The 144,179-nt window shown below is 38.6% G+C and overlaps 2 protein-coding genes across 7 annotated transcripts; one reads left to right on the top strand and one right to left on the bottom strand.

Annotated features, from left to right (window-relative positions):
- Positions 1-38,112: 38,112 nt before the first annotated feature.
- Positions 38,113-117,072, bottom strand: NUBPL (NUBP iron-sulfur cluster assembly factor, mitochondrial). Of its 5 annotated transcripts, XM_054276197.1 has the most exons (11): positions 116,926-117,072; positions 115,947-116,094; positions 113,659-113,693; positions 102,891-102,981; positions 91,269-91,308; positions 91,088-91,178; positions 69,713-69,806; positions 58,926-59,011; positions 53,303-53,423; positions 49,301-49,383; positions 38,113-40,605 (listed from the first exon to the last, which is right to left on the bottom strand). In XM_054276197.1, exons 1-11 carry the CDS (start codon positions 117,070-117,072, stop codon positions 40,543-40,545), a joined length of 999 nt encoding a protein of 332 aa, XP_054132172.1. In that variant the 3' UTR covers positions 38,113-40,542. The 5 variants fall into 5 exon arrangements, with proteins under 5 accessions (XP_054132172.1, XP_054132174.1, XP_054132173.1 ...); XM_054276199.1 differs by lacking the exons at positions 113,659-113,693; positions 115,947-116,094; positions 116,926-117,072 and adding an exon at positions 112,175-112,250; XM_054276198.1 differs by lacking the exons at positions 113,659-113,693; positions 115,947-116,094; positions 116,926-117,072 and adding an exon at positions 111,457-111,504.
- Positions 117,073-129,936: 12,864 nt separating this feature from the next.
- Positions 129,937-137,434, top strand: DTD2 (D-aminoacyl-tRNA deacylase 2). 2 transcript variants are annotated; one of them, XM_054276252.1, is made up of 3 exons: positions 129,937-130,007; positions 135,072-135,141; positions 137,083-137,434. In XM_054276252.1, exons 1-3 carry the CDS (start codon positions 129,942-129,944, stop codon positions 137,406-137,408), a joined length of 462 nt encoding a protein of 153 aa, XP_054132227.1. In that variant the 5' UTR covers positions 129,937-129,941; the 3' UTR covers positions 137,409-137,434. The 2 variants fall into 2 exon arrangements, with proteins under 2 accessions (XP_054132227.1, XP_054132226.1); XM_054276251.1 differs by having other exon boundaries at positions 129,942-130,049.
- The last annotated feature ends 6,745 nt before the right edge of the window (positions 137,435-144,179 follow it).

Genomic DNA, 144,179 nt, shown 5'->3' with positions numbered 1-144,179 from the left:
TGTCTTTTATTGACCTATATTTTTCAGTATAAAAGCTGACAGCTGCTGATAATTCATATATGGCTGATGACTGTGAAATATTTTTATTACAATATCTACTATTTAACTGGGCCAATACATTGAGGGACAAAATTGCTGTTGACTTCTCTGCAACTGTGATTTCAACCTCGACCACTCAAGATCAGAGGCAGCTGCAAAAGTCACATAGAAAACTACTTTTACTGCTATGCTTTTGGGTCAGGGAGAGCCAGCCAGCACAAGTGGGTGCCAGGCATGGCTTTACCATAACTTCTGTTGGTCACAGTTTGTTTTTGAAGTGGGTGTAAGAATATTGCCTATTTCTGAGGTGCTTAGAGATCCTCAGGTAGAAGGTGACTGTTTATGGACACTAGTTTGTTTTCTTCATAAGGATAGAGGATGCTTAAAGAGATTTTTTTTTCTTCTGCAAGTAGAAACAGCCCTTCAGCCCAAAGCTACAGATTAATCCATACATCAGCCTTTGCAGCTTGCTAAGCAGCAGCACTGCTACTAAAATGGGGCTTTTTTTAACCAAGACTCGGTCCCAGTGGGCATAGAGACACTAAACTTCATAGTATTTTCACACTGGAGCAATGCACTGCCGTGCTCCAGATCACACCACTTGATCTGATAGCTAAATGGCTTGCTCAGTGGAGAAACATCAGCTCTCTCTAAAGCTGGAGCCACAATCCCATATCTGTCTGCACTTCAGACCTGAGCAACAAAGGATTTTTTCTTTACTGGTTTCACTCCTGTAAAATGAAAAGCCTGAATGAAGATTATGGCACTACCCCACTCACAGAAGCGTTCGGGTAAATTGTGCAGTGGATGCTATTATCACTCAATAAAGAGTTTCTTCTGCCCTACCAGGCTACACAAAAAAATGTGAAAAGCCTAGTCTCCAAAAGGTCTCAAGTTCTCCATCTCTCTTTTTCTTGTGTTCTCGTTTCCTCTCTTATTAGAAATACCAACATCAACAAATGATAGTTTAAGGTTACAGCAGTGGAAGGGCCTGGCTTCCTCTCCTGCCAACATTCTTTGCAGGGTGGCTTCTGCACACTAGCACTTTTGTTCTTTTTGCTACAAGCTCCTTTCAATTTGCCAAACTCAGACTCTAGTTACAGCTGGTTTTGTTCCGAAAGAAAAACTGGAGGGGGATGTGTGTGCATGTGTGGGGATGGGGGAGCCCAGGCAGTTCTGTGACTTATTCTATGGCAGGGCTGTGGTGGGGGTTATATTTAGCTTGATAACAGAGGATTTGTTATTAAGATCCTTTTAACTACATTGCACAGCCCTTACTCATGTTGGTGGACCAAGTAGTATCACTGAAGTCAATGGGCCTGTGGAGCTTTATTATTTCAAATCACATAAAGATCACTGAAATAGGAATGATCATAATGAAACACTTTCATCGTGAAGTCAATGGGTCTATTTGTACAAATGTTCACAAGCATGAATGAGAATTGCACGATTTAGGCCAATACATACTATTTTCTGACAAGTTCAGTATCTTTTCTTGATAAAAACTCCATGAATAGCACTGTCTCACATGTGCAAACTACACAATGAACCTGCTTCTGCTTGGAATATCTAATTTGTCTGAGTAGCATTACTCCAGAGGAATGCATTTAACTCTTTGGAGACACTGTTGGATTAGGACAAATCTGATGCTTTAAGCTGATTGACTAGGGATGGTGCAAAATAAAGGATCTTCTGTCCTTGAAAAACACTGGTTTTAAATAGTACTAAGTAATTTGCAATGTCTTGCAGCTGAAGTAGCGCCTCAAAATGGTGCACCTATGGAAATTCACATGGAGGAAACAAGATCCAGTATGAGAATTCCTATTAGAGGACAATTATATTGCTTGAAATAATGAGGTACCACAGTGAAAGCCAGCCAGTGAATACAGAACCCATTTGCAAGTAGCTTTATATGCAATTAGCATTCAGTGCTTTGAGGCAGGAAGGCAACTTTCTACCCAGTTGTACATATAAATTCAGTATTACAAACACCAGCAAACCTAGTAGGCACAGGAATTCTGTAGGAGCTATCCCACTGAAGGTAGTCCCAGAATCATGAATAGGTAATTTGGCTGTGACAGCAAAACTGTAAACAGAGAGGTGCTTATCAAACATCCTACTCTGGATGAGGCAGATTCTCAGGTTGTGATAGGCAGGCACCTTATTTTTCCAACAGCATTTCCCATTACACACTGGATAATTCACTATACTGCCTTTCTCCTTTTCTACTGGCAGCTAGATTTCTTCCTTCTCTTCTATTTTTTCCTAAAATGACCCAGCTAGAACAGAAACTCATAGTTGCAAAAGGGAAGGACAAATGATTGCAACAGGCTTCATGTTTTGAGCAAATAACCATCTGAAAGGGACTGAGGCAGCCTCACACCTGGCCTAGCTGGAATGGGAGTGCATGACCCAAAGGACTGAGACTACAGAGGAGCAAGCCCTTCCACACTAGTTAAGGAGATTCCTTCTGCTGGAATGTGGAATACATGGCCTTCTTTGCTTTGGAAGTGTAGCAGCTTCAGTCCATGCAGAAAAACATGGCATTAATTCTCATCTCTGACTGCAGGAAGTTCATCTAAAGAGGTCCAAATCACATGAGGAAACCACATTGTTTCTTTCAAGAGTGAGCCACAGTCTAATTCTTTGCCTGGCTGCAGTATGTCTGAGTTACTCTGGACATGTTTGGATGTAAGAGGATGACTTAGGCTATTTTTCTGGACATCTGGCATCCTGGTTGAAGCAGATAAGAACTAAACATGATCATATTGACTCTAAATGACTCTAACATCTAAATGTATGCACAGTAAATCTGAAATATCCAGAAGTTGGATTTATGGCACATGAATGACATAGTGTACACACACAAATGTTTTCCTTGTTGAAATCATGGACAGAAATAAAAAAGCTCCACATTTTGGAAAGAGGCAAATTCTGTAGGATGAAACTTGTAATATCTGGAAAAGTGAAAATACTCCAATGGTCTGCAGATGCCAAAGATAACCAGATAAGTATTTGTGATACTCTATAATTCAAACACAAATTCATCCTCTGAACCAATAGGAGTTCATCCCATTATCTCATTGTGTCATCCTAGTAGGACAGAGCAGTGAGGACAAGCACTGTTGTGACCTTTCCCATGCTCATCCATCCCTACAAAATCCCCAACAACCCTGGAGTGAGCAGTCCCACAGCCAGGCAATTGTAAGTACCTCTAATACTGCTCCCTCTGGCTCAGCAGTTCTGTTTTGTCTTTGGCTTGAGCCTCCTAGAAAACTGTTCAGATTCTCAAGAACTAAATGTTATATTAATGATTAGGTTAATCTGTCCTTGTGCTTTCAAGATGCAGCAGAAACATCTAAGAGAAAAATCTGACCTGAAAAGTCCTTAGATTCTGACACTCAGTAGGATGTACATTTAATGCTAGACAGGACTTTTGAGTTTATAAATCTGTTGTCTGCCACAACTCTAAAACTTAGTGTACCTAAATTATCTAGCAGATGCATTTCTACAGCAATTCTACCTGCAGACATCCTGCCACCGAGAGACCAGATGTCAGTTCAACATCAGAAGGAACATCTCTGAGCCCCAGAAGTGCAAATAGCTCTTATACCAAAAAGGAAGAACATCTGTCTAAACAATCTTATAAAAACACTACAGCATTCTAGAAAAAATAGCCCAAAAGCATGTAGCAATTACAGAATTCTACTACAGAATACTATAGGCTATTATTTTCAAGTTACTACTTGTCTGAGTTTTCTAAAACCTGCACCTTTCGAAATATAATGAGGCATCTTTTCACAGTCCATTAAAGCCTGGTACCCAAAACTCTTATCAACTAAAATCAAGCCATTTGTGAAAATTAAATAGTTCTGGAATTTCTTTTTCTTCAGGATAAATTTATTTTTATCTACATGTGTATTTAAACTAATTTTAATAACAAATTGGTAGTTACCTCTAAGATATGTCAGAAGAGCTTGTATATGGATGATGTTTGCATTGAATATCATTTAAGAACAGTATATACACCAGTAACACTGAGCACTGTAGTCCAGGATCAGTTAGATGGTGAGATCTATACAATCTGACTTTGTATAGATTTGCAGGTGTGTTGCTGTACAGTAGAAGGCACTCAGATCTGTGCTCCCATTTCCCATGCAAAATAGGATGAGGTTTAACTAGGCATGCCCACTAAGGTGCATGAATGAGAAAACAGCTGAAAACCTTCCAAAAAAGTGAAGTGTTTTAGAACTAGAATTGTATTACTGCTGCTAAATTGAATTAATGAAGTTTTTTCACTCAAGATATCCCCAGGTATGGAACAGGAATTTTTGTCTCATCCCACCTTTAGACTTGGACTTTGACAGCTACACAGGGCAAGTATCTCAAAAAGGAAAATTAACAGCTTGATAATATAAATTCTAAGGTATGTTAATTCCACAAAAATGGGTATCTATGTGTATTTTCTTAGAAACTGAAAAACAAGTAGTTAAAATTGAATCCTCTTTCATTTGCCTTTTCTAAAATTCTCCTCATATTGACTAATCTGCACAGCATAGACACCCAACTGTTGTTTGTAAACAAATGGTTAAGGGATTAGAAACATACAGCAGTCACCCTGCCAGATTTATTGATGAGTCCTCAAACACGCAAGCCCTTGTAGAAGGATTTCAGTAAACAAAAAGCATTATGTATCTATAGAGACTGAGACAAGAGCTAATTGCACTTGCCAGATTGCAAACAGCACTGTACAGAGGAAATAAATACGTGTTTAATTTCTAAAGGTGAATTGGGTTCAACATCCTCACCATCCTGTTGCCTAGTGACTCCTGGTCCTAAGCCCACTGCTGCATGTTTTATAGAGAGAAATAGGAGCTAAAGAAAAGGGTTCACAGACATCAGCTGACAGTCCAAGCAACCACCTCAGCTTTCCAGCAAAAAACACTGCAAAGGCTGGAGCTGGAGTGCTCATGAGCTTTCTAAGCTGCCATAAAAACTCACATTTAGATCCTCTTCTAGACATCAGCATCCATGTCACATTTCTCTGTCTTGCACATCATAAAAACACATCATAAAACTGATCAGGCCTTGTGATATTTCAGTGTGGCTGAGCTCAGGTGAGCAGTCAGCAATCCAGAAGGAGCAACCACAGCAAGGGCAAGGCTTTCCACTCTTCCCTCCACCACACACCATTCATATCAAGCTCTACCCAAACAGTAGACTGAGAAGGGAACAAAGAGCAGATGGGAAAAAAAATTAGAAAGTAGAAGTGGCTCCCACCTACTTTTTGCTACCACCTACACTAACTACCATCTTCCTTCTCAAAGCCTTCTCTGGCTGTTTAGCAAAACTGCTTCCTGCTGCTAGAGGAGATTGAATGAAATAGTCTGAATAGAATCACTTAAATGTTCAGTGGGACAAAGAGCTTAAAAAACCAGTCTAATAGCCTTAGTAAAGACACATCCTGGGAAAAAATATGCTTCAGTTTCTCTTCCACTAGGAATATTTGTGTGTAGAAAAGCAATGTTCAAAGCAAAGTTCAACTGGTCTGTCTTGGGCTACAGATGTACAGACAAGTTACATTCACTCCATGCCTCTTCACAAGCCAAAAGAAACCACAAAAATTAATGAACAGATTAAGCAACATCTTCAAGTTTTCTCCACGGTGAAAGATTGCACTGAAACACTGTCAGAGATGTACAATGGCCATGAGCAATCCCTTTGGAGCTTTTCCCTGCAGTGAGAACAGCTCACCCCGACCACACCCGCAGGCTGTCATGTCGTGACAGAGGTTCTTGCCCAAGGACATCCTTGCTGTCCCACAGTCCTTGTTCAAACAGCACGGAGCCTTGCTCAAACAGCTAGCAGGGGCTGTCATACCCTGAGTGCTGGTGAGCAGCACCCTGCAGGAGAGTCAGTGAGAGCCCACAGTGCTCACCAGATAAGCAGCCATTTCTTGGGGGGAGGACAAAAAAGGCTTCTTTGTTCCTCTTTCTTTATGACTAGGTTGAAATTATCCAGTAAAATACCTACAAAGGTGAATCTTGATTCACCAGAGGGGAAAAGATTTATTCATAGTGGTAGATTTTGTTCCATTCCTCTCCCTTCGTTGTAGGGCAGAGAAGCATTACCACTCTTGCTAAATGATGGAATTTCCTGTTCTGGTTAGTACCACAGTTAAGGCTTTAAATTAACCCTGAACTGAATGTTTTCCTGGTTTAATTGCCAGGCTTTGGAAAGAGGCCTAGCACCCAGGCCCTGACAGGAGTGCAGCTATGCAATATCCAGCTGGCTGCAGTCCCAAAGCATTAGAGCAGCCCCTGAGGAGAGAGATTTACACTCCTGTGGGATGAAGTACTTGTAACTTCCCTTGCAGAGCTCCACCATCCCCTGCTACTGCAACCCGCGCTTTCCAAGTGACCGGGTTTTTTGTGAGCCTTGCCAAGCCTTGGGAGAGCTGGCCTGGCTGCTCTGTCAGTCTGCAAATGCTGCTGGAGGCTGCAGAGTGCTGGGATCTGCCCTGCATGCAGCCTTGCCTCATGCTGGCCGAAAAATCTTTGCAGCTGAGCTTCTCGGTGAGGAAAGGCGCTACCCCTTCCTCAACAGAAACAACAGTTTCTGATTTTCTGTGGTTTAGACAAAGTATTTCCACTACTACCAATGCCTAGAGTTCACATGCTAATCTACATCCAGAAAAAAAGAATTCACTTCTTATTAACATCAATGTGATGGCTAATGTGCATTCATTCAACTTGATTATGATGATGGTATAAAGCCCCTGTTATTCTTTTCAGACTGCTGCTTTTTAGGCACAGTGCTTAATTCTGTCCCCAGCTCATTTGATTACTGTTATTTTACTGCTAAGCTGAGACTGAGGTAATAATTAGCTACCATCTTTTATTTTTGAAAAATGCTCAGTAATATTAGTCTCCTTTGGCTTTTTTTGCTTCTCCTGGGTTAGAAGGGGTGACAGAGAGACTCAATTATTCACATGGAAAGGCTGTAGCAGACTCAGTTATTCCTCTATAGTGCATCCAGGGCTGTTGTGCCAAGGTCACCTGTGTCCTCCTGGCCATCATTGTACTGCCCCATTTCCTGAGCACTCTCCTCAGGAGTTTTCAGGGAGCTACTGGCAAAAATCTCCTGTGCAAACCATGCTGAGTAGAGACCACAGGCATAAAACTCAGTTCCTACTGATGTACACCCACTCCCAACCACCCCATTGGTTTATGAGCAGACCCCTAGGAGGCTATGGCAGCAATATATCAGGTACAGCAGCAGCCTCAGGTGTTCTGGGGGCCAGCTCCATAATTTTCCTGGTGCTTGCACAGACTGTGACTATTCCCAGAGCTGATTTTACCAAAAAAGCTGCTTGGATTTCATCATAGTGATAGGGCAGGAAGACTCAACATCAAGTGACTCAAGCCAGAAGCAACTCTGGCCTGCACATCAGTACTTAGCACCTGGAACTGAGAGCAGATCCTCAAAACACAACACCTGCTGTTCATCCATGCAGCTAAGCCAGGATGCCTTTTCTCCAGCAGGCAAAAAGGAAGTCTCTCAGCCCTCAGAGGGCTAGAGGCCCTTCTAAGAGAATCTGACCTTCTCCTCAAAGGCAATACAAATGGAAAAGTACAGGGGTGTCAGTGCCAAGCTCCTCAGTTTGCTTGGGAAACAGCTGTAGCAGTTCAAGAAGAAAATATGTCACAGCTGCTCCAGACAGTAAATTCCTAGTGTTTCAAAGTGATGAGAAGCAGAAGATGAATGCAGGAAAACACTTTAATACATTTCATTACAAAGTTTAACCATTACCAAAAGGACTTAACCTAATCTGTCTGACTTGGCATTGGAGGAGGCCAGGAGGACTAATCCAGTCAATCCCACATGCTCCTCAGCTGAAGGCCAGGAACCAGTAGCTGAGAGTTCAAGGACACAGCTATGAGGCCACTGCAGTCCATACAATATGCCCTGAAGATTTTGAAACAGAAGCACGGCCGTGCCTTGGATTGTTCTTTTAACCATGTGTTGCTCAGACAGTTTCAATGGATGATGGGAATGGATGCAGGGCATTCAATAGCTCACTTTGCCACAACCCTAATCCCAGACCTGTGGACATTATAATGTCTTTAGGTGTTGCAGATTTATCTCTTTTAAAAGCTCTTATCCAAGTGATTAATTAGCCTACAAGGTTAAAATATATTACAGCTGAAGGTTATGCTTTTAAAAGAAGCATTTTGAGTTTAGGCATTTAAATTGCATTGAAGTTTACATCTTGGGCTTTATTAAACTGATTATCTGACATCCAGGCAAAATATGGCCATGACTGAAGTAGGCTTATAGCTATCTGCTGTTTGCTGCATTTGTCTTTTCTTATGAAAAGAGACAACCAGAGATTTCTTCAAAGAACATGGGGTGTGAATAAAGTAGAGGAGATCTTGTTCACCTCAAGTTGCCTTAATTGCTAAAGACACTTCTGCTGAATGTTGCCAAAGAAAATGGCACAGAAGATTACATTGAGACACAAGATGTCCCAGAGAAAATACTGACAGATGGGAACTCAAAGTTTAGGGTGCGGAGCATAAGCAAGGCAGAGGAGCGTGACTTGCTATTTGTGCATTACTGATCTTGAAAAGCAACTTATTGACTTTTTTTTTTGCAGGCCACATTGTTGCAGGCTGTTACCCTGACCCTTGGAAAGCCGGGTAACTCAATGAAATGCCACTGCAAATTATATTTTTGTCAGCTCTCAAGAACACTGCATTCTTGAAAGAGGAACTGGCAGAGTTCAAGCTGCAGTTCGTGTGGGGGAGGCAGAAGCAGTGACCAGAAGGGAAGCATCTTGGGGCACTGGGTCCAGGGAAGAGTCTGAAAGCAAAACAAAGTGCACCAGAAGAGTAAAGCTCTAGGCAGTGCCTGCCAGGAGACAGACCTCTATTGCTGAAATACAGGCTTTTTACACCACTGAGAGAAGATGCTCTTCATTTTATCCCCTGGCTGCTCCCTCAGAGAAATAGCAATATATAGAACAACATACATGCACAGGAAAGAAAAACTTGGATTCCACCTTAGAATATTCCTCTTTTAGCTTTGAAGCAAAGTCTTATATTTGGCAGCAACATAACTGTGGTGCAGTATTTAAATCCCTTGAGAAAAGGAAAACCTCTGGATAAAGTACCAATTTCAGAGAAATTTTACCCCTGTTGGCTGAGTTTACTGTTCCTCATCAACACATTAGAGGAACAAACAGTGTTCTACATTTTGCTTAGGTGGATTTAAAATATGCATAGAGTAAATATACATTGTATGTTCATTCCTGCTTCAGTATTACCACAGTGTGCAGCTGTGGGTCAAATAACTATTAGCTGAATTACTTAGGCTGCATCAGGAAAACAAGGGAATGATAGAAGGTGAAGCTTGGAAAGAGAGAGGTCTATGCCTGATGAAGTAGTGACCAAAACCCAACTGCATACAGAAAACATACTGAGGAAATTTTAAAGATCTACAGCTTTGGGAAAGGATGGGACAGGAGAAATGGGATAGTATGGGGAGTGGGGATCCTTTTCTGATAGTGTTTGGCTTTCATGAAGAACAGTGACCAAAGATGTATAGTCAGGGAATCCTGTACCTCTCCAGCTAAACAAGGTGATTAAGGATAATTAATACAGCCATTAGGAACAAATACAGCTGGCTATACTGAGAAGTTATGAAAAGTAGGAGTGAATCAGGCAGCAACTAGAAGGCTGTTAATCTCATCCTTGCACAAGCCAAAACACATGAGAAATGAGCCTCCATGAAAGGGAAGCAGCTGAGCAATATGTAGTGCAATATAGACTCTAATGCTCAGTGATAAGAAAGCACAAGCATGCAGCATATACACAACTCGTGGGGAATGTCTGTGATATGATAATAAGTTTGGCAGCTCTGCACACCACTGAAAAAAGAAGTTTCTCTTGTTTCTGTTACAGCTTGTGCAGCTAACACATTCCAGGACTGAGAGAGGGCAATTCATTAGGGAAATGGATATTATTTACACACAGCCTTTGAGCCTCATCACTTTTGTTATTTATTTAACTCTGATCATTTCTGAAGTAGATGGCCAAAACTCCCCACAAAGGCAGTGCCCAGTGACCCTACTGATTTGTGTGCTCACATACTCCTTCCCTTATACTGACAAATGTTTCTTACTGTGACTTCTGCTCTCCCTGTTACATCTAATGCAAATGAGGTCCAGAAGCTTGTACTATTAATGCAGCTCATCAAATCAGATCAATCAAGCTAACATAACCTTGCTGTCATGTGTAGAGTCAATGCTTTGGCACCAAGACCGTTGCATCCCTCTTATAATTGAAATATGACCAGACAGGGACCATGTGCACACATTTACCAGTCGCAGGCTGTAATATTTCACATTGTTCTTTCCCTTGCCTGCTATAAGCAGTACAAGCATGCAAAAAGAAAAAGGGGCATGTAAGGCATTGTTCCAGAGGCAATCTGGATTAGAGGTATGGCTTTGACTTCTGCCCTTAACTTAAAGACAAGGTTTCATCTAGGAGATGGTTCTGAAGAAGATTAAGGAAAGTCTCTGTTAGTTTCTTACTGCTTCATTATTGTATACCATTCTTTCATTGCATATTATTATAAGACAAAGTTTAAACCAAAATGTAAATATTTATATACCTGCAAAAAAAAAAAAAAAAATCTTTTGAGTCTTTTCTATTCAGTAACATCTACAATCACTGTCTGTAGGAAAACAATCTTGTGCTTATTTCACAAATCATTTCACATTTATACAAATTACCCTTACTTCAAGTTAGAAAAACTGTTTTGAGAATATATATTGGGCAAACGCATTGACTTTTAAAAAAGTATTTATACTACATATTTCTAATCTTTAGTCAAAGCATATATGTGTGAGTTTCTCCTGAATTAAAAGGTTTTAGTATTTTTTATTCAAAGTCTATGGAAAAAAAAATTGTTTGTTACTTTTCATTATGTATAACAATGGAGAACAGTCTCTGCTCAGCTTTCTCAGATATCAAATGGTTGACAATTATGTTCTTGTGATGAACATAAAGTCTGCCAGTTCTGGTGCTGCAGTCACTGTGGGCAGGATAACATGTCTGAGCCTGTTTCCATGAGACAGTAGAGAAAACTTCCCTGAATTTTCATGGCAAAGAATGAAGATTTTTCAGGATGATCCACATTGTGTGGGTGTTAGATCTTTATTCAGAAGTCTCTGAGAGTTTGGAATGGACTGATTTGGTTGGCTTGAATCAATTCATTAGCACATTCTCCAGTCAGAAGCACATACCCATAAGGTATGTAGGATAGGATATCCACTAGGATAATGTGACATCTCCAAGGATGCCACCTTTTTCCAGTGACCAACACTGCAAATATAATTCTTTAAAAATCGCATTATGCAAGCAGCTCATTAAGAGCACAGTGTGTGTAGCAGCTTTCTCATTTAGATCTTCTAAGTGCAGCACATTATGGGGTTGTTTCCTTTGGGTTTTGTGTTTGTTTTCTGATTGCTGATGCAGGTACTAGGTCCTGCTATTGGGCCAGTGTTTGAAGAATTGGAATGTCCAAGGAGAGGGAAATTGCAGATGAGAGAATAACAGATGAAGGGCACTTGGATTCATGTTGCATTATTTTAGAGAATTACAGCCTTAAAACACAGATGACATCACCTAATGATTGAAGGTGGGAAGAAGATAGGGAGTTTAAGTGCAATTACTACAGGCAACATTTGTAAAAGTACAAACATTAATGTCACTTGTGGAATTTAACCCATGCTCTATTTATCTGTTATCAGCACTCATTCCTGTTAATATGAGAAAGGAAGAACTCATTAAAATAACGAAACCAAAAGTGAAAGCTTGGCATTGCCCACAATCTGTGGCTCAGAAGGGCATTTTTCTGCTTATCTGGCAAAGAAACAATCAAAATTATTTTATTGATAAAAGCAAAGATGGCAGTAAAGTGGAAGCAGTGTAACTGTGCTAGAGAAACAACCCCCATTGCATACGAGCTCCTGCTTTATGCAAAAACCAAGAATAAGTGAAAACCACTTATAGGCACCTTAAAACATCTGCTCTTAGACAGCTAATTAAAAGCAGATAGTTTAAGTAATCACAGCAACCAGCCTAAAGAAATACAAGATACAAGGGAAGCTGTAAGAACATACAAGAGTTGTGGGCCTTGGCAAACTTGGTAAAATCAGCTATTGAGAGTAATTCATGATAAGGTAAAGAAAGCATCAATTCCAATGAGGAGGAAAATCTGTGTATTCCCTACTGGCTCTCAGCTTGCTGGTTATGGGTTGGCAGATCCTTACAGAGAGGCCAGGAGAAGCAAGTACAGATGACAACTTTCAAATGGAGTAGTTGTTTAGGTTATTGTATGTCTCTCTAAATGCAATCCAGTGGGTTTTTTTCATCAAGTGAACTTCTCACTGTCATCTCAACAGATTTATAACTTGTCTAGTATATAAAAAGTGCTGCCATAAAAATCACAGTAAAGAAATTTTAATCCATATTCATTTCTAGAATCTCAGCTTGTGCAAATTTTCACTGAATTTAATAGGACTTTCTTCTAGGTAAAGGTGAAGGCACTAAGAGATCATATATCTGCTTATTACCAAGCCATTTTTCATCTGGCTTTAATTGAATACCCATACACCTGCAGGAGCTGGATAAACAAATGTGCTTGACATGCCACAGACACAAAACTCCTGAACTGTTCCTTGGGGTGCAGGTGCCTGCAGCTGAAAGCTGCCAACACACACCTCAGATCACCTCAGGGCACAGCTGGGCCCAGAGGCTGCAGGACTGCTGTGAAACTGTGCAATTGTCTTCTGCTGTTCTGTGGCACCTTCTGAGGGGCTCTGGCTGCAGCTGCACAAACAGATCCCCAGCAGGGACATGGAGGACCATGCCCTGACTCCAGTGAAAAACCTTCTTCTCTTTGCAAACATTTTTGTCTGCCCTCTCCACGGAGGGAAGACCAAGGAGATTTCCTGCACAGAACTGCCATCTCCTTCAGCTGACAAGACTCTGAGTGGAACGTGGAATTTCAGTGTAACTGCTTGCCAGGATGGTAGCACTCCCATTCTGCCAGGAGGAAAAAAGAAGAAAGCTTTTTTTCTGGCTCCTGCCAGAAGTCATGCTTGAAACAGTAATTATATCAGCACTGTATTTTTCTGTGTTGCTCCTCATTGACTTCCAAGGTGGTTCTTTTTTCCCTCCCCATTCCTGGCATTACTGAAATTTTGTAGTATTCAAATAGGGTTCACAAGGTTGTTTTTTTTTCCTCTGTGCACTCAGTAATTTTCTGTTTGGGAACCTTGCTCAGCTTTTCAGAAGCACTAGAGGTTCTCCTGAGTTTCCACATCTCTGATGTCAACTCTCAGCCCTGTGTCTTGGGCTCTTCTGGCAGAGCAAAATGTGTTGATGGCTCCTTAGGAGGCTCAGAACTGAGCATCAGTCACTCCTGAGCAGAGAAGGGCTCCATAGAAAAGCAACATTGAGCTTTCAAGGTTGTTGCAATCCTCCCAGGTTGGTGCATAACATCATGCACTACATTTCCATTTACTGATGGCCAGGTGCAGCTTTGGGTGAACCAAGGGGAGAGTTGCACCATTCTTTCTGCACTGGGAATGGCTGGAAGTAGTCTCTTGCCCTCATCCTGGATCCTTTATGTTTTCACCTTACAAGGACATGAGAATGAAGTCTCCAGACATGACAGTGGAAACAGAAACTGGGAAAAACCATAGTAGTGAAGAGAAGCCTATCCAAACAGGAGGTTTGCACATATTAGCTTTAATGCAGAAGCCTAGAGCTGTGAGAAGACATTGCATTGCCTCCTTCCTCTCTCAGTTTGTTCCTGGTTTGTTATTTTTCCTGACTGTTGCTGCATCAAAGCACTCACAGTGAAAAGGGCCTGGCATGACATGTCAGGAACAAGATTATGCTTAGGCATGAGGCTTTGATCTTGAAGATTCTTCAGCTGTGTACAGTGCACAAAGGTGCAGCCTTGGTACACACTAGCAGAGGGAAAAATTCCAGTGGAGAGTTTTGCCTGGTGAGTGAAGAGTTAGAGCAGGTCAGTAGTAAAGGCTGTGTGTGCAGATTTTTTGTTGCTGATGCAGTTTTAAAACACTGAGCATATGCAGAGGAAGTCCTCACATGGGGGTAAGTTGCTGCATGCAGGCTTTTTTCTTATCTTTCTATGTATTTTTAGATATGTACAAAAAATTAAATCTCCAACTAGTAGGATGTGTGAAAAGAACTTCCATTGCAATATGTGTTTGTAAACCAAATATGTAGAGAAAAATAAATAGATAAGAGGTAAAGAAAAATGCTCATATTTTTTGCAGGCTCTTCTACATGCATTAATATCCAACTCACATTGCGGAAATTTTCTCTACTCACTGTTTCAGTATGCTGCACTTTCAGTTCTTTGATCTCTTGATTTACAGCCATGGGGATGAAAACCAAACAAATACTTTTCCTTTGTTTTCTAGAACACCTTATTTTGTTCCATTATAAAAACTAACCTGAGAGACTTTTCTATCACAGAGATAAAAAAGGAGATACAGAATGTACCGTGTGAACTGTGAACTTCTCTAAGGATAGGTGATACCTTTGTGAAGTAAACAAGCACACATCCCCCAGGGAGGTGCAGGATACTTAGGAAAGGCTGGAACCTCACAGAGATTTTTTCAGTAGCATGAGTGTGATGCTATCTGTGAGCAAAATCTGCCATATAAAATCCTTTTTTCCTTCTGCTTTCTATCTTGTGGTCAAGAATGGACAGAACCTCAACAGGTGTTTTTAGACCATCATCAAGAAACCAAACTAAAAAAATAGCTACAAATGTCACTGTGCACATCACTTCAGTATTTTTGTCAAAAGCAGATGTGTACAAGGAACAACATAAGTTAAGCTTACAGGATGAGAAATTTGGTCCTGTGCACTTAACTCCACAAAGGCCACTACATGTATCTTAAGACTCAGAATAAGATTTTAAAAGGTAAGGCATCACTCTACTTTTGCATTGCACAACTTCCACCTTTACAGCTACAGCTATATGGTGACATTTTTTCTAGATTAGAAACCATTTTACAAGTTGAAAAAGAAGAGAGTATAGCTGCTAGAAGTGACAGTGTGTTAATGTCGACATCTGATGAATACAAAATGCAGGGGGAATAGTTTGTTGCTGAAATACATTAGATCACAGCAGCAGCAAAATGTAGCAGTGAGACACCACCATCATCATTTCAATGTCTGTTCCATCTAATTGCAGAGTGACTGCGAGCTAGCAGGGAAAGCTATCTGTCTTTGGGAGTCTTGTAAATGACATGCTATTTAAAACAAAACATCAAGACTCTGAAAAAAACATTCAGAGGCTCTTCAACATCTATTGAATTGTGTACAGTCTTCATGGAACATCATAAATGCAGTTCTCAGAGGAAGTAAACGGCTGTCTGAAGACACATTGCTACCAATGCCATTAGCACAACTCATCAGCTAACAAGAGGATACACGTCTGTCTAGACACAAATGATATTAGAAGAGTAATCACTATAGATCATAGTCCTGTCCCAGTCCTGGAGGAGCTTTGTGTGGCTTCATCCTGTCCCTGCCCTGGCCCACACACTGAACATCCTCGCTCACAGGCAGTGGCAGCTACACAAGCTCTGCATGAGCAGCAGAGCTCCTGCTGTCCAGACCTGATGAAGTATCTGTCTGGTGCAGATAGAGAGCTCGCTGCAAACCAAAGCTTTAAAATGCTAAGGAAATAGCTCCTTGTCTCTCCTTCTCCCGTGACACTGCACACAATGTTTAAAAGATTAGCTTAGATTAAACACACAGCTTTTTGAGAGGTAAAGAAAAAGGACACGATTTTCATTCAAGCTGTTAAAACTCCTGTCAAGTACAGAAGCACAAATATTTGGTTTTATATATAATGTTCTGTTACCATAATGCTCCATCAGTCAACATCATCAAGCAATGCATTCTGCTTGAAATTCATGTATATGTTTAATCCCCTTCTGAAAATTTTTTGCCTTCTGCAAAAATTCTGCACTTTTCATTAAGAGTCCCAAAATCACATGGCATCTTGGTGAAAAAGTATTTGATTTCATCTGTTATTTTGCCTTTTTTTTCCCTTTCATCTGTGCTCTATTGTGAATGTGATGTCTATTTAGCGATCATGAATATAATTTTGGCCAGTTTGCTTAATTTTGTTATGCAAGGGATATCATCCATAGAGAGTACACTTGTCCTGCCTTGCCATATAATGTAGCAGATTCAGAAGTGAGAATAGTCCCAATCTCCTCTTGAAACCGAACCTCTAATATGAGCAGTAGGGCACTTCCTTTTTTTCCATCAAATGCACATTATAGAAACAGCAAAGATTCAAAAAAATTCAAATTTATTGAGAGCCAGATTCATTGCCAACTTTTTTACGAGTGTGACTTAGCCTATGGACAGGACCCTTGGAAGATTTAAAAGCAAAAACCTAGAGATAGAAATTATGGTACTTAAGCAACTTTATGTAACCAGCAAGTTGAATGAAGACTTAAATTTCTTTTGCTCAAAAAGGAGAAACATTTGTCTCAGTATCTGAGACACTCTAATGGTTTTGGGATATTCAGTCTGTGAAACGTCTGTGACAAGGCTGGTAAGACACACATTCATCGCACTACAGCTTAGAAAAATACAATATATCATGTCTGTACACCTTCAAACACTGTGCCAAATATGCTAAAATGTAATAATGGTTCTAGTGATTATTTGTTTGAGCATATGACAGCAGACTGAGGTAATGCCATGTGAATATGAAACATGAATCGTGCACAAGTACTGCCTTTTCCACTGCCAAGTCTTAATGCTGTCCACGAATATCTATGGTCAGAGTACATTTCATAATAGTCTCCTGTCAGTTTTGGTTTGAAAAGCACAAATACCATCTTATATACATGGAATTCATTTAGTCTTTCTTTTTTTTTTAGAACTCACCTCTTTTTTCCCCCCAGAAGTTTTTTCAGTAGTATTTTGAGAAGTAAAATATTTACAGTTGAAAGACTTATTTTCACTTAAATCATATAGCTTTGTAAATAAGTAAGACACAATTTAGTAACACTTCCATAACAGGGCTAGAGCACAAGCAGATGATTTTAATACCTACCTTTTTAACATCCACAGGGTGAATATTTTGAGTTACAATAGAGAACAGTAGAGGATAATAGAAGTTTCTAAACAAATTATGCTTGTTTATTCCAACTGTGGAAAGATAACTGTACAGTTCAAACACATCACAGTGCTTGGGGTGATTTTGTGTCTACGGAGTCACTGCAACAGAAGAAAAATAAGAAAATGTTTGGAAAACAGACTGGTTCCTCAGAAAACTTCTTCATGCACAGCTGCTGATGGGTAACTGTATTTTGCTCTCAAATGAGACTCACAAAGATGGGAAAAAATTTGTTCTTACAATCTACATTTTATAAAAGAGGAGGAAAAGGTTACCATAGGCAACTAAACAAATCCAAAATAAATTAAAATGTGTTGAATAACTTTTTTGGGGGATAATCCAAGAACAGTTTTCAAAACACACCATTGCTGTGTTATCCAGATCACAGCACCCCATTCAGAAGGAGATAAGCCAAGGTATCCAGTCCCATATGGAAGTCTGAGATCTGGGAGCAGAACCCATAAAAGCTGGGAGTGCAGAGTCTACCTTCAGTGTATCTGCCATCACAGGAACCAGTCTGTGATGTCACATGGCCATGGGACATTTGTCACACGGCCAAATGACTCTGCCTTTAGGCAGGGAAGGAGAGCCAGGACAGCCCTTTGGCTCAGCAGCAGTGCAGGGTCAATGGGACATTGCACAGCTCTAGCTAAGAGCTCAGTAAACTCCCAGTGCTAGGACCCAGTCAGGATGCTCTCTCCAGCTCCATTCACAACAGGTAAAAGCAACAGGGCTCTTGTCAGGACAGGAAGTTTAAAGAAATCAAACTTTGACTGCCACCAGTACATTTCATACACTCCCAAAAAGTGAACTCCACCTGTTCAAACTATCAGCTGCTGAACTTCTGTCATTTTAGGATATTATTCTTTTAATATCTTCATTACTACCTCAGAAGCAGTAATGCACCTACTGCACCTGTTCGCAGATCTGAACTTAACATATCCCACAAATTTCTCCCTCTCCTGCATTTAAGAGTCTAGACAACCATGCATATACTCACCACCCAAAACAGTATCCTCTTAAATCATGAGAATTTTTCCATAACAGGAGAAAAATTAACAATAAAAAAAAAATTTAAAAGGTTCCAGGCAGCTAGACTTTGAGTACTGCAGTAATCTTTTATTGGCAGACAGCACAAAACATCATGCACTAAACTTGAGAGTGAGCATTGAGTTTGCCCCCAATGGCATTGATCTCATTATCAAACACACAAAGCTGCTTCTGGTTCAGAGCCAGCACAAGCTGCACAACATGTTCCCAAAGTTATTTAGTGCATCACAGACCAGAGAGTAGACAAAGATGGACAATGTTGTACTCACCTTCACATCAAATACCAGATTTCAGGCACCCCAGGTGAAAACAACTTCATTACAGATCATTTATTTCTAAGCAGCATAAGTACATCCAGAGGAAAGAAACTGATTCTTTTTGCAATGTTGGTAAAGAGCTCACAGGTTTGTCACCTTCAGAGATTTCAAGTAAACAGAAGCAACTGAGCTGCCAGAGATCCCCTCCTCATTTGCGTCCCTAAAATCAGTGCAGGCATACAAGATTCTGGTGCTACATACTAGTCCTGCTGTGCTCCTGATATCACACAAAATGCCAAGGAGAGACTTCCACAGCAGACCTCATCACTAGTACAGCTTCCAGCCCCCTGGTAATGAGAATCCCAGCTCCACAAACAACTCCAGTGCCACCACAATAACCTCAAAGGCAGCGGCTCTCTCTCAGCCTACTAACAGACACCACAGCTGAGGGCACCTGCTGACATCTGACACTTTCTACCTTTGCCTGGACATGCTGGGCTTTCCCTGTTTCCATGTGGATTTTCAGTTTTCTGACATCTCAAGATAGACAAGAAAAGTGAAATGTGAGAATAATGACAGAAAAACAAAGACTGATACAAACAATCTGGAAAATAAATGATGCCTCCAAGTTTATCCTGCAGCTTTCCTGCACACTGAGATAGTCTTATGTTCCATCTTGCTGCTGCCTGATCTCAGTTCCTAGAAATCTCCTTTGAAATGATAAATCACATCATCAGCCCCAAGTTACAACATGCAGCAAAGCTGGACCTTAACCACTGCACACAAAAGAGCACTCCACTGCAGAGATCACACAGAGCTCAGCAACTCTGAGTTCTGGTTCAGAATTGCAACTCTGGTTCTGCCAAACCTGTGGCCACTGGTGCATTTAAATTCCTGTGAATATTGTTATATATTTACTTATCTCATGTATCTATTCAGAATACTTCAACAAAAAGTGGTGCTGATCTCCTCATCTCTCTGTATCATAAGCTCTTCACTGTTCTCAAGACAAGAAGGAAACACTTGAAAATGTAAAGTTAGGGCACAGAAGAATGGATCTAAAAGGTGGAGCAAAATCAGAAAAGGGCTGGGTGAGACACAATTAGGAAGAAACATCCCAGGCAAGAGGAGTGTATTTCTATAAATAGGTTATTAGTAAAAAGAGGACCAAGACAAGAGTTGGTTTGCTGGTCAAAGGGGAGAAAGCTGCCAGTAGATATATGAGGCCAAAGAATTGAATTCATGTCATGAGTTTGCTACCACCAGTACTACCAACAATAGATGGGTTAATAGAGCTGCCTGGAAGAGCAAAAAAGACAGAAGAGAGTGGCTGGATGTTTTCAGTTCAGCTGGTCAGGCCAATTTCATCATGGGATACTTGAAGCAATAGGTGAAACAGTGTCATGAGCATTAGCAGTTCTCTCTCAGAACTCCTGAATATCAAATGATGAGGTCCAGGAAAAGGGAAAACAGTGATATCATGCTCTTATTTAAAAAAGGTGAAGGGAAGGGCTAGGGAATTTCAGACCAACCAGTGTAAGTACTGCAGCAGCAGCAGGGTTTTGTATCACAGACACTGTAGAGATACACACCAGAAAGGGTTGATAGGGAGAGACAATGAATTTTATAAAGGATGAAATATATAAAAAAATCTCAGAGATGGTTTCAGGAGGAAAACCTTTTTAAAACAGTCAGGGAAAGCAGCAAATAAACAAACTACTTCAAAGATCTTAGAAGAGGAAGCAGGAGGGAGAGAGAGAGAGATGAGTAAAAGCCAATAATGGATTTGTGAAGAACAAGCCATGCCAAAGTATTGTAATTTCCTTCTTTGTCAAAGAAGCAGGCATGGTAATAGAAAAGAATAAGAGCACATCATCTTGACTTATTAAGGCTTTTGACACTCTCTCTTGTGATATTCCCTAGCACAAATAGGCTGGGGAAACACAGTCTAGATGATACTATTGGAAGGTGGGTACAGAACTAGTTGGGAAAAACCCTACACATTGAAACCCAGCAGAGTGTCATTGTCAGAGTGAAGGACACAAAGACTGGCTAGTGACACCTGCAACAATCTGGTTTCACCTCAGGTCTCCTCCTGCTGAATAATTTTCTGGGCAGCCTGAGCATGGGAATGTGAATTTATTGCACCCACAGGTGACAGAACTCTAACAGGGCACAGACTGTTTGTGGAACAGAATGAATCAGGCCCACAGCACACCCAGCCCACGTGGGTAGTTTGTTTTAGCCATCACTGCAAACACCAGAGTCTTCCAGGTCCTCCCTGAAGGCCCTGTAAGCAAAATGTGGTGAGGTGTGGGAGGGGACAACAGAGCTGATTTATGTGTTTGAGGTTACTCTAGGTTCAAGGAAAACTGTAAAACATATGGAATGCTTTTCAGAAAGGTAGATGTTGAGAAAAGAGATAGGAAAATAAAATGAAAATGGAAAAATCAACCAAACTATTGAAATGACCACTACTTACAGTGGTCATTTTTCCTGTCCTATCCCAGCCAAGAGGTATGATGGAGCTCTTCATTAGAAACTGAATAGCAAAGAATAGATTGCAGATAAGCACAGTTTATTTGCTCTTATCTATGCAAAATCATAAAGACATTATTTTAAAAGCATTTTTATTTGTCTGGTAAAAGATAAAACCTAGCTTCTGTTTATTAAGCAAGTGAGCTTTGCTCACCAGTAGTTCAGCTAAATTTTAAAAGTGAAACAACACAGAAGGAATTTACTTCGCCTTAAACTTGGGCAGGGTGCTTATCTTTAAAGTACACATTATTTTATTATGATTATTGAACTGGTGCTTTACCTGCAGCATTCACTGCGCAGAAGCCACTGCCTCCCAGAAATAGCAGTAAACATCAGTAACACAGACATGTGCATTCTGCACTGGACTTGGTGAAGCAAATGAAGGAAGCTAATCGAGTCCCCTGCCTCAAGACTGCTTTTACTGTTCTCATCCAGCTGAGTTTACAGCACAGCAGCAGGCAAAGGGTGTAACAAAAGACTTCCACATAGGCAATTTGAAAATGTAATTGGTTGAAGTCATTGTCAGTGCCAACAGGGGCACAAGTTTATGGGACAATTGGTAACAGAACACAAATACTACTTGTGTGAAAACTACTGTGCATTTAACTACATGGAAATTAGCGTGTAGTGGCAGGCTGACAACACAGTGAGCACCATATCATTACAAGATTATAGCCTTCTGAACCACAAGGCAAGAATACAGGTTATATGCTAATTAGTTTTGGATCCTCTAAAGGTAATTACATGGTAATCTCGACGTAGTTACATGGTGTTTAATAGGAAACCCTATTAACTAATCATATAATTAAAGAGTAATTGCAAGATACTCCTTCCTTGTGACATCCATGGTGGCCAGATAAATTAAAAGTGATAGAACTTCACAGCATAACCTGTTCCTGTTACCAGACTTCAGGGTCTCTCAAAACACTGAAATAGATGGGAAAATGTTCCAAAAGTCAGGCTGCTTATCATTCACTCAATACACAGAAAATAGCACCTCACACTCAGAACCGCTGTTTGCTTCCGCAATATTACTAGGAAGGGAACCTCACCATATCCTTGGTTTTTTCCTCACATGATTTTCTTTTCTCTTTTTCTCCCCATTTTTGTCAAGAATTTCAGTTTCTGTAGCTTCTCAGAGTCACACCGTCTTTTTTCTCAGCGTGTTTAAGTCACATGGAGTCAGCTCTTTGCTCCATTACCTTCACTTTTTTTCCTTTTTCTTCCTCTAACAAACTTTTCAGTACTTTTCCTACTTTTTTTTTTTTTAATGCAAAAACTCCAAGTTTTTGTGGAAAAACTTTTCTTTTCCCTTTCCCTCCTTCTGCTTTCTTTTCCCAGGGCTCTCATTGTTTCCTCTCCTTTTTGCAGAGGACATTGCCATGCAGATGATAAATAATGTTATGGAAACTCTCCTCTCAGACCTTCTGAAGCCAGGACTGCAGCCAGCCAGGCTCCTCATCTTGGTTCCATTATCCAGGCACCTTTCCTGCCTGGTTTAGCAGAAGGTGCTCACTGCTGCCACAGTCTTTTCCCAGACTGATGCTTAGAGAACCTTTCTGGTGCTTCCTGACAGGTCTCACCACTGACCACAGCCAAAGCTGCACAGCACAGCCAGCTGGAAAGAGGTGGGCAAGCAGTGCAGAGCAGCACACAGGGCTGGCCAATGCCAAAATACCTCTCACGTGAACTACTTCACCTGCAAAAATGGCTTCATTCCAGAGTGGATGGAAAAATTGGAATTTCCCGCAAAAGAGCATTAAAAATCTAGTAAATCAAAACATTTCATTCTTGTTTTCACTTTTTTTTTTTTTTAATTCTGCCTTTTATCTTGTACCAACTAAAATTAGAGTTACATAATAGCATAATCTACAGCAGTGGATGCTGTTCCATCCTCAGAGCAGGGAACAAAATAAAGATGGGTATGAATTCCAAAGGGAAGGGAAGGAAAGCTCCTGCAAGCTTCACAATGGTAGAACCCCACACTAAGGTAAGAAAATTATGGGTGAGTACAATGTTACAGGAACACTGAGAGACAGGATTAAAATTCTGTCCACAAAACCAGAGTAGGCAAAAGAGAGAAAAATTGAACATGGGTGGTGTGAGCCAATACAACAAACGCTCTACTCTCACCTTTCATTTTTTTATGTCACATTTTTTCACTGCTTTTTATACAGCTGGATTTATGCAACAATAACCAAGGATCCCAGGGAGTCTGCTGTTAGTCTAGAACTGCCCACTGCAGCCATAAGAGTGAGCTGTGCTGAGAGGGAAGAGACCAGGCAAGTGCATGGAAAACACATTCAATTTGGTCTTTTTACTTTGCTGAGCTTCTCTGACACCTTGGCGGGAAGGAACATCTGCTTCTGTCCTCCCACCTGAGGGGGTTTGAAGAAACATGACAGACTGGATTGAGTGCACTGCGCCAGTGAACCAGTGATGCTGGGAAGAGCCATTCCTTTCAGCAAACTTGGCCCACAACCTCTAACTGTGCAGCTCCTAGCAGGGAAAATGCAACGCCTGGAAAGTTTGAAGGTAGAGGTAACACCTCTAGTTAGACCAACAGGTAGAGCTGGGAAGGCTGGGCAAGCTTTTGGGTTTCCTCAGTTCTACAGCAACATCAGATGAGTTTGTTTCTTGGATGGCTGTTCCTTGATCAGCTTCTCCCAGCTGACACCCTGAGACACTCCCTCCAGCTGCAAACTGCACCTTGCTTGTACTGCTGGTCTAGCCCAAGAGCAGCAGAGGCAGCCCCACACTGCAGGGCCATCCCCCACAGCCTGAGACAGCTCTGTGTGCAGGCTGGTACCCAGCCAGGCCCTTGGTACAGCCCACTGTGAATCACAGTCGCAGGCAAGGGGCTGGATGTTGTGTGAGGGTACCACACTCATGGCACTGCACTGTTAGCATGACTAACTATGCCATCTGCCCTAAATAAAGAATCTGGGGGGCTTGCATGTCTTTTTCAGCTAAGTTTATCAATATTTCATCCTACATCTCCTAGTATAATCCTTCAAAATACAGGTTTAGAGGACACTGTGAAGCTAAGGAGAAGGGGAGGAAAGTGGGAAAATAGCTGCTTTCATGGCCATTGCTACCCTGGCATTGGAGGGGAAGGGAGGCAGTGGGCAAACCATACAGAGCCCTCCCAAGTCTCAGGCAGGGTTTTCTTCCCAATCTCTGAGCACCTCATGGCTGCTCAGAAAGAAGAAAACAAAAGCCTGTGTCAGGAGAGTTCCCTGAAAGAGAATGTGACACTGAAAAATGATGTCTGATTGTGAGGCATTCTGGCAGTGAAACAAGTGTGCTGGGCCAGCACATTCTCAGCACAGCCCTTCCCACGTGCTCAGCCTTGCATGGGCAGCTGCTAACCAAGGGTGCCCCCAGAGCAGGGAACCTTTCAGCATCTGGACTTGGCTTCCAGGTTAGGCACTGCTGACTCAAATGTCTGCACAATTAAGTAAAGCTAAGCAGGAAGCACGAGTAGCTCACAGAATTACTTCAATTTGGAGATAACAAAGGCTTATTAATGAAGAACAGCAATTACTCGAATAAAAGAGGTTATGAACTCCTTTTTTCACTATAAAAGTCTGTGTACAAGTCTGTGTACTGTGCTGACACTGACACTTTCCAGAAAGGCAATTCTATTTTATTAGCATACAGAAATAAGCTTCCAAAGCAGATTGTGGTTCAGTAAAAGACACAGGAGTGCAGAGATTATTCTCTCCATCACTGTTTCTCTTTCCATGAGCACTGGGAGTATTATGGCTCAGTCTCACAACATCCACTTCAGCCCCAAAGTTGTGACATGGGTGCCTTCTTTCTCCTCACCCTGGGTACTCTGGGTCCCTGCTTTAGCAGCTGTGGAGCTGTTGGAAAGCACCTCAGGCCATTATTCCAGATGCAGCTTGGGAGGGAGCAGAAGAGAGGAGCACAGAGCATGACATTCTCTGAGCTCCTAAAACAACTTTTACTCACTGATCTGATTAACTTCAAATACCCATTATCTCATAATTTATTAAATAAATAAAATCTCCAGAAGCCCTGGGATACTGTGACTAAGAAGCAGCCAGCAGCTGGTGAAATGGAACAAGTAAGGTCAGAACCAGGTGCACGAATGTCAAATGGAAACCTGCTGGAGCACTCTGTCACCCTGGGATCTCAGGCTGGAAGGGATGTACATATGAAGGCTACAAGAACCTGAGGGTGAACTTTAAGAACTGTACTGAACTTCAGATCACTCTGAGTCAATATTAGCTCTTGATTTTTTGCTTTCACCTTCATTTTCATTTGCCTAGAGAGGTAGCCACATTAAGAAATATGTGGTTTAAAATATTCACCTTTTTGAGACTCATAGCTGCTACATTTCAGCCATTCTGACCTCTTTTTTCCCCCTAGAAAAAAGCCAGAAAAGGCCAGTATTACTGAATTCTCTCTTTATAGCATCAGCTGGTGCCAGCTGAAGTCTGTGAGAGCTGTTTGAAAGGTGTCACAGGAGAGGAACCTTATGGTGCCTGAAGTCATCTGTTTTCAAGCTGAATAAAAGTGTTCTGCTCTTCACAGTCATTTCTCAATCCCTGCTTAGCTTTAATTATCCCAAATTGTGCAAATACTCACATGGTCAGTTCCTTTGTCACCCACTCAGATTCCTGTTTTGATAATGCTCCCTCTGCAATGCTGCATAAATCAGCAGGTTAGAGAAGACATTCAGGATTTAAAACTTTCCATGAATTCACACTGTGCAGAAGAACCAATACTCAGCAAATGTCCAGGTGCCCTGACAGGCCATATGCAGACTGTGCCAATCTGGTAATTATAATTTCTTTAGTAGATATGGCGTGCATGTAAGGAGCTATATCATGGAAACAACATACTGGAAACAAAGAGGCTGTAACTTCCCCACCAAAGCTCCAAGTCACAAGGAAGTAACCTTGAAACACAAATCCAGGAAGTGAAAATGTAAACTCCATGAAATCTAAGAAACCACATCTCAGCATGGAAAATAAAAAAGTATTGCTAACAGACATCAGAAAAATCTGGATGACACGACTGCAGGCTAAGGCCATCATTCTAATGCAAAATTATAAAGCAAATCTAGGTACTGGTTTTGACTTTTTAAATTATTCACAGGATTGGGTTCCCTGTTCAGCATTTCACTGGCTCATTGTATTGAAAACACATTTTCCCTGACCTTTGCAAAGTTTTGTCCACTACCTGGTTTCTCGACAGAAAATAGAGGTATCTACAGCAGATACAAAGGGAAAAAAAATAAAACTCAAAGGTATTGTCTCACTTCTCTGAAAAGAAAAAAGCATGTGCTTATTAATAAGTTACAAGGCAAACAGATGCAGAAGTCACTTTCAATGCGTTGTTGAAGGTGTTGATGTCAATGAGACAAGCAGAAGAATTTTTAGATTCCTGTTTGCATGAGATAAATACTAAAATAAGGGCATACTAAGCAACTTTGGAATAGAAGTGATGGATTGTTCCCTATTGTTCTGAAAGAACATCTGGCAGTATTTGTTCATACACACTTAAGGTGACCTTTCCTCACTAGAAGTGATTTCCACTCCCAGTTTCCAAACCAAGTGCCCGACAGCCCCTTATTCTATAATTACATGAGTCACACCTAGATAGCTGAATTGATATAAACAACATCATTTTAATAGAAGGAGTATCCTAATTGTTCTATGCAAACAATCTTAAATCACAAACTTATTTCTTCTTCTACTATCTCTTGCATATGAGAAAGAGTAACTGAGCATTCAACCCACAGGAGTCTACTGTGGTAACAGTGGTGAGAAGAAAAGAAGCCAAAGGAATAGAAAAATAGAACTCTTCAAAAGTGGTGAGTTTTGGCCTTGATTTACTTATTTCAGCTGAAGAGGCTCTCTCTTATCTTACAGCTCTTTTGGAAGTATATTTTGTTCCCCAAGACCAACTCAGGGCTGCCAAGGGGGAGTGTGAGGGACAGCAGAAGCTCGTGCCACACGCGGGGCAGGCAGTGACACCAGCAATGCCCAAGGGCTGGCAGCAGCAGGGATGCACAGTCAGGCCTGTATGCAGAGTAAATACAACAGCACAGAGGCTTCAGGTGGAGCACTGCTAGGCTCAGACATAAATAAATGCACCAGGTACTGTGTCCTTGTACAAAAGCAGCTTCAGAAACACCTTGCTGCTGTGTGTGTGCTGGAATTGCAGGCACAGAGCAATCCGGGCTGAAAAATCTCCCCATTTTGGTAGCACGGTTTGCATTCCTTCTTACAGACAGCTTTACATCCCTTCACAGGCATTCATTTAGTTCAGACCTGTTCTTTCCCTGAAGCAGAGATCCTTTTGTATGCCAAATGTGAGTACGTGGGTATTTTCAGTAGAAACATTATACCTGCACGATATGCAGGCACCAAGCATTCAGGATGCAAATGAAGATTACATCTTTGTACAAACTGTATTCAAGGCAATCATACTTGAGAGCAAGATGAAAAAAATACACAAAAGGGCTGGAATTAACATTATAAAGTTGGGCTAAAGCCCAATTCTCCTCCTCTGAATGCCAACTACCTGAGCCAAGCCCTGATCTGTGCCATCTCCTCGTATTTCATTTTAGCAATATAACAGAGACGATTTCTCAGCCACAAGTTTCCTTGCCTCTGCTGCTAAAATTTGTGACAAATTATTTGGTTTGTAGATCTCAGAGAAAGACCCTAGGGGCATCTAATCAAGCCACCTCCAAACTGGACAAAAAGAGCAGAGGTTGCAAGGCAGATCTCTTATTCAGTGCCTTACCATGGCACAGCAGGGAGAGGAGGATTACTCTCCTATCTTTTCCTTTTCAAAAACACACTATTTTGACCCACTATAAAGTGGGTCAAAATAATGTCATAAATGTACATTGTAGTATTTCATGAAATGTAAATTGCAAGCTTGTAGAAGAAAATGTTACATAAATATAGTCATAATCAATTAGTTGGATTTAGAAGCAACTACACATGGTATATATCCTATTACTATATACTTAGAAAAAAAGATCTGAGGTAACTGCACATCTATTTATTTTTGTCACAGGATTTTAAATTAATGCACATAATTTTAACAATAGCCACATAATTTTAACAATAGCCTGGTATACAATATACCAAAATTTCGAATAGAAATCCTTAAGAAATAAGATTAAATTCAAAGCCTTCTTATTACCCATCCTATTTTGAAAATGTAAAGAAAATGTATCCATATTTTAAAAGAACACAAATGTCTTGAAAAAAAGCTTATTTTAACATCTTGTAGAGGTAGGCATATAAATATGAAATTAACAAGGAACATAAGTTTCTTGGCATCTGTCATGCAGATAAAGCCAAGAAAAATAAGGGTATTTTCTGGTAAAGAACTAAATTAGTGTAATCGACCTCAAATGACTATACTGCTTGGGTTGGTACATTCTGAAAGTCTCCACCCAAATGCTGCCAGTTCCAAAACCTTCTGCTATTTAGAACTTAAGACCTAGCTCAATGGTCTCTGTTGAATAGCTGAGGCATTTAAAGAAAACAGAAAAAGTAAGAACTAGGGAGGTTTGTTTGGTTGTTTTTGTTTTGTTTGGGTTTTTCTTTTTTAATGAAAGGCAGGAGTCAATGAAAAGGAAGTGATTAACCTTTCACGGGGAAATTTTTTCTGAACAGAAGTGGTCATGTCTCATGTACCTGCCTCTCTGTGAATGCAGTTTACATGTTTTGTGTGGTTAGCTACAAAAAAGCACTCCAGCAAATTTCTAAGAAATATAATCTGATTTTTTAAATCTTATTCCTATCAAAGATTATCAAGAGATAAACTGCTATGTGTTACTTCATTCTGTTACGGCCACTTAAAGAAACAATCTCCTTGATGGAGCAGAAGAACCAGGCAATAGCAGTCACCCCTCCACAAAACTGTTTGTGCTGAAGAGTTCAGCACTGTGACTTTGATGCTAAAAAGGTGACTCTACATGACACAAGAGCTCAACAGCATAACTCTGATTTCTAAGGTGCTTGCAATGCAGAATGAACCTTACAGGTAAAATCTCTGCCCCAAGTCACTTACTCCCTTTTATATTATTAAAGGCTGTTCTTTCATCTCCTAATGGAATAGTGATATTAAAGTTATGAAAGGAACATCTCATTTTGGGAAGTTATGTCAAGAAGGGTGATTCTCACAGTCATTGTGAGAAAAAAAAAAGTCACATTTCTCTTTGAAAGGGAATAACTAGGTCAAATCCCTAATTTAGAGAATTACTGCATTAGTTACATGTGTGAGAGCTTCCCTGTACAACCACGACTTGGCACTTTTGCTCTCCCTCTTCCTTGCCTCTTAATGAAAAACTGGCAGCTATTGGGACATTTTTCTTTAGAAAACCCCAGCAGTTAGTTTGCAAACACACACAGAGAGACTTCTGTGTACCTCTGTTTTTCTGCATGCTCCCAGTACTCAGCTTTGCATGCAGAAATTCACTCGCTGTTGAAACTGTCACCATGTTCCCCTTTGATCCAGTGTGGCACCCAAACACACCATACCTGACACATACACCTTGCACTGGTTTCAAGGAAGGGACAGTAAGTGCTGGGCGGGACACGAAAGGGATCTGGAACACCTGGACTGGATTTACAACCTCCAGAGCACTAAACCCATATGGAGGCAGCAGGGCTGGGCCATGCCCTCACTGTGGGCTCTGGGAGCTGAGCCTTGCCCAGCCTGTCACTGAGCCCCAACACTGTGGCCCATTCCCACAATCTAATCTCTCCCAGGGGCTCACTTGGTTAGGGAAATTTCTCATACCAAGAAACCCTAGGAAAAGCATCTCCATTTTATAGCTCTTTCTCAGTGAATTAAGGAGGTTGATTTTTCCCTTTCAAGAGGAGGTTTTGTGCTTTGAGGCCCTGTGACACAAGGAAAGGGGCTGGTCAAGGTGTACACAACAAGCACCATGATGCCCACAATGTCTTGCAGTCCATATGAGCAACCCTTTAGCAGGAGCACCCCAATTCCAGGTGTGAGGAGCCAGCAGGGCCCAGGGCAGAGCAGCACTGCCCACACACACTTTGTGTGAAGCCAGAAACACATTTCAACTGCAACTGACCCTCTGAAGGCAGTGAGATCTTCTGTTGTCAGATCACTTGACATTGCTTAGACCAAAACAACAGCAGAAGGCGGCAAAATGACAAACACTGGTAATGAGCAGTTAATACAAGCTCCTGGATGAAGGCTTTGACAGCATTTCTGCTCTTGTGGAACCTCTGCTTCACAAAACTATCTTCCACTGTAGCTCATTAAAAGAGCAAAAATGCTCAAAATTCCCTTCAAGGAAGCAAGGCTTAAAGTAGCCAGGCAGAGGTTTCCTGGGTGAGAGGATGAGTCAGTACAACTGCACACACAGAGCTGAGCACCTCAGGCTGGAGGTCAGTCAATGACTTTTGGACCATATGCCAAAATAAACTCCCAGATGTCTTGTGGGAAAAAATCCCTGGAGGTTAAAATTCAGGAGTTTCAAGGGCTGAATCAGATAGCTTGTGTACAGTCATAACAAAAAATTGATCTCAATCAAAATAAAACAATCTCCTTGAAGAATTTGGCATTTATTGCTAGGAAACTTCACTGCTGCTGTCTTGTCAAGCTATTAACTGGCCCTGTACAGAAATAGAGTGATCCAGCTCTCCCAAACACTTGACAGGAGTGAAATGAATTCTTTTTTACAACTAGGGATTACTAACAATTGTATTTCTAATTTGCAGAGACTTCACAACTAAGAGCTTGGCTCTGAGATACAGGCAACTTACCCTCTCTATGCTACTATGCAAACAGCAAAGCTGCCTCTCTGCAATTCATTCGACCCCTTCTGCTCCATGGATGCCAGGCTCTACTATTTTATATTTTACTGGCACTAAGAGCACAGGTTGTAGAAGACGTGCATTTCATATGGCCCATAAGAAACTATGACACTGTATCATAAACAATTTTCTGAGTTTTCCTCCTTAGTTGAACATACTAAACACTATTTCTAAAAGAAAACAGTTCTTTTAAAGATTATGAATTCACTTTCAAAATAATTTGAAGATCAACAGAAGCATTAGAAACATCTTCACATTTTGCTCCAAACCAGGCTTAACAAGCGCACATTAGAATAGTAAAGGTTTATTCAAAACCGGAGAGTTACTTAAACAGAAAGCAAACAAATGGGTACTCCTTCTGTTTTTGCAGTTGAACCCCAGAGAAAATCAGAAGTGTCACAGCATATGTCACAGTTGAGACAGCCACAGCACAGAGTATCACTATACAATTTCAGAAGGCTTTTAGCATTCAGCAATGCACTGTAACACCCTACCTCATCAGAAGGCCTCAGGCATCTGCCCATACAGAGTAACACCATCACACTTCAGAAAGCTGCAAGCACCTCCCCTTGTTCTTCAGCCCAGCCTTTTATACCCCTGATGCTGATGCATTGCACCTGTGTGCCCTCTGTTCCCTTTGGTGGTTGGGCAGTGCCCCTGGGTACTCCAGGTCTCGTTACCTTCAATGCTGCTCACCTGCTGCTCACAGCTGCAGCCCATTGGGGATGAGGCTCAGCCTCAATTACCACAAACTGTGTGCCTACAGAGAGGTACTGATTCCAAGATGAACCTGCTTGTGGCCACTGCCAAGCTGGCAGCAACAGCGGTAGCACCTCTGGGATGATGTATTTAAGAAAGGGAAAAAAAGTTATTGGGCAGAAGCAAATCACAGCCAGAAAACAGAGGAGAATATGGGAGAGGAGCAACTCTGCAGACACCAAGGCCAGCGAAGGAGGGGCAGGAGATGCTCCAGACACCAATGCAGAGATTCCCCTGCAGCCCGTGACAAAGACCATGGTGAGGCATCTGTGACTCTGCAGCCCATGGACATCCAGGGTGGAGCAGAGATCCACCTGTAACCTGTGGAGGAGCCCATGCAGGAGCAGGTGACCTTGTGGGAAGCCCATGCTGGAGGAGGCTCCTGGCAGGACCTGAGGTGCCATGGAGGACCCACACTGGAACAGTCTGTTCCTGATGGGCTACACCACATGGAAGGGACTCCCACTGGAGCAGTCCATGAAAAGTTGCAGTCTGTGGGAAGGACTCACTTTGGAGAAGTTTGTGGATGACTGACTGTCTCCTGCTAGAGCAGGTGAAGAGTGTGTGGAGTCCTCTCCCTTTTGAGCAAAGAGCAACAGAGACAACGTGAGGAACTGACTGGAGCTCCCATTCCCAGTCATCCTACACGGCTGCTGGGGAGAAGGTAGAGAATTCAGGAGTGAAGTTGAAGAGGGGAAGGATGAATGAAAAATGCTGTAAGATTGGGGTGTATTTCTCACCATCTAATGCTGATTTGATTGGCAATAAATTGAACTAATTTTGACAAGTTGAGTCTGTTCTGCCCATGACTGTAACCACTGAGTGGTCTCTCCCTTTTCGATCTCCCCCATTTCATGTTCAAATATAGCATGGCAGGCAATTTCCTCACACCACTTTGTTGACCCTTAGCTGTATCTGTGTCCCAAGAGGCCCAAATAAGCCCTTAATGAGAGTGGACAGTGCTCCCAGTGCCCATGCAGAGCTCCTTCCAAAGCAGTAGTCACAAGGGTAAGGTGTCATTTCCAGAGGCCATTCTCAGTGCAGGATTTTATCTTGGGAACACTTGAGAATTAGAGGGTCAGGCGTTGCCTACAAATAAGGCAGCATTACTGAAATGCAAAGCAAGTCAAAGCAGAGATCAGGTCTGCTCCAGGTGCAGAACACGAACACAGTTCCTGAGTATTACACACAGCAACTGTCCTACAAACAGCACAGCAACAACCACCAAACACTGCCCAGCACCAGCCCTGGCAGGGACACTGTACAGTCCGGTAAGGAGCACCAACACACCATGGAATAAATAGATCCCTGTTTTCCCAGGGAGAGTAGGTGACAACGTGAAGAACAAACATTTCAGTGAGTCACTTCCTGTGTTAGCAAACCTACAGTCCAAAGGTTCAATGCTGACACAGTTCAGGGTGTGACTTTTCTGAACTGCAAATCACAGAATGAGCTTGGAATTCACTTGAGAGGCAAAACCTGCTGTTTGAATGCTGCTGGCTCCTCCAGGGCCAAGAACAGCATGAACATGCTGCATCTAGAAACTGGGTTCAGCAGGTATATTTTCATGATCCTTAACCATGACCATTAACCCATGTGGTTTTCAATTCTAAGGATTGCATTTTATCTGCCACAGTTCTTTATTTTTTTCCATGCCAATGACAGTAAGGTTAAATAAATTGATATTCTCAAAGAAAAACAGCTTCATGTTGCTTGTGGGTTTGTATTATCAAGGTATGATTAGCAACTGGTTACAAGAGCTCCAATCTGACTATCCAAAATTACGTCCAATTGGTACCTTTCCTTTTGGTGATTGTAGTTCTTAAAAACTGAACAGAAAATAAAGAACAACCCTATCATTGACCATTTTGTTTTAAAGAAGATGATATAATCTCATAACAAAGCACAAAATTCTCTCTAGGAGCCCCTGTAAATAAATCTTTTTATCTTTATCTGAGAAACCAACAATAGTGAAGGGCTGGCAATGGAAATGTGAAACCTTTCTTACAGAAAAAAAACACTGGAATAGAACGAAACCTCAAGTTACTGCCTGTTAAGCTCAGGTACAATAATTCAGCAAGGTACTCAACATTTTCCTTGGTATCACCTATGTGTAGGGCAAAGGGCCTTGCAGAGATTATAGATCTTGTTATTGCATTCAACTTCAGCTCCTGTGGTACAGACAGCTAAAATGCTAACTTTAGTAAACCATCACCCTGGGACGGCACATTATCTTTTGTGGAACAGACTGACCAAGAACTGAGACATCCCATTCCTCAAGGAACATTCTGTATCAACTGTTTTCAACTATTCACTTTTGAATACATTTTTCAGTTGCTTCCCTAAATTACAGAAATAGTGTCCTGATGCTCTGCTGAGTCCTGTCACCTCTCTGAAGCACCAGGATCAACACAACCCCAGGGTGCCAGGCATCCCAGGTGATACAGCTGAACTTTTCTGGCAGAAGTGGGAAAGATACATTCCCTATTTTATTTCTGACCATACGACCTTTTATTTCCTTTCATATGCCAGTCACATTTACCAGCTAATAAAACTGCCCCTGCTTTGCCCTGACCCATCTGCCTTTCCTAAAAACGCAACCCTGCTTATATTTTCTGCTGTGCCAAACAAATTCCTATTGCTTCCTGGCATGAGATCATCCCAGGCAAATACTGGTACATCATCCCTCTTCCCTCCTGTCACCTGCTGCTGCAGATTCATACTTAGGATTCTGCAGACAGGCACTGATGGAGAATAATACAAAACTTCTGAGTCATGTTTCTTGTGAAAATTGCAGACCTTTTCAGGCAGTCGAAAGCAATCCATTTCAACAGCAAAGACCTTGTCCAAACATCCTAAATACCATTACTTTCTTAGAAGAATATATTTTTAAAAATCTATAAATGGAAGTATTTCAAGTAAATTTTCCTCTAGAGTGTGATGTTTTCAATGTTCATGAGCTGTAAGCTCTAAATAATTATCAGGCATTTTATCAGCATTTTCATTTTGTTTTAATGAAGATGTATATCCCATCAGGGTAACAAAACCAGCAATTCACTGAGACAGTGACTATAATTTCCTATATTAACCCTACAGGGAAGAAAGTACTCAGCATCAAACAGCTCTGTCATTTCTTTCTCTACAGGAGTAACTTTTTGGATGCATTACCAACAGGCAAGGAAAAATAAAGAAAAAGAGGTTTATTTACACTGTCAAGAAATAAGGCAGGAAGTAGCACTGTCTGTTAATAAGAAATGCATTTTTTAAAAAGTGCTAACAAGCTACAACTCACAGGTTTTCTAAAAGTTTAGGATATTAATGCATTACAGAAGAGATGCCAGTAGTGCTGGCACTCATGAACAAATGTGGGGCTGGTTTTCAAAGCCGAGGTGTATTTTCCCAGCCTTTTAACACTTGTTTTAGAAACTAACTGCAAAATAGCCATTGGGCCCCATTATCCTGCAGAGGGAAGTGTGGAGTGCAAACCCAAAACCTCCTGACTCCATCTGAAATGTAATTAATTAGGGGCCTCAAGGTACCACAGACAAAAGCCCATTTATATGGAAATTCCTCCTCTAAAAACAGGCATGTAGAAACTTCCCAATTCAGCAAATAATGTGGAAATTCATCCTTGCCTGTCTGACCAGCTACAGACTCATCTCACATCACCCTCAAATGCCTACTGTTGAGCAGAAGTGTGTTCAGGCTCCTGAACTTTACTTAGAACTTTAATGAGATAAAAAATATTTGCAACATTTACGCAGTGGACAAACATCCCAAAATTACATCTACTGAATGTGCGTTTGGCTAAAAAAGATTTCTCACCCTGTTTACTCTTCCTAAGTGTGCAGCAAAACTGGGTTTTAAAAATATATTATAGCATTTTATCCATAATTATTTGGGGGGAAAAAAGTTGTCCCTAAAAAAAAGAAAGTGATAAGAATCATTAGAAAGTCATAAGCTAACTTTTCAGAAAAAGTAACCAGAACTTTGTATTTTGAAAACAGATCTTGTTTAGTAACAGGATGTATACATGGGGTAGGCAAGTGTGGGGAGTCTCCTGCCTTTCTCCCAAAGAAAAGAGAAAACCTCTGGATCACAGGAAATAACACAAATTTTAGAAAATCCCAGTGGTATGAGGGAAAAGACTTCAAATAAATCTGTAAGTCCTGAAAACAATGCTAAAGGACAGCAGATGTTCTTCCCCCCCACCAGCCTGCTCAGAGACTCACACACTCCCTAGGAGAAGTCCTTTATTTGCATTGATTAAAGTGGGTATTCAGATCCAGCCTCACACAAATGCAGAAACTGAGACAAATAGGTGCATAAGGAAGGACAGGCTGTGCCCATCCTCTCTGAATACACAAAGATAATGGAAAAATACAGACCTTTGAATATACTTTTTCTTCAGATTTCAACATCTTTATAATGTAAAACAGAGCCAAAAAAAAAAAAAAAAGGCATGCTTTAAATTTAGACTGAAAACTACTCTGGGAATTAATTTTTTCTTTTGCTGCTTTGTGATACGTGGCTGACAAACCAGTGCCTTGGCTGAAATGCTGCCAAAATAAAATGTAATCATCACTGTAACATCAAGTCAATTCTGAAATTAAATCAGCAATTCAGATTCATCTTATGGTAAACTGTTCTTAAGTAGGAGGCTTTCCCCCAGCCATCTCCACCAGGAAGCACTTCTGTTAAATAAAAATGGCAACAACACTATGGGCCCAGATATGGCCATGAGAAAAAAAGCTGGTATGTGGGTATCAAAATCCAAATAAAAGCACCAGAGCTTTATCTCAAATTTGTAAGCATCTAAAATGCCAGGCACTAAATTAAGAATTGATAATTATATTCATAGCCTCATTAGGTAAAAGCAATCAATAAGGCTGGGAACAAGGACCAAAGAAAGCTCAGCTCAAGCCATTAAGCAAAAAAAAAAAAAAAAAATCAGCTGTGAATAGCACTTCTTTACTTCCTCCACAAGCAATACAGCTTTATCAGGAGTGATGAACATTCCATGATGATCCTGATCAAGGACCAAGCCAGGTGACTGAAGACCCCTCCGAAATTTAGGAGCTATGGATTTGAATCTTCTTAACCAAAGCTGGGTGAACAAGTTTCTTGTGTCTTGGACAACTGCTGCAAATCATGTAGGAAAGCAAGCATGGAGATCCTCTCCCCACCAGTACCTGGAAGGACAAGAGCAGCTCCTTGGGCACTTGGGTACTGAGCTCATGTGCCAGTGTCAGGACTGGGGACGCTCTGAAAGAAGCTTTGCACCTAAGTACCAAAATTCCAACATGTAAATTGTCACACAGCAAAGTGAAACCCACACTTTTTATGGGAAAGACGTTAAAGGGGGTTTCACTTGCTAAACTGGATCTGAGTCCAACTGTATGAAATCAATTCAGAATTACATGAGGTGTTTTGTTAATACACTGAAATGACCGGCTTCTGCCACTTCTCCTCTGCATTAACATTAGTTCATAACTGATCAGAGCAACTAAACAGGTGGCAGTTTGAACTCTAATTGAATTAGTAGACAAAAACTAACCTGCAAACTACTTTTTTCTCATAACTTCAAATAACAGGGTGTTTTTGTTGTGAGGATCTAGCACCTAAGTATTGTACAAACCATAGTCTCAAAGGCCAAACAATTGATTAGCTGAACATAGCAGTAAAAAATTTATACCGAAATACTTCACTAGCACAAACAATTCTATGCCTTCTTTCATTTTCATTAAAACCAAAACCTTCTGAAAGTCAAGAAATGCACTGTACTAAGACACAGCCTGTAGGCTCCTCACCCAAGAAACTGCAGGGATTACCTGCAAACACAAGAATTCTGGTCACTATACACAGGGTTGTGCTGTGAACACAAAACTACATCTGACAGCAATGCAGAAGGATCTTGGGAGTCTTGGGAATCTTGCTGCTAACCTACACAGGAGATAAACTGGGACTGACAGTTGTCCCTGTCCCTATTCCTGCCTGTTTGGTCCCATGTCTCCCTAGCCTTCCTTTTCTTTCTCTTTCCTCCTCTGTGGGATTCTCCAGTGTGCAACTGAACTCACAGTGCTACAGACTTCAGTAATTCTGTGCTGGTAATCCAGGAGCACAGTAACTCTCCCTTGCTGGTGAGCAAAGAGCATCTACCAATACAGCTTGGAAAAGCCAAGGCCTCCTGCTAGGATTAGCATTTTTAGAACAAAAACATATTAGCACACTAGGGAATATCAATTAGAATGAAGTGAAATACTGCAGCTGAAAAGAGCAAACAGCACCGTGTGTCAAGTCTATAATTTATATTTATAAACTACAGTTAAATACCACCTTGTCCCACTAAATCTCCAACTGATCCAACCAACTCCCCCATTCAACAAAATCATCAATGATTTTATTAATACAACTTCAAATGTAGTATGTTATAGTATGTTGACTGGAATTCATTACTACGTATTTAATAGTGTACAACATAATAAAAAATACAAATATGTATTTCCATAACATTAAGAAGCAATAACACTTTGCCAGTGCCCTTCATTTACTTTGCAGGAGACGGTCTAGGAAACAGTTTCTCACTCATGAGAATAAGGAAAATCAAGCAAATATGATCTCAATTTAAATTTAGGTTACCTGTTGGAATAATTAAACACAGAAACGTCCTACCAATTCTGTACAATTACATTTGTATATATATGTATCAGTAAATCAACTACATTATGTAATCCTTCCACAAAACTGTTAACTAAAATGAATTTTCAGCCTGGCATAGAAACTATGCTTAATCATTGTAACCATGCCTTCCTTGACAAAGGCATTCAAAATAATTTTGCAGCCGAAAGACTCAATAGAGCAAAACAACAGTACTTAATTAAAAGGGGAAAAAATGAAAAAAAGAAGTAAAATAAAAGAAAACTTGAAAGCAAAGTTCATCCTTCAACTAACCCAAGAAATAATAAGAAGCAAAAGGGGAGCTGAACAACCATCTATCTGTATACTGCTTGTTCATCCAGGCTCAACATGAACTGGGTGTCAGACGTTCAAAAACTTTTTAACAGAATGAGAATTACAAATATTAACATTCAGATTATATCACTGTCTTTTGCTAAAAAACAGTCAGAAGTCCCAGTTGTTCCACTGAAATATAAGATTATACTAGCCAAAACCACCACAGGATTATTTACAGACATGTGTATCAACAATTACATTATGTAAAGCAAAGTTAATAAAGATGCAGAGACAAAATTTTTAAAAAAAGTTATCAATAAAGTATGAACACTGAGCAGTGTTCATAGGCAGAACACTAAGCCAGATTTAAATTTTGTTAAATATTATCAGACAACTGAAAGGAACTGAGTATTCAATTCTACAGACCACAATAATATGCTACTGAAAAAGCAGACCACTGATATGAGATTCCATGGGGGAAGGTGCAGGGAAGGAGGTTCAGAGATTGACTTGATGCAAAAAATCAACTATTTTGGACTATGTAATTTACATATTTAGAAAATCACCTAAGTTTGAAATTCAACTCATCACTTGTGTCTAGATTTCCATCTAAACTTTGGGTAAGAATGTTACTTAAATATTCTTAATGTACATGTACACTATTTTTTTATGTTGTATCACTTCAATAAGGAAAAACTACATCCAAAATCCTGACCAAGTACTTGGAATACAGGGAAAAACCTGATCCCTCAGAGGTCAATAGCAGAACTCCCTAGCGCGGTTAACTTCACTCTCTGGTAAGGTTACGATGAACGTTTAAGATACTGATACTTGACTGTGTAGATGGAAAAGCCTAAATGTCAACTCCAAGATCAAATTGTAAATGAAAACTCATTCCCTGAAGGCATAATCTTTCACTTCCACAGACCAACACAAAGATCACAGGCAATGAAAAAATAAACCAGAAGGCCACGCAGTGTGAAGACCAAATATTTCTTTACTTCAAAAATACATCTTTATATTCAAATTCCACGTTGCTGTGCTGTAGTAGGAATATACAATCATAAATTTAATTTATCTTGATCATTTGCATTCTGTGGCAAACTGAGCTCAGGAAAAACATCTGGTTTTCAGTGAAGACCTCTGTTACTTTGTCTTCTGTCTGGGTTCATTATAATGTAAAACAGTAAAGAAATAAGCCTCAGGGTCACGTAATCCATTCTCCACTGAATTCGAATTGCTTCACAATCGAACTTTATCCAATAATGAATGAATTTGTTCATCATCCATCACAAGAACTCTTCAGAGTATATGAGGATTTTTTTAATCTTTTAAGATGAACACAGGAAAGTACAGCAGTTACAGAACTGATTTTGCTTCTTAAAATCTTGCAGAACTTAAGGTCAGTTTGATAGCCAACCATGTAAAAATCTGAACAAAAACTGAAGGAAATTAGAGTATTGAAAATCCTGCTTAAAAAATTACATTTATGTCTTGGCATACCATCCTTCTCCTTGCATGGAGAGGCTGTTTTTCATTCTTGACTTTAAAATAGGGCACATGGAAAAAATGGACTTCTTCCCTTCTTGCTTGATGATGTTACAATTCAGCAGTTAATACTGTCTATCATCATTTGCATACTTAAATCCTTTTGGACATGGCCAAACAACGATGTGAAAAACAGTAATTAGCACAATCATAATTTAACCTCTGGTAAATTAATTCCTAAAGAAGTTCTTAGAACTAACATATGGCCTCCATGTATTTAGGTAACAGGACTCTTCTGCACTGCAGCATCAAAGATACATTTTTGCTAAATTTCAGTGGCAAATGCTTCAAGCAGGAGGTACTGGTAGTCTTCTTAATATTTCCATTGCTATCTTATGATAGGCTTTAGCCTGCAAAAACAGAAACATACATTGAGCACTCCATTTTCTACAGAAAGGAATATTTCACAACTAATTAGGTATTTGTTCTTTTACACACAAAGAGAAAATCAAACATGTTTAAATAAATGGGTTAAATTTAGCATGTGTTCAGGAAAAACAATGCATTAGGAGACAGATTAAGCACAAGCATTATAGAAAAATATTGGTGGGAGAATTTAACTGAACAATTTGTCTTTAACAACAAGCAAAGTCTTCTGAAAGAGAAGCGATGAGGAAGATACAGATTCTTTACTCCCACAAGTACTATTAATTATAAACTTCCCTCATCCTGACAACCAGGATGCACAGGATAGAGAATCAGAGAAAATAACACCATTAAAAAAAATTTTGAAACTATTCATTATAGACATGACTATCACTATGGAATTTCCTATTCAGACATTTAAAGTATTTTTAAAAAAAGACACCTTTCCAAAAGACTGAAGTAGGTATTGGAAAGAACTAATTCTGCAACACTGAAATCCACACAGTTAAAGCTCTCTTTCCCACCAGCCTGTGGTATCTGGTCAGACACCTTGACTATAAAGAGCAACCCAAGTAAGCATACTTATGTTAACATCTCCAAAAAACATGGCACAGCTAGGATCATGATCAGTCCACCATCAATTAACAAATCTTATATCAAGGGACTTACATAAAAACACTGTATGAAGTCCAACACAGAACAAACCCCAGAATTAAATCAAATTATTCCTGTACCAAGCTCAGCAACTTATAGTCAAAAGGGAACATCTTATAAAATCTTAACCATTTATATAAGAATGCTTAATTAAAATAGTATTTTTGTGTGTATGTCCATACACACTGTACATTGTTCCAGAAGTTGATTACTTCCATTGTTAAAATGTACACCTTTTCTATAATTTGAATTTGTCATACTTCAGATTCCAGCTGGTGCATCACATTATCTGTCAAGTACACAGCAAAGTCCCCTAACTGAGCTTGCTCTTCTGCAAGACAGTGACCAACCTACTCCATCTTCTCCACTAAGTCTGCATACACAGACCACATTGACAGCCTTTCCTGCTTTCCTTGGACATATCTCCACACTGATTTCTCCTGTCTCCTGCAGGATGGCCCTAACCATGAATTAGTCCTTGTACCCCTGATGACCCTTAAAAGCAGCAAACAAACTGACACATGCCAGAGGCCAGAGCTTGGGGGGCAGGAAGAGATGGTCTGCCTGTCACACCAGGGCCACCAGCACTCACTGTCACTGCTCTGAACAAGGTATCAGCCTTTTGCAGGGCCATGCACTGCTCATGTCTGTCTCCTCTTTTTTAGGGGTTGCTCCTGGCTTGTAGGATTTTCTTCTCTGGCATTCATCCTCTACACCTCATAGTCTCAGTGTTCACATCTTAAAACTAAAGCCATAAAATTTTCTGAGTTTGAAGGAATGCAGACAGCACGACAGAATTGTTTTCTCTCATGAGAAAACAATTACATGACTTTGTGGCAAAAACGACAGAATTATTTAGAACTTAATTCACAATCAGGAATTTCAAACTTCTGTGGCTACAGTCGCAGTGCAGATGGGTAACAGCCTGTGTGCAACACCCACCTCACTCAGCTATTAATGCCCTGGGTGCTCCAGCTGCCCCCCAACACTCACCTAGACAAGGTAATGGACCCATCTGAAGTGAGGTGACTGACTGAAGTCAAGCTGCCTTTGCAGTTCAGTATTTGACTAATTGGTGTAAGAGCACTCCAGGTGGGAATTTCAAACCTGGAACCTGGAACAGTCCTGCAGGCAGCTCCCACTTCGCACAGATCAATTCATGGATTTTAATGAGCCAATTAACAACCTGCATACAGTACCTGGCCCCTTCTAAAGACTGCCCAGGCTGTTTGCCTGCTCCAGAGTTAACCAAATTATACACAGAACTATAAATTCACCATAAGCAGACTCAACTGTTTGTATAAATATTACCTTATGTCAACAGCCCAACACATAAAATTTAGATACTTTCCCCACAAAATGCTATTAATGAGTGTCTGAGTAACACTTCCCCAAAGTACACTGACCCTCATTTGCCAAGCAGCTGATCACCACTTTGCAACAGGAGGGTCCCAATGCAGCTCTTTGTAGCAAGCATTCCAGCACTACTAAACACTGTCTAGTGTCTTGCCTGCTGACCTTTGGGCTTTTTATTTTCCTGGATCACTACTTTGTCTGTTGAACAGACCAGTATCTCATGTGTGTCCTTACAGAACACTACCAGTCACCTGGCTTTGGCAAAAATCAACTGTTTTGAGCCTTGGTTTACTGTCTTTGAACAAATGATTTAGCCATGAGTGAGGACCTGACCATCAATCAACATACCTGAAAGGTCTAAATGGAATCTTGGTGACTGTGAATATGCACTACATAAAAACAACCTTATGTATATTGAATAGCTTTTCCTACTCGTGATCTTTTCAATGTGCCATCCGTAGACAGAGAGCACAGCTCAGTTCAGCTGTTTAATCCATCATTACTAAGCAAAAGAAGTTGGGTTGCAAATGAAACCAGAAAGGGTTTACTATTTCATTTCCAGGTGGAAAAACAGCAGAGAAAGAGTAAAGGATGAGTTCCTATTCATTGCCCATAACCTTTCTCATTTTAACAGGATAAAAGCAAACTTCTCAGGTCAGTTACTCCCTTCATGTTTGAAAGCTCTAAATGAATGGTTTATAGATTTTCTGAAAACCAATTTTTTGCTGACAGACAACTTTATATTCAAAAACAACATACCAGTTATCATTCCTCCCACTTCATGAGGACGAAGAAGCACACAGGAAGACAGAAGGCCCTAAGCCCAGACCAGACTTGTTTATTATGGACACTGCCTTGATGTGGGCTGAGAGCAGCACTAGGGCAGGCAGAGGTAGAGGTGGAAGGTGATGCTCACAGAGTCAAAAAAAAAAGCTGGGAAACAGCCACATGAGAGACTGCTCACCTCTCAAACAGTGGCACAGTGCCAGAAGAGCACAGTTCTTAAGACCTCAAGGGCACAGCTGCTAATGAAGTGACTGATGATAGCATAGATGGTGGAGCAGGAAACAGAACCTGTGAAGAAGTTCACCAGGAAATGGAGCGAGAAGTCCTACTTGGCATAAATAATCAGAACATCCTGATTCATCACTCTGTAGCAGATCTGTATTATCATAGCCTAATACATGTTGGGTAGATTTAAACTGGAAAAATTTTTACTAGCTCATCTAATTAAGCCCTGCAGTAATCCTAGGGAAATATTAGCCTTTCAGTTATGGCCTTTCATTCTCCCTAAAAATCTTACCCGTGAGGGAAGTATGCATTGTTGCTAAGATTACTGCAGACTGTACAGGTCATGGCTGACTCTGCCCTGTTGTCATGCACTGGACTGGTGTGGTCTGACCTGCTGGTTTGCTTTCACTGGAGCGCAGATCTCAGCCTGCCAACAGCTCACTACAGTGCCTGCCAGTACCTGGGGCAACTGTCACACAAACACAGAACTCAACTTATAATCAACAGAGTAAAAGCAGGTAGGAGCTGATATCACATTTTCCTTCACCCAAACCACTGCATACAAACAACTTCAGACCAGCAACTCAGAAACACACACTGATCCCATCACTCAGTTACAGGCCTCATACACAACAGGATATAAATCCCAATACTGACATGGTTTCTAACGTCTATTTCTGATTACAAGACTCCAAGACTATTAAGGCTGCTTTACTCAGCCCAGCAATCCAAAGGAGAATCTGTGCAAGTCTGACTGTCTGGAACATCAAATGTTGTGGATCCTAATATACCTGTAATAAAGGAAAAGGAATTTACATCTGCTCAACTGACCTGTTAGGGCTTACATTTTATTAATTGCTGAAGGAAACTAGCCACCATGAGCAACTAAACCAATAGTGACTATCACAAGGACAAATACTAGTCTTAGGTACCATCTACATGAAAATAAGCATAGCCAGCCTGTCATTGATAACTTCGGTTCTTAGCATTCTCTGCACAATCATGTTCCATTTGCCAGTTCAATCAGATTTTTAAATAGATTTAATTTGGAAGCATGGAAATTGCTTTGTTACTTTGACACAAATCCAGCCTTCAGTGCACGACTGGAGATACCTTCCAATGTCTGTATTTTACTGTGGTCAGCTCAGCTGGCACTAAAAACATGATGACAAATGCAGCTTTAAATGAGTCTACTTCAGGTACGAGCTTCATGACACACGGAGAAATTCCTGGTTGCTACAAGAGGTCCAGAGACTATCTCACTCCCTACCAGTCATTCCTCTGGGCAGCTCCACTGTAAGATTCTTCTTTGCATGTACTGGCAACTCTTGCCAAATTCACAATGAAGTCTCAAGTCAGAAAGGCAAACTTACTGAGACAGTAAAAGTCAATCCACACATTAACATGAAATGGAGGAGACTAGTAAGTAAGCTGGAATTATGAAACTAAAATCTCAAAGAAAAATCCTCAGTGCTCATGGCAAACTTCCTATTAATCCTATATATCAGCAGTAGTAACAGCCAAACCATTCTTAGGGGCAGCCCCAGCTGCTAACCCAAGGTGCCCTTACAGACATCTAAATACACATCCTGCCCAAAAAACATGGCCAAAGAGAACAGTGCAAATCAAATGCAGTACAGTAACATCTCTCAAACAGACTCTCCTACACTCAGCCTTTTCTTCAGCAGACAGAACCATAAATGAGGGTCTGATGATGCATTGTACTGTCTACACCCTGAATGAAGGATTTGAACCTACATGTACCAAATGCTACTGTGATGATTCAAAGGAAGCCTTGATGATAAAGACATATTATAAATCATACCATGCAGCCTTCTTTAGGATTTGCTTTTCTTTTAAAATATCACACCCTGCATTGACCACTCACTAAATGGAATTACTGATGACAACTAAACCACAAAAATGGATTCTATGACTTTTTGCTACTAGTACTTAAATCTTTCCCCAACTACTTATCGCAATCTTTAAAAGGCTGTATGTTTTTGCCCTACTTATACATCACCCTTTCATAAGCATTCTAGAGACAAAGTGTTTCTGAATACAAATTTGAGTTGTCTGTTTGGATGATACCACAGCAAGGTTTGTAACATTCTGATTTAATTGAAAAGGGATGATTAACCAGACTTACTTTGCTCTGTTCCATTAGACTGCTGGTACCTTGTGCCCCTGCTTTCCACCTGACTGAGCTTTTTCTCTTCCCTTATAAATCAGTGTGCAATTTATTGGACTCAAAATCCTTCACCTGTATATGTAGGATGTGAATGGACATACCGGTACACCAAATGTATTTTGTACTGGTTTGAGGTAGGAGGTGACAGGTGGGAGTTTGGTGGTCAACAACCACAGACAGCCTGTCTGTTCTGCCAAGGTATTGATAAATCCACTGTGCCATCCAGGCTGTGATACACCCAAAGTTTCTAGCAGGAATTCCTCACAAGATAACCACCAACTGCTCCGTAAGTCTCTGGGCTCTGTGCTCACAGAAGGAACAGCTCTCAGGAACCTCTATTTATCGTTCTCCCAGTGTGATGGAGAGTTCACTGGGCACTTAAGCAGCTCCTCTGATGGAAGACTAACTCCACTGCAATTAACCATGTTCTATAACTCTTGCTGTGCCTCTAGTCTGCTTACCTGCAAGCTTCAAGATGCCTTTCCAAACACCTGTCTTGCTGCTGGCTCCTTTCCCATGGTCCATAGGAAGATCCAGTACATCTGAGCATGATCAATTTCACTGGTTTCAGTGATTCCTCATTAGTTTGTCCCTATTCTACCTTTTCCCCTGCCTCTTTCCCCCCAGTTCTACCATTTTAGCAGCATTCCTGATTTCTGTTTACCAGCTTTTGCTGTCCAGTGACTCTTGCATCTGTTTGAGTGAGCAACAAAATGGAACCTGAGCCAGCTAATCCACCTCCACAGTGTGATGGAGGAGAAAAATGCTCAATGAATCTTTAGAAGTGTCTCACTACCTTCACTGTTGATTAAGTGTCTCACTTAATCAACAGTGAAGGTAAGACTTCACTGTTGATTAAAGAAATTATAAGCTTCTTGGGTCACTCTCAGCTGCTGCGTTAGGCTGACCATGCAAGTACAACAATATTCCATTTCTATATCACAAAGTTTTATCAATGAAGAAAACGCCACAAAAAAAGCCACAATTTAAACAACTAAGCTGACAGAAACACTAACACAGACAATGTTATACCAAGAGCAAAATCATTTTAGCAGCACTGTTATTTCTCCCAGGGGACTGCCTCAAGCTTCACCAAAAGAGAACTCCAGTCATCAAACCTTCCTATCCTTTAGCTATAACTTCAATACTTTCCATAAGCAGATTAGTCTTGTGTATTCTGTGCCTTCCCTGAGGAAGAACTTTCTAAGTTCACACATGCTCCATTCTATAAGTAATTTCTTTTTTTAGTTCTTAGTAATTTCCTTGTCATTTGTGAAAAGGAAATCCCTTTTCCACCAACTACATATAAGCTTTGAAATAATAAATTTAGACAAGTTTGCTTAGACATTTTGAAATTCTTGTGTAAAGTCAGAGGTATACTTTTATCTACCTGAAAGGCAAGATGAACCCCATGGCAGATGTGTAAGCAAAAATGTATTAACTGACATATTTTAGAAACCATTTTATTCTAGGCTTGAAAGAGCTCAAAAGGTGTGACAACATGCTGGGTTTCTAAGAAGTCAATCACCATCTCTATTCCCTACTGTTTGAATCTGCTAGGTATTATTTCAGGTCTATGATTCTGTATTTGATTTGTAAGTGTGTTCTAATAAAATCAGCATAGAATTTTGTATGAAAATCCCCTGCACATTTAAGTAACAGGAGCAGAGAAATTCAGGAGACATTGTTCTCTATCTGAAAAGTTGTTAATGCATGAATAGCCACAATTTCAGTTTATTTGAGAAACATGATGATGACTGTCATGTTCTAAAGATTAGAATCTGACCTTATATGCCTTCTCCCACCATCAGTTACGTGCTAAGAATTTAATATTTCTTTGAAAATATAAGAGAATGATATTTTTTCTATCTTTAAAATGAGAAGAAAAGCAGGGATGAAGGAAAATTCTTTTTCATTCTACAGAGATTTATGACATTTTTAAAAAACACATTCTCTGAGGAGAACTACTATCTCACAGACACAAAGGCAGAGAAGGACATTAAGAGTTTTCCCCAGAGTCACACATATTTGTCAATCTTTATTCTTCTGCATAGTTAACTTAATTGCCACAAATGGTGATTATAACCCATCCTTTTGTTATCAAGAACATGTTAAAGGAGGAACAGATGGCAACACAACAGATTTTCTTGCCTTTTTATTTTCAGAATGCTATCCCATACACGTCTGAATTCTTTGCTCAATAGTCCAGCAGGCTACAGACTCTTGGTTATTACAGATTTCAGATACTGTGAGCCCTCCACCTTAGCTCCCCAGCTGTTTTACTTCAGCTTTGACCAAAGCCATACATCCATGCAAAACTTCACATTGCTGATCAAACTTCCCAGAAAGAAGCTACCATATGGATTACAGGGATTCCTTTTCAGATAGACCTAGACTCAAGATCACTACATTATTCCACAGCACGGGCCTTGCCCAAACCTAGCAAAAACATGGCATTTAATTAGAAGTCAACACGCTACTTCTCTTTCAGAACAAAACTACAACTTTGAGACTATCACTGGTCTTCCAGAATCCTGTTCAGTATGTTAATAACACTGGATTAAGAATGTCAATGTTCTCCTCCTTTTTTTTTTTTTTCTTCTAAAATACTGTGAAGGAAAAAACACATTTCAATCATGATATTGAAAAAGCTACTAATATTCAAATGTTCCATAGGTACAGTCTACCTTATTGTGAATTGATTCTACTACCTGTTATCAGTATTAATAATTTTTTTCACTGTGTATCTTTACCTCTAAGCAGCAGAGGAGAGTGGGGCTGCATTATGCCATATACTGTGTACAGAACCCTGCCCTAAAGAGTCTGGCAGACAAACTCTAGCAGAGAAAGAAAATAGCAGACAGGGAAATCTTACTCCATCAGCAGTAATGAAATTCTATATGTCCAACTACTTTTCTTTACAGATTTGCATATTTGACTCCCACCACCCCACCAACTTGCATTTTCCAGTGACAACAGAATGCTATAGTAAATAAACTGAAAAAATCTATTTCCTCTTGTGTGCAAACTGCTCCACTTCCTGATGAAAACAACCCAGGTACTGACAATATGAAGTTTTGTTCCAAACATCTTTGGGTAAGACCCTTTGACAGTTTCCAGGCTCAGCTACCAAAGGCTTAACTGACAGCTTTAGAGGACCTACATTAGCTGCAAGGTCTCATGAGGCTTGACACTGACCTACCTCCTCTTAGTGTGCCAGGACCTGGATCAAATCTCTATTCTGAATGATTCAGCCTAATTAAACAAAACCAAATCCACAGAAGCAGAACAGATGACCAGCATTCAAAAATCAAGGGCCTGAGTTACTTACTGCTACTACCTTCTTTTACTTTATTTCCTTACTTCACTCAAAAACCCATTTCTTTCCAAAGAGCAATAAGAAGCACTCTCCATTCACTTTTAGAGGAGAGCTCTCTGTTGTTCTAAGTGCAGTGCACCAAACTTACAGCATCACTTTGAGGCTGAGAGATCACAACAGGCTGTCCTGAATCACACGTCTCCCGTATATTGATGTGCAGTGGAACGTCTCCTGCATCAAAAATACCAAGACATACATATGTGAAGACCTAGTATTTCTTAAATGTTTCCTTAAAATAACCCTAAAGCAACTTGAAATCTAATTCCCATTCACTATACTCTTTGAATTGCTTAGGCTCTGAAAATTAGCATTTAAAATGAAAATTGGCTGTGGTATATTTTCCTTACATCCATAATGAATAATGCCAAACATATTTTGGAGTTTTAATTCTTTGAATAGAAAGGATCATGCTTTAGTCATTTATTACAGAAAGAAGGGCTTTTGAAGGCCTCAAACACAGAAAAATACAGGCTGAGATACAAATTATTTTGTTTATATGAAATAAATTGCCTGAGTGTTAGGCAACTATTCATCATGCAACTTACTGTTCAGTCTATCTCCTCACTGTAAGTTCTTTTCAGTGACGTTTTAAGATTTTAATCACTATTCAAAGACTTCTTTGAATACTTAATTTCCAAATAATAGCATTTGTTATTGTCCTTATTAGGCCTTGGATCCAATTAAAAGGTGGACAGCTATTCAGTTCATTCTTCTTTCCAACAGAAATCTTCTTTATATTCTGCTTTTATAATGAGCAGGGAACTGCCAGAGAGGAAAGGATTCTTCTAAAGAAGAATCAATTAGCAGCCCTGTTCCATTCTGAGACATACTTTCTGCAACATAGATTTCACCACTACAAAAAACTTGGAGATTCCTATGTTTACTGCTACATAAATAATTTTCAGGTGAACTGAGGACCAACTTTCTTTAACTGGAAGACATAGCTACACTTTACATTATGGATAGACAAAGACAGAACAGCCTACCTTAGTTCAATCCTGACACATCAGAAATCATGTAAGTTTAATTCATACATTTTAGCAACCTGATTTAACTCAAATTAAGGCCATTGTAAATTACTGAGATTCAATGTATTCAGAAAATGAAACAGTTTTAAAAACTGTATGAAAATTTACAATGTTTAAGAAATAAAAAAACCCAAACACAAAGCAAGCAGGAATACAAACAAAACCAAATAGTAAACACAAAAGCACTGGCTCCATGATTACTGTGCTGAATCTTTGAACAGCCTTATTATTATTTAGGATAATGACAGACCATTTCCTTCAATTTTTTTTTCTTACTTATTTCAGTCATTAATAAATTTAGGTATAATAGTCTGTTCCTGTATTCATTTTTTTAAAAATTCAGAGAGTCCTCTGAAAGTTTTCTAACCATAAACATTCTTAATTGAATAACAGTAATTTGTAAATCTCCCTGACATTCACTTCCTACTCTTATTTTACGTAGAGACTAATCTTCTCTTTTTTCCTAAGGATGTTTTGTTAATGAAAAAATACTTCTTCAATATCAGCTTAATAATAATCTCCAATATTTACAAAATAGCAGCCTCTCTCTTTTCCTCCTCAGACTTACAAACGTGCTGGTACTACAGGAGCATTCAGGACTTGTAAGAACAGAAGTGCAGTCAGAAGATAAAGAAAAATGCATTATAATTTTAAAAAAATTGAAAATTTATAATTTAAGCAGAAGACATTAAAACCATCTGCATAGTTGTTTGGGTGGTATGGGTTTGAGGAAGATAAAACTTTTGCACTATTCTTCACAACCCAATGGGATGGGAACTTAACATCACAAGTTTTTCTGATGTTAACAACTACTGCTGATTGCAAAGAAAGAATAATTTAAATTTACTGTAGGAAGAAAAATCAAAGAATTTTAAAAATCTGGCAGTCATTGCTGATGGTCAGGAACCAGATAGTGTTAAAAAAGTCAGGAATTGCAAAGGTCAGGATAGAACACACAGAAATTATTATCTCAGTATCACGCATACCAATGGCATAGCTTTCTGGTCACGGTTACAGCTCTCAAACTTCAGGAAAAAAATTTCAGAGACAGGGAGAGAAAAATCAGCAGCACAAAGTTGCTCTCACAAACCTTATCACATATTCCTTTAAAGAACAGTAAAAATAAAAGACAATCGCAAGTATATGAAATAACAGATTTTACTTGAAAGACTCCTGGCAAATGCTAATTGTCTTCTGTCATAAACAAAAATAAGGTACTCAGTAATACTAATGACAGCCAACTCTGAGCAAATGGAAGGATGATACTTTTCAATCCTGCACATTGTTAGCTTGGAGAATTTGTCAGATGTTGGAAACCCAAAAACTTGTTGGGTTTCCAAGAAGGACTAGATGCTTATCTAAAGAAACAGAACAGCCACAGGGGTCAGAAAATATATGCAAAATAAACTTAGAATTACTAATTTTAAATATATGCACTTTACAGATATATATGTAAAAATATGTTCTCAAGGTTTTTGGGCAGAATTCAAGTAATACTGAGATAGAACTTCCATTTGGGATGGATTACCGTAAAATCCGTAAGCAGTAATTCTTACAATGCCATATGGTATTATTATGTAATGGTCATCCCTGGAAGGAGGAGCATACTAATCAGATCAAGTACTGTAATTCAAAATTTATCCCTTGGCGCATTATTCTTAATCTTAGTCTACTTTTGCATTGACAGTTTGAAGTTAAACTTCACTGTGCTTTGTTTTGTGTACATCTCATCTATCCCCTGCTAAATCTGTACATCTCTCACATCACTCCTAATTAAATCCAATCACAATCAGTTCTGCACTCTTAGGAAATAACAAAAACCACCTATGGGACCGATGCCACGGTACATCATTTGTGCCTGCGTATCTAAATGCACGTTTGATTCAACTGCTTGCAGAGCATTTGCAGCCATCCACATAACCCAGGGCTGTAGAAGTCCCCTTGGGCTCTGATCACAACTCATTACATATTCAGAAAACTAAAAGATAGCCCAAAAGCATGTCTTTAATTATCTGTTGCCTTGCTATCTCAAGTCTATGTCAGACCTTGATGTTTCTGTGTTGATCTTTCTAAGTGAGCTTCCTGGTTCTTTTTAATGAATTAGCTATGGAAAATCATTGAGATAATTAGAGTAATACATGGAAACACATCATTAGCACATGCAATTACCCCATTTACCAACTTAATTACGCTGTGTTATATTCTTTACTTACAGCACAGGTTGAACCATGCCTTTTTAAATCAGTAATGTATATTTTAAAGATCCATGTATATTTTAGCCTACAGGCATGACAGATAGCTTAATCATAGCTAATCATAGAATGATTTAAGTTGGAAGGGACCTTAAAAATCATTTAGTTCCAAGCCCCCTTCTGCAGACAGGGACACTTCAAGTAGAGCAGGTATCTCAGAGCCCCATCCAATCTGCCTTCGAACGTTTTCAGGAATGGAGCACCCTTAACTCTAGACAACCTGTGCCAGTCCCTCACAGTAAAGAATTTCTTCCTAATATCTAATCTAAATCTGTCCTCCTTCAGTTTAAAGTAATTCTCCATTGCCCTATCATTGCCTGCCTTTGTAAGAAGTCTCCAGCTTTCAGACCCATTTACATACCAAAAGGCTGCTATAAAGCCTCTGCTGTGTCAATATTTAAACAAAAATAATTTAAACAAAATAAATGAAAAAACATTTATTGATATTACTAGACAGAGTTTAACTCTGTCCTAAGACTAAATAGAATTCCTGGTTATTTGCAAAAATTGCTGTACAGTCAAGCACATAACGAATTTCAGGTAATATAGCACATTGATATCAAAACAATTCATGTTCTGGATTGTTTGTAAATACAAAGATTTAAGATGCAATTCAAGAATTTTCATACGCAGTCAACATCACCATTACAAGACTGACAAGGAACAGAGCATACTGCTTATTAGTTCCATTACATCTGAAAACAGTCTGAATGCAAAGTCATCTAGATTATGCAGTTTCATCATTCAGTTAATGCTTCAGGCACACCGTTAGATTTTTCTTCAAAAATAAAACCATTTCCATATTCTTACCCAAAATATCCAATCCAAGAGTTTTTGCCAGATCTTTTACGCCATCAGTTCCAAAAATATGCGTCTCATGCTTACATTTGGGACACTGGAAAACACTCATATTTTGAACTAGTCCTAAAACCTGTCAAAGGAAAGGAAAGGAAGGATTGCTCAAATGAAGCACTGGTATTTCCATGTTAATCTCTGATAATACAGAATAGATTATCCACTAAGAACCAACACAGAGTGGTTACTTAAAACAGGAATCAGACCCATTAATATCATTATCAGCTCTTATTAGTCATCTCAGTGGCCCCATCATCTGGCATTACTTCAATTTCTTCACATTCATACCTCTTGAAGACTACCAGCCTTATTTATAACAAAAAGTACTTCTTTCACAAACCAAACTTGCCAAGAACTCTCCCTGCTAGTATTTCATTTTCAAACTCTGAATACTGGAAGAATTTTCATGCTGCGTTTTACAGTTTTGTCCTTTGCAGTTTCAGGAAAGAGAAAATAAAAACATATCATTACAAGAAATTACACAATCAGACGTGCTTTTAAGGCATTTTTATAAGTTATCCGGTAGGGAAATGTTTTCAAAAAGACCAGATTTGTTATTCTTCTGCAGAGCAGAAACACATTCTAAAGATCAAACAATAGAAACAATTATGTGAAACTAAGTGGCAAAACCCATAGCATAAAAATCTAATACACACATCCTGGGTACCCTTCCATTGATGCCAGGTTTTCAACGTCATCCTTATAAAATACGTCAAATAAAAATTTGCCAAGTCATTCACACAAAAAAATCTACATTCACAATGTGAAATAATGCTAATAATCTCATTCTATTCACATAGTAAACAAAACTCTACATTGAGTCAGATCAAAATTTTCAGAAGTGACAAAAACAGTGTTCAAATGCCACAGGGTGGAAGTTTGTATCACCTGCTAAGGAACAGAATACCTGCTTTAAGAGGTGCAATGTTACAGTTTTTCACTTTCAGATTTGTACAGTACCTAGATATGTCACAAACACTATAGCTGCGTTTTAGAATACACAATTTATGTTGCTATTTACTTTGTAGCATTTTGTACTTCCACATTTTCCTGAACCTTCTAGTTTTGTGCTTGAACAAGGTGGTCTCTGGTTATTAGAGAAGAAATATTTCCACTATGCTAATGAAGGATATCTAGGAAGAAACAGCAGTGTTCAGTGTGACCAACCAATATATTTAATTAAAAGTGAATGTACAACTCCTGGCACTGAACTTAAAATAAAGAAGTATGTTACTTACAATATCATAGTAAGTCTCCTTAGCTGTAAGCTGAAATTTATCAAAAGGTGGTCACCTGTTTTTGCTATACCACCTTTTCTATATCACCTCTTATAGAGAATGCTTGCTACATCTTCCTTTACTTACATAAAACTCTCAGATGGTTTAAAGCAAGGAACATTTTAAGAAATAATATGCTTGAAATAAAAATTACCTACTTCCAATTTAACACCTCAAACTGACTTTCCCCCTTTTCTACTGTCTCCCAGGGACTGTCAGAGAAGCAAGTGGAACAAGACTCTATTTACTGGCACATTATTACAGATAATTTTATCATCCAGTTCTTACATCAGTAGAGACATTAAATACTGCATATACAAGGGTAGAAGGTGCAGGGACAGTAGAAATGGAGCTGTACAGCCACAGCCTTCTATGCATGACCTCTAAGCAGGCATTCATGCTGCTCTCCCCTAAAGTCAAGTCATGGAGTTTTTACTCTGTTGGTAAACTGAAGAACACTGAAAGATGTATTTTTGACAAAAGAAAAAATATTATTTTTACCGGGATACATGGAGGCCATTTATGAAAGGACAAAAAAAAAGATGGGAAAAAAGAAGTAATTTGAAATTTACACTTTAATTCATTTTCAGGTATCTTGGGGTTTGAACTTTCTGTTCTCTTCAAAGTACTCATCCAACATTTATGGTTCAGCAAATTTATCATCAAAGAAAATTTTATGTAGTCTACTATTGTTTTGTCAATAGTTAAGCATTATTAAAGCTGTTTTGTTCATTTTATAATAACCTAGTAACTAAGAAGTCCTTCAGCCAGGACTGATGCTAGACCAGTTTTAGAGGCCTTAAACACTGTCCTTTTTTATTTCCATTTAAACAAACACTACTAAAAGGAAATGACACTTCATCATTACACAATAAATTTAATTTTTCTGTGTTGGTGCTGTTTGTCAGCCAATAAATAGTGCATATTTAATAATATATAATTTATCCATCTGGAATATGAAGAAGCCACTTAAAAATACTAAGCATAATATGGAATATTTCCAAATACACAAATTTACTGCTGAAGTGATTTTTTACCATGCATTTTTCTGCACATATATTTACAGAAGGGAGCTCCTTATGACCTTCAGAGCTTTTAAATCTACAAAGGAATAGGTCTGGTTAATGAAGTCAGTAATAACCCTCATTTTCCTGCTCAAATAATAGACTTGTAATAGCTTCAAAGCAGCTGTTACCATCTACACAAACTATTTCATAAGTGTGGGTGAATTCTATTCTAGTTCTTGTTGAGCTTGGCAAATTTGGCTCAGCAATGACATGAAAACTTTTATGCACAACAATACAGGAGCTAACCTATGGCAGCAGCATGGAGCTGCATTCCATTTTGTCTAATCGTTATTTTAAATGGCAAAGAAGCATCTGGCAGGAAATAACAGGAAATGAAGAAGCCTTTCATTAGGAGTTATCTGCACACAGTTTCTGAATGTTTACATACTTCTTGTGCTCAGCAAACCTTTTGGTTACACAATAAATCATGCTTAAATCCAAATACACAACCTTCTAAGTTAAAGAAAATACAGTGATGAAATGAAAGTTCTCTGTATTTACATTAGGAGACAATTCCTGAGAAACCCACGGCAGTCATTCACTGTAGCTAAGGACAGATAGCTGGTGCTGAGGTCTGACTGCAGTCTGATGGGGACTGAAGTGACCAGGGTTACAGTTCCTCTGCCATCAGCTTCCTGTGTCAGTCAGCCACTTTGCCTTGAAGTGCTTCAAGTGAACATGCACAATATTTCTGTCTTCCTACCTTTCATCCTGTAACAAGCAATTTCTGTCTCTAATATCTGCTCCCAACATGAAGCCATAATCGTGGCTGGTTACTCTGGATGTTTCAGAAACACCAGTAAGAACATAGCCAAATAAGCCATTTTAACACAACTCTGAAGGAAATACACAGCTGAGTTTATCTAAGCAGTTTTTTTGAAACCTGTAAAATCCACAGCATAACCTTCAAATTAAAGGAAACGTCCAGAAAAATTGCAGATTTAACTAAAACCCTGTCTTTTCTTTCAGGGATATGATTGATAAGATAAACAATGATGAACTGAACTCAGCCTCAGCAAGTGGAAATAGGCAGTTTTTCTCCTTAATACTCAAAATTATTCACTTTGAGTCACCCTTAGGAATGCAAGAAAACACTGGCCAAACTCGCATAACAGACAAGAATCTTGAAACTTGTGATAGGAGTCAGCAACACTTTGCAGTGTAGGTGTGCTGCACTGCACAAGAGATGTCACTCCTCTTTTAGCAACTATGTCCTAAGACTGAAAATATTAATTTTGCCCCGTAAACCTCCTTTTAATGCTGACTCTCCTTGTGGGATTTTCATTAGTTCCTTCAGTCATTCTACTTCAATTTCAATAAACAACATTAAAAACTGTGACTTTACTGTGGTAATACTACACATGTCATCTGAGCCTTCCATAACTAAAAATGGTGGGCGTGAGGGGAAGGTGGAATACATATATAGGCCTGTACGTACATGGGAGAGACCACAGTTCATTAAATACTCAGGAAAGCATACTCAGAGTTCAGCAACCTATAGCCTCTCTGCTTCTTTGAAAAATCAGCTCTTTGCAAGCACTTTCTGGAAGATGAAAGATTGAAGATCAGTTAATTATGTAATCAGGATGTGTAATTTTAGCACAGACCTTCAGATTCCAGCTCTTTGACATAATCCTCAGGTCTGAAGTTGTCCATGAAAAATTATGTCACTTCACTTTCTTTAGATCCTCATATTTAGTTGACATTTAGAAATGTAGTACATAGGCAGAAGCTGCCTAAAACTCAAGCAATTTTTATACATATTTTTATAATGTTCATACAGGGCAGAATAAAATGAAGCAGGGAGAATAAAATGAAGCAGGGTAATGAAAAAGGTAAGGCCTGATAACTGGTTCAAGTGCATTCAAACACAACATGTGGTGCAACAGCTTTATTGTGACTTCTCACTTGATTTGACAACATCTGATAATTCCAATGAACCAAAGCAGATCATACTTAATATCTTATCTTCCACTAGTCAAATCAGTATTAGCCAAGCCCATCCTAGAACACACGATTTTCTTGCATGCCATTCTCTTCAAAGGACATTGAACCAAACAGTTTTAGAAAGAAATTTTGGTAATTTCTTATTAAAACAAAAGGAAAATTCAATGAAGCACTAACTCGAACACAATTTAAATTGAAAAAAACCCCAACATTTGACATAATTTCAGCAAACCCAAACAAAATCAAAACAAAATGTTCTGTATGTTATTCCTCTTGTTTTCCTTCTGGCAGCAAATTATAAATGTTACAATGCTTTCATTTTGATGTGAATACGCTTAAATAATAGTTAGTAATAAGGAATTCATCAAAGTGTTTCTTTTGTTAAGCCATCCTGTACATTAAAAAAGGGAAAGCATTCACTTCAACTTTCTGTGGCATTTTTTTAATTAGTAAAACACTAGCTATGAAAAAAACTTCCTTTCTTAAGAAAGAGTAGAAGTGACCTTCACACAGGTAAACAAGAAAACATCTTTTTTTCCTTACAGTTTATGATAAGGAAGCATTTCAAATCATATTCTTTCATCAACTGCCCATTTAAAAATGAATCTCTACATGAATATATTCTAAAGTACTACATTCAGTTACTTAGCAACTTGTAGCATCCGGAGAAAATATCAAGTGAAGGATGTTAGCCTGTTTAATATTTTCTCCTAATTGTGGCTATTCTTAGATTTCTCATTTCTCAAGCAAGTAACCTAAGACATAAGCTATAAACCTCAGGAAAAACAATGACAGGACAGCCTTCTGCTTGTCACAATACTTACAGAGCCCCTCAAATGGCAAAGTAACTAGATAGAAGCATATTTCCACCAAAATTTGAGTTTGCTTCTTAAAAAAAAAATAAATAAATGTTTTTTCTACATTTCATGAAATTGAAGCCCCAACAGAGACAGTGCTGAAGAGGACATGTAATGAGGACACATAGTATAACTGAAAGGCATGCACTACTTCCTAAGATATTCTGTTCAGCAATCTGATCTATTCCATATGATTAAACAAACAGATTTAAAACAAATAATTTATTATTTTGGCTTCAGCCTAAGAAAATTCTCCCCTTTCTGTATAACCAAGTTCCTGACACAGATGTACGGTGGAATCTAAGCCTTTTAACAAGAATTTATTAAATTCAAGTGATTTCTGAATGTTCACCTACTGCTGCACATGGAATTTTTTTTTTACATTTTGGAAAAAGAAAAATCTACTGGTATTTTTCATGTAGAGACTCACAGGTACATGGACTTTTCTGAACATTTCAGCTCCTTTGTGTGCATCCAATAAAGCCACATCTTGTGGAGTGGAGACAATCACAGCTCCTGGGAAAAGAAAACATGAAATCCCATTAAAATGTATTTTATTAATTATTCTGGTAAATATTTTAAATATTTAGTACATGCAGCTAAATTCACAGTAGTCACACGGTTATATGCTTTCAAGGAAGAAAATTATGCCAGTTTTTTTTATTATACAATGATCAAAATAACGGAGATATGATATCAAGTGATAAAAGTATTTTAGATACTTTCATCATAACTTTTTCTATGTAGAAACCATTTATACTTTCTAAATGAGAAAAATTATCTAGTATCATACAACCATCCACATGCTTACAGATTGCAGAGGTGGTACTCTGGGAATATCTACACAGTAACAATCCCATGCCATAATTATATTTAAAAGTTTTTAATTTAATAATAAGCCTTGTTCTAAAATCAGGAGGTAGCTGCTTGTAATCAGACTGTTGTTTTCCAGACCTGCTACACTTTCTTGAACCATGCCACACTAGACACCAGTGCATTTCTGTAAGTGATACCACAAAGGAAGAGGCCAACAGATGCACACTTGCACTAGGTTTGAATAAAGTGTTGCTCACTGTTCAAATGTGGCTCCAGGTTACCTGATAATTAGTACTCCTGAGCATTATTAAGCACACAAAACAGCCAGAGCTCCTTCTCTAAGTTACATTCTAAAATAAAGTAAGTCTACAGGTTACTGTCCCATGCTGTTATTACTTCTTGATTAATATAGCATGAAAAACCAACACACACATCAGAATATTCTATATGACTTCACAAAGAGCATCTTTTTCCAATTGCTCAGCGGTTTCAAATGTTATTTCCTCAAAATTTGCAACAAAAAACTGTTCACGCTTGTCCCTACTTTATAAAAATGTAATGTACAAGGAAGCATTACCGGTCAATTGATTAGCTTTGGTTTCACATTGACCATCTAGTGTCAAAAGTCTCTAATACAAGAAGATTTCTGTAGAGTCACATTATGCCAACCATGCACAAGAAATTTATGTCAAACTTCACACTAACAGCAATTACAACAGAGAATTCAAGATGCTTGGGACAGCTTCCTGCTGGGGCTGCAGCTCCCAATCCTCTGTGTACATGGCAAAGGAAGAGGTGGGTTGATTTCAGAGGCATGCAATCCTGGCGCCGCAGGCAGGGACCAGAGCACCAGAAGCCCTGGCACGGTGAGAGCACTCGTGGCTCTGGCAGCTCTGGGACAGGAGCCCTGCCCCTGCAGCATCCTCCTGCTGCCGGGAGGGATCCTGCCTGCTGACTGCCAGCCGTTTCCAAACACCGCCTGACAGCGTGTTTGAATGTTTTCAGACAGCATTCTTAACCTCTAATTTGTGAAAGAAAAATACAATCTGGCACCTCACTCCTGAAAAGCTGCCAATCTCTGCCTTATACAGTATTATACACAAGTCCAAAAAGTGAATGGCACATGTAATGTACCAAGCAAATGCAATTTCCCTATTTGCTCAAACTCTGGCATCCAAATAATTTGCTGATACTCCCAAACCAGCCTGTGTCCAATGGCATCACAAAGAATAATGTGCAAGCTTTTCAGTTACACTGAAATCACCTTACCTCCTCAGTTCACCAAAAACAGGGTTACTTTACAAGCAGCACAGAAATGTAGGGTCAATTCCACAAAATGAATGCACCTTTCCCTAAAAGCACAGGCCACAAGTAACTAATTGAGACTCAGTGTCCTTGAGATTTTTGCATATTTATAAAACAAAAATCTTTCAATACTTGAAAAAAATGCTCATTACTGCTTTCTTTCCAAGCAAAATTAGAAATACGTGTTTTGTGTGTATACACACTCTTATTCACACTCTTCTCTGAAGATGCTGGCTCAGCATTCCCTGGATCTTCATAGAACCTAATATGCAGTCAAGGAGACTGGAGTCTATATTTTTCTGGTTCATTATTAATTGTTCTAAGAATCTAATAATTGGCATGGCATGAAGGGTAGACTATGCACAACAAAAACACCCACAAGAACCACAAGCAGCTTAACAGAGAGATATATTTTACTAACAAATTCTCATCCAAAGGGAAAAAAACCAAAAATGCCAAAACAACCCAATGGCACAGTTGGGCTGCCACAAGCACCAACTGTCTGTACAAAAGACCTCTGGCTCCTGAAATACATGAATTAAAATTATGCTTGCGGACAATTTCCATGGCTTCTTCCATAGAAAGAAAGCCAGTGTGCTCAAGAAGCTGCTGTTGAGGGTGCTGAGTTTTTTATCTCCTATTTTCCCTTTTACTCTGAGCTAGTCACAGGCAAAATTTATTAACAGCTAGCTTGTACTGACTTACACCGACAAGCTATAAAACAAGTATCTTCTCTCTTTCTTTGGTACATCTGCTAGTCCAACAAACCCAACCTGAAGTTCAAGAATTCAAATTATTTGCAGCATTATTTCCTTTACTAGCAACCAAATATGGCAAATGAGACTTTTCACAGTGCTCCCCTCCCTGAATAAGTCTGAATACGTTTAATTCAGAAAATTATTCAAATGATAAGCAAGAAAGGACGGAGCCTACACTTTCCTTGCTATCTTGACTCTACACAGTTAATGGGAATATCAAGCAGTAAAGAGTTATTTTGATCAATAAAGTAACAAAATATGATGGAATTCATGCACACAGTATGCCTCTTGAAGCAATACGTGCAATGTTTACAAAAGTGTCTGAATGAAACAAACAGGCTGACAAATCGAACAGAGAAGCTGCAGAAACTATAATACTGATCACATTGCACACTGGAACATGCTAAAAATTCTGTGTTTGCAGCTGTGTGCAGAAAAATAATTTCTGTGCCTTGAGCATACTAAGGATATCTAAGTAGAGTACATTTATGTTTAACCTACTTATCTACTTACTCATGCATTCCTTCTTTTTTTTTTTTAATTGTTATGTATTTCCTTTGACAAAAAGCTGATGCATGCTCACCAAATCACACAATTTGTGAACGGGTCAGCCTGGAAGGCACCACTGCAGATCACCCAGTCCAATCTCCCTGCTCAAGCAGTGTCCTTTAGAGTATGTTACTAAGGATTCTGTCCAGATGACTTTTGAGTACTTTCCGTGATGGAGGCCCCACGACCTCCCTGGGCAGCCTGTTCCAGGGTTTAATCACCTGCACATTAAAGAAGTTCCTACTTATGTTCAGGTGGAATTTCCTGCACATCAGTTTCTGCCCACTGCCTCTCTTCTACTGCTCAGTACCAGCAAGAAGAGCCCTGATCCTTCTTGACACTCTCCCTTCAGATACCTATATACATTGATAAGATCCCCTCTCAGTTTTCTCCAGGCTAAGCAGCCCCTGACCTTTTTAAGTGACATGCAGCCATCTCCTCCTCTTTGCCCTTTGCTGGTCTACCTACAGGAGCTCCATGACTCTTTTGTACTGAGGGATCCAGAACTGGACTCAGCACCCCAGAGGAGATTGCATCAGTAAAAACTATGTTAACTGTATTTTTAATCCTTAGGACACATCAGAGACAGAACTAACAATACCCTGTAACACTGATGTTTGCCTTTCTGTTTCAACCCCAGGTCCTTAATCCTCAGTAAAAGAAAGATATGCCTACACAGCACATTGGTACCCTTCTAGTGGACTGGTGCTCAGCAAATTACAAGCATTTAAACAGTCTATCATTTCTGGGTATAGAAAATATCACCTACACAAAGCATAAGGTGAAATGTCATCAAACCTTAGCTATAGTCAATTTGTACCCAAGCAAAAAACACGGAGCTCTAAAAAGCAGCTCATCAGCTGCAGTGTAGAAGGTCTCCCTTAGGATGAAAAGGATGTCCCTAATATATTCTTTCTCCCCTCCAGTGTCTTCACAGATAGATTTCAGAATGAAGCTACGTGTCTCTCATGCAAGATTAAGGATCCCACCACACACAACTATTAGACCATGTCCTATATCAGCCTCTTAGCAAACAGTGCCACCTCAAAAGCTGTGAAGTATAACTGACCAGAGAGACTGACAGAGTTCTGGAGGACAAAGACACAGAATAATCATATCTGCTGCCTGACAGCCACTGAACACTCTCAGCAAGGAACCACATTCAGGCCTCAGTAAAGCTGTAGATGGCCTGATCTGATCACATCACTCATGCACTTCCTGCAGCTTGTGCTACCTTTTCCACTGCATTAAATTCAAACTTTTAGATGATGTCTTCCAGTCATAAATAGCCTGGTTAACCTGACTCTTCTCTACCATGGATCTCTTCAGAGCCCCTCTGACCTTCTGTTAAATTTGCCTGCAATTACAGATACATCTTTGCACTTGAAGATGCAGAAAAAATCTTGCAAGAACAAAGACTTCTGTCTTTGCTGTAATTTCAACTGGCAACAATTAGAGATAAACTAACATTAGAAAATGGTTCATCTTCTAGGATAAACCTTACAAAGAAGTTTCTTCAGCTTTTGCATGTGGCATCTTATTACAAACAGCAACTTTAAAAAGCCACAAGTGTGATTTTGCATTACAGGATCCTCACTTCAACCTCATAATATAGCTCAGAACTGCCCCAAAGGCTAGATCCTGGCTGCATCACACCTCCAGCCTGCTTGCTACCTTCTTCTTGGAGCAAGCAGTCATTGAACAACTGCTCACACAGGGGACATTTCCACACATCCTCTTTGGCCCAAGAACTAAGCAGGTAATAAAAGATCAGGACACTACCAACTTGCTCACATGAAAAGAGAACAGAAATCTTACACCAATATTCTTCTTCCTGGCCAGTGGAACTGTCAGCTGCATAAAGCTGTCACCCTAAAGCTAAACTGCCCTCATCTCTACTGATCAGTAAGTATTATATCATCCATTTCACATCAGATCACATGGGGAAACATGTGGAAGGACAACTCTCACTGTGGTAAAATGTTTGGTTTTGGTAATGGCAAACGTGTCACACTAATGCAATTTGCAATGAAGTATTTATTTAGTGAAGTGAAAACACTGAAAATATTCATATTCTGTGAACAAGCACTATTTGCAAAGTACAGGCCTAAAACAAAAAGCTAATTCCTCACAGACACTGCCACTTTGCACTCTTTCTTGGCTATCTGAATTAGCATTTTTCTGCTCAACTCCATTCCACCTCCTGCTTTCAAGGGCATTTGCCAATCATGTCTAGATTATTATGAGAATTGTACTAAGCAAGAGCAAAGTCCAAATAGTCTCTCTGATAAATGAATATTATTTTTTCTTTAAATGAGAGGTCCCAAACCGAAGAGGAGAACTGGGTCAAAGAGTGATTCTACTGCAGAAAAAGACAACAGTGAGATTACTTCAAAATCAGCTCCCCAAACCATTCTGTTGTTTACTTTTTTTCCCCTGGAGGTGGGGATGGTAAGAAGCAGATTTGAACATTTACTTTTTTTCAGAAGAAATAGCTAGAGGAGAAAATACAGTACCATTATTCATATGGATTTCTCTCACCTTTAGCAACTGTCAGCTGAACACTAGGCTAGTTTACTCTTCCTATTCAGAATAATTGGTCTAAAAACTAACAAGGCAATTGCAGTTGATCTAGTACTTAGTGTACAGTTAGCTACTGTTGCCAGACCTCAGAAAGCTCAGTTTGCAAAGCCTCTATTCTTCGCAATTTTTTCCTGAATACCTGGAAACTATTCTTCAGAAACAATAAAATTTAAAGAACTTGCACTGAATACACTATCAATTCAGCTTCAACAGGCAATGTGTGTTAAATCAAACTCCACGAGCCAAGAATGAAATTTAAATTTATATTGAAAGAGTGTGAGGCATTAATGTGTAAACTCATACTATATTTTGGCCTCTAAATTAAGTTTACAGATGCTACTGAGTCTGACAGTTCATAATGAAGCACCAGGAGTGTCCAAAGCTAAGATAACCCTGACAATAATTAGCATTTGTCAATTGCATTTATTTTGACCACAGAAGCAGACTATTTCAACATGCAAATTATATTTGGATAAATACAAAGAACTGTTTGAAAATCCCCACTGGTGCAACTCAGGGTTTTTTTCTGTTTTTCAATCTATCCTAAACCCACTTGCCTTTCTTTTCCTACAGCAATCTAAAACATCAAAATATGGCATGAAATGAAGAGTAAATCTACATCAAAATCTGATATTAAAAATATTTGCCATTCAGAATTAGATCAAGTAAAATTTACTATTACCCAAGAGGCTCCCATAAAACAGCTTCCAAAATTTACTGCAGAAACTAAGTATGTACCTTCACCACAGAAGAAGAAAGCAAGCTCAGAAATGGAGGAAAACATTGTATATTACTGTTAAAGCAAAAGGAAAGATCAGATGCCTTGCATCTGTGCTGTGCACCAAAGTAAGAGACGTGCAACAAGGGGTAAACAAACACTTAGCCAAAGAGCAATGACAGAATGCAGACACACTTCTTAAACTGTATGCCACACGCTGTGTACAGCAGCACTGGGCTTTTTTTGATCATTTCTCTTTAGAAAAGACAAGAGAACAACACCATACCTACTCAGCTTTCAATTTCACATAACTTCAAAAGTCACCCTTATACAAGTCACAATTCTTTTCCATGCTAAATCATGCACAGCTTTATAAAACTTCAACAGTGTTTTTTAAAGCTGATTTTAAATTCTCCATTTACTTTTTAAATGTTCATTTCTGAAGAGACAGTCTACTCATCACCTGCAACTCTCTGTTCTTGTATGTTATTATATATTGAGCCAAGATGTGGTTCTGTTCAGTCACACACTCTGTTATAAAGTAGTTGTGCACACCCTGGTCTGTGTGACACTGCCACAAATATGAGTAAATAATCTGATTTGCAAGTATGGTGGTCACATGACAAAGAATTTAAAAATGCCAAATATCTTCAAGTTGGTGGCATCCCTTTACTTTCTTCTATTCAATGTACATTGAATAGAAATAGGATTTTTAATGTTTAACCAGTAGAGACAAAAATATGCTTTTTGGTTTTATTTAAAATAAGCTATTAAATACTGCTGCCAAAAGAAATCCTATTAGTCAGAATTCTTTGAAAATTTATATCTGAAGAAATAAAAATTCCTTTAATAAATATTTCAGCCCAACCTGAAAAAGGCATTCAGGAGATAATTAAGACATATATATTGCTGAAAGATGCAAACATTCAGAAAAATTACACCATTTTTAGGATAAGGCAATTAAAAAATGGTACAAACTCTGTGTTATGTTGATTTTAAATATAAGAGGTGATAAAAGTAATTTCCTGTATGACTAACAATGACAATGCTTCTGCTTTTATAGAACCTGAGAAACAAAATAGTATTTACATTGATTTCCCTTTGCTTTTCTGGACTAATTGTCTTTCTATTCCTATTAACAACCTTTTCAGTGGTTATTATCACAATGATTATAACATATGCTTTGTATGGGGAAAAAAGGTACTTTCAGAAGGTGGGAAAATTAAGAGCACTGAAATAAAACCTAAAGCCTTTTACCTTTCTGTCTCTTTTACAAATAGTCATTTGAATACTCATTACTGTAATTATTAAAAGATTGCTCAGTAAGATGTGAAATTATTTGTTAGTCTCAGTCAGCTTCCCACTGGGCAGATGTACACTTGTAATGGTTTTCACTGCTATGGCACCTCAATATCCAAAGAAAAGGGTGATATGACAAACCTTTAGCAAATGGAACAATTCCAGCATTGACCTGAAGCTGGTTCTGCCAGCTGAGACAGGATCAGTCTCTAGAGCTGTCAAGCTGTCACACTTCACTAACGCTGACTTCAGTGAAACGTTAACAAGGAGAGGGCAGCAGACAGCCTAATTTAATGGTCAGCCCCCACAATGCAGCTTCTCCACGAGGCACAAGTGCTTGTGCAGGGCTCTGAGACTGCCTCTTGAACAAAGATGCTTTTGCTGCTTCCCACACAGCCCTCCCACTCTGAAGGGAGAGAATAATAAACTGCTCTCCAAGTCTTTAAAGAGGCTAATTATCCATCTCCAATAATATTTATTACATTTATGCCTCCTTTAGCTAAATGATCAAACAAATCCACCGAGTTAGTTTCTCAATTTAGCAACTAGGTAATGCAAAGAAGCACAAGCCTTATCTTTCGTAATATCATTAGTTCACACTGTATCTTGATAGCAAACATGATAACATCAGCTAAACCCTCTGTTTTTAAAATGTTCAAAAAGCTGGAAAACATGTAAGTATGTTTCTAATTTTGCCAAGCATGCATGCTCAATACATGCTAAAGAACCCATTTCTGGAAGTTTTGTTCATGCAAAAGATGGAACAAAAAAATAAAGAAGTAAGGAAGCAGAACTCAATACAGATTAAATAACAATGGACAAGAACAAAGCCATTTTCTCCAGACCGACCCTGGATTTCTATTTGGAAAGCAAACTTGCATCTGAAGAAAGCAGTGGTGTTTATGCAGAAATTGAAACATGCTTGAAACATTTTCAAGCTATTATAACATTCCTCATCTACGAGTTTGTTGAAGAATGACTGCAACATGAGCAAAGTTACAGATGACTAAAGAATAATACACTAAATAAGATGTGTTTCCTTGTAAGGTGACTAAGACTAATAAAACCAAAAGTCACAGTAGTTTCCTTTTCCACCTTCTTTCAAAGGAAATGCACCCACACAAAACTGGTGCCTCAGTCAAGGTTGCCTGAGGCTGACAGTCTCTTATTTAAGAGACTGGAATTATAAGGCTGACTACTGGAATTATAAGACATATCTCGAATTGTTCTTACACCTGTTAAGTATTCCTCTAGTCTCCTTTTGACTCAAGAAAGCCATGGGACCTGTGATGCAGGAAAAGAAACCAGTCCTGTAAAATTAAAACCCAATATCATTTCACGTATCCTAGCAGTGTCTCTCTTATGCTCAGATGTTGCAAAGCTACAGCTTTTCATGCCCCATCTGGGCAAACCTGCCACAAACAAAACATCTTCACCAGGGCTCCTTCTCTCACTCACAGAAAATTCTATAAGTGGCTGGCAATAATATATGTGTGCAGGTTTTGTAAATTTTTTAGAGGCAAAATTAAAATATTCTACACTGTTTATCCCAAGGAAGCCACAGATTATTAATGAAAGAATCGTAATGCAAATACAGTATCTCACTTATGCATGAATGCAAATCAAAGAACAACTTTCATGCAAATTAGATAATGCACTTTAAATTTACTAAACTAAGATACATATGTTGTCTCTGAGGAAAAACAGAGAAATTATTCCACTAACACCATGACTGTTCAAGGCATCTTCAAAGGATAAAGAATAAGAAAACCAGAAAGGAAACAGAGTTGCAAACCACCAAATACTTTCTGTACCAAAGTAAAAGACAGAGTGCTTAGAAAATACAAATTGCAAAAACCAACACAATTCTGTACACTGCTCCAAAGATATGATCATCAAGATCTGTAACAGTCTCTTCCACACCTTTGAAAGGAACCAAGCTGAAGAAAATAAAAGCATGCTAAACAATGTGATGGATTCTTTGAAAGAGGAGACAGAAAGCAAGTAATAAGCAAAACAAGAAAGAAGAAAGAAGAAGTTATTCAAGCTGTAATACACAAAACACATCCTTCCAGTGAGGGTGAAAAATAGCCACAATAAACAACAGAGAAAACTCTTCCTAAATCACAAATTCATCAAGCCAGTAAGAACACAGGGAATTACATATCTTATCATTCCTTGTCTGCTGTGTTTGTCTTCATCAAAAGCAGACTGCATTGTTTTTTTAAAACTGCAAGAGTCTACTTCAGCATGGTCAACAAAAGCAACTAATGGGAAATACAAATGTAAAGTGATGCTATCACTCCTAGTTTTATGAAGCTAGGATTGATGAAAAAAGTAAGCTGCACTGAACAACTGTAGGAACAAAGTGAAGCCATTTCAGAATTCAAACAAAAATCAGACATCAGCAAAATTTACAAGACATACAGAATTAAAGTAATTTCCATCACCTCTCTGTCCCAGAGGACCCAGTGCACCACCATAACCACTGACACTCCTGAAAGCAGTGCAGAGTTCTGTGGGGAAAGGGCACAACAATCCCTTGAAAATCAAGAGTCTAATGACCATTTCTATGTTAAATCAGGACATTTAGGTGCACTGTAGTAACAGAAATTATCAATAGCCACTGTACTTTAAAAAGTCCCTAATAAAGCCACAAGTCTAACTGCATAATTTTACTGCCCTTATGTACATTATTCAATTAAATTCTACCTTAGCAAAAACCTCTGCGCCACAGTCATGTTTCACCTCATTGCTTAAAACCCTGGGAGTTAAAGGCCTTCCTGCTTTGCTATTGACACATGCAACCTACTAGGTACTCTGTCTAAGAAAATGGGTATGAATCACTCTTTTATTTTATTCTCTTTATTATGTAGTATGTACAGAGAAGGGAATTTTCTACTACAAAACTCAGCAAGTTTTGGCAAGACTGTCTTTCCTTCAAGAGTTACAGCTGACTTCTCCATCTTTTCAAAACTCAGCTTAAAATAAAGCAACACAACTGTAATGATAACATATTGAAGATCACTGATAATGTTTCCAATACCACACAACTGATAAAACAATTTCTCAGCCTGCTGGAAAGAAAAATAAAAGTAATTTTTGACTGGTGCTTTAAAATAAGATTTTTCTAAAGCTACCGAACCTAATGAATTACAAATCTCTCAAGCAGTCAAGCAACATACATACCTGCAATTGGAATATTCTGTGATACTGACAGCTGTACATCTCCAGTCCCAGGTGGCATGTCAATCACTAAATAGTCCAGTTGACCCCAGTCAACCTAGAAGACAACAATATAAACATATGTGGAGATTTACACATTTTTATTTAGGGCACTTTGTGGTTTAGTGCAGTCCTTGTTTCTTGTAATGTAAACAAGTGAACCAAGGACCTCTAAAAGAATAATACTGAGATGGCCTCTTAGTCACATCTTCAGCACAGGATCGAGACCTTATTTTCCTGAGACAATCTTTGCTGATGACTCAAAACTATGAGTGCAACTTTATCATTCACTTCATTGGCATAATTATTATTTAATAATTTCCCCCAAAAATATTAGCTTAAACTTAAGATATTTACTTTATGCTCTTTCATCATGGATTAGAAGCAAATGTTAGGTAAAACTCAGGCTAAAAACAAGGGGTTTGTGCAACAAATATCAGGTAAATGTTATTTCCATTCATTTAAGACTACCTTCCTTCCTTCTTATCGCTTGTTCAAACTACAGTTTATTTACTACATACATATTGAGCCTTTTTTTCTGTTTTGTTATTATGAAGTTAGAGCTATCAGTACTGTATTTTTTTCCTAGGCAAAAAAGGTGTTGGGAAAAAGAAAAATAAAGAAGCAGAATGCCCCAGATTTGTTAAATTAAAATCACCAGCTATAATTACACAGTGACAACATTCTTAACATTTCAAAATTTAAAAAGTTTAATGGTTGCCAGACATCAAATGAGAGCATCCATTAAAGATTTTAGACTCTTGTTATGAGAATGCTGAGATTGCTTACATTTTTTTACTAGGACAGATTTTCCAGGAAAGCCAAAAAAATCTCCCTAGAGTATAGTGCACCAAGATAATCATTCTCTTAATGAGAACAGAAATTATCCTAGGCCTACTCTACATAATGGAGTATATAGTATAAATATAGTATATAGATAGTAGTATATATAATGGAATTCTCTATACTTTATCTAAACATTTCCCAACAGATATAATGGAATTATGTGGTATGTTTCTGATTCATAAAACAGATGCAAGATGCAATTGCATGAGCTGGTTTAAAACAGGAAAATGCCAAACTAAAGCATTGTATTTTACACATTTCCTCAAGTGTCATTTTAACAGCAAAAAATAATCAACACTTTGCCAGTCCCCTAGTTATTGCATGGAATACTAGTCCTGTCAGGGCAATACTCATTCATTTTCATTCAGTTCTTCTATGGATGATGATCTTCTAGGGAAGCACATCCTACATGAAATCCAGATCACTAACCCACTAGACACTCCAGTGAGAAATGGAATTTTTCAAGGCAGACTAAGGAAGAAGGAACATTTCAGAGCATTTATGAGAGAACAGGAACGGAAAAGCTTAGCTGAAAATTCTAGCTTTAGGTGTCTAGATTAGGGACTCTCGGCACTCCTCCCTTTTCTCGTTTTCTATACAAAGGCTGCAGGAACACTAAACCATGCCTAAGCCAGTCTAGCTAAACAGGAAATGCCATTTCTGTTAACCACAGTAAATGCTGCATTTTTTCACATTTGATACTGATCTATGTCATTTATAGTATCCACATTTTGTCAAAAAAAATTGCATACATCTAGCAGACTAAAATCAATTACCATTCCTAATCATATTGAGATGACGTATCTCCAAAGAAAAACTACATATATATGCAAAAATATACATACTGAAACAATTACGGGTAGAGGAGCCATTTTTTCTGAAAAAAAGTCTGTTTTCAACTCTGGTTTTCTTAACTAATCTTGCTTAATTATTCACCAGATAAATGCCAGTGCCAATTAATGCCTCCTTGTCCAGTAAAAACTACTTTGCTCACATGCAGGTATGAATTTCAAATTTCTATGTTTCTTAATTAAAAATCAACCATTATAAAGGTGACAATTTGAAATTAGTAGTTTACTAATTTCAACAAATTAAAAATGAACAAAATCACATTCCTTGAAGATTTGCAACTAAACACACAGATCTCCTGTAACTAACATGCAAAAATCTCAATATGCAAAATCTGGATCTTCCATAATAATCAGAACCTTTTTGAAATGCTAGGTAGGCATAAGCAGTTTTACTTTTTAAAAAGGATTAATGGATTAATTCAAAATACCTCCTCACCCCCCCCCCCCCCCCATCTTCATGAAGCTTGATTCTGGCATCTTTTGTTAAGTCCATATATACATATAATAAATAATATAATTCCAGTAATCATATTCTTTTTCCTTAAATGCTCCTACAAAATAGAATCAATAAACTGGTTTATTGCTTTCTGCCTTGCAGCAAGATTCAGTCTGGAAACACATCTATGAGTGGCATGGCACCACTATCATTCTAACACAGTTTCTAATCACTTTGTCTGCCAAAACCACTTGGTTCTTGGGTATATTCTTGGAAAAAAGCTGGATATTTAGTAGTTTTCAGCCATTTCTTCCAGGAGCTCACATTCAAGTCCTTTTAGGTACAGCACTGCCTCATGGAGTCGTACAAAACAATCCAAATCCCACACTTATCAGAGGTAACTGGAAAGGAAAATGCATTCTTCTCGAGCTAAATAAAAGCTGTCTGGTTTTGCATATACTTGCAGGTCCTAAATTTAAGCTGGCTCCTCCTGTGAAAAAAAGTGACTTTCTGGGCTCGACCTAGAGCTTTTCTTTTCAGCCTTCCCAAATGTTTTGCTCTTCCTCCAACCTCTTCAAGCACTAGTATCCTTCATCAAGTTCCATGTGATTGCCCAATGTATCAAGCATTACAGTTATGCAACACTACTGGAGGTGACAGGAAACACTAGCAGCTCAAAGCCTTTCCTAGACATTCAGATTTGTGGGCATACACAAAGTTTTGCTCAATAACATACTTTCAAAATTTACCCTGTATTGTAAGGGCACCAGAGCTTTCCGCCTCAGACTTTCTTAGTAAGTGTCCCCAAAACAGCCAACGTGCCCCTTCTGGATTGTCCTACAAATAATGATTTTTTTAATAAAGTTATAAACCTTTGAAAACTGAAGTTAATAAAGGAGTCTTAAGCACATGGTGAATCTCATGGTAAATCTCATTGCTAGACAACAGGAAAAATACCCTGTTAACACATAGTGTAATTAAATTATAACGCTTTATTTAATTTATGGCAGTGTAAACATCTTATTTCACATATTTTCTTCAAATTCATGGATTGAAAAGAAAAAGAAATGAGCTGCCTATCAAATAAAGTGTAGTCTGTTTTACTGCTTACAAACTTGACCACAGAAAAATTGAGAAGCTACACCATTCTAGCAGAAGTGGAGAGGACATCTTGCCACTGAGGAGAGTAGGTAGCAGACAAGATTTTGTGCCTGTCAAGTTCAGAAGTTCAGAAAAATCCACAGCAAAGATGCCAAGGTCCCTAAATACTAAATATATAAGAGCACCACCCTCCACAAACCTCTCTGAGCCATGCTATTGCTGGTGGTGCTGAACTGGTGATAATGGGGTGGCAAACTAGATTGGAAAACCACTTCTAATCAAAACTAACCATGTTTTTTATTTTGAATGCATTCAAGTAATTATCCTCAAAGTTTCATTGTCCTCTTTTTCATTTGTAATTCAGGGCAAGAAGGGAGAACTGCACCAAAATAATATAGCCAAAATTTCTGGAAAGAACTGATCTAGTCTATTTGCCTGGTAGTGAGTAGTAGTGTCTAGACATATAGATTTGCTCAGACTTGGACTGGGGAATGCTGCATGTAACCCCATTTCTCACTGTGGGCTTCCTCTTATTTTCTTCTATTCTGCAAGGATTGGATGTCATTCAGTTGCTCCTCCATTACCCTCCCACAGGAATACAGCAGTATGAAAATCTTTTTATTAAACACATTATTGAATGTAATTTGGACAATTTGTTATGGAAGTGTACACTTTATTTAACGGAAGAAGAAATTATGAGTATGTTACTAAACTGCAGCATAGTAGAAAGAAAGAGGAGAAAGACATTTTTAATTAAATTTAGAACTGGAACATAAAATCAGGAGTGGCTGTTTGAAATCTACTTTTGCCATTAATTCAACATTATTAAAATTGCACAAATAATCAGGCTGTGCTATAAAACACTACTTTGAATGCAATTCCTGTTTATATGCAACAATTTACCAATTCGGGACCAATGTCGTCATGTTCTCAATGAGTTCCAAGAAGTGTGTGTGTATGCAAATGCGGTTTCACACAGGAAAATGAGCTCAGATTAACAGCACATTACAGTAGATGAGTTCCCTTTGCAAGCAATAGGCAGACAGGGCTACAAAAGCCTGCCTTGTAGCATCTGAAATCTGTCAGCACCTTTGCATGTACAGAGGTGTTAATGTCTTTGCCCATCTAATGTATACAGTGTGTAAAACATTTCAAAGCATAGAAATGTAATTGCGTTTTCCTTAAGCACAGCATTCATCTTTTTTTAAAAAGGTTTAACTTGACATTTATTGTTAAGCAAAGTAATTAAGTGCCATGTGCTTCTGTGTACTTTCCCTTGCTCAGAACCCCCAGGAATGCTTCTATGTAAATTACTTTAATCAATCATTCTGTTTATGTGACAATCCATAATCAAAATACCAGATATGCATTATGAGTAGGGGTTCTAAATAGCAAGTTAAACCCAAGGTAGAACACAGAGATATAGATGACATTTCTGCTGAGGAATGAAGCCTCTGTGCATGAGGCAGAGATGGTAAAGCATTAGAACAGAAGAGGGATTGCTACTTATGACTTTGAAGTAATCCTCATGTTTGGTTGTTTAGTAAATAACAGAAGATATTATTTATTTGTTCTTATTAAGAGGAATACATGCAGAGCTGCAATCAAGAGTTATGCAGGTGCAGACTTGGCAGCAGCCAGCCAAACTGAACACCAGTATCAGAAAAACAGCATGAGCTACACTGCAGGCAGCTTAAGTTCTATTCCTGCCAGATCCACTCTCCTCTCCTCACACTACTTTGTGTGTATGTTAATGATTTAATACAGGCAAACAGCTGAGCAAAGTAAAGGTGAGAAATTGTGCTCCTACGTGAAGATTTATATAACTATTCACATGTACTTAAGTGTTAAGATAAAACCTGCATTTAAAATAAAAACCATGTATTTTAACACAAAACAATTCCTTGAAATTAATATGGCAACATGATAATATTATAAAATAATTCCTTGAAAAATTACTTACATAATGCCACTTACACACACACAAGCATTAGGAACAAGTAAATAGTTTCACAGTATAAGCAAACAGATAATCTAGGAACAGCATAATGAAACATGCCATTTTAATCTACTTTTTTAATGTACTTTCAGAAGTATCTGATAAAGAAAGGAGACATTCCCCAGACATAATCCAGAAGATTTTTAGCCCCTATGGAAACTTTCACTTTGGTAGTATCACAACAGGATATGCCACAGTGCTTAACATAAGTGGACACTTTCTGAACAAACACAAATGCCCCTTTGACTTGTCCTCTGATGCTCAACCAATCTCCAAGCCTTGCAATGTGACACCATGAAAAACAGATGCACTGCAACAGCTCAAATTCCCTCTAAGGTATTTATGAGCAGTCTGCTGTGCCAAGTTCAGAGAGAAACTGAGGTGAACCGTAAGAACAGTTTGCTACAAAGACATCCACAAGGAGAAGGAAATTCGCCTAGTCTCTCTCTATATAGGTGAAGAGTAACTTTTAGAAGTAAGTATCTAGGAAGAATGCCTAAGTATTGTTCAATTCAACAACCAGAACAGAAACTGGTCTCCTCCTCTTCCTCTCTGTTGGCTTTTAATAATGTTAAGAGTGAAGGCAAACACAGTAACCTGAAGTTTTCTGTCACCTTCATTTGTATAACCAACAAAATGAAACACCTGCCAGAAAGCAAAAACAAAGAGGTTATTCTCTATATGGCGTTCCAGGAGACAGGAAGGCACTCAACACCAACTTTCTTCAGGAAGCCCAGTCAACATCATATCAGCTGGAAGGGAAGATGGAACCCAGCTGTGGGGCAGTCTGGAAAACCCACAAGAGCCTAGGGATAATCTCTGAGGGTGACTGACAAGGAATAATTCTGATGAAGACTGTCTCAGCACTAGCACATATAAAAGGCTCTTCCTCTAGGTTCAAGCTGTTACTACAAAGAGCTTTTGTGAGCTCTGATTGCCATTTCCCCGAGTCTGCTCTGTAAAAGATGACAGTTTGGAAAGCAAACTTCTATTAGCAGTTTTAAGATTGATCACTGGTCTGTTGCTCTCTCTACCCTTGAATAATACAAAATTTGCAGAAACTTTTCCTCAGAAACACACTATAGGGTTTTTTCCCCAAGTTCTACAGTACAGAATTGCCTGTAGTTCAGCTGCTAAATAATGACAACAGGAAAACAAATACAGAATACAGAAATACAGAATAAACAAGGGTCTATTCCTACATCTTTTTACCTAAGCACAAAAGTTAGGTAAAGGTCAACAAATCAGAAGAAACTGGGCTAGCATCACATCTTCTAATTAAACTAATCACCAGGTTGATACAGCTATGTTAAAAACATCATCTAAACCACAAATTCTCTTTGAGTTCTCCTTACTAGTACACAAAGGCAAAATCATTGTTTAGCTATCAAACCCAAAACCAAATAACACATTTTTAAGGCAGTATTATTAGGACCCAGCTTAAGCTCATAAAATTTATATAAGGTATCTGAATCAGATTTTCCCTAAAACAACAGAAGGAAATATTGTAAGTATTGGCAACAAATATCAAAAGGGAGAAGCTTAATAAGCCCACTCCCCATATGTATTTCAGCCTATACTTCTGTAATGATGTTAAAAGCTGATATATAATTTAAGACTGAATACTTAAACTATGCAATGGAAAGCCATGTTCCTAAATTGCTTCGTACGTTATTTAACTTCCTTAAGTTGCTTGAGAAGTAAATAGAATTTTCTTCTCAAGTTTCAGTTCATTTTCTGGCATAAGGAAAAAAAATTATAAATTTCTTAGTGGGGTACCAACAGTCTACTGTAAGTACCATTTAATGACCATCACTGAAACAATGATTTTAAGTCAACACTTAAACTAAAAATCATTAGATTAAAAGCGTCAGAAAACTGTTTCTCAACTACAATGTAAAATGCTTTTCTTGAACAGAAAAGGGAACTTCTACCAAGGCCAGTCTAAGGCCTTCTGAAAAAAGATTACTGAAGAAAGTAACATGATGGGTGTTACTCAAGTAAATTAAAATGCTGCTGAAGAAAACCCTCCAGTATTACCATAAATAGTGCAACATAAAAAGTAAAATAGAATCAATTAGATGTAAACCACTGAACAGAGGCCAAAAGACAGTAAATTTCAATATAGAACTTAATTTTCTGCCTGATGAGAAGTTATCAGGTTTTAAAGTGAACTAGCCTTGAGTTAAAGCATGAATTTTTAATAAGAAAATGCTGTTTTCCTTTTTTTTTTTTTTTAACAACCTGCTTTTCAAAATATGGATTAAAATTTTCCTCCAAAATTTTTGCACATAAATTCAAAAGTATAACTTCAGCAGTCACTGAATTCAAAAAAGTCCTCCCTTGCAAATGAAGCCAGTGTTGGAGAGTCTACGTGAATTATGCCAAAGCACAAAAATCAATACTTCCAATACTTCCAACAAGAAGTAACAACAAGGCTGCACAACATATAGAACCTTTCAACTCTACAGGAAGATTGAAGAAGATGAAAGAGTGTGAGAAAAGAATGTAAGCAGGAGTATGTATTAGAGTGAACAGAGCAGATTCATGACCATGGGACTGTAACTCTGAAGTTGGTGTATGTTCTCTGTCAAAGAAACTGCCTTTAGGTCAGAAAGGTGCAAGAAAAACTGCATATGCATTGTCCTCACAAATAGCAGAACAGAGAAAGGGCATTAATGACACAGATAGGATGTAAAAACAAAAACAAATAAATTTTAAAACCATACACATTTTGCAGTCACACACATACCACAGCCACAATTTAAAGATGTGCTGAATGTCATATTCCTGGAGTAGTAAGAGCATTTACTGTCAATTAGACAACAGATAATCTATTTAAGTGTGAAATTATAGATTGGCAAAACAATTGCTATGGACACAGAACAATGCTTTTGCATTCACTAGTGTCTTCAGTTATGAATCTGCAACAATATAAAAGTGTTACTTGTATTCTAAACCTAATTAAAATCATTTGCTGCAGGTGCTGATACCATGAGTCTCAGGGACATCCAGAGACTAGTGCCAAGCAATGGAGAGTCTCCCTTCACTTTTATTCACTTCCTAGCTTTTTCTTTAGCTCCAGTTCTTATTTAATACAGAAATAAAAAATCTAAAAAGAGAAAGCAAAAAGAGAATTTTAAATGGGTGTCCACTTTAGCTCTTACTTTGCCTAGTAAGAGCTGAATTCCAAAGGCAGCATTCCGCTAGGAGAACATAATCTTTCTTTTAAAAGATACTATTGATGGAGCAAAACACAGTAAGAAGTGAAACATCTTCTACAGCTTCATGAATAGTACAGAAAAACAGTTTTTCCTTTGTTAGGGAGGGGGAGGGGGAAAAAAGCCCCATGACAGTAATCTCTGGTACCTTAAGCACAATTACTTTACGTTTGTGTCAATCACTTGGGATGTGAGAAATAATCACTTTCTACAAAGAATACTGGTACAAAACCTGCTGCTATTCTTGGATATCTACAGTTATTTTCTGGGAGCAAAAGAGATATGGGAGGATAGTTTGAGTGAAGGATCAATCTGTCAGCTTCCAACAGACAGAATGCAAGCTGAATTATTAAAAATAAAAGAAACAACTCTGTGCAATCAGTTTAACATATATTAATGCAATAATAATTTTAAAAATCTGTTTATACAGTTACACTCATAGCTATTTAATAAGTAAAATTAACGTGTAATGCTAAACAATGTGTCAAAATTCAGTAAATATTCCAAGGTGGTGAGATTCCACTTCTATTTTGATCAAAAAGATGAAAAAGAATGGCTGAAAAATGGGAAAAAAACATACTCAAAAAGCAGCTTTGGTGAGCTCCACCTACACATTCTCCCAAACATCCTGACTGCTCAGGAAAGGAAATAGAAAATCTCCACTGAGCATAAAATTTCAACACAAAGCCAATTTGGGATCCATTAATTATACACACATTAGTGAGAAAGGAGAAAGTCTTACAAGCCCAATGTAGCAGGCAATCTCTAAATGCACCTGCCACTGGCAACAGTAAACTCAACACAAACTGAGCACATGTGGCGTTAAAAATAGAAGAATCAAACCAAAAACAAAATCACAAAGCCTGTCACTCTACTGTTATAATAGCAACTGATTAATATCACAATTAGTCATATAAGAGAACCTACCTAAGAATGGGAAGATGTCACATTTTATTTCCCAGGCAGGTGGTATTTAGCTGGATAAAACTCTGTAAGCAAAAATGCAAAAGCCACAGAAGGCACGATGATGCTGTGTAAGTCTGGCAGCTAAGGTTTTCACCTAGAAAGCCAAAGCTTCAGGTGAAATGAATCTCCTGCACAGATCTGGTCATGCTCCCCCTGCACATACCTAGTCCTGCCCTCAGGAATTTTACATCTCTAGCAGTAGTGCAGAGGGTTATGACTGCTGCATGGGATTGCAGGGCATTCTCTAGGATAGCAGGTAATACAGCCCTAAATGCTCAGCTGCTAACGTAACCAAACTTGCACCTCTCACCTCCCGACTTCCAAGGCTGTTACTATGAACAGAGAATAAGCCTGTAAAGTTCAGCTGAAAGAAGGATCTTGGCACATAACAGAAGATGCTCAGTTTAGGCTTTAAATCTTCACTCCACACAGCTGTCCAGTAAGGTTACGTTTAGGTGCTGAAATCCAGGACAGAGACAGAAAGTGAGCCCACAGGCCTTTCCTTACAGCCCTCTCATTCAACATCTTCAGCACTCCTTCATTCCACTTGGCAAACCTATTCCCACTGACTTACACCATCTATTTCCACTTATTCCACACCAAGCTCTAAACTTCAGCACTCCAAGATACAGCACCTATTCTACCATGGCACTGCCAAAGAGTCTGAAGGTACCTCCAGGTGGGCAAAATAATCCCTCAGTACCACTGAGAATGATAAGTGCTGTATTCTCACCACTCCAGGTATGCAGTGACTCCAGGCTAAGCTTTGGTTTAACTTTTCACTCCTGCAGGCAGGGCACCAGCCTCTTAGGCACAGCACAGCCATGCCCACATCCCTTTTTGCATCTAACCTACAGCAGCTAGAAACAAAGAACAAACCCTCTTATTAGTGGAGAAGAGCAGAGAAAGTAGAAGAGCAGCATTAGGTGTCTCATATTTTTTTTTAAAAGTTTGCAATAAATAATGGAAGTTTTATTTAGAAAAGAAAACAAGCAGTTGCTTCTCTTTCCTTCGCTCCTCTACCACCACTATTCCTGTTCAGCAAACACTTCAAATCATGCTTAAAGATTTCTTTCACTCTTTCCAAGAACGATGCTGGATGCCATTTAGGCACAAAGTTCTAAACTTTGTTGCAGAGAAACCTTATGCTACTTTGTTTTAAAACCTTGAGGGAAAAAATAAAAAATCTAACCTCAGCACAGCCATTTTGAGACATTATGAGCTCTCAGCCATTTCTTCCTGTCTGGTCAACAAACCCAGAAAAACAGTTGCATGTTTTGCATTTGTTTTGTTTTATGTAAAGGAGAGCAGACACATGCATACCTGTGTAATATGTGTGAAAGATGAGACTACTGGAAGCAGAGCAAAGAAAACACTCTCCCAGCCTGTTCCCACAGCAGCAGTAACTGCACAGTCATAACCATGACAGCTGAGGAACCAGGCCAAGAAATGTTTGCTGTAAATACATTCTCACTCTGCTGTTAGGCTTTTTTTTTGCCTTTTTTTTTAATCCTCAAAGACATTTAAAGTACATTTACTGCAAATGTTTCCAGTCCAGCAGTAAGATGTTGGCTGATGTTTTTGGGTTTTTCTGGTTTTCTTAACACTTCTCTCTATGATTGTCAATTCCTTTCAGCAACTATAATCCCTTTTCATATCAGCTGCTAATGCAAGCCAATAAAGCAACAGGGAGCTGTATGGATCCTGTTTCATTAAAAAAAGAAAGACAAGAGAACAGGTTCTGTAGCTTCAGCTGGAAACAAAAAGACACAAGTTCATATTCGTTCAGTCACACTCACGCCAAAACACACACAAGTCAAAGGGTGACAATAAAAGTATTCTAACTGGGGGACAGAGGAGTGGAAATAAAGAGCCTTCTGTCATCTCCCACATTTCTGGCTACAGTACATCTCTGCATCAACGTTCAGCTTCTGATCTCCAGAAGCACCATCATTTTCTTTAAATATGTACATATAGATTGGGACAGGTTAAGGCAGTTCTGTCTGGACAGACAGGACCTTTCAAGGTAATTATTAACATATGAACATATTAGTGATGATTATACAAATTCCTGTAGAAAGCTTTTCTAAACATCAACATCACAGCTGAACCATGGTGTAGAAATTAGTGTAGAGATTTCCATTGATTTAGGTCGGTTCAGAAGGAAAAGAAACTAGTTTATTTGTCCTTTAGTCTCAGAAAAATAAACATAACCAAAAATGAGTATAAGAATTTTAAAACACTTTTTGTAAGGTATAAATGGGTCATCTTCTCTTGTCCTTGAAACAGTTTCCTTAATTTCAGTGATAAAACAAGAGAACAAAACTTGACCTTCCTTGATTTAAAGGAAAGCTTATTAAAGACATAAGAAAAATCTCACAAGCATTTGGAGTTATTGTTTACCATCTTTCAGCTGTAGATGCAGTCTTAGTGGCATATCCTAGTGCAGTTTTAGCACTGGTAGTTCAGTCACTATTTATTACTGGGTGTTGTTCTTCTTTTCAAAATACCTCCAATAGCAAAGGACCTTTCTAAATGGAACAAATACATAATACCAATGATTTTGTTTAGGGATGAAATGTCCGGATCTTTTCATTCTCATACTCTAGATCACAAAAATAAAAACAGAAAAGCTTTCCAACTCCCTAAAGATGTAATTGCTCCTATTGCTTTGATGAACTTTTTCCTTTTGCTCAAACTATAAGGTAACAGACTTTAGCCTGATCTAACCATCTCCATGTGCACCTTAGGTTGAGGCATCTCAAAACAGAAGAAATAAAGAGAATAAATATTTTTGTAATCGTGGAAAAGCTGGCAAATCTTCCACTGTAGTGACACTGTAAGTACTGTATTTTAGAATTATGCACTGCAAAGATGCAAAAAACTACAATCTTTGTTGTTCATAATATAAGCATATACATATGGCAGCTTTGTTTAGTTCTATGAAATGTGAACTGTAAATATCTGTTACAGACTACCTGCCTCAATTACTTGGAGATAAATTGGATAAACACATGAATATTGTGAAACACATGTCAGTTTTGAAATTAGCAAGTATCCTAAGATGGATGGATATTTGCCAAAGCACAAAACACAGAAAGAGGGATAGTGTATTGATCTGCACTAAGCATACACATTTCTGCTATGTATCTTCTGTTGATACACAAACAAGTGTGCATAGACTCTTACATTTGTCCTAGAACATGAAAAGACTACAAAAGTTTGCAAAACAAAGAGCTATTTATGCCTCTTACCCCTTTTGCTAAAATTTCCCATTGCACCATCTCACTCTTTTCCTTGTCTTGAAAAATTAGTGCCATAATACAAGTTAAATACCTTCTCATTATACCTTCGTTAAATGCTCATCTCTTGATACAGCTCCCTTCCTAAACCAAAAAGTGTTAAAAATAAAATCCACACAAAAAAAATCATCTGGCTCCACAGCAGTGCTCCTTCTTCACTTGATCTTTACATTTACAATAAGAATAATTTTCAGCATTGATTCACTATTACTATTCTGGGCATCCTTTCAATTCGCTGAAAATGTAGCTACAAAAAAATCAGAGCCATCAAATTGTTATTGTCTTCCTCCTGACCCAATATGTACCATTCTAATTCCCATTTCATTACTCCCTCCCATCCACCAATACTGTCTCACTAATTTTGTACTGATAAGACATTTTTGCCCACACTATAATAATTTCATCTCTGAAATTTACCATATAAGTGATGAAACACAGCAAAAGGGGTACTTTCTGCCAATTTGTTTAAGAAATGTATCTAAAGGATGATAATTTCTTGCTACCCTTAAAATCCAAATTTGCACCTATTATCTTAAGATACTGCCAAAGAATATGGAGATAAATCGAGGAGGGGAAAATAATCCCTCAAAGAGTACCACTGGGAATGACAAGTGATGTCATTCCCACCACCCCAGGTATGCAGTAGCTCCAGGCCAGGCTTTGGTTTAAATTTCCATTCCTGCAAGCAGGGCACCAACCACTGAGGCACTCCAATACTCAGTGCAGCAACACCAAGATCCCTTTTTGCATCTAACCTATAGCAGCTAGAAAAAATAGTAGGTGCCTTTGTCAGTGAAAGAAAAAATAAGAGCAGCATTAGGTTTTTCCTGTAGTCCATATTTTGAAACTTTCCATATAAATAAATACCACCAGTATTCCTGTTTAGAAAACACTTAAAAACATGGCAGCCTTCACTTCATGTCTCCAGGGTCCACTCCTGTGCTCATTCCTGCTTGCTTTCATCTAAAAAAATCTGACATAAAAGATTTATTCTACTTGCTTTTTTAAGAACACTTTTTCTACCATCTTTGAATTTTTCTTTGTCAAATTGGAATTTAAATTACTCAGGGCTGACACTGACGGCAAGATTCAACAAAGAAAGAAACAAAATCAATGTATGGTTCTCCATGCACTACAGAGAATAGCCAGATCTCTTAGTCTGCGTTTCATACAGGCCTGCATACTAGACAGGACACTACTAAAGCTAATGAAAAAAAATTCAGCAGTTCTTCAGCAGTCTTCAGCAAAACTTCTTTATGACATCCCTACTCAATTCTTAGTGCCTAAGAGCACATCAATGCATGCTTCAAACCTCTCCTAGATCAAGGTACTTCTATAAAAACAAGAGGTATGATAGGAAAACAAAATATGTATTTTTTCTGGTTTTTTTATAGTTCATAGTAAGGATGCTCATTCAAGAAACAAGGCCTATTTGAGTTTTACTTTTCTGTCCCCATCTCAGCACCTCAACAGTCTAAAGAGACAAATGCTACTGAGGAAAGGATGGTCCCAGTCATTATGTTGAAACACGCTCATTTGACTGCAACACTTAATGGTATGACTCCCTCGCTGAGTGATTAAGGCAGTCATATTAGAGAGACACCTACATTCAGTTCAGGTTTTGACTGACTGCTCTAACCAATGATTTCTGTGATAGGCAGAACCATTTTCTTCTCTCTGAGCTTTAATGGAGTTACAGACCGACAGTCAAGTAGGCACTGGAATGCCAATTTTAGAACTAATCCCAGAATCACAGAACAACTCAGGTTTGAAAGACCTCGGGGACCTCTGTCTGCACAAAGCAGAAACAACTTAGAGCAGGTTACTCAGATTCCTGCCCAGCTGAGTTCTTAATATCTCTCAAAAGAGAGCTTTGAGATCTCTCCTGGCAACCTGTTCTGACATGCAATTTCTTCAACTGTAAAAAACCAAACCACCAACACCCCCTCACATTTCTTACTATATATTGCAACACACATTCATTACATCTTGTGCTATTAATGTGCATGTCCACAAAAAATTTACTTTCATCTTCTCTCTACGTATCCACTAGGTAGCTCACAACAGCAGTTCATATCTCCCTTGAACTGTCTCAAAACAAAGTAAACCCAGTTCTTCAGTGTCTCTTTGCACATAACATGCTCCACGCCCCAGTATCACCTTGATGGCTCTTTGCTGGAGAATATACAGGCAAGGTAGCATGTACAATCAAAAGCTAAGCAATTGCATATGTATCTGCAAAAGAGATTTAGGTCCTGAAGAACACCAGTTTGGTGAATACCAGAGATACATTTACACTGATCTCAGGCGTTCTTAACAGATATATGTCATTAGTATGAACAGAACAGTGAGGACCAGGAACACAAAACGTACTATGCTCAAAAGAGAAAAGGTCTTATCAATTTATTGCATAAATACAACAAAGTATCAAAGAAAAATGTTTATATTTATTTGGAAATTGTAAATACTAGTCTTTGCATGTCTCTGCATCTCTCACAAAAAACGATAACTCACTACAGTGCTGAACAGTGCATAAACACAGAATAAAATTTCCGTGGTCCCAAAAACATAAGGCAAAAGACAATACATGGTCACAAACAGAAGCCAAAGAATAACTCCTAGGAAACCATACTAACCAATCAGACAGATGGTTCAGCACGTAGTACTTTACTTCAGTGACTGTGCTCTCATTGTTTACGGCTTTGGATCAAATCCACATTGCTCCTCCTAATGCAGAAAGCTTTCCCCTAGTTTTTCCATTGTTTTGTTTATAAGAAATGCATTTATACACACAGACAAGGCAGTGCAAAGCTGAAAATCTACAGGCTGAAGAATTTCTGAGCTGTAAGACAAGAGTGTTATGCACACACATGCCAAACAAGACTGGACTGATGTCCACAGACACCATACACAGAACATTCTGCTGCCTAGCACGTGCACAGTAAAACAACCAATGGCAGCTTGGTAGATATTTTACCAGGTATAAGTACATTTGCTTTCAATACCTCACCTGTTTTTGTCTTCCCAAGTGCAGCATTACTGTATAGCTAAATAAACCACACCTAAAGAAATTCTGGCCCCAGTCTGTACCTGCAACCTCTCCAATGTAAATGGTGCAAAGGATACCAGTAACCACATACACACTTCTCAGCTAGTAGCAACTGCATGTAGGATTTACTAAGTAAAGCCACTCAAACAAAAACAGTGTTGAATATCTATAATCTCCTCTATAGAGATGAGTCACTTCAGACTGATCAGAAACCCAAAACAATATAGCCTCCATAGTATATGCTTTCCCAAAATTAAATACTACTTTTATTTCCAAGTTACCTTAATCCCAAATCTTTTAACGTGAGTTTTTACTGTCCTATTCACACAATGCTTGCTTTATGGCAGCTTTCTCATACGGGCTCTTGAAATAACCCAGACTTCACAACCCATAGTCTGCTCAACATTTTAAAGACTATTTATCCATTTGTCTATATCTTCCGTATTCCCTACAATGTATGTGTGCAGGTTCTGGCTGAAGTAGAGTTAATTTTCTTCACAGTGACAACATGATATACTCTGCAACTACATATGTATGATAGCTGAGCATCAGAGAATTATGCTACAAAAAAGGCCCAAGCACATACACATACCTTCACACACCCCACCATATAATAATTGCTACCATCACTATCTCTGGCAGGTGCTGGCTTTGAAAGAAAGAAGCACACACAGTCCTCACCGCTAGCCAAATTTTCAAAACTATGTACAGCTTAAATAATCACAAACTGATTTCAATTTGTTTTAAGAGTAAGGCTGAATCTTTAGACTACAGTCCTATTAAGTCCTGGGTTAGCTAATAAAATAACATTGATCCTTCTTCTGTTTAATTTATGGTTTTCAACATGAATTTACAGGGGATAAAGCTTGTCCAAGCATCAAAGTGCAAGGCTCCACCTCCTTTTGCTGATAATGGCTCAGCATTGGAAGTTTTATTTAATTTGCTGTCTGCTAACTTCCCTGTATTCTTCCTTCCTAATTATATCCATCCAAATGAAACTTTGTTTTATTTTAATTTTCTTTCAACACCTACCTTGACTAAAACAGAGGCTGAAGTGGTGCTAAAATAAGCAGGAACAAAGAGTTTGAGGAATTACAATTTGATGACAATAAGAGCATTTTAGGGACCCATTAGAATTAAGCCATTGCAGGAAAAATTTCATCTTTCTGGGAACATGGCTTCATCCTTATCAAATACATCAACAGAACCTTTAGGATTCACAAACACTTAGCAGCACTGAGGCTCTGCTTTATAGCCATAATATACCAAAGATGCAAAAAATATTCTGGATACTCTTGAAAACTATGATAAGGAAGAAATACAAGATTCCTGCCTCTTAAGATCTGACTAGCCCGCAAAAACATAGGTTAAAATGTCATGTCAGGGTAAGAAATCCTATCAAGGGTGTTCATCAACCTGAGATCTATGCCTTGAAAACAGAGCAGACTTCTAGGCTATTTTCAAGGGGACTGTTTACACAAAAGAGAATTGCTGGTATCTATAATCCATGCTGTGTAGGCAACGCTTGCTTCCAGTAGTGATATAACTTTATCTACTGATAGGACAAAGATACAAGGAGAATATTACATAATAAAATATGCACTTGAATTTTATCTGTAGTCCCATTTTTATTTGATTTTTTTAAAAAGAGAAGCAGACTTGTGTGCAGAATATTGATTTTTTTCCTTCTCTGCCAATAGTTCAAGTAGGTAACACACATGGAATAAGATAGTGAATCCAAGATCAGAGAAAGAAACACTTGCTATCTTTTAAAATTAAAAGTTTTACTGATTACTCCCTAAACAGGAAACTCCTTCCATTTGTATCACTTCTATGACTATAGCAGATAGTAAATTGGCAGTCAGCACAGTGACTTCTCCTTTCACAGAGCCTTTGGCAGAATAATTGCCATAACACATTCCAAGACATACAGCAGGTTTGTATCTTCACCCTTCTAATTGTTTCTTTGCCATCAACAGTTAAGATACCCTAAGACAGAAAAGAGAATGGAACTTTGCTAGAAATGCTAGAGGACTTGCCATATGGAGTGTATGGGATAGTGGTAATGGTATTTGAAATCCCTGCTGAAAAAGCAATTCAAATCAGAGAGCAAGTTCTGCTTGCCTTGTCTTTTTTTAAATAATCTTTTTATTTCTAAGGTTCTTAGCTACCTACTTGATACTTATTCAACAGCTTTTCAGACACATTACTGTTCGAGCGCAGGCTTTAGGCAACTCTCAAAAAATATCGTATCTTTACTGAGCTTAGCCTAAAGGTTAATCATAAGTCAGTCCCACAACAAATACAGCAAGATGATGAGTTTTGAGGTAGGTTATTTAATCTGAACCAAATACCATCACACTGAGTCAAGATACACAGAGTAAAGGAACAAAGTAAATGGGACCAGACAAAAGAGTAGGCAGCTTCTCAAGTGAAGTGAAAACCACAGAGAAAAAGCCCAGTACCATGGATGGCACTGGAGAGCTTACTTACCTGGACTGTAATTATACCTTCAGAGAAAAGAGAGATCTTTAAAAACTCAAACTAAAAAAAATACTCTCTTCTCTCTCACCTACAGGCAAGCCAGATTCAAAAGAAGTGTTAACAGAGGTGAAAGACTTTTTACATGAAGATAACTGTGACAGGGAAATAAGAGTCAAAACCCAGATAAGTGATAGACCATCCTGAAGTGTAAACAGACCTACAGTACATCTTATGATAACAAAGAAGTCACTTCTCAGCCACAACAAAATTTTGGGCAATTTCAAGACATATAAACTAGAGATATATTTACCAGAAAGAGTTATGCATATGTTTATAAAGATCAAATGTTCCATTACTGTTTGCAATTCACTTTCACTAAGCATGAAATATAATTTCCTTCTGTATTTCTTCTTGTTCTTCCAATAGCTTAAGATCATCACTTTCCTTCTTTTCTATTAACCAATGATTCTGATATAGAATATGCTCTATATTTTCATTTATATATTAATTTGATACACATACATCAATATATAGGTAGTGTAAGTAATACAGCATCCTAAACTGTTCACTTTGTTTTCCTTTAGCAGAATTTCCCCCAAATTCTGCTAAAGGAGAATAGTATGTGTTGCAGAAAACCACCTTGCTCATGAGATATGCATAACCAGAGGAACACCAAGCACTCACCACTCACTATTTCACTACTATTGCCTGTTATCTACCAGTCTGACACTATTCAATAAACCTGTATTACAAAGAGGAAGATCACATGCAGTAAGTATATACAAAAAGCATTATGTATATATTTAACAAATATGTTTAAAAGAGTAAGGATTCCAGAATTTTTTTTAAGTTCCAAGTGTAAGACAAGCATTGAAACACTCATAACAGTCACTCATATTTATGAGGTAACAAGTCCCCATTACAGATTTTGGAAACTAAGTAATTCAAATGCTTTACTGCAGTATCAGAAGCATGATGAATTCTGGAAAACAGATTTGTTCATATGGAAAAAAAGAAAACACATCCAAAATTATTCACAGAGTGAATGCACAGTCTTGATGCTATCAAACAATTAAAAAACCCCTCCACAACCTAACAGTAAACACAAATATGAAATACCAGCAGTGCTTTTAGGGAAGAAGTATGGGAACATCTATGTTTTCTATCAGGATGAATTAACTATTTTAAGAACTTTGTATTTTAGCAGGTTGTCTGAATGCACAGGAACTTTGCACACTTACATTATACTACAAATCTAGATTAGGGAGCTAACTTAAATCATTTCTATGCAGCTAATGAGATAAGCTATTTCTTAAGAATATTATTTTAGACAGTTAAATACCAGCAGAAGTATTTTATTCTTGGAAGCAACTTTATCCGGTTAAAGGGAGGTAATAGCTAAGACCAACCAGAACAGATAAAAAAAAATTTTTGAAGATCACAATCAACAGATCACAAAACTATTTCTAATCTAAAATAGAACAATAGTATCTTTAAAAGGATCATCACATGCTGCAGTTGTCTCTTGTTTAGGTGTCTAAACTCATTAAACTATTGGTCCTGCAGTTAACCATTCTTGAGAATGGCTGGTTACTGCAGAAGGGAGATTACAGTTTTTACAAACAAAATAGCACAACTCAGTCTGGAAAATGCATTCTTTTCCTTTCTGGACATCAGACAGACCTGCTCATTTTCCCTGTGATCTGTGAGCTTTTCTTCAAAGGAAGAGATGCAAACTTTTCCAGCTCAGATTTCAGACTAACCTGGTAATCATGCAGAAGCAAAATGCATGTGGGCAGGAGAAATTTAGCCATAAAGCCTTCCTCCACAGCTAAGGTTTCACTGCCAGGGAAATCAGTGATGCCCTGAGCATTAATGGACTCATCTCGTTCCCACAGCATGCTTGGCCAGCATGTAACTGCACTGGTTGCTAGGGAGCAGCGAGCTCATTACACAGCATCACCAGCACCCTGCACAAGGATGCTGGCACACGCTCCCCAGCTGGGACACTCGGACTGGGGAACAGCACTGCAGGGCCTGCCAGCCTCCACTCTCCCAGGGCAGAGCATGCCAATACAGCAGGTGCTAACTTTAACTCTACCTTCAAGGTTTTACATTCTGCTTTCCTGAGCCAGCCTGCGCAACACAGCACACAGAGAGGTCAGAATGGTCTCCACAGCTATTGGCATGGATACCCCTTACTTTTAAAGGTCAATTCTAGACAAAGATGTTTCTAGACAAAGATGTCCTGAAGTTTTGGCAGACATATGATTTCCGTCACCAGAGCAGTAAGTGCCACTATTCTAAAATCCGTGCTAAAGGAGAATTCAGTAAAAATGGGAAAAGGCTGAAAAAATTATTCTTTTCAGTTGTTAAAGAAGCACAGTATTTTGAAGCATTTAAATAAGATAAACAGAAACCTTGTGATCTCCAGGCTGTACACAGTAGATTCCTAGAATGGACATCAGCTGTGAACAATCTGGGTCACTTCAAAGTCTAAACATGCAACCTTAATGCATTTTTTCACCTATTTGTCTCATTAGCACTCCACAGATCTCTTCAAAATAAAAGAAAAAAGATCTGCCACAGAATAAAGAAGTCATCCCACTTCTACATGCCAGAAGATTTATTAACTAACAATCTATCTGCATTACACAGAGATTGTAGCTAATGATTTTCCTGTACCTGTCACTTCAAATGCCATCCAAGGATTCCTTGTGCTGGTGAATTAACAAGCACATAAGGGAATACAGCTGTAGATATGCATAGATATCTATACATTCAAATCCTTAGGCAACTTCAAAATGCCTTTTTAACAACCGCATAAAGAAACATAAAAAGGAATTAAATGGAAGGCAAATTGGGGTAATTCACTCATCAAAGGCACAGAACAACAGCTCTGTTTGAGGGGGATAGGTAAACATAGAAGTATCAACTTTCCCCCTTACCTGAATTTAAGAAGACCAAGACACAAAAATGCTCACTAATAACATATAAAATAATGTCATGGACACTCATGTATCAGTAAAATGCATTTCAAAATAAGTGATTACTTTGAAGCAGAAATACATAACTAAGCCTTACCTGTCTCAACAATTTTTCAACAGCTGACATTACCATGAGCCCTCTCCACACAACTGGGGCAGTCTCTTCTATCAAGAAACCCATAGACATGCTGCAACAACAAACCAGAAACTTGAGCTTTACAGCACAATACCAAGTACATCTGAAAAGAAGCTTGATTTAAATAAAAACATATGCTCACCATGCGATTCCATAGTTCTTAAGGGGCCTCATTAGATTTTCTAAAACAAAAGCAAACAAGGGGGTTTTTTTTGGAGGGGAGATGGTTTTAGGGTATTTTGGGTTTTTTTAAAAAAATAAGCTTACACTTTTTTTTATCTTTTAAGAGCAATTTTCCCTCTCTATTTAAATAGTTATTTTTCCCCCTCATCCCTTCATTAAATGTATGGATTTATCTATTCTGCCCAAGAATCTGACTCCACTTTTTGTTAGGTTGTTACATTTTACTAATACCATTCATCTTTTGTCAGAATAACAATGTATTTGCCCATAAAATAATGTCACTTTGTGCTGCCAAAATCAATCTATTTTTATGAAATCTCTGTGCTGGAAGGCATAGATTCCCTATCAGGAATCACTAAAAGCTGAGTCATTTATATTGGAACAAAACCAAATTCATACAACATGGTGAGATTTCAATTCTTATTTTTTAATCTATTCTATTCACCAATCTCATGAATCAGAAGAGTACTCCCACTAACATACCAGAGATTTGGGGGATTTGTCTCCTTCTGTTAAATCTGCCACAGAGACCCCAGAGTAGAGATACCAAACAAAACCATCCCTAAACTATACATTGTCGACAGCTCCAGGTAATTAGTCCCAGATTTCTTCAGGCTGATAGAAATCTGCAGGACTTCTAAAGTTTCTGTAAGAACAAAAGATTCTTATTTGAATGTTGCAGATGTATTGTCCTTGTCATACATCTTATTCCTATGCCTCCAGTGTCAAGAATAAAAAGCAGGGAGGGAATATTGTAATTGTTCTGCTGGCAAAGGGGTGTGCAAGCAGAAAGCAAACAAAATAATTAAAAAGAAGGCATTCAAAACAAAATATCACAAAAGCCAAAACTCTTCCTTGTGGTTTCTACCATCTAAATCCACACCTTATCTCAAAATGGCACACACACTCACAAAAAAGAACAAATAGCATTTTATTTGGTCTAGCTGATATCTCGGAAGAGCATGCACAGGCAGGGACTAGCACAAAATAGGAAGAATACTTTAAACAACAGAAAATATACTATAATGCAGATTTTGACAGAAATCCTTGATGCACCCAAAGTAAAATACATAGAGTAAAATAAAAACTAAGTGAGTAAAATAAACAATGTGAGTAAAATAAAAACAGAGCATTCAAAGCTGAACTCCAAATTCAGACAAAATAACAACCAAGAGCACACAAATTCAATAGCTGAACTCTACAGATGAAAGCTTTCAAGCAATCAAGTAAGTGAGCATTCAAGCCATGTAATTTTGTAGAAATATGGTGGAGAATAAATTGGATGTTTTGGTTTACAAATCAAAAAGAACAAAACAGAAAGATAAACAAATCACTTGTATGACTACTGCATTCAGGAATGAGTTGGGAGCTATTGCTGAAAAGAGATTGGCTTGGACTGATACACTGCACCAGTGCATACAGCTCTTCTTGACTTGTGCAGCTCTTCAGTGTTGACTCAGGACTTGCTTTGATGGCACTATCGTGTCTAACCACATTTCTAGCAATCACAGGCTTACTTCACCCCCTGCAGTTTAGTTATGAAGAGAGTGATGAATTGGAACATCAGCCTACAGCCACATCTAGGCACTGTTTTGGTAGCTTGGTAAACAAGATATACACCCCCACAAGTTAAAATAGAAGTGTTAAAAATATTGAGAGAAATTAAGAGAGTGGTTAAAAAAAGAAGTAGTAGGAAAAATGTACTTGCAACAGTGTATATCACTGCAGACTCAAGGTTTCCTTCATTTCTTACCACGAAATAGGGACAATTTTAAGACAAAACAAAACAAAAAGGGGAGGCCAAGCTTTGACTGCCGACTATGAGGCTCAGGAACTGATGAGTAAGATGAATGGAAAAGATGCATTATTTCGGGAAGTTCACCAAAATACTAAGCCACTTCTCAGTTCAGTCCAACTGCTCTACACTATGTGAGTCAAACATACAGAGACATCTTAACATCCACTACCTGCATGGACAATTTCTTCTGCACAGAGATCAGGTACACAGGCTGAGCTCACACACCTTCCAACATCTCTCTCTCCTTCACAAAACAGGAGAGTTGCTGTGAGTAGATAAACATTGACCTACAGAGCAGCAAAAGGGGCTTTTGCTTTTAAAAATATATGTATGGTTTATTTCTCAACAGCAGAACTTCCTTTTATTAAAACTGCATCTTATTTTCTTTGGTTAACAACAAGGATTATAAAATGCTCCGAGCAGCAAGATTTAATCAAATTTATACAATGCAGAGGAACAATTCACAACTTGCTGTATATTCTGGCTATAATGTTCTGCATATTTTCAAAGTAATACAAAATACTGCAGAGCTCCCCACTGTTTGCCTACTGCTAAAAATCATTCTTAAGACTAATCTTAAATCTAAAGTGCTTCAGTGGGCATTGGTAATCACCCTTGTCTCATCAAAAGCAACAGGCCTTCCTCCTTTTTCACTGTGGGTCTCGTGAAGATTTCCTAAAACATAACATGTAAAGAAGATTTAGCTTAATGAGATCTCAGTAACATCTCTAATTCCCATTGCTTTTAGAGTATGCTTTTCTGTTATCAGAAGCCTACCATACAGCTCCAAAAATTTAACACAAAACAAAACAGATCTCCTAAACTCACAACACACAGCAATACCATACCACCTATGCCAATAAGATTGCCTAGTTTGCAATTTTCCAATAGGCTTGATGGCCCTAAGTAAAAGACTGCTGTGTTTTCTCTGAATATACAAAATCAGATCTGTACGATCAACGTAGCACCAATGACATGTCAGTAAATGTCTTTTCTGATAGAATACAAGTAAGGCACTAGAAAAGGCAGATGTGCAAATTCATGAAAGCATTATAGCAGATTGCTGATTAAAATAGTTCTGGGACTGGTCTGAAGATTGAATTGTTACTCACATGGGGAAGAGTAGCATTGATGTAATGAAGATGGATGTTCATTACATCAATGAAGATGCATTTTGTAATTATTTTTTACTAAGCTTTTACTCCCCAAACAAATCCAGCCTTGAAAAAACAGATTATCCTAACAAGATAACTGAGTTACTCCACGTTTTCTATAAGAAGACTGACATAGCTGTTCAACAATGGCCAGGGTCACAGGGTCAGCAGAGCACAGAAGGTGTGTACAGCACTACATTACATATATATCTATATACCTCTATGTATGTGGTTTTGGCTGGAGTACAGTGACATTTCTTCACAGTAGCTTGCATGGTGATACGTTTTGGATTTGTGATGAAAACAGTGTCAAAAACTGTTCTGCTTCTCATGCCACCCCACCAGCAAGAAGGCTGGGAGTACACAAGAAACTGGGAGGGGACACAGCCTGAACATATGACCACAACTGACCAAAGGGATATCCCACACCATATGGCCTCATGCTCAGCATATAAACTGGGGAGACAAAAAAAGAAATGGGAGTACATTCAACTTTATGGTGTCTGTCTTCCCAAATAACAGTCACATGTGATGGAGCCTAGGGCTAAGCCACAAGGAGCCATTCCAACTCTTGGCTTAGTTTTTGGAAGCAGTCTGTTGAGCAATAGCACAAGCAGAAGCTTACATTCATTCCTACCCCATCAGGTAAGTAAAGAGTGTTATTCCACAAGACTGAGATGTTGTCCTACACCTCCTTAGAAGGCATAATACTGCTTACAAAAAGCAAAGGCAGCTTATTAAATATCAATGTAGTGGATCATGCAATACCCTAGCAAATGTATTTTGAGCTCACTGGCTCAGCAAGCACAAATGCAGAAAAGCTGCTCTGAGTTTTCAAGAATCTGAACTAGGGAGAAAAATGGGGGTTTTGGGAGACAGACAGAAGGAAGCCATTGGACAGGAAGAGTAAAAAAACGATTGGGCTTTACTTGTGTAAACACAGATGTCTCCTGCCACTCTGGATGCCTTAGGGAGCTGGAATTTGTACATGGCTAGCAGCTTTGACAGAGGGCGTAGGGAGAGACATACCTTCTGAAGGGACAGCCAGAAGCCTGACACCACACTCCAGGCATCTTTAAAGTAGCAGTGGGTTCTTCAGCAAAGGCAAGTGAATTCCACCCACAGAATGGTAAAGAGGAAAGAAATGCCACAGAGGGGAGAGGAATGAATAGCAACAGGGCCCCAAGGTACCTTGAAATAAAACAGTGACACCAATCTATGAAAGAGGGTAAAGGATGCTGTCACCAAAAGGTTAGTCAAAGTCATAAATTTTAATTCCTTGCTTTAACTGTAATCATTGTTTTAACTGCTTATGCCAGAAGCCTAGAATATTCTATGGCAAGTGACAGACTAATTGAGACTTCAGGCTTGATTTCACACTGTGTCCTAAGTTTATTTCCAGGATTGTCCCAGAAATACAACAATTTGTATTTTAAGCTTGAAGAGCTCCACACAAGGAAGGCTGTGATTGCCCATTACATCCTGCACTAATAGTGTTATCTAACCACAGAGACATCCCAAATACTTAACCAAAGCAAACTAGTAATGAGACTTAAAGAGCATAATTCTATGCTCACCGTTCAATTTCATGAAATATGTGCATAATGAAATGCAACTTTTCCCAGGAGATTTGATTCTCGTATTTAGAGGGTCTACCAGTCCCATTACCTGAGAAGGCATTACAGTTTTTTTCCTCCCAACAGACTGCAGAGGAAACAAGGCTCTGTAAAAGCTTTTTCATTAACAGAACAGTTTTGCAGATATGACTTCAGCAATCCTACCTAAAAGCAAAAGAACTAATTGCCTGCTGGAAGACTGTACTTCAAAAGCAAATCTGGCACAAATAAAGAGCACAGTGATTTAGAAACATCTTTGTTACACTTTAAGGCAGCACTGACTTGTTAGGTTTAAAACATGATGCTAGTTTTAAGCATCATGCCATTACTTTCCATCACAAATGTCTTCCTTACAATTGCTAAAATAACCCACATTTTGAAATGCCCTCAGATCCCCAAGGAGACAAAAATTCTATTTATAGTGGATCAAAAGATTTATTAGACTAATTTAGGCGGGTCCTTTTAGTTCATTATATCCACAAGGAATGAAATAGACTAACCCAACATTCAGTTTAACAGGACAGACATCTGTCCTGACACACAAAAACCTCTGGGAAAGCTCATGTCATTTGAAGCAATGACTTGCTGCTGTGACAGGGGGACTGCCCTGGTCAGTCACATAACAGGGTGCCAGACAGCAGAGCAGAACAGGGAGCAGCAGGAACCCCAGGGGCAAAGATGCATCAGCTTTAATTTAAGACCCAACTTCAAAAAAACATTCCAGTTAACTAGGGATTTCATTGCTTCCAAAGCAAAACTAGAGAATTCAAGACAATTGTGTCAATTCAGCCTTTTTAGGTTCAATACTGTAAAATACTATAATCAAGACCCCTGCCCTGCCCCTCCCCCCCCAAAAAAAAGGAAATTTAGGTGAGAAAACATGGGAGGAAAAAAATGTTCAAAGAATTATGTGTAATTGTGCTTTTGGCTAAGATAGAGTTATTCTTTTTCTTAGTAGCTGGTATGGGGCTGTGTTTTGGGTTTCTGATAAAAACAGTGTTAATAACAGAGGGATGTTTCTGTACTGCCAAGCAGGGCTTACACAGTCCATGTCTTTCCTGCTTGTCAGCCCACCCCACCAGCAAAGCAGGCTGGGGTGCACAAGGAACTGGGAGGGGACACAACCACAACAGCTGATCTCAAGTTACAAAAGGGATATCCCATACCATATGGCATCACATTCAATATATAAATGATTATGACCATCAGCTAAAGCAAATGGAAAGAGATGCTAGCTTTTCAACTCTTATTGTCACTTTTGGCCTCTGGGCTCTACAGGGAAAGGATTAAACCACTTTTTTCCTGGTTTTGATCTATTCTGCTTCATTTCTCTATTACGAAAAGCCACCACATTGTACTGCAGAGCAGGAAAGAGAGACTACAGCAAGAAGCCCACGAAGGGAAAAAAAGCACAAAGGTGGAATTGCAAGGTAAAAATATTGAGAAAATTCAGAATTAGTTGCATTCCTTCAATTTTTCTTCTAGCAGAGAAATGGAAACATTTATTCCTCTGAAATAAGCAAAAAGGTAAATACATTCAGTCTACAAAAGCATGATTTATTTCTTTTGTTTATGCATGTATAATGAAAAGAGTACCTATCATGTTCCAAAACAAAGCCATTTTGCAATTTAATTCCAGTTTTTATACCAGTTGAACCAAAAAAACATTTGTATCACTAAGAGTAAACTTTATAATATAGTACGTATCTGCTAGCCACACTTCAAATAATTTGGAATTACTGCACCACAGGATTAACAACATAAAGAGTAATACGAATCTGCCTTCAAGTACTTCAAATGTATTATTTCAGGTCACAGTGTTTCAGTAATTTATGCTGGAATGGCATTTGGTAAAACTTCATTTGTCATTCATCCAAAAAGACTGGTCTCAGTAAGAAGCTTCAATTACTACACTAAATTTCTCATCTTATACTTTTTGTAATTGTATGAATTTATTTATAATGAAGAATAAAATTTTAATAAATTAATTCCCTAGAGGTTTCTTTCCTTTTAAACAGCAGCTAACAGCTGTATGCCTATAAATAATTACTTGCAGAATTGTGTATCTGCCATCTCCTTTCCCTTCCAAGGTCTTTGATTTTCTCCACAAGTGAGCTCAACAATAGCTGGACTAATCCACCTTGAGGTTTATTGTTACAGGTTTGAGGGCAATAGCCAAAGTCCAGAATAGAATATTAAACATTCAAGTAGTCTTCTCATTTTCAACTACTTGATCACATTTGAAAAAGCCTCCAAAATACAAACCACAATAAATTACAACACTTTCATTAATTATTTTGTCACATTGTACACATTGGGACTCTTGTACTTCCACCATCCAGATAAATTGGGGTAAGACATCATCAAAAGTAAAACAAGGGTTTTCAGTTCAGGCTACTTTCAAAATACAATCAATAAAACACATCATTAGACTACAGACAACCTAAAAACCACTTGCTCACCAATCAAGAGCTGGTATCAGCCACAAATACTTTTTTTTAAAGAATCAAATGTAGGGTTTTTTAAAAATTTATCATGATGCTGTTCCACTGATAAAGCATGACAAATACAACTTCAAGACTTCAAGCTTTACTTGTAAAGTTAAATCCTTAGCAAACATCAATAAATTTCTTCAAAATCATTATGCTACATAATATTTTGTCTATGTCACTAGTTCACTCCCAATTTTCTATTTATGACTCTCAAATGAATGCGCCACAATCCCTTAATACTATTCCAGCAGACATCTTTAAACAGTCAAAACTATTTTAAATTTTCACATTCTGTTATGAGAGTCTGCTATCACAGTCTTAAAGATATGCAAATGTACCCCAGTGAAAAAATACAGATGCCCATTTCTATAGTTCCTGCAATTTTATTTGATTATATGGGGCAGCCACAAACACTGTTAGCTTTCTCTAAGAAATTACATTTCATTCTAAATTGTGAAAACAGATGTCTACGACTGATCTTTTGAATATACTATTTTATTAAGAAATGAAAGACACTGAAGCTATCATAAAATGGCAATAAAGTTTTGAAATACTAAGAGTAGAGTCACCTGTCAAAGATTTACTCACCAAAACCTTCGTAATCAAACTAAATAAAGAAACTTTATCTATCTGGCAAAATGGCAAATGTTTTTGGCAATATAATAGTTTTTACTCTCTGACATCTAGTTTAAATGGCAGATTTAAAAGGAAAAAAATGAAATAATGTGATTCAGTAACCAAGAAAACTGCTTTAACTAAATTACTTAGGGAAAGAATAAAAGTAATACTTTTGTGACTTATGCTATTAGCACTGCCTTGTATATATATTGTAGCTGATGGTAATATTAATTCCATAGTTACATAATCCTCCATTAGCTAATTAAATTCAGTGGTGAACTTATTAACCAACATTTCCCTGACCATTTAAAGTATTTTGAATGACAGCCTATTAAATGCTAGCAGACTTTTCAATGTACTACAGTTTGCAAAATTAAATTAATGTAGTATCTTCCATTTATACAGACTCCTCACTAAGAACTCTCAATTCATTTTGAATGCTTAAATTATAGCATGACCATAATAACTTCTATTCAGAAGTAATAACTCCTGCATGGACTTATTTTGTATGGTACTGGGCATCCTTAATCCCTTTTCATGTGAGAGAGGAAACAGAAATCAAAGATTGCAGAAGTGCTCAGAACCTCCCAGGATTACTCTACAGATTCATTTTCAAATCCATGCCTCACACTGAAGAAAGCATTAAGACTTTAAAATTTTTTTTGAGTGCTATGTTATGAAAAATGTCTTATGTAGACATAGTTTATGCATTTCTGTAACACAGAATTGCCTGGGCTCTCTCAGTTGGTATGCAGTATTTCCTCAGAGTTTGTTTTACTCTTGAAAATATAGTAACAAATCAGATGATAACACTAAACCTCATTATGGAAAAATAGAAGAGTCATACATGTTTTTATATCAATATATTTATATACACCTCTATAGGTACCATATATATATACACACACACCTATGATTGATCACTTCTTTGCAAGCTTATCCCATCTGTCACTCATTAAAGGAATCCTTGATTAAACTTTATAATTAAAGTTTCCTATGTCATTCCTACTTTGCAATTAAACCATCTTTGACAGTACTTCTCTTGCTGTTACTCATCAGTTTCATCAACTCAATAGTTAAAAATACACAGAGTAGTGAACAGAATCCCTGAAATACAAATTCTATCTTGTTATTCATACCAAACTACTGTCTTTCTCAGCAGACTTGTGTCATCTGTCAAGCTTTTGAAATATACAAATTCATTTTTCTGTCTGTTATAAAAAGGGTACGTTCTTTAAATTCTGATATTTACTTGTGCATTCCAAACAGAAGTAGAAAGAATATATTTCAGTGATCAAAATGTCAGTGCTTACAAGACAAGAGCAGAAGTTTCGGTTCAGGGAAATCTTCCAATTTTTTTCTGTTACATTGAATTCCACACTTCTAACAATGCTTGAAGCATGTTAAGACAAAGCTTACAGTGAATTCTATTCAGCTGTTTACCAGAAATATCCAGTCACTGAAACAAAACTGAGCTGCTCAATATCTGAGTGAATGCAGTCTTAAGTTCTAGCATTCCTAGCAAGTTGATTTGTACAACTGTAAGAAACAGACTGGGCAATTTGTGGTTCAAGACACAGACTTAAATTAGGTATGGACTGATAAAATACATAGCAAAATAACCAAGGAATTCTAAATTATCTAATCCATTTTTCAGATAGTGAGGAAAAATTGGGGAGACAAAAGTCAACATCACATCATGAAAAGAGAGATTTGAGCACCACAACATAGTCCCTTTTGTGTTCATACTGCACAATGCACTTCAAACACAAAATTCATAGCAAAAAAGTCTGTTATGGGAAAACACAGCCTGTATGACATTCATCCTCAATAGAGTTCAAAGTACCAGTGAATGCAAGAATACTTCCATTTGTATCAGGAATTCAAATCCTACTGATGATACATGAAAAGGCTCAGTTTATTTGTTTATTTATCACTCAGCAGCCTTTTGACTTGAAAAGATATAACAAAAATCCAATAAATAAAACTAAGTACTCTCCTCCTCTCTTAGGAATTGATCTAAATAAAACCTACATTTGTAAGCTCTGTTCTTAAACGTAGGAAGTACTCAATTTCATAGCTGTCTGTACAGGCACATGTAGTGCATCAGTACATGGAAATACATTACTTTGTCTTTATCCAGTGTACATGGCATAATCATAAGGAGATAGAATTTTAATTATATAAGAAATTCTAAGTTTGCACATTAAGTCTTCAGAGGCTGCAAGCCTAATAACAAACCTTTAAAGATACTGGCACTGCTTCATTCTGCATGCTTTATACCATGTGAGAACATATAGATCAACAACCATAATACCCATATACACAGACAAATTAAGATGAGTTACAAATGAACATTCTACAACAACACTAGAGTAGATAGAGAAGGATGGAACACATCTCCTGTGATGAAACAGAGAGCATCATGGCTGTTCAGCCTAGACAAAGGAAGCCTCCAGGGAGACCTCACTGAAACGTTTTAATACATAGAGGGGACTTGTAAGAAAGATGGGGACAAGTATTTTAGCAGGGCCTGTTGCAATAGGACGAGAAGTAGTAGTTTTAAATTAGAAGAGGGTAGGTTCAGACTAGACATAACGAAGAAATTTTTTACAATGAAGCTAGTGAAATGCTGAAACAGGTTGCCAAGAGTGGTAGTAGACATGAAACACTCAAGATCAGGACATCTGAGCAACCTGATCTAGTTGAAGATGTCCCTGCTCATTGCAGGGGGGTTGGACTAGATGACCTTCAAAGGCTCCTTTCAACCCAAACATTTCTATGATAAAAAAAAGAGAGATCATGGCATGAAAAGAAGCAGAAGGAATATTTAACTTTCCTTTTACCTAGCAATTGCTGCCCACAAACATTGCAGTTGATGACTTCACTGAAGCCCTTCTATGTCCTGTTTGAACTGGTAGATGTCCCTGATCCCTCCCTGACAACACATATGGCCAGTCTGTACTTTCTTCAGAAGGATCCAAGTACATTTTAACGCATCAACCAGCTGCTACAGTCTGTGATTAGTTTTGTATGTGGTTACATGTTTTTATTTTTTTTTACTTACATGCCCTCTCTCACAGGATAATCAAAACAAGGTATCACAAAAACCATATCACCCCAGTGTCCTCACCACCCTAAAAAACCCCACTGCCTTACACTCAAACATCATATGAACAGGGTATCAAGACAAAACCATTCTTCACTTTCATCCTTGGTTGGCCTGGGTGAAGTTAAACTTCTGAAAGGTAAAGAGACTTGATGGGATCTTTCTACTTTGGATGGCCTTATTTCTCTGAAGACTGCTCTAACTGAATTTATGCTTCCCCAGAATTCTTCCAAGCAGAAGGAAAATTAGGAGTTTTATCTACTGTCTTCACCTTCTGGTAGGGAAGTGACCACCACTGTGTTCCTAAATGCACAACTTCAAATACAAATTAGTGAAGTGGCACGGCACATTTGGCTTAAGAGAAATCAAGCAGAATCACTTGAATGACATTTCAAAGAAGCTACCATAATGATCCTTCTCTTACTGTTTTTTTTTTATTGTCTCTTTCCCTAGATTAGTGAGTTTTGTTCTTTAACTGAAAGTTATCTATTGTAGGATACTACACAACAATTTTAAAACTACTGATAAATAACCTTCCCTTCCCTAGAGTCTCTAGTAAAAATCCATGCAGTTGGACCAAGATTAACAAAAAATAGGACTCTGAATATGCTCCTAGTTGTACATAGCAGCTTGGAAAGTAACCTCAATAACAGAAACAAATAAATAAATACATACATACACTCATTTTCACCTTCTGTTTGCATCCTTTCTGTGACACACCAAGGAAGCACCCATGAGTGGACCATGCTGCTCCCTGTACAGAAAAGACAGCAAGAAAAATCCCTTCCACTTACTTGGTGTTAATTCTGGGTTTCCTTTTAAGTTCATCATCTTTGGAATTGAAGGTCCATATATGTCTGCATCAAGCAAACCAACTTCTTTCGCCTGTGAAAGTGAAAAAGAAGAGAAGTGAAAAGAAGTAATTGTCAAAATGTCCTCCCTTCTGTATTATTAACTTGATTTGAGACATCAGTTGTCACTGTTTCCTTTCTCTCTAAATAGAAATTCAAGAATGAAATATAACAATGTCTACAAGTTGGGTCAGTGGCCTTGACAAGAGCTAGATTCTCCACACAGACAATCCTTACTTGTACAGTTTCTTACTTAAATTGTAGACCACAGACTTTATATAAATAAGCATTATAAACAACATTCTCTCTATTCCATGTACTTTTATACAAAACTAACACCTTAACATTTTAAACAAGATATCAAATCTTATCGTTAAAAACCCCAAAAAACAAACAAAAAACACACAAACAAAACAAAAAAGCAAAAAAGAAGAGGTTTGTAAGCATATGCAAATGAATGCAATTTAAATCATACTAGTGATTAGAAAGAATGTGAAAAACATAAAAAAACATATTTTCATCTTCCATTTAGGTGGCCAGAGTACACTTTTGCAGACATCTTGAAGTTACTGAAATGCAAGTCTCTGAAGCTAGTTAAGCAGGCATAACATTTTAGTCAAATACATTTACACAAAAGTATGCTAAAAATGGACTTATTCAACTACATATGGTACATCAGGCAATAAACTTTAAATAAAAATTATTTCAGCTATGTAGTCTAGACTTACAAAATTCCTTTCTCTATTCTTTTTTTAATAGGTACACATATTTTGTGGAAAATAAACTATTTTTCTACAGATGGCAAGACATAGTACCAATTACTAAGTTCCACAAATTAAGTAGTAAAGAGCACGCCCTTTAAAGTGCTGAATGTCAAGTTTCTCTAATATAGAAAGCTAACTGTATTCAACATTCTGCAAAATTGCAAACAAGTATGTTTAAGAGCTTGTTTGAAAGGTTAAAGCAGCAAGAGGAGCTTTTCCAACAAAGTCAAATCAGACTTCCACTGTCAGTGTTTCAAAGTGTGCACTTCATTTTTTGGGTGATGCTTTCCTAATTTGGTATCTTATATAAAGTCATTTTGCTATCACAATTTTGATGGGAAAGACAGAAAGATAAGTTTAAAAAAGCATTATCATATTTGACCTACTATGTACTTCAAAAAATAAGATTTTAGTGCAAAAATCAACCAAATTTGGATTCAGTTATTCGATGTACTTTTTATTAACAAAACAGAGCAAAGCATATATAATTATACGGATTATTTAATGTAGATTTTTTTAACACTTTTTCTTTATGATGTCTCATGAAAACTATCAGACAAAAGTTCAGGAGTTACTGTAACAAATTCTTCTTCTTGCCTTGCTGAAAGCTGCAATTTCAAAACCATTTAAAAGACCCATATTTAAGCTAGACTCTGAAGACACGGAAAACAAACTATTAAAGCTTCTCTGTTCTTGTACAAAATGCAGATTTTAACAGATTAGAAAGATTCATGACTCAGTCCCTTTATCTGTGTCAGCAGCTAATCAAACCCATCAAAACATCACCTACAGGCTGTTCCACCTAATTCCTTCTCAAATGAAAGCAAGTAATTACTAAAAACCCACAAAGTGTTTTAAACGTGATGAAATACTTCCCCTGAATTTCTTGAGGACTTTCCCCCTCATACAAGGACTCTGACTATTGATTGACTACAATGATCTCACAGCTCACCAGTTTCACTTTCAGAACAAAGGGATAAAGATTTAAGATGACCTAAATTAATTAGAATGACTTCATGACCTCCTGAACACATAATCAGGTATTCACCACTACATTCCTAGGAGTCAGCAGCACTGCATCTACTGTATCTATATTATCCAACCTGAGTGTACAAAATTTCCTGAACTAAAGAATAAATAGATCCACGCTGGAGAAGTACGTCCCAGAGGACTTTACAAATTCAGCTACTACTTTAAATTACCAAGCTAATACAATAAACCTGACCATTTCTCTAAAAAACTTACACACTTCTTCAAAAGTAAGAAAAGTGCCTGTTTCTGACATGCACTGCTTTTCATGGATAGGGTTCAATTAAATTCTTATCATCAAACAGAAGAATAATTAACAGATTCTCAAGTTTCTATGATTCATGTTAACAAAAGCAGAAATGTTCCTGTAAGCCTGGTGCTTTCTACAGGATTACAGGAAAAAAGTCTTTCAGAAATCCTTAAATCGTTGACAAAACCTCATCTAAGATAGCCTAAGGCAGGGTTTTTTTCTTTACTAAGCAATTTAACACGTCAGGTAAGTCGAGTTCACTATGCCTAGAAGCAGCAGCTTACACAGAAAGCATTGGCCTAATAAGCTATGCTTTTCTTTCTCCCAAATATCCCTACTTCTGCAGTATGTAAACATCCCTAGAATGCCAATAACCCTTTACTCAAGGTTTAATTATCTCAGAAAAGTATTATGGCACCTACCAAGGGATTTTTTAAGACATGCACAGTACAGTCCAGATAATTTCTTCCAGCATTTACAATTTTTAAATCCCCAAGAGAAGAAATAATATGCACACACCTGGATGCTACCACATGAAACTGCTAATCAGAATTACCAGATACCTCTCATGCTGTGTGAAATATAATCCAGATGCATGAGTTCTGATAATTAAAAAATTAAATTAGATTGTAATGAATTAATAAATACAACCTAACCTCATATAAAACAGCACATCTTCCAAAGTATTGTATTAAAACAAATCCTAAGAAAACAACATAACACCACACAAGGTAAAGAAAACCATCTGGGCAGAAGGAATAGATTATGGAGAATCAAAAGCACAACCAAAAAGGCAACTTAGAAAAAAAGAGGTGGGCAAAAAAGCCTCTAAGATTCCTCTTATGTCCTCTGATGTATTTTGATATACATATACCTCTCGTACCAATGGTGCATCTTTTTATTCTTAAATAATGCTCATTACACAGACAGAAATGCAATACTGAAAGCACACCCAAGCACATACAAGTCCCCCTGCTACTAAGTGTTTTCCAGAGGACAGACACACCACTGCTAGAGCCTCCCTTGGCACTCTGGCAGGAAAAGGACTCAGAAAACACAACTCCATCACCTCCTCATGGCTGTATTTTCTCCTTATAAACATATATCTCTCCTGTGCTATTAAACAAACAGCATTCCATCTCTCCAGATGGCATAGCAATAACCAAGTTCAAAACAGCTGTTCTCAAGTTAACATTTCTCCTTTTCCCTTCACCTGACCAGCTGTGAAAGAAAGTTTGAATCAATCTTCAAGTTTACTACACCCGGAAACTATTTTCTAGAGACCTTATTTTTGGTTGCCTTACTGCAAATTCTGCAGCTTAAGCACTAAAGATACAAGTGACAATGTAACCATTCCCATATGATTTAATCATGGTCACTGGAAGCTACTTTGAAAAAATATACAAACACATGCAGTCTCATTGACCTCTTCATGCAGCATAAGATCCTTATCAAAATTCCAGCAGGCAGAGACCAGGAAATCAGAAATAAATACATTGTCAGCACATAAAAATACAAAAGCACTCCCATGTCAGCAAAAGCTCTACTTAAAAACTCACCAATATTTACCCTCTTATCAATGCTTTTAAGGTTTTCCCACTGTAGGTAAACAGTCTCTAGCACAGGCTAACTACTGCTAGGATTTGCTATTTCTGCAGTACTGGTACTATCACGATCTCATCTGATCACTAGTGACCTCAAGAACATTAAAAAATTTTACAAAATAAAGAACTGTAACTCCTCTTTATCTTCTACTTTTACATCATTGACTAAGTAATTCTTTCTACTTCACTTCGTTATTCTTCTCAGCAAAATTTTAATTTGCCCATTAGACCTCTCTAAAGATTTCTGACAAACATTCTTAATGAGGTACCATAAGTTACATAATCACTGCAGTTCTTAACCCGTTAAAAATACAGTGAAGTTTTCACACTAATTTAGAAACTTCTCTCACCTAAATGAAGAATCAAAAACCAGTTTTCACAGTCACCAGGTACAGATTCTATATTTACAAGAAAACCAAATTCTACATCAATAGACAAAGAAGATATTCTTGCAGATACCTCTGAGAGATGAGAATTCTACAGCTTCATTTTGTGCAGTGTACAAATTACAGGCACAGGTAACCTCACTAAAAAGATCTTCTCCTTTACCTTTTCTGGCAAGATTCTCTACCTAATTAAATTTCATCTTAGTCCTTGAACCTGGCTACTGCCCTGTGAGTAATAGAGATTTGGAAGAAAGCAGTGTTCTAAATTAATGATTTTCAAGCTCTGAACTTAGTTGCAATTCTTTTGGGAGAAAGAACTAAAATGAAGTTGTTGAAGGCCAAAGTCCTGGCAGGCAGAGGTCACATAAAAAACTAATAAATTTTGCCTCCTCTTATTTTCCTTATGCAGATTAGAAAGTATTGATTTGCTATTATGTTTGTTCTCCTAGGCAGGCAAATGATACTGTACATAATCCTTGTTCACGTGGCATAAATTAGTGCTAATGACAAAATGATCCATATCTTTCTTCCTCTTAGCTCTTTGAGCCCGAAGTTCCTACAGCTCCTTAAGAACTGTTGCATCCCTCCCTACACTTCCTTTATGTAGGTTCCCTTTCTGTTTTTCAGGGAATATTGACTACAAAATCAATTAGATTTTCCGGTAACAAATTCTCAACCAAATGCAACCAGTTTCATTCACATATCACAAAGGACCCCTCCACACAATTCTGTGTGCAGTGGAGAATCTGGTGATATCACTTTTTTCCAAGTTGCCAATGCTTTATTGAGGAACAGACCTGATTAAAGACTAATAAAAAGAACAGTTCACAAAAAGCTTCCATAAATAGCAGTTAATCAACACAGCCTGTGTAACTGCTAAAGATCCAAAGACTCTTTGACAACATTAATTTAATCTTTGCTCATATTTTCTGAGACTTTTGCCCATACTTGGTAGGGTATATGTATCCCCACTGGATGCTAGTAGATAGTATTTTCCTTTGAAGTCAACTCTGCCAACCACCACAGTTCCCTGGTGTTTAGCCTGGAAGGGATAAAGGCACAGGTTAATGAGCTGTTATTGTTCTATACAGTGAAAATTTCCTACACTAGAAGTGCTGTAGTCCATTCCAGAGACAGAAATTCCAGCTTTGCTAAGTGAAGGTGCCAGTTACTTTAAAGCTGGTTCTCTTAATCCACCGCCAGGACTCTCAATTTACCCTTTTAATATCATTATAGACTTAGAGCTAATCCCAAAGTGCAAGCAGCAACACATAGGACAAAAGGGAACTTTAAAATCAGGACAGGCTATGGATTCCTCATTTGACATACTGACACAATGAATAGCCATCTTTTAATCCTTAATTCTCTAACTCTTTCAGCTGCATGCTATTTAAGTGCCTAGCTGTAAATTGGATTAAAGCCAAAAACGTACCACTGCAGTTTCTTCACTCTATCCTAGAAATGCAAACTTGGTTTAAACACTCAGTCTGCTACTGGTTTAAAAGCACTTGTCCTTTATATGAAGTGTTTTCAATTTTCTGCCAGCCACAGGACTTCTCCAGCACTTCTTTTCCACAACAGGCTGCACTAGCTCCTACTCAATGTTCTTAACAATTGCGTACCAGTACTTCAACCTTGTTTGGCCTTTCTGCACATTATCCATCCTGCTGAAGGAAAAGAACTCAATATAGAACCATTTGAAAAATAAAATTACCAAAACAGAATCCCCAGCATTACCACATCTCTACAAGATGCCTCTCCACTTTCACAGCATGTAAAATTATTATAAAAAAGGGTCCACTTTTCACATCAGTCTCTCTGGTATCTTTCAATGACTTGAAGACTAAGGGTATTTAACTTCAAAACAGACTTTAAAAAAAGGAAATTTTCTTCAAATTAAGCATACAGTTATCTGATTTAAGTAATCTATTTTAGGAGGTCTATTTCAAAATATATTTTTAATTTTATTCATTTTTATTTGAAAAACAGCAAAATGTTTAAAGCTTTATTATCTTTTTTTCTCAAATTGATCTAAAAGCTAAATTATCATTGCAAATAAATCAAATCAATTCTAACTGGCATCTCCAGCATTAAGAAACAAGCACGAAGGCCTTAGCTACAGTGATTAAATTCTTCTGGTTCTCTATGCAACAGAGTTAAAGATGCTTAGAAATCAAACTCATACAATCAGAAAAGCTGTGTAGGAAAAGGACAAAACAAGTCAAAACTTGTCTTCATGCTACGATTACCCAGTGAAGGATCCCATTACTGACTAAATTCTTCAAGATTTGTTTTCCCACATGGAATTTCTTCCTTACCAGCAAGAAATATATATGCATTGTAAAGTCATCTATGAATGCAGCAGACAGTATTAGCCTGGGCAGAAATGGTTTAATTACACAAGCCAAATATTAAAAAAAAAAAAAAAAAAAAAAAAAAAAAAAAAAAAACCACAAAACAAAACAAAACAAAAAAAGTTGGAATGTAAAAAAAGTAACCTGGATGGTTTTTTTTTGAGTAGTTTTGAAATGTTGAAATGTGTGGGGTTTGATTAAATACTCGGTTTGGTTTGAAGAAATTAAAATTCATTTTATGACCACATGGTGAGTTGACACGAAGAGTCGGCTCCTACCTACACTATCACTATGCTGTAACTGACTATATCGGCATGAGAACTAGACCTCTTCCCCGCCTGCGCTGATACCGGTCAGACACCCAGGTGAGATGGGTGTCTAAAGAGAAGAGAGGCCACCCCGGCAGCCGCGGGGACACGGCGGGGACAGCCCGGCAGCCGCGGGGACAGGGCGGGGACACGGCAGGGACACCTCGGCAGCCGCGGGGACGGGGCGGGGACACGGCGCGACCCCCGCGCGGCTCCCGCGCCCCGCCCGCCCCGCCCCGCCGCGCCCGCGGCCCGCGCGCCCCCTGCCGGCCGCAGCCGCCATCCCCGCGCTGCGCAGCAACCGCGGCCTGGGCTGGGCAGAAGAGGGAAATCCGCTCCCCGCATAAAAATCACCCTTCGTGCCCTGCCCGTCTTGGTCCCGGCCTGCACCACCACCCAGTAACCCCTGGCGCTACGCCAGAATACGGAAAACTGCTGCCTTTCACCACGTGCCCCAGTACCGCAGGCAGAAGCCACTCGCTTATGCGTACATGCTAACTCGGTCCATATGGTTTTGCTTCCTCTTCTGTCCTTCGCAACACAAAAAACATTTCATCCTATAGTGAAAATGTAAATCTTCCCTAACGAAAAGGCATGCCAAAGGAAATCTGACTGGGAGCTTGCCTCATAGTGACAGCACAAGCATGCAGCCTCCCAACTGGATTTGTGCCATCCTTAGTCATGCACAGCTGGTGTTTGCTCACTAAAATACTCTGTTCATAAACAAGCAATCCCTACCCTATTATTGCTGCCATCTATTAATTCAACTTGTTTCTACTACAATAAATTGTCTCTGGCCAGGCAGCTTTCATAAATAGTCATTCTAGTCTGAATATGAATTGTCCTGGCACAACACCCAAAAATTCTTCCCAAGTGCTCCTAGGGGAGCACAACTGACTGCTGGTACATCAAAAGAATGAAAAGAATCAGCTGTCAAACTAAGCAAGCAATTAACACAGAACACAAGGGTAAAACTTTAAGTTATTTCTTAACACAGAAAGAACACTGTATAGATTTATAGGCCTTGGTACAGGCCCAAGAGCTTATATATTTCTTAACTAATCCATGTACAACAGGTAACCCAGGGAACCAAAAAAACTAATATTGCTAGGAAGGCATAAGAGACTGCCTGGCTTGTCTTCCCTGGCTCTGAATCAAGAAACAAAACAACCAACCAAAGAAAAACAAAATAAAAAAAAATCCACCAAACTACTCTGTCTTGGACATGGTATCTAGGCATCTAAATGAACTTCTGTCTTGAGTTATTTACTCTGTAACCATGAGGTAAAAATACGCAAAGCAGACTGAGCACCAGCATGCAAGACTTTGAACACTGAAATTCTAATCCTGACTCTGCCAACAACGCTGTGTGACCATGACAATGTCCAAGGCTCTGCTGATGGCTTAGTATTTCAGGCCATCACTACAATAACTGAAAAAGCTGCCATGTTAAAAAAAAATAAAATACATGTATCAGTAGGAACAGTGTGGTTTTTGTTGTTTTTTCACTAAAGAAAGTAGATTTTTAAAAGATGGAAGGATTTTCGTTTTCTTTTATCAAGAGGACAAAAAAATCCTTTACGCTTTGACTGGTAATCCTCCAACTTATGATACACCAAACAATAAGATGTCACAGCAATAACTTCAAGTAGCAAGAATCTAACCCTATCTCCTCTTAAAGGAGAGCATCTTTCACAGATCTCACTCACCAGAAAGCAGATGTTTTCAAGAGTCTTTAACCTGTTTTATCTTAGAAAAAGACCACCAGTGACAAGCATAGAACTTGTAACATAGACTATGAAGGAAGCACAGACCTTTATAGTCATGGTGACCTATTTTCCTCCACAAGTCCTTTCTTTCCTCCTTCAAGCAGTACATCAAATTCAAGATCAGTTTCTATCAATTTGTGTTTTGCTTATGAGACATAAGGACAGTTAATGAAGTTGCAGGGGCCTTCTGAAGCTCTGATCTACTAACAATCATTACTGCTTCTTCTGAAAGAGAAAAGCTTACAACAGCAATGAAGGAACAAAAACCATGACAAGGCAAGGCACCATCAATAGTCACTAGATGTAAAATAAAGGCATCCATTGCTGCATACCTGAGGACAAAGAAATTCACTATAAAATACAGCAGGAGGCACCAATGGACTCTGAAAAACAACCTCCTTATTTACTTCATTCACCATTGCAAAACTGAAAATTGCAATGATTTATAGAATTCAGAGCACTGGACAGTTCCAGTCTGGAAAAAGGTCACAGAGATTTTAATTTTAAAACCTTATCTCACAAAATTAATGAACTGAAATCAATGTGAGTACACAAATGAACAAACCAGCAACTTCAAGCCCAAAGGTTAAACATAAACATAACACATGCCATTAATTATCTTAAGGAAAATAAACCACAGAAGAAAAAATATATTAATGCATGAACCAACAAGACAGTTGTTTATTTAATGCACTTTAATTTCATACTTTCTAATTTGGAACTACATCAATGCACCATTTCACCACAGTAACAGCTTGCTAACCTGTGCTAACCAGTTCACACAATTCACAGCTATTTCATCAATTCCAGCTGCTCTTCATTATTTAACATCCACCAGATGCTGGCCTCCAACTTCACACACCACCACATAATTTTAACATCAGAACGCCTAAAAAAGGGCATAATCCCAAAACTTGCATATGTCAGAATTACAAAGGGATACTTTATCTAAATATATTTTTAAATGCATAAAACTGCATGTTTGAGAAGTATCAGACACCATCTCAAAAGCCCATAAGCTGGTACAGAAAGTTATGTGCAACTGGTTGACACTGTTTCCATGGAGCTACTCAATGATCATCTCACAAACCAGATCACATTGCAGAGTGGTTTTTTGGGTTTTATTTTGCAAAAGTATTAGAGCAAATGCCGTGTTTTAAACTTGATTAGAAGGAACCATTTAAACAGTTCTGCTTTTCAACATGACAGATTTTTCTCTGAGATCGAATTATTCCAACGCCTATTTAAAACACAGAATGTTTCATTTCACAGACTGTGAAATAACAAGATCAGATGCCATCACAAAGAGTACATACTTCATATAACAGTTTAAACACTCTTCTTATTAAATGTGACTGAATTTATGGAAAAATTTTTAAATCTTTTAGAAAATTCCTCCAAGAAGTTTGCAGATTGCATGTAGCCCTCACTCCTACCTGTTGTTTTTTGTTTTACTTGTCTTTTACAAGAAGATGCTACATTTGCCTGATTAAAGTACTTGAGTATACTTTGTATTTAATGTTTTATGAGTGCAAAGCCTGCATCATACATCCTCCCATTGCAAAGGAGACTTGCTTCTGAGTTTATCTGTGTGGCAATAATGTGCACAATGGAACTACTCTCAGTCTACAGCAGCAGGTGGACAAAAAGAACACCTGTGGTTTTTACTCTTGAATGGCTCCTACCATCTATTTATAGTCCAGGCAACAGTTTTAGTAGTACTGAGCTGGGAAATCACTCAAGAAATTTTACTTCCAAGCTTTAGGGAAGATACATCGTTTTTGGGGTTTTTCACCTTAGCTGTATCAAAAGTATTTTGATACATAATTTCTCCAGAAACAGGAAATCTGTGAAGCTATAAAAAAAAATGGTTTGGACACTATTTAGCACAAACTCCTATTTTTTTCAAGTCAGTGTTCTGAAGTGGTAGATTTATTTATTGTCTCCAACCTGCAGAAGCATTCTCTATGACATCTATACATCCTTCCAGAACTGCAGTTCAACTCAGTGACACACCAGGGAAAGGACAGAGCTAAACCCAGAAGTAGGATGAGATCTACTAAGCTATTCATGGTACTGATAAAATATAAACAAACTGACAGAAACTCAAAAGCCCACCAAAACAAATTAGAAATTAACTAAATAAAAGTGTTAATTACATTAAGTGTACGTGACTGCCCTCAGCAGTAACCATTTTATTTATGACACACATTTCACATTAAGGCTGATAATTAAATGTTCACCTACCGAATCATTTGCTGCTAGGGCGAGGGCTATATTTACTGTAAGGAAGAAGAGGAGGAAAAACAAAAAGATTAAGTGCAGGAAAACTTAATTCCTAAATATTAAGAATGTTATCACTGCTAACAAGAGAAAATATTCAGTAATGATGCCATGCAATACTTTTGTTTATATAATTTATCTGAAATTCAGTTGTTCATCTGAACCATCAAATTTATCCTCATGGTAATAAGCAAGAATATAGATTTCCTTCTCAATATTACTAATTAAAACATAAATTTTAAAAAGCTGTCCATTACAGACACATGTAAATGCTTCATTTACATTTCCAATATCTTATTTAATGCTTGTTGAACCCTGATTTTTTATTTTTAAATGCACAAGAATGAACTCACAGTTCTAAGTATTATTTATACATGTGTTAAATTTTATGTAGAAATTACACACAGATACCAGTTACAAGAATTTAAATTCAGGTATTTGTTTGCAGACACAAGGAGAGTAATCTGAATTTGCTTTTCAAATTATTTTCATTTTGTAAACTGTCAATTGAGGAACAGGTATTTGGTATTTTTAGCAACCTACAACAACCAGTCTATGTATTATAATGAAATACCTTTTGATGGTTAAGAAACACAAGTTTTAACTGTTTTGCATGTTTTTGTACAGGTAGGGGTATCCTATGTATAGGACAGATAATAGCTAAATAGAAAAAAAAACACTTTTTTTTAAGAAGTTACTTTTAGTACAGATATCATATTAGTCTGTTCTAGAAATTATTACTCAATTAGTCTGTTTCAAGCACGGCTGAACTACAAACCCCAAAATTATACATTACGAGCTACATCCATGTGCTATTCACAACACACGGAGATGAACAGCAGATATCCTTCAACTAAAGCATAACTCTTCTCCAGTCTAGATGCTAAGAAAGAGATCTTTAAACACATTTCTAACACTTTACTGAGATCTTTTCCAAGAACTTTACTTTCAGTGTGATAGTATCATAGGATGGTTAGGGTTGGAAGTGACCCTAAGGATGACCCAGCTCCAAACCCCTGCCATGGACAGGGACACCTTCCACTGGACAAGGATGTCCAAAATGCATCTAACCTGGCCTTGAATACTTCCAGGGATGGGACAACCACCCTTGTCTGGGCAATCTGTTCCAGTGTCTCACCACCCTCACAGCACAGAATTTCTTCCTAGCTGCTAACCTACATCTCTCCACTTCTGATTTAGAACAATTCACCCTTGTCCCACCTGCCCACATAAAAAGTCACAATCCTTCCTTTTTGTAAGCCCCTTTTAATTACTGGAAGGTTCTCCAACAGTCTCCCTGAGGCCTTCTCTTCTCCAGGCTAAACAACCCCAACTCTCTCAGCCTGTCTTCACAGCAGAGGTGCTCCAACCCTCTGATCATACTTGGACTTGTGGGACACACTCTCACAGGTCCTTCTTACGCTGGGAGACCCAGACCTGTGCAGCCATCCAGACAATTCCTAATCCACCAAGTGGTCCATCCATCAACTCCCAGTCTCTCCAGTTCAGAGACAAGAATGTCATGCAGGACAATGCCAAATGTTTTGCAGAAGTCCAGGTTGATGATACCAGTCATTCTTCCCTCAACCACTGTAAGGCACAACAAATGTTTTCCCATTCTGTCATCTGTTTAAGTTCAAGTCAATTTCTGCAGTACTGGTAACACATGTACTATCTCATTCAACCACCTAGGAACAGGTGGGAGAGAAAAAATTAGACAAAAATTAATTCAAAACCTAATGGTGGAGTTGAGAGGAGTTCAAGGTACTTCACAAAGCTCTGATCAATTTGTGTGGTTTATATGTACTGCTTTATTTTTTCTTTATAAAACACCTACATATGTAGTTGAGAAAATTGAACAGAGTCCTGATCTGGAAACTTTCTAAATATTAGCATCCTCTACAGAGAAAGGCACTGTATAGGCACACCTAAGGAGCCAGGGAAGGAGGAACAGTGTCGCTGCACTAACATATGATCCCTTTCACCTCAGCCTACATCACCTCTTAAGATGCCTTGATATCTCAGGACACTGCTGCACTATTACAAAAATATGATTTCAAAGCTAAATTCACACCTAAGTTAAAGCCAAGATTTCTGTATCCAAGTAAATTCTTAATGGCTGCAACAGGACTTGTCAGAGGTTAAGTGTTATGGAACTTAATCACGAGGTAATGACACAAGCACCTCAATATTCCATACAAAATACTAGAAAATATGCAAAGGAAATTATTTAAAAAATAAAGAAATCTTACCTGCTGTTGTTGACTTTCCAACTCCCCCTTTTCCGGAAGCCACAACCACCACCTGCTTAACCCCTTCTATGGGCTTCTGCTTTGGCAGCCCTCGCGACAGGATCCGCGCACGTTTGTCCCTCAGAGCCTCATCCCCCGAGCTTGAGGACTAACAAAACAAAAAGCAAGTGAATGCATGTGCACCAACCCGCAGGTCTCGCAGAGAAGGCTGACAGGAGGGAACCTACACGCACACTGAGAAATTTTCACCACTTGTCTAGAAAAACATTCTGCACAAGGGCTCTCCCAAAGGGAGCCTGCTTCACAGGCAGGCAAGGACTGGGCCAACTTAAAATAACACCAGTCACATATTTTTTTGACAAACACTTCAATATGCTTGATCTTAACAGTCAAAGAAAAAAACCGCATTGAAATAAACCAAAACGCTGCTTAAAAGTCGGAAGCTTTGTGAAACAGACTAGACTTGGCGGTCCTTTCGGTACAGCTGTTTCAGGCACAACAGAGTAACAGCGGAGGAGCGGGAGCCCGACGCGCTGAGGGCAGGAGGCGCCGAAGGCTGTCCCTGCCCTGAGCCGGGCCACAGGAGAGCCACACGCGGGGTCCCCACGGCAGGACGAACGGAGTAGCCGAGCCGAGCATCCCATCAGGCAGCGTCCCACCTGCTCCGGGCTGGCACAGCGGTACCGCCACGGGCGCTTAGCGCCGCGCACTGCTCCCACCGAGTTCAGGCGAGTGCGGGTAAAAAGCGGGTACAGCCCGTGCATCTTCCTCTCCCGGCCCGGCGGTGCCCCAGCCCGGCCCCCGCCGCCGATGGCCGATGTCAGCAGCGACCGCATCCCCTCCCGCTGGGACTCAGCTGCTGAACCGGCTGCCGCAGGACACGGCCCGGCAGGGCACCCGAGCACGGACAGAGCCCCCCAAGCACAGGCACAGCCCAGCCCGGCCCTCGCCCGCCCCGTTCCGCTCCCGTCTCACTCACCGCGGAGCCGGCGGACGGAGCGCCGCAAGCGGCGGGCGTGCAGCCCGGGCGGCCCCGCCGCGCCGCCGGAGCCGGAGTCCTCCCGCCGCCGGCGCCGGGCAGGTGGCGGGCGGCGCGCAGCGCCCAGAGCCAGGCAGCGCCTCCCATGCCCGCGGCCGCCCCGGGCGCGCTGAGATGGCGCTGAACGGCCGCGCCTCGGCCCGCCCCCCGCGCCTCGGCCCGACCCCCGCGCCGCGCTCCGCCCGCGCCTCGGCCCGCCCCCCGCGCCGCGCTCCGCCCGCCCGCCGCCGGGGCCGGCGCTGGGTGGGCTCGGCAGCCCCGGGCCCGCGCGCGGCTTGCGGAGCTGAAGGTGCGGCGCTGAGAGGTACCGGGGCTCCGGAGCTGCGGGAAGCGATCCGCGCCCTCCCGCCGAGCAGCGGCCCTGGGGAGCAGCAGCACGGAAAGCAGATCCCTGCCGCTGTCTGTATGGAAACCGGGGGCGCGGGATCAGCAGCGAGTGACCGCCCGCAATGCAAACTTGCCCGGGCTAATTCCTCTTATGCTGCAATTGTTCCAGCAGAGGCTCCTTCGGCTCGTCGGTGCCTTCTGAATTCTCATCTTGGCCCGCAAAATGGTTTGGCAAGAGCTCAGTCCCTCTTGGTTTGTGTCCTCTTCAAATATTATAAATACATCCCATTTTCTCCTTTAGATCATTACGTAAAAGAACTGAGACCTGTAGCCGAGACAGGCGCCACCTGTTTGGTGCTTTCTTTGCTTATTTTGATTTGGATTTTTTAGTTGGTTGGGTTTTTTTTTTTTTTTTTAATACTAAAGCACAGAATCTCAGAAGTTGGAAGGCCACCACCGTGGATCATCTGGTCCAACCTCCTTGCTCAAACAGGGTCATTCTAGAGCACATGCCACAAGATCGCATCCAGATGGTTCTGAAATATTTCCAGTGAGGGAGACTCCACAGCCTCTCCTAGAAATCTGTTCCAGTGCTAGGTCAGTTGTTCTTCCTCAAATTCAGGTGGAACTTCCTGTGCATCAGTTTCTGCCCATTGCCACTTTTCCTATTGTTTGGCACTGATCATTGTTCTGGTGATAGTTTGGTCTTCCATCCAGTTTACCCTCACTCATAAAGAGTTCATCAAGACCCATTTCTGTTCCTTATGTCATGTGAGATTTGCTTAAAGCTTTAAGACTCGTCATCTCCCACTTTTCTCCCACCTGCAAGCCTTGTAACCACCTTGTGGTTTGACATGATTTGCTCTTAAAATTCCATGAATAAGCTAAGTGATATTATAGAAATAATTCAGATCTTAGCAATTTCAGGTCATTAGTTTGCAAATATAAAATACAGTGTAGACAGAGTCTTTTGTTGGTGTCAGTCATAATATGTAATGGACCAGAGGATTTTACATCAGTTTAAAGTGTTATTATAATACATATTTCCCCACTTTCCCAATGAGCAGAATTGTCACCATTTTAAATGTTTCTTTTTAAATTATATTATTAAAAGTTCTAATCAAGCATTTTGCTAAACCTCACCATTTCCAAAGGCATGTTCCAGTGCTCAGCTACAACACAAATTACAATGCTGAAAATAGGGGTTTTTTTCCTATCCTTGAAGTGATTCTCATTCAGCCTACATTTTTGATATACCCACATGAGCGTATTTTGCCTATCAACAGACACCTGTATTGTGCATGTCCACAGACACCTGAAGAGGTCAAATCCTTTCCCAATCATTTACCCTTCTGTCAAACTAAACTGAAAAAGAATACGGAAAAAGCTGCTTTGTTTTGAAACAATGATACAGACTCCAGGGCTTTTTTTCACTGCCTCTGGAAATCATGTTACCTTTTGCATTGCAGGAAATTTGCATAATTGTTTTCCCTGCCTGGAGCAGTTGGAGGCAGTGTTAAAGTGCAAGATACCGTGCACATCACATCAACGGGCTTGGTACTGCAGGATCATGGCTAGGCATACACTTCAGATATGAGTCACTTCAAGGTCTTCACAGAGAAAAGAACATGGTGAAAATGTACAATTCACTTCTTCATTTTGACAATAGCTCCAACACTGACAACAATAATATGGAAATATTTTTGTGGGGTTTTGCAAAGCTGATCTAGCACAAGCTAAAATTGAGCCAACAGTCCTCAATATTTTTAGTTTTAATAATTTATTCTAGCACTAGTTTGTCAACTGCCCTGATAGGTAGCTAACTTGGCAGTAGGTTGCATTGAATCTGAGGATGAAATGTTGTATTTGGCAATTAGAAAGGGAATCTATTTGTTCAGCAACACAGCAGGTATTTTCAAAATGCCTTGACTTCAGTGGAATACACTGCAGTTTGGTTGGGTAGTGTTTCTATCTCTACTAATTGTGACGACAATTTCATGGATTGTGCGCTTCTCACATTTGCTTTTGGCTTCCCATTTAAATTTTAACATTTGAAAATATTGTTCTATGTGGTTTGACTGCTATATTATTGCACAACACAACATACAATGGTAAAACATGAGTCTAGGAAAATGCAACTAAAAATTAACAAAATTTTTACTGCCAGACTTGAGTCTTGATGGAAACTACAGGTAATCTCGGAAAAATTCCACTTCTCTTTTCAAAAGTGTAACAAAATGAAAGATGCAATATTTAATTTTAATGCAAATTGATAATGTTGTCTCTAAGAAAAGTAAGAAAATATTTCATAGACTCTAAATTGCTATTCAACCTGAACAATACCATGATAATAATAGAACTGATTTTTGTGTGAAATTAGATTGCCTTGTGTTTAAATATATTCTTTCCCTACCCAAAATCAATTAAGAGTATGCAGGTATAGCTAGGAAAGATCCCTTACCAAAAAAACTCCAAAATTTTAAAATGAAACATTTGAAAAGTGACTTGGTAGATAATAATGTTGGTTTGTGTGCAGCAGGATGTGAGTGACTTTTACAAAAAAAAGTATCCATTCTCATTTCTGGATGTCTGCATTGTATCACATTAATAACATATTAACTGCAAACTCTTTCTCACATAAGCTATTTATTTCAGACACTGTTTGAACTAGAAAGTATATTAAAGAATAGCAAAAGGAAGATTCTTCAGAACCAAGGGGTCATTTTAGCTTTGTGACCAGGTCTGCAACCTTTGGCCACAGAGGTACACCATTGCATACTGGGATGAGTGCGTGTGGCATGGAAGTCTCAGATTCTGGGATTTTTCCCCCCAGCTGGTTGGGCACCCCTGATACCTTTAAGATAAATAAGGTAAAAAATGTTTTTTCATCTCTTTTTGTCATGTGGTGATAATTACTTGGTTCAGGGCTCTGCCCTGGTTAATGAGCCTTGGGCTCTGAGCATTACCTCTTGGCTCAGCCACTATTGCCTCACTGTGTCTCAGGACAGCTGCCACCTCCTCCCTTTGGCAGCTCTGAGACCATGCTAGAGCAGGCTCTTGCCAAAACAGCATTCTCCTGTGGGGCTGACAAACTGTCAGGCTGCAGAATAATCCAAGCCAAAACACCTACCAGCGTGAAGTCTTTGTTTTATCTTTGCTGTGCTCCTCGTGGAAGTGAAACCAACTTCCACATTGTTTTACTTAATGCTGAAACACTGGGGCATGGTGGCATACCTGGGGGTAACAGGCTCCAGATATATCAATAAGGCACATCTCAAAAATGTGTAAATAGGGAATTTCAGGCATTAGAGGGAAAGAACTGCAGGCATATATGAGGAGAGCTCTTCTGTGTTATGATATTACCTCTCTGTCATTCACTGGACTTTTTCTTCTAAAATATTTTTCCTGCTAGGCTTAGACCAAGGTCAACATCACTAACATCACTGCATGGAAGCAGCTATGCCCACTTGTTACAAAGGAAATTTGGCTCAAGGGATTTTAACAGATTCTGATTTCAAATATCCATTCAAAACAAGGCACATTAACCTGAGTTTTCATATAAAATATTACCTGGTTTAAGAAGAAATTTGTTTATTATGTGGAAGTACTTGAAAATGCAACACCCTTAACAAGCACAAAGAACACACACAAGAAACAGTAAAAATTTAATAATTTTTCTTTATCATGTGTAATAGCATTGCCAGTAAATATGAGACCACACAAGTAGCTTCATCCAATGTGAAAGCTTTGCCAAATCTAAAACTGAAAAGAAATTGTTTGCTTTCATTCAGTTTCACTAAAGGAAGAAGAAGGTATTGAAGTGTCCTCGTTACATTGCAAGGGTTCCATATTGCTAGAGTTTCGTACCTCCTTGATGTTCCTCATAGGCAACTCCTCCAGACACCAACTCTCCCTTATCCTCACAGCAGCCAACCGATCCACTCTTTTTAACACTCTTCTGATTGCCTACAGCTGTGGCCTGTTAACATCAGGCCTGCTCCTAATATTTTATCATTAACCCAGCTGCAATTCCTTAGGGGGCAAATTTACTTTCTATATTACCTTTATTTACTTACATTCTGTCCCCCTACATTGAAGAACTGATACCGATTTAGTTTATATATTGCTTTCCTGTGGAATTTTAAACAATGCAGTCTTTCACAGTCAAGAAGAGATGAAAACCTTATTTAAATTGTTACTAGACTCTTCTGAAGTCAATCACCAAGTTCTTTATGTTAACATTGATTTCTATAGTAACAGTCACATCACAATGAAGATGCAGCTTATATTACAGCAATTTTTCCTACCTTTAGGAAGTGGTGCAGAAAATTAAAGGAATATGCTCTTCTGTAACAAAGCCACATCATTTTTCTTAGGTACTTTATATATATAGATGATCCCTGCAGGAATGGAATTAACACAAATTAACAGTATTTCCACATCTGAAGATAAAAACAAAGGTTTTGAAACTATTCCTATATATTTTACCAACATTGAAGTAAGACTGTCATTTTCTCTCTGTTCTTCTTTCATATATTTTATTTTAGTAATGGAGATAAATTGCTATTATAAGTCTCGGGTAGAAAGAGTCCTGTTGCTTTAGACAGCATACAAATACAGAATAAAAAAAGATGGTGACTTTTCTATAAGCTTCAGTAAGTCATTTGACACTACAGATCTAAGTCAAAATGACATTCACAGTTTCAGTTTCTGAAATTACTTTAATTCTGCTCTTCGTTCATTTTTCTCAGTAGCAAGTTTGTTTTACAGGAAATATTTTTGTTAACATCAGAACCTGAGCCTAAACAAGTTTTATGTAGCAAATCAATCTTATTTGATCAATGATGCTGATTGAAACATATCAATTTTTACTAGGTTTTGTGTAATTATTTTTAAAACCTGGCTAATGTTCTAAACCAGTTCAGTTTTGCTCCATAGCCATTCAATACTTTTCTCATAAATCCCTGCAGTAGCAGTGCAATTTCAGAAGGCATCAATAAACTTGGGATGTGTATGGACCACTTACACAATTCTGACAACCTTACACAATTATAGCAGCCTGCTCCAGAGGTTCCTGTGCCAGGAGCAATCTCAGCTGAAATAAGTGTGACCCAAGAACACTTCTCATTGTCAGTGCCCCCTGTATAAAGCGTGGAACTGCAGAGCACTCTATCCTGCAAAGCCAGAGCACTGATTCTTGGAACACAATCCTCTGGTTCATCCTCTGCTGTGAATGTAAGTAACTCTTCAAAGTTTTACACTGAGCCAGAGGTTCTTAACTGGTTCTTAACTGGTTCTTAACTGCTGAACTAGGAACAGAATATTTTTCCTAGTGAGCAAGCCCTGGCCAAAACTATGTCAGGGAGTAAAGGTGAGTTGCAGTGGCCAAGAGTATTTCCTGCTGTTGATTCTGAGTACAGTTGTAGCCTAGAGGTTCACCTGAAACGGAGCTGAATCATTCTCCAAGCTCCAGAGTGCATTATTTAGATCTGTGTTTTCTGTAACAAGACCTAAAATTTGTCATATTTATGCTGGAATTTATCTGTGAGCACCAAAATGAAGGATTTTTTTAATCTGGATGTGGTCCTCACTGGAACTGTTACTATGAAGACATGATTATTTTTTCTCCTATGGGCAACAGAGTATCCAAGAAAAGATTAAACATCTGTAATTGATACTAAAATATCTTAACTTACAGAGTAATTGTTTTGTTCTGTTAATCATAAAAATATAAGCCTCCAGCAGTTCCAAGAATTATCTGTGAAATAAAAAGCTCTGTAAGAAAATGTTATACCAAAAACTATTTTTCTATTTTTTAATAACTTCAAATATTGAAGATAAAGTGTTTCACTTCCATTCTCTAGCAGCAATTTAGCATCTTTTGTAAAAGAAAGAAACCATGACTCTTTGGCAGCTTAAAAAAAAAAAAAAACAATCAAAGAATATGTGAAAAATCCTATCATTGCAATGCTTCTGAGCTATCTACTAATACATTAGTAGTATCATCCTAAATGAATTCAGAAACATGCATTAAAAAATTGGTGCTTTGAGAAAGTGTGAAAATTAAAAATTAAAAAACAATTTTTGACACTACTCTTTGAAACATGTTAATCTACACTGGAAGTCATAGCAGGAAGCCACATCATTTCTTGACATGTTTATTATCTTGACTCCATGAATATTCATTAGAATTTACAATCTTTTATTATTTCGCTCACTGTATTAAACATTTGCTTTTTCCTCCCAAGATCACATTTTATGTATGTGGGTTAAAATAATGAAAGGTGTGTGTGTGAATATATATAAAATATATATAGAAATTGAAAGGATTTTTTTTAAACTATTGTATTACTGAAACAAATAATCAAAAACCAAAGGCTGATGGTTAATGAAAGTCTTACAGTTGCCACTTGTTCTAAGGGAAATGAGTTCCCAAAATAAAATTTTAAGAAAAGCCCATAGATCAACGTCATTGTATCAGTATATGATGTTTCACTATGGCAGAGTGAGGTATCAATTTGTGTTGCAATGCAATATTTTTTCATTGAAAGGGATAAAATGCCAAAATCTCTCAATCTCTGCTTGGCTCACCATGCTCTGGCAACCTTGCTGAAATATGCTGTGAAAGAGGTTGCTGTTCTGGAAACAACAGCTCCAACAACTCATCAATGACAGACCAAGCATATAATTAGTGCCTCCTCAAACTCACAAATTTTATCATGATGTATGGCAAATAGCACTTGGGCTGACTTCAGAGGTTTGCCATTCAGAGGATTTCCTAATGACCTATCATTTGTGTGCATGCTTCCCTGACTAGCTATGGATCAGTATGCCTGAGGGGGAAAAATGATAGGAGCTGTGACACAAGGAGAAAGCTTTTGGCCTGAAGCTGTGGTGAGTTTTACTTTGAAAGTCATCCATATAAATGAAAAAAAATTGTCATGCAGCCTTATTATGCCTGCATACTCAACAGTTACTGGAGGCAAGGAGTCCTCCAGGTACAGAGAGAATAATAAATGACTCTCACAGTGTTTGTGAAAGGAACAGAAAAAGCCACATCTCATTTCATGTCCATTTTTAATAACGTGAGGCTTTATGTCAATACTCTGATGTTACACATGGCATCTGCTGAAAACATGGAAGCTCAAATTTCAGATCCTAGAAGATATTGACGCATCTTGGTCTATAGCAACATCCTCACATTATCGTCAAAATTTCTCACTGAAGATGAAAAAAAATGGGATTAAATAACCCCATTCTGTAGTACTAATTGCTATTGCAGAAGTGTTTATAAGGTGAAGAGAGCTGTGATGCAGCAACACATGGGTAGAACAGACTTTAATTTCTTTACATGGGAGGGGTAGAAGAGTGTAATCCAGCAGACCAACCCTGATGGTAGGAAAATAAAGAATGTAGGAGCTGTGCTCTATTGTGCCTGTAGTAAATATCTCCTCCATCAGGAGGAACCCAGCTTGCAAGACCATCTACATCAGCCAGGCATGGGTTAGCTCAGGGTCTTGAAGCAAACTAGACCCCCACCTGCCACAGCAGTGCCAGGCCCTGAACTCATGTGGTCAGCAGCTCCGTACAGAGCACAGGAAGCTGAAACTGGCTTTGACTGGCCAAGGGTGCTCTGGGTGACCCTACTGAGCTTGCTCAGGGATGGCAAACAGCTTGTACAGCTGTTGACTGTCACTGAGCTCTATGACTCCCACCCTCTTTGCTCCAGGCCCTCTGACCATAAGGTTACCCTTTTCTAGCTCAGTGCTGGGTGCTGCTTCCCTCACCATTGAGTCAGTACTGTCCTATACCCAAGCTGTCTTCATGTGCTCCTGCTGTGTAAAACCCAGACCCCAAACTCAGGAGACCAGGGAAGCAAGTATGTTTGGATACACCTGCAGGGATCCACCTGGATCTGGCAATACCATTGCTAATGGTAAGGCAGAAAACTGCTGACCTTTGAGAGACTCCTCATGGAGTCAGCTTCATGACTTTGTTCAGCCTCCCTCTGAATTCCAGAATTAAGAGCATGGTGTTGAAACTCAAGATTGGCTCTGCACAAGAAAGAGCATATGGGCATATGGGATCAGTTCAAGGCCATGAAAATAAAGAATAAACATATTGCCTCTAAGCAAACTGTAACACCACCATGTCACAGTGAGATCCCATGGCATGTACTGCAGGTAGGGCACCCCCACTGCTCTGTTGATTCCACTGGAGCACCATAAGAAATCCTTTTAACATTAATGCCTGTCAATCATACAGACAAAGATTTGGTTCAGGAGACACCCAAGCAGGAAAAAACAGAGTAGCTAAATGTCACAGGCCCAATGAGAAAGAGACTGACTAACACTGTTCTTACTTGCTTTAGGCAATCACAGTAAGCAAGCAGATTGTGTGTCTTTTATCTGGCTACGTTTTTCCCCTAATAGATGCAAATTTCTGCTTGTCACAATAAAAACCAGTAATTGTATCTGACACAGCTTTCACATTGAATCTGTTATTTTTTTCAGAAGTTTAATTAACTTTTGATTGCTATAACACATTTCAGTGTCTGTTTTGTAATTGTATGGAGGACTAAACAAAACACTAATCTATTTTTAATTGTGTATTAAATTTTTGTTGCTTTCTTTAAACACAACTAGCCGAGAAAATCAACGGTTCAAATCACAGAACTGTACTTCCACAACAGGAATACCAGCCTTCACTGCAAACAATTCTGACATTTGTGGGGACATTTGATTGGCTCTGCTGGAAGAGCTAAAGAGGTGGACCAATTCTGATGCTGCAGAACTGGAGTTGAAGAAGCCATGACCTTCCTCAGAGGTACTGTACAAAGTGCAAAGATAAAAACTACAGTACCATCTTCCTTTATCAACTTCCCCCAGAAGTCTGCAGTGGTTCTTTCAAATGCTGAACAGATCCGGGGGGCAGTTTGGAAGGCAAAGTGGGTGATAATCTTCACTCTGTCTCTTCTCTGGAAGAGCTGTTTCTGGTAGCTCTGCATAGGCATTGTGCTATACTTGGGGTCTTTGACAGGACTGCTCATTTCTGCTGTCTGACTTGTACTAGGGAAACTCTTCATGCCCTCTTTGCTTTTCTTATTTAAATACCTCTGGAGGAAGGAGGATGATGGGTGGGAGGCAGACATGCTCCTGACCTCTGGACAGTACCGGGAATAAGTCAGTACTAAATACAGTCATCATAACATTTCTTAGAAGTAAAATTATTCTGACACAACCAGCTAATCCTCTGTGCAACCATACTGCTGTTGAGCAGCACCTTGTCTCTTCCAGCTAATCAGCATTTCAGCTAACATTTCCAAGGCTGCAGTAGGCTTAATTTGGTCTTGGACTAGACTGAGAAACAGGCTACAAAAAACAATCACCAAATATAGGAGCCAGAGAACCTATTTGTGCTATTTTTGATAAGGCAAGTAGCTCAAAAAGAGAAACAAAGTAAGTAAATTGGGAGAAAAAGAGAAGAAAAGGTCACCCTCCAACAGAAAGTGAAGGACTTGACTCAGTTCAAGACATAGGACCATAAACATCACTTCAGAAACAAATCACACTAACATTCCTGTCTGTGGCACTTTAAACACCTTGGACTAAAGATACGGAATATCTTCTTTTGTTTCTTTGATGATCGACCTATTGTTTCCACATAGCCAAATTAAAATTGTACTTTATTTCAACATGAATCCCATTTAACAAATAATTTTGTGGAAATATCTTTACCTTGTGATGGAAATTTGCAATTTATTGTTGCAAATTCTACTTTCCAGGCTATTCTCTGATGATCTTTTAACAGCAATCTTTAACAGCTGGCACATTCTGTCTCACCCTTCACACCAATAGTGGCTCCTATCCAGGATCCTTTACTAAATGATTCTAAGTGATTAAAATTTTTTTGTTTGTTGTGCAAGGGAAGAGTTCCAAATTTGGCAATGGAGAAAATGAAGTGTTTTCTAATTCTTCCCTTGACACTCTGGAGCCATTCAGCTCCATCTGTCCCAAAGGAGGTAGTTCTACCAAGATATAACCCTTGGCAGCAACCTACTTTGTATCTTTGCTACATAAGCATCGCTGCAGCTTTATATAGTTTCTCTTCAAGACAGATAGGGACAACTCTGTCGATGTGATAGCCCCATGAAAGACCACTGATCATGTTTCAGACACCACAAAGGGAAAACATCCCAGATACATCTTGTCCCCTCAAAGGTGCAGTCAACTCCTGCTACTGCCAAATGGTATGCAACACCAAACTTAATAGTAACAACAAAAACCCAAAAAAAACCCCCAAAAAACAAAACAAAAAAAAACCAGCAACCAAAAAAAAAAAAAACAACCACAAAAATCAATCAAACAAACACAAACAAACAAAAAAACCCACAACCATCCCCAGGGAAGAATTCAATCACTTGAGATCATTTTGGTACTGAAAGACAAGGAGAAAGCTGAGTCCCCACAAAGCTGGAGTTTCCTTCCAGCATCCACCAACTTCTTGACAAGAGGATTTGTTCTAAATATGCATAGAATCACAGTATATGCTGAGTTGGAAGGGACCCATCAGGATCTTCAAGTCTAACTCCTGGCCCTGCACAGGACACAAAAATCACACCATGTGCCTGAGAGTGTTATCCAAACACTTCCTGAACTTACCCACTCCCACAAAGAGTAGGGAAAAAACACACCTCCGCTGCAATTTGTGAGACTGCCATCTGCCCTCTGAAAGAGAAATGATCTGAAAATAACCAGAAATGTCTTCTGGGTGCCATTCTCAAAATACCTACTTTCAGATCTAGTGACAACAAGCAGAGAGGATACAGGAAATATTCTGGGACAACTGTCAAATCCAAAACATGCAGAAAAAATGTCTTTATATAGTACCTGATAAAAATACCAATATATTTTATTCATGGATATATGCTTTAGATGTCAGGACGTGGTTTTTTTAATATAAAACCCACAGTCAAATCCAAATCCATGCCTAAAATTTATCCAACAAATTTACTATCATTCCTTGGTCTAAAAAGAGAGGCTCTTAATCTAACAATAAGCCAGTAAGATTTAAGAAATTCAAGGTGCAACAGAATTACTTGGCTTCCCAGGGAAAATACAACATAATTCCACCAAGAATCCATACATAAACAATGATGTCATAGTCTTTTTTTCTCTGCAATGTTTCACAGGCATTTGTATTGAAACTTGCACATGAATAAATGTTCTCCATCATACCCTGGTGTAAATAATGGCACAGCACCAAATAACAATCAATATCCTTATATACTAATAGCCCTCTATAATCTGCTCATTATAATTTGCTCAGACTGAAGCAAAATCCATTTTCCTTAACAATCAATTTATATCGCAAATATACTTGGAAAACCCTCTCATTTTAACTGGATTTCTACCTCATTAAACTCTTCTTAATGAGTCTGGGGATACAGCTTTCAAGAAAATGAACAGAAGGTACTTTAAATAAAATTAGCTGAGTTTGAATAAAAACATCATACAGCGAATAAAAAATGAGCTACTCCTAGTGCAATTTCCCATTCTTCCAGGAAGGTTTGCTTTGGGAAGAACAACCTCATTGAACACACATCAAGAATCTTCTTTTAAAATGACAGACAGAAGTCAAATATATCCCTATGTGTAAAACTGATTATTTATTAGTGCGTATGGGCCCTTGCTGTTCAATAGAGATTTTCGGTAATCTCACTCTACAATAGACTCCAGGTACTAAAATTCAGCTTCTTACTCACACTGTTATATATTAACTTTCTTTATTTAAAAAATACAGTATTTTTAAATACAGTTGTAAAAATGAATTTGGAGAGAGATAGTGAATTCCATATCATTCTATCCTGACGTGAATGAACGCAGTATTGTTCAAAACTTGTCTCTGTCAGAATTCATGTATGGGAGAAAGACACAACTCTTCCAGCTTTGAAGCTGTTCAAGGAGTATCAGGGTATGTAGCTACAAACCTGGAAGATAATAAAAGAACCACTTGCAATATTTTAACCTTTCCCATTAGCAGTGGGAGCTAATTTCAAAACTATGCACTTCTTTTTCCCAGATGATTTGGATCACTAGATATCCAGATTCCTTTTAACTGCGTGTTCTGTTCCCTCTGCTCCAATGCAGTACCATTGAAGAGAAATCCGCCAATTTGATAGACTGATCTCAAGCCACCTGAAACACTGAAACACAAGTAATGAACAGAAGAAATAACAAACAGTATTCAGACTTTCTTTTCCATGAATAAACTATACAGCATGCCGCTCTTATCACAAGCATGTAACATGTCCCCAGCAGAAGACAAGGAGATCTTTAATTTCTCATCAAAATAAGAAACCATAGCCCGCTTTCCTGCTAGCTATTGAGGCATCGGTAAGCAGAGCTGTAGAAATTGTTTCATTTTGCTCCAAAGCTTGTATTCAGCCGCCTCCATAGGGAGGGCGGATCATAAGCCCCGTTTAACCATCCACACAAAGTCCCGCTCACGCTCCCCGCCGCCCGTGACCCGCGGGCCCCAGCCGGTGCCGGTGCCGGTGCCGGTGCCGGTGCCGGTGCCGGTGCCGGAAAGGCGTGACCCGGCCCCGCCCTCAGCGCTGCGGGCTCGCCATGGCGGCCGCGCGGCCGGCGCGGGCCCGGGCCCTGCTGCAGCAGAGCGTCTCCGCCCGCCTGCAGGTGCGGCCGCCCGAGAGCGGCTCCGAGGCGCAGTGGGTGGAGGTAACGTGGGCCGCGGGCCGCCCCCCGCCGTCGGCATCGCGCCTTCCCCCCGCGGAGCGGAGCCGACCGGGGCGGCCGGCGGGAAAGCGCTCCGGGCCCTGCGCGCGTGCGCCGGCGGGAAAGGGGGGGGGCGTGTGGGCATCTGAGGGGAGCAGCCTCCGCTCCTTTCCCGGGCTGGGCTGCGCTTCGGGCCGTGCTCCGGCCTCGTCTCGTTTCCGCTGCAGAGCGCTCCCCTCGCCCCCCGTTATCAGCAAAGGTTGCGGTCAGCCCCTTCGGCAAAGGGACAAGCAGCAGGAGGCGCACAGCGCTTTCTCTCTGCTGCTCCTTCTCTCCCTGTGCTCCAGAGTCTACGCAGGCAGAAGCCTCTTCAGGATCACGACTGCACCACTACCACACGCTTCCCTTCTAACTGTGTTGTTCCTTCTTTTCTGAAATACACTCACAGAAACACTACAACCTTGGCTGGTGGGCTCAGCTGTCAGCTTTAGTTTGTTGTGAGATAGTGTTAACTTGGAGAAGAAAGGCCAGGTAGTGCCATGGGACTATGGCCGCAGTAGTTCTGATGTTGTTTGGCTTGTTTGTTTGTTTCCAGAACACTAACTAAAATTGAAATTTACCATGCAGACCACCATTCACGTTAAGGAAAACACTGTATTTTCCCCTTTTCCTGCCACAGTCTTCTATTGGGGGAGGTAAGTGGGTCTGCAGACTCTTCGGTCAATGTGCTGTACGTGCAGCCCAGGGCTCTTTACCAAAGCACGAAGGCTGCCCTTTGGCATGCGCTGACCTGCTGTAGTTGTCACTGCTTGGGAGTTACCTACACTAGAATAACTCATTTCTGCCCATTGTCAACTAGTTAGCCCACGGGTTTTTTGGTTTGGTCTCTTGCCCTTTTTAAAGACTGTTACAACAGGAGCTTAATACAGTCACTTCCATAAATTTTAAAAAGTAAAAGCTCTAGCACGGTTAAAGGGTTTGTGCATTCATTCAGCACATCTGAAAAGAGTACACTCTTTGCCTTTCACATTAGCCTTAAAACATTCCTCTCTTTGTTCAGAAGGGGCAGGTGGATCCAGCAGAACTAGTTTCTGCAGTATGGTCTGGGAAGCCAGAATGTTTTACTGGGAGGAAACAAGTGTGATCTCACAGATACTGTGTTTCACAGTGTAGTGTGTCTGTGTATACTGCATTGTTAGCCTCTCAGTATAAGGTTATTTGCAATGAAATTCACTTAGTGCAGCATAAATTAACTATAGGAGAAATAATCTATTTCTGGCTTGCCAATCACAGAAGTAATTGTAGATCTAGTTAAGAAAAGCAGAAATGTAATTTTGCTGTCTTTCTTTTAAACTATTTTAAAAGGTACATGTTGTGGTTGAGAGATATGATTAACTTTGCTTCAAGGAGGTTATGTAGTTTATCTCTCTAATTTGCAAAATCACTAGGAAAGTAACAGATATCACTAAAGGAGTCTGAAAGAGATTTGGGTGGTCTCCAGAAGATATTTTTCAGACATGAACCTTACTAATATTTGAGATGGGTACTTGGAAATCTTTCCCGAGTACCTGGGGCTTTTTAAGAGAAATCTGTTTTAACAAGAACTAGTCACCATGCAGAAAAAAGGCCAATTGGAAGTTTTTGGTTTTTGTTTTTTTTTCTCCAGTGTGACTACTTTAGAAGTTATTGTAAGGAAATTTTGCTGCTGACATTTTCTGGTAGGGTAATTTTACTCCCTGTTTTTGCATGTCAATGCAAAACCAAGAAGATAAAAAAGTACAGACATCACCAACAATTATTTACATCAGCCAGTGGGTTCCTGATGTTTTATGACCAATTAAATTAAAAGTAGGACCTGACCTTGAGACATTTCTAGGATACTCTAAGTGGCATATATTGTAGGTATTCAAAGCTTCTGAGCTGTAAGAGACCCCTGTAGGTACTTTAGGAACTTCAGAGCAGATGTTCCTTATCTTCAAAAAGGTTAGGAGTGTACTTTATACATGAACCTCTGCCTTCATTGTGTTTTCATGATTGAGTTTTTTGGCCTGTTGAGGGTTACTGCACATAGGATGTCTTGTTTATGGGGAGTTTTGATTATATACCCTGCATAAAAGGTTTATGTAAACAGCAAAATAAGAAGAAAAAAGGAATTCTTGTAAAGGTAGGAGTGAAATAAGGTAAGATTTGGTGTATTTCGTAACTGTGGGAGAAAAGAAACATAAAATGAATATTCAGCTGAAAAGTATAAGTGCCTACACGTCATGCAAAGAAAACGGTCTTTTCCTTATCTTATTTCCTTTGACTTCTTTTCTGGTTACTCTGGCAAAAAGAGGTTCAAAATACCAGGAACAGACTTTTTCTGTGACCTGTGGCAGATGATGTCATCTCTCTGCCACACTGAATATAAGAAATATGAGGAAATCTTCCCAGAGGGTAGTAAATCTGAACTTGAAATGGAAATGTCACAGAATAATTTATGTAGGGTAGTTTCACAAACTGACTTTCTAAGAATTAAAAAGATTTTGTTATCTACTGCATTTTCTTGGAGGAAAAATTAGTAAAAAGTGGAGATAATATTTTGCAGAATATATTTCAGTTTTGCCAATGAAATCCTGAAAAATACAGACGAATGTATTTAGTAAGGAGGGTGAGAAAGGAGTCAGTTATTTGTCATTTCCTGCCAAAGAACTAAAAAGCAGTATTTGGACACAGTGTTGCTAAGACTGTCTATATGGCATTGGGGCTGGGTACTTCAGCCCTTCATGACCTGGTTCAGCAGCTTGCCTGATCTGATAATTACTTAAGACACTGTATAATAAATGCCAGTGTTGCACAGTACCTTGCTTTGCTGCTTTTTTTTATGTAGGCATTTACTGCTCACAGTAGATCCACATAGAACACAGCTTTCCTGTCTGGTCACTGAGTAGGTTCCTTGCACTGGCTGTTCACACACCAGCATGTTGAATCTATGATATTCTTTTTTGTGTTATTTTGCTGGAATTTTTGTGCATTAAATGGAGGTCTGAGGAGCAGTCAGGCTTTGGTAGCTTACAGAGGAGCTGCAGCAATGGCAGTGGTTTTGCTGTTTTGCTTTGGTTTGGAAAGTTTACACATTACATTGACAACGAGCACAAGTCTTAGGACACTTAGAAGACTGGTATAAGGTCAGACTGACATTGTTATTACTTGGTTTGGTCTTGTAATTGCATTTAATTTCACATCTTCTATTCAATTAAGAAAACTAAAGAATAAAGTAAGACTTAACCAGGGTTTGAAACATGGCTGTACATGTTGAACCACAGTTTTCAGTCATAGTTGAAACCATAAGTTTCAGCTTACTAATAGTTGCATAGCTTTCAACTTTATCATGGTTGTGAAGTGTTCTAGAAGACCATGAACATGCAGTATAGAAGCCTCCTCTTTCAGCTTTGTCTCTGAATTAATTGTTTTCTCATTTAACCTCCTGTCCCTCTAATTTTCTTCAATATGTGTGTCTCATCTTGTGATAAATGGTTTATTCAAAAACAAACATCATATAAGAGCAGAGTCTGGAAAAAATAATGATGTATTTTTTTTTATCTGTCTGGCCTTATGACTTGCAGGGGTCACTTTACATACTTTTTCGTGTCTTTAAAATGAGCTGCTTGCAGAATATTGTTACTGCTGTGAGATTGTACCAAAAAAAGTGTTTTAAAAGAAGCCATTTAAAGCTTTTTAAAGTTCTCAGCATGTGACATTTTGGCTAGAAAGAGTGTTCTCTTTTTTCAGAAGTTAGTCACTAGAAAAATAGTTGAGAAGGCATAGATTTTCTCAGTCATTGCCTTGAGCATTTTGTTTAATCTCTGCAATAACAAAGGGACAAAAATCTTATGTGTATAGCTAAGATTTCTTTACCAAATACCTTTATCATTTGGGGAAAAAACAAATAGAGGAAATTTTTTTTGCTAAGTATTTTTTATAAGCTACTCACATTTTCTATCCTTTTGCTTTGATAGCATTAATAACTCCTTCCTGTGCCAATCTATTTAACATCTCTTCAGTGGTATTTCACAAGTTGACATTTCTGTTTCCTCAAACAAAATTAAAAAGATACTTTTTCTGACAAGGCAGTGGGGAGGTTTCTTTATATACTGCCTGTGGATCCTGTCTGCCTGTGAAGCTGTGGGATTTTTCCCAGAGAAGTTAAGCCATGCAGGTATTGTGCATGAGGCATAGGTGCTGTCAGTCTGGCTTAGTAAAGCATGGCTGGTGCATGTGCATTCCTTATGGACTAACCAAGTGAGCAGAAAAGCTACACAGGAGTTTTCTTGTGCTTTCTCCTCAGTAGAGGCCTAATTCTTCCCTCCAATACATAGTTCTTATGAGTAGTTGCTCTGAATGCTAAAGATGTGGCATATCACTTACTTTATACCAGTCAGCTGAAAAGTTCCATTTTGCCAGTTAGATTTTACCCAGGCTTATAAATAGTATTTCAAACAACTTTATAATATTCTGAACAACTTCACAGTTGTTGGTCATCATATTTAAATATTTAATTAAGAGACTCCATGTTTTTTTTCAGAATTATATTGTATAGATTACTTTCAACATCAAAATAAAATTCAGTTCTTTGACAAGTCCTGTGGTGTTTTTCATGTTTCGTAATTGGAAATAATATATAGTTCATACTGAAAATTGATTTTAGCTGTACATTTGGTGGGGAAAAAGCTTAAATTATTTCTTATGCTGGATTTAACTATACTAATTCATCTTGTCACCTGTTAGTACTTAGAGTCTACATTCCAGCTAAATTTGGCTTCACATGGAACTAATAAATTGTCTTAATTGTATGTAGAAGCATTTTGCAAATAATGAATATATATCTTCTACAGTGTGGGGTGTAACCTCAATGTCTGAAGCTGTACTAAATAACTAAAACTGCTCTTTGTTATGTGGTTTTGTCATTTTCGATACTGCCTTAATGATAAGCGTGCATTGTAGATAATGAGAAACACTGACATAGTTTTCTGTAATCTTTTGTAGATCCAGAGAGGGCTTGTTATCTACATATGCTTCTTCAAAGGTGCTGATGAGGATCTTGTCCCAAAAATTGGTATGATATAATCCATATGCATTATTGTATTGTTTGAAAAGGAAGAAAAGCAGTTGAGGCAGAGAAGGTAGCAGCCATTTGGGTAAGACATGAAATGGCATTATTCTAACTCAATTACCTGGCTGAAAGAGCAGTTTGGTCTGTCTTGTTTCTTTTGACAATTTCTTGTTTCTTTGTCTGTCTGTTCATGACCAACATAAAAAACAAACTCCCCTGATAACATTCTGGCAAACAAAGAAAATGCTGCACCTGCTGTTTACCATATTACATGTGTCAGGCAATAACTTCAGTCCATGACAGAACTGAATTTCAAATAGTTCATGGCTTGATTTGATAAGTATTTTGCCACTGATCTCACTGTATGTGCAGAATATTTCAAATCCGGTAGAGGGAGTTGTGTGGATAATGAAACAGAGTCTTTCCCATCTCGCTTCAGTGGTAACATCCACTGTTAGCATGTGCAGTTTTCTGGTTCAGAAGCAGTAACAACAATGTCTGCAATTCTTGTCTTCTTCTCCACATGCACTTTAACATTTACATTGAAGCAGAGAAGATGCTGTGGATAAGGTCAAGTAGTAGCAATTTCTGTCTTTATCCAGTGCTGTTTGGACTTGATTTTTTTTGTTCTGTTTTGTTTTTGTTTTTTTACTTTTATGTCATTTCTTCTCCCTCCTTTCCTCCATCAGTAGCACTGGTTCCCCTGGGAAATTCTGTGATGCTGCATATTCCAGATAAAAGTGCCCCTTTTCTATGACTGGCTCATACTAGTGATTTGGCTAAAGATTGTGTAACAATATTTCACTATTTCAGTCTATTTCAGGCTGCTGGCTGAGACCAACTGTGCACAAGTACAGGTGTTATTAAAAATGCTGAGAGCAACTCCTGGGGGACGTTCTCTCTGGGTCTTGGAGGGCACAGTCCTTTTGTAATGCTAAATATTTATGATATAAAAATTTATTTTGTGCTAGTGAGAGTTCCCTGAGAATGTTGCTTGAGAATAATTATATTTTCAGCTGTGGGGCAGCTAAGACAGGCCAGAAAAAGAAAGTTCTGTTTCCTATCAGGAGATTCATCTAGGACCATCCTTCTTGAGTGCCTCTCTTAGAGAATATTGTTTCCTAAATATATTTTGAATCTGTTTAAGTGTGTGGGTTTGGTTCCTGAATCACAACTCAGCTGTTTTTGCTTCTAACAGCATTAAACATTTATGTTTAGGGTTTGGAGGCATGACTAGTATCGTCCCAGCTTTTACAGAGTTGGGTAATGATTTGATTTGTTACAGAAACACCAGAAAATCTAAAGTTTGTAAATTCATTGATTTTATTTGCAAGTTTCTGTGCTCTGGCTTATAAGCCAAATTGCATCTGACTTTCCTGCCCACCTTCTGTCTCAAGTGACAAACTGATAGCTGCATGTCTCAGAGTGGAGCCCTGAAGGATGCTTGCTCTACTTGAGACCAAACTCTGGAGCTGTGCCTTCAGCTCAGATCAGTGCTGGGTCCTGCTGCAAACTGCTGCTACCAGAATGAAAAGAGAGTCAGGGCAAAACACTCTCCAAAGTGCACGGAGGATGGTGTGTCCTACATTGTGGAGTGTTGTGCAAATACTGCCTATTTGAGTATCAAGCAGTTAAGGAAGGCTCACTAATTGCATCCTGGGTTCTTTTGGGGGTGTCCAACTAGAATCAACTTTAGGACTTTAGATAGCCAATCACTTCCCCCAAAACTAGAACTTTCGACATATAATATTAATATCCTTCACATTCCTCACAATACTCAGATGTATTAGTTGGTTAAGTATTTATTGATTGTCCATGTTTCAGTTCATTAATAAAGAGTTTCTTTTACTCAGTGGTTTGTCAAAATATTTGTTGGCTCTTGTTTATAGTGTCCTGTTTAATTCACTTCAGCAATACTAACTCTTATTGTATTTTTATTTGCAGTCGATACGCTGTTGAATATTAAATTAAGTGAAAATGAAAACGGCGAGTTTGTCTCTGTTCTTGATTTACCAGGCGACGTACTCATCATACCACAAGCCACCCTAGGTGGTAAACCAAAGGGAAGAAGGATGCAGTACCATGCAAACATTGAAAAAGAAAAAGGGTTGGAACTTTATTCTCAGTTCGTGACTCTGTGTGAAAAAGAGCTGGCTGCCAATGCCAAATGCATGGAAGCTGGTGTTCTTGTCAAGCATGGCACATATGGAAACAGGCAGGTGTTAAAACTGGATACAAATGGACCTTACACTCACCTGATCGAATTTTGAAAAAAATAAATTGTATCCCAAATACAGCACTGGTGTCTTTTGTTCGTTTTGGTTTGTTGTTTTTTTTTTTCTCCTAAGCATTAAAGTGCTTGATTGTCTTGGGAGAGAGTTTAAAAAAGGATTTCACTCATCTGTACTGGTTTTGCCAATCCCATTGAATAGGAGGATGCCTGAGACTCCTTTGCTATAATGAGTATGTGTTTTTTGCTCATATGCATCTGAGGTGTGGTTAAAATATTTGTTAATATTCACCCAATAATTCAAAATATTTGTGAACAAAAATGGGATAATGCAATCATTTTTTACTAAAAAATAAGGAAAAAAAGTATTACATGTATAGCTTGAAGAAGTGGTTTATAGACAAAAAAGAATACCTTAGATGTACTTACATCAATTTTTACCTTTATGCTTTCTATCTATAAAATGACAGTGCTTTCTAACTAACTGATATATTGAAAACAAATTCACTGAATTTTAGCCTCTTAGAGAGTAAGTACTAAATAAGAAAGTCCATCCCCCTCAACTGGAGTATGTAAGGGTGGGAGACTTAAGGCAGTACAGGACTGATCATGGGCTTTGCAGGGAAGAATAAGTGAGGCACATCTAGAAACCAGCAGTATCACTGAATTGTTTGCTTGAAGTTTGCATTCTGAAATCTCTGATGTGTTGTGATAGGCTGCCTGCTATAGCTTGGTCTGTGTCCTTGTTACTGTGGTCTTGCTGTCTCCTCAATTCTTTCATAACAGAGCCTCAGGAAAAGAACAGAAACATTCAAATGAAAACAAAAGTAAAGATGGTACAATGTACATTGCCGTTTCATTGTTCCCTCTGCCCCCATTGCTTCCTTCCAGTTTTTTGTCCAGGGAAGCTGCTAGCAGAGACTAGGTTTCCTTTTATAGGCAGTGTTGGTACATTTGGGGCTCCCCTCCCAGCTGACCCCCCAAGCAGTTCTGTTACAAACATTATTAACAGATGGTGCTAAGAAGATATCATGGGAAATTCTGTCTGGAAAGGCAGTAAGGACAGAACAGCTATATTAAAATGTGGCAAATTCAAAACTGATACAAATGTGTTCATCCTGTGAATCAAGTTTCTCTTTTTAATGCAGCATTATGGTTCAGAAGGGTTCAAAGTGATATCAGACATTTATGTGGTTTGCAGCAATTATCCAGAATTGCCATTTGAATAAAAAATTATTCTGGAAGAAATGTAAAACCTTATGGTTAGTGAGGATGGCAGCTTGCACAATCCTAAATTGTAGGCCAGTAGTTACAAATACTCTGTCCTTATCTTCATTTTGTAGAAAACATTGAGTATATAATCTGTAGGCTCAAACTATGCCATGAGAATCACATTTTTTAACAGATAAGTAACTTACAGTTTTGATAAGACAATAATGATTTTTTTTTCAGGTTAGCATAATATATGCTTAATAATTATGAAATAAATAGGGATATTGAATTCCTGACAACTGACATTGTCACAGTTGAAAACAACCATTTACACAAATGGCCTGGAAATGTTAGCTATTAGGACCCAAATGACATATTTTTTCATTAATAATTAACAGTTATGATAGACACAGTATGAGTCATGTTCAAAGTTCCTACTAGCAAGATTTAAATAATATTGTCCTGATGCAAATAACTAATACAAATTCATTATTATCTGTGTGCTTGAAAAAACATTGTAAATCCTCTTTCTGTTGGAGGTCAAATCCTAAAAAGTGCTGAGTAATGCCACTTTTCACAGACCTTACAGCAATTGTGGGTATTTAGTGTATCTCAAGAATTGATTCTTTGAGGCATAATACAAAGTCTGCAGCTTTTAATTTACCTCCTGTCTCCAGAAAGATCATTGGCAGCCTGGCAATTAATTATATTTAAAGAACTTTAAGGTTTCTAAGAGGGATAAACTTGAAAATGTTTAGTGAAAAAAAGACTTCAAACCAAACTCTATCTCATAGCAGTCTGTCATATAAAGCAGATAAAAACTAATGTACATTTCAGTGATTCTCAGGGCCAGACAGAACTCTGAAATTTTTGTAAGAAAAGTGGATATTTATGTATTATCTGCCCGTTTCTGATTTATTTGTGTATCCATCTTGGAATACTGATTTCTGCTGTCCTCTGCTCCAGGGATTGGCAGCTTGTTGAATGCTGTTCCCTTTGTACTGCTTTATTTATATCTACTATTGATTCACAATCCATTTACTGAAGGAAGCCATTTCTGAATAACATGCTGGACCCTACTGATAAAAAAATTGATTAAAATTACTTTTTCTAAGCCAAATGCTTATTCCCTTCAACCATGAATATACGCTTTAAACAGATGACCTGACTCTGCTTTAAATAGTTTTCGTAATATGACTAGACAAAACCCCATATACTTATCCTGTTCTATACTTAGAGAATGTCTTTCTATACTTAGAGAATGTCCATTAGAAGATGCTTAATATTCCCCCACTTCCTTGAAATAACCTATAAAGTGAGGAGTTGTCCTTATGCTGTTATGTCTCCAATTGAACTGCCAGGTAGGAATTTGCAATATAAGGTTTTTGTGACCTTGTTTGCAGTGCACACACCCAGTGTGTTGAAGCTGAGCATGTGTGGACTATGAACTGGGCTCATAAACACTCACTAATGAGTTCAGGGGCTGTTTTTTAGTCAGCAATATTCCTGCTTCCTTCCCACGCCCCTTCTGGAAATTTTTACCTCTGCTTCTACATAGAGTATGCAACATATGAATTTACAACATACAAATATTAATCCAGAATTGGAAATTAATAAACAGCACGTAGCCCTGCAATACTTGCAACTGTATTGCTACTGCCAGTGACAGTCCACAGACCTTGTCCCAAGTGTTCCAAGATCTCAGGATGGAGGCTTATTACAGGAACTTTCCTCAGGCTTCTCTTTGGTTTTATTTGATTTGGCCATAACAATTTTTTTTCTAAGGACAGGAGGTTATTGCTAATTTGTTTTACTTTTATGTGTAACCACAGTTGTTATACAGATACTAATAATTAGTATTTATTCTGTGTAGAGTTATATATGTAAGACTCCTACAGGGTGTTACAGGGTACAGAAATATAGGCCTATTAAACCAGCAGGAACTTTGAGAAGTGAAGACACCAACAGCAGTGTAAAGTAGAGGCATGGGATAGTAAGAGTTGAGGCACAGGCTGGCACTGGACACTCCAAGGCTATAAAAAACTTGTCAATGGTCAGTTGAAGAAATACAAACCTGGAGCTGGGCAAAACTATTCCTAGGGATAAGAAAAAGAAGAAAGAATGAGTATATAGCAAACCACTTAAGATTTACAAAAAGAAAAATACATAGTTGCAGGCCATTAAAGAAAAGCAAGGAGTAAAACTTTATTAGAAAATGTATGAAAAGAACCCCAAGTGAGAGATATTGCCAAAAAATGGAGAGAAAGAAGAAATCAGAAACATCCACATTCTATTCCTGCAGGCACAGAACTCCAGATGCTGATGATCCACTGTGCTCCCTCGACAAGGTGGAACCACAAGGAGGTGAAAGGTCAAGCATGACACCAGGACGAGGGTGAGGATAAGTACTAAATAGTGCATGCATAACAATTCTTACCATATTTTTATTACTGAGACCTTCTGTACAGTTTCTTTCTTTTTATTTGCTTTGTTTTTCTGCAATAATATTTGGACTGATAATCATTCTTTTATTAAATTGCTATGGTTTCAACTAAAATAAATTTGGTGTGACTCTAAACATAGGGTGGATTTCTTTTTGCCTGTAACAAGATTTTGCACATAACAGTTTCTGCAGACAGTTTCTTCCCCATGTTGAAATGGCAGCCACTTGATGGGCTGCTGGATATCAGCCAGCCTTTGTGGTGCTTTTCGCCAGGTCTTTTAATGCATCTGTGATGTCTGATCTCATTTACCACAAAAACTCCTCAAAAATTCTTCATTGTGACTCAATGCAATAACTGCTCTTTAGCTCCTCTTCGAGAACAAAGTTTCACATCTACTTGGATTTAAAAGTATGATCTGCTGGACCTCTGTCTCACCTCTGGTATAAAAAGAGCTTTTTGGAGAAGGAGGGATGACGCTTTTAAGCTTCCGTTATTTTTTGCTTTTAGTTTCTGTTCCTGTCTTCTCTATGGACTCCTTCAAACACATGGTTTCTCTTTGGAAGCTGGAGTAGCAGTATGCCACGGAGGACTACAGTGGTCTCCACAAATGCACAGGCATTCATTACCTGAGGTCTGCCACAAAACTCTGTTGTGACTGACTTCACTTATTAAATTTTCGCATCTCAATTATCATCTAATAAATGGCTATCTATTTTTGTTTTCAGTGTCTTGATCCTTAAGACCATACATGGAACCAAACAATGACCATCACTGTCTAATGTATTGCACAGCACTGTGGGATAGTGCTGGGTTGTCTGGGAGATCCACCAGCTGCTTTATTCTAAACATCAGAGTCACAATTGCTGGACAAGAACAGAAAGTAGAGCTTCCTCCTTAATGTTTTTCTTGGGGAAACAGCACCTAAAACTTGATGAATTTGGTATTTCTTGTTTATTCTTTCTTCATTTCTTGAAGCTTCTTGAAAGCAACTCAAAACTTGGGAATCCTCTGAGAGTCCCAAAAGATTCTGTTACCAGAAGCACCATGCAATTACAGCTGAAAAGTAAATGGTGTATGTGGACAAGAGAAAGAAACAGCAGTTAGAATAGCCCAAATACTATGAATATATTGCACATTTTCCATTTAAACCAATGCTGTCTTCTAGTCCAATTACTGCCAGTGTGTGGCTTTGGGCAAAGCAATTTTCTGCTCTACTTTTTCCATCTGTGATCTGAAAGAAAGAGTCAAAATGGGGGGAAAGAGGTTTAAAACCACTGGGTTTTCCCCCTTTCACTAAAAGTAAAACATCATCTCTGATCCTCTTTTTCCATTAGAAGGCAGTATGCTTTCACCTCTCTTCACCTTTGTTGGAGCTACAGGAAGTTGCCTTTCACTACCTCCTACTTTAGCCTCTGCCTCACAAATGTGACTTAAGCTAATGTTCACAGAGCACTTTGAGTACCTCAATGCACAGTGTGGTATCAGTACAAATAACAACTCATAGTGTTTCTAAAATAGTGGTGATCCAGACAGCATGGGAGTGCGAATAAATGGCATTCTTGTCTTACTGCTCTAGTTCATATGTATCTCATTACTCTGAATTTAACATTGCTTTCCATTCACCTTAATTATATTTACTGGTGTAAGTGCCATAATAGATGCCCTATTACATCAGTATGTGTTTAAAATGAAAGGAGCTTAATGCTATTTAGATGTGTTTCATTAGAAAAGAGACTGTTTTGGATTAATGATGAATGTAAAAGGTTTTTGGGAGGCCTTCGTATTTAGCTGACAATCCATCCCTAGATCTAACTTTCTTATTTCCCCCTTCCATTTTGGTAGTTGTATCTAACATTATCTAGGCTTGCATAATAGTTTTATTTGCATTTTAGGATTTAAAATAACAGCAGGACTGTGTAATTGCTTGGCAGGAACTCAGGCCTTGCATTTTGTGATAGTACAAAAAGGAACTGTGTTGGGAATAAAAAGAAGCCTAAGCAGTATTGTAGCATAAATATATACATTATTTTTGATATTCAGTTTGTAAAAAAAGCAATATTGGCACCTCAAGCATTGCAAAGGCTAGGACAGGCCAAAATTGATTGGGTTCTACACGCCTCCAAAAAGTAAAACAAAATAGTTAATCTTATAATTAATACAAAGATATCCCTTCTTAATGATTTTAAAATATAATGGAATTTGGTTCTGTTTGCCATGTAATTATTTGGTGATGTAACATTGGCTTCAAATCAGGCCCCTAGTCCTGTGATTCTTACTCATGCGTGGACAGTCCCACTGAATTCAAAGGCATACATTCTTTTTTCTTCCTCCAGAGTCACTGAGGATTATAAAGCTGAAAAAATGAAAATATTTAGCTCAGAGGCATATGTGACTGTATAGATATTCTACTATGTCTGGAATTTGTATGGCAGAACTGACTCATGCTCTAAATCAGTCAACCCACTTTACCAAAATAGACTAATGAGAAGACTGATCAGTAGGTTTGAGCATTTCAAATATTTGCCAGTTGCTTATTTTCTTAAGTAACTTATTATTGAAGCACAGTCAGGACTAATGGGGAAAGGGAAAATTGAATTAATACTTGGTGAATGCATCTAATTGTCCCATTTTTTCTGTTTTAGAACAAATTACAATAAATTTGCACAACATTTTTTTAAATTTCAGATTGAAAATGGGAAAAAATAAAAATAGCATGCATAACTGCTAAAGTAGATGCTAATTTGAACCAGTGCATGTTTAACAGTCTGTTGACCAATTTAGGGAAAAATAATGGTAAAAATCAAGGTTAGCTATAAATCCAGTGAAGACAGACTCTTACATAAGCACTGCTGGCACAAAGCAACCCTAAAGCTGATGTACCCAGAGATAGAAGGAGCATCCTGCATCAATGTGCCTTGTTATTCCAATTGATTCATATCAGTTTAGCATTAACAAAGCATTACTTAGATCTGATATCATGTGTCCTGGGGGGCTGGGCAAGATAATTCTTTGGAAAAACTGAGCAAGTCTTTCCTTCTTAATGAATGATGTTTTGTCTTGCCCTGTGTTCATGTAACACTCAGCATTATGAGATACTAATTTTGAGTGGGTCTCTGCCTGCTGCCATAACAGAGTGAATAATAGGTGCAATAATG

This window comes from Melozone crissalis, unplaced genomic scaffold (genome assembly GCF_028551555.1).
Source record: "Melozone crissalis strain CALT ecotype California unplaced genomic scaffold, PUWL_Pcris_2 ptg000018l_1, whole genome shotgun sequence".
NCBI classification, from domain to species: domain Eukaryota; kingdom Metazoa; phylum Chordata; class Aves; order Passeriformes; family Passerellidae; genus Melozone; species Melozone crissalis.
The sequence above is the reverse complement of the archived record's forward strand: the minus strand, read 5'-3'. Positions and strand labels throughout refer to the sequence as shown.

What these genes read in the sequence shown, in the direction of transcription:
- NUBPL (XM_054276197.1), bottom strand. Translation starts at nt 117,072, where the DNA reads ATGGGAGGCGCTGCCTGGCTCTGGGCGCTGCGCGCCGCCCGCCACCTG. An exon ending in AAACCCAGAATTAACACCAA is followed by an intron (nt 91,309 to 102,890) that starts GTAAGTGGAAGG and finishes CTTTTGTTTTAG; the next exon opens with AAAATCTAATGAGGCCCCTT. An exon ending in AAGAACTATGGAATCGCATG is followed by an intron (nt 91,179 to 91,268) that starts GTGAGCATATGT and finishes TTGTTGTTGCAG; the next exon opens with CATGTCTATGGGTTTCTTGA.
- DTD2 (XM_054276251.1), top strand. Translation starts at nt 129,942, where the DNA reads ATGGCGGCCGCGCGGCCGGCGCGGGCCCGGGCCCTGCTGCAGCAGAGC. An exon ending in CCGAGGCGCAGTGGGTGGAG is followed by an intron (nt 130,050 to 135,071) that starts GTAACGTGGGCC and finishes AATCTTTTGTAG; the next exon opens with ATCCAGAGAGGGCTTGTTAT. An exon ending in GGATCTTGTCCCAAAAATTG is followed by an intron (nt 135,142 to 137,082) that starts GTATGATATAAT and finishes TTTTATTTGCAG; the next exon opens with TCGATACGCTGTTGAATATT.